Below are 139,210 nucleotides of genomic sequence, written 5' to 3' on the forward strand. Positions count from 1 at the left end.
ACCTGCCTACTCCACAGACTGCACACCTGCTCCCCTCTGTCCTCTTGCCTCAGGTCCCTGTGTGTGCCATGTGAGATCCCAGAACTGGGCTTCCTTGGTGTTCCAACAGTGTTGGGTTCCTCGCGGGCACCTACAGATGGGCGGCACAGCTTTGACTTCCCTGGCCTAGCCTGGATTTTCCCAAAGTCTCCAAGGTAGCACTCACCACTGTCCACCTACTACTGATGGTGGTTCTCCATGCCTCGGTCTGTCCCCTCTGCCAGCATGGTCCCTCCATTTCATGTGAGAAGTTGGGCAAAGAGTAACTAACATTCATTGGTCTTGAAATAAAAACCATTCAGGAGAACCAGGGCAGAGGTCAGAGATCCCAAAGGGCAGGGATGCTTGTCTCTTGGCCCAGAACCGTCTTGGGGGTGGGGCAACTCCTGCAGAGATGTCACCTGGGGCCCCACGGGAAAAATGGGGAAGGAGAGGTTCATCCTTCCCTGGATCTTCCTTCTCCTTTCTTTCAGGAGAGCCTGGAGGCCAGGTAAGTGTCACCTTACTACCTGCAAGCACTGAGAAGTGACGTTTCTCATGAGGGGCTTGGGGAATCCCCCGGCCTCTCAGAACTTGGGAATCAAACAAACCTGGCTACTAATTTCACTTGTTACCTCTTGCCAATGTAACTTGACCAAGTCACCCTCTCTGAGCCTCTGCTTTCTCCCCTGGGACATGGGGATCAGAATATCTCTGCGGGGTCAAGGAGATCATCTGGAAAGGCTGCTGAGAGGCAGCCCCTAAGTGGGCACTCTCTTCGCAGCAAGGGTACAGGGAGGAGATGACACTGGTGAAGTCCGTGGTGCCCACCGGCGGTGTTTCTGGAAGACAGCAAGGGCTCCAGGTGAGAGTGACCAGCAAGTCTTCTGACAGCCATGAGAACCAGGGCCAAGGAAATGGGTGAGCAAGGCAGGCTGGGAGAGTTTCCAAGGTGCAGGTCAAGCTGACAACTTCTGGGGCCGTGCTTGGCCGGTTGCCCTCTGGGGGCACTCTCGCCCCGCTGGCCCCACGTCCACCCCACAGGCGGGGGAGTGGGCAGAAGAGTGCCCCGAAAGGGAGAGGAGAGGGGGCATGGGATGAAGAACCAGGCCAAGGAGAGCGGGCCAGAGAGGAGGCTGGAGGGGAAGTAAGGGCCCAGGCGGCACTGGGTGGGGCTGGGAGAGGGGCCCAGGGGCAGGGGGGGGGCGAGCCCGGGAGGGAGAGGCTGAGAAGGGAGGAGGAGGCCAGGGAGGGAGACCGGCGCGCTGACACAGCCTCGATGTGTGGAACGGGCTGGGGTTTGGCCCACAGGTCAGGCGTCTGGCAGTATTATGGGATGGAGAGGCCTTAGGAGACAGGGAGAGTATTATGGGCTGGAACAGCCTTAGGAGACTGGGGAATATTATGGGCTGGTGAGGCCCGGCTCCAACTGGAGGCGGGAGGAAGGGGTGCGGGGCGGGAAGGGGGGGTGGTGGTGGAAGGGAATATTATGGGCTGGAGGCCTCCTGCGACCAGAGGCAAGACTATTATGGGCTGGCAAGGCCTTCGGTGGCCAGAGGGGGGAGCAGCGGGGGATGGCACCGGCTGCATGTGACTGAGGGGGGGCCAAGTTGGGGGGGTGGCGAGTGGGGGTGGGGGAGCTTATTATGGGATAGCTCTTTGTACCTACTGCGGGGACTGCTTCTCCAGAAGATATTATGGGATGTCGTGTGTGGGAGGGGGAGTGGGGCTGGGGGGATTATTATGGGATGGTGGTGCAGCTTGGGGAGGGCCTCAGGAGCTCTTCTCCAACGCCCCCACCCCTTACTCTCTTGCCACCCCTTCTCTAGGGTCTGTTCTCACTCCCAGATGGCCTAAGGGGAACACCTGAAACCCGTCCCCCACCACACACACTTTGGACACCTCAACCCATCCTAGCATGGCCCCTAACTATCAGCCACTTCCTGGGTGCTGAGGGGGAAAGGCAGCCCCTGGGGAATGAGGTGAAGGCTCTGAGCCCAAAGCAGGGCTGTGGCGACCAGTGGACCACGCCTCCCACCTGCAGCGTCCTCTTGGCGCCCTGTCCCCTTGGGCTACTCTTCTCCTCTTCTCCCTCCAGGCCACAGAGTGGGGGCCCTTGAGCCTTCTCCCCTCCCCCCGCCCCTCCATTTCCTCTCCAGCTCCCTCCACAGCCGTAACCAGTAAAACAGGCGGCCAGCTATTATGGGATGGCTGCTCCCGGCAGCTCTGCAGGGAGGGGGCGGTCACCGCGGAATGTCTCCTGTGGGTGGCTATTATGGGATGGCCGCCTCTCTTTTTTGGGGTAGGTGGGGGCTAGCAAGGAGAATTATTGTGGGCTGTACCCTGCACGCTGGGTGGGGCTGTCCCGAGTAGGTGAAACTCTGGGGAGGGGGGAGGGGGAAGGAAAGGAAGGAAGAGGAGGGAAGGAGCTGGGGAGGGTGGGGGGGAGCCCAGACCTAGGGCCTGGCAAGAGTAACTGGCTGGAGAGGTTCTTTGGTGACAGCTGTGTGAAGGGGCCCCCCGGGGCAGGTTAGAGCGAGCCAGTGCGGAATGCTGGACACCTGGGTCCTCTCACAGCTTGTGAACTAGGGGTCACCTCCTCCAGGCCTGCAGCGTGGGCTGCCAGTGAGAACCCAGGGTTCTGTCCATGTGACACACTAAAGGGTATAGTGCTCCTGGGTGACCACAGGGCCCCAGTACTCCCCTCCCTCTCTGCCTTCCTGGATTCCAGCTTTGGACCCAGGACTGGGAGGGGGTTGGGCCAGGGGAGCTTTGCCACCTTGCAATCACACCCGAGGAACAGAGGCTGGGTGGGCACCTGAAGAAAAAAAAAGGCCTGGTCTGTCACCCCTGCCCAAACCCTGCACAACTTGCACCTTGTCTAGCCATCAGAGTGCACTGTTTCGTATGTTGCCTCCCCAACCCCCCTTTTCTGACAGAGCAGAACACTGGCCCCTTAGACCTCTTATGAGTAAAGTTTCTGGGGCTCACACAGAGCAGAGCTATAGAGAGAGGAATGATAGAGCATTTGCCGAAAACTCCGTGGACAACCCACTCTGAGTGTTATTGTAGGTTCTTCTGTAGCATGGGATGGAAACAGAACTCTAAGGTAACAGGCTAGAGACACTGTCCCCGTGGGGACATTAATCAGGAGATTATCCCACCCTTAGTCTCTGAGGGCCAATCATGCTAGTGGTTTATTTATAATTTATCTGGGAAGGTAGCATGGGGCCAGGGTAGGGAGAGGGAGCAGCGAAGCACCAAGACCACACAAGCAACACACAAACACACACATCCTCTTCCTCCCTGGAGCTCAAGAGGAGAGGAGAAGACTCTAATCTCCTTGAGGTGGTATGGGGGGGAGTAAGAGGTGCGAGGGGATCAATGAGTAGGATATACAGGGATAGGAGCAGAGGGCTGTTATGGGCAAAAAGTACCAATTTTGTAACCACAGGCAAGAGGCTGCGATTCCCCAGTTATAAAACTCTGTTCCTGGTTTATAGTACAAATCGCTGTCATCACATGCCGTATATTTGAGGAGAAACGAGAATAGGGCAGATGGAGCTATTACAGAAGGGAATTTGAGACCCAAAGACTCACCGGATCCCCTGGAGAAATGGGGAGAGAAGAGGGCGTAATAGGACTCTGGCAGCTCTATACATAGAGAAACTTCCTTGAAAGAAGGGATGCCCACATCATGGACTCTTCAAAGAGCTGCCTTCTCTCCCCCTGGAGCACAAGGTTCATACTCAGTACTCAGAATAAGCACGTGGAGAGTCTGGACAGATGAATGGGACCCAATGCTGAGGTCAAGAGAAGTTAATGAGGAAGACGACGACGACGGCCTTGCAGAATGGCACACTGCAAAGGATGGTCCAGGGAGTGAAGTCAGGTATGAATTGGGGTGAGGACTGCTCAGCACCACTGGTGCTCTGCTGGCAAGCAAAGGATGGTGATTTCACCAAGCCAACTATAGCCTCTCCTGAATTCACCTCTCCTTGCTGGTTCTCCAGTCCTGGGGTTCCCAGAGGAGGGGAGAGTCATCTGGCCAGGCCCCTTCCCTAGGGAAGTGAGATTAGGAGGGCAGTGCAGAGATGGTGTGTGAGGGCCTTCCCACTCACTTCTGGTCAGGAGGGGCCCCTCCTAAGAGGAAGTTCCGGTTTCTCTTCAACCTGTCACACTGCCACAGGCTTGGACCTATGTGAAAAAGTCACTGGAATGAGAGCAGAGGAGCTGGTCATCCACAGGGCAATAAGACAGTGGTGCTGGGTCATGGTTTATGCTCAGGGTCAGGACCTCTGGGACAGGGTCATGGGTTCAGGGTACCTGAGGACTAAAGAAGGGCAACTTACTAGGACCGGGACCCTAGGGTGGCTGCAGTTAGGGAAGGGATGGTATATGTTGAGTGGCTACCCTGTGGCATCACTGAATGAAGAAAGCATCTGGAATGTTGATTTGTACATGGGTAGGAGCAAACGGTGAATATTATACAATGAAGTTTTTCTTGGAGCTGAGAATGGGGTCCTGGCAAGACAAGGATGAGGGTGTTAGGAAGTGTTGTGAAACTTCAGGATATAAAATGAGAAAGTGGGGCCTCCCTGGTGGTGCAAGCAGTTAAGATGCAAGGAGTTAAGATGCAACCTATGAAGCTGTCCGCAGCCTCTGCAGCATGAGTTCGATCCCCGGCCAGGGAGCAACCCACATGGCGCAGCAGACCTCTTCTGACTTGCCCGCTGCTCCCCTCAGCAGTGTACTTTGGTCCGTCTGCCTGTTCTGTTCCCTACTCTGTCTCTGGTGAATCCTCTCACCCCCCACACCTCTGGCCTGTACCCCAGCTCTTGTATGCATAAATAAATCTTTAAAAAAAAAAGAGCAAGTGGCTAAAAAGCTTGGGATATTCAGGGTAAGCAGCATTTAATGTTCAACAACGAGGATAACAGTTCTGGCATGTGGATGTCTCTCTTAAGGAGGCACATGATGACATCACAGAATTTTTAGTAGGAGAGACACTCGGTGGATGAACACTGGTTTCCAATCACCATTGCTTATACCTAGGCAAGAAATAAAGTATGTCGACCATCCAGCTACATTGTATATCCTTTTGAAATACCTTCTAGCCTCTAGAGGGATCAACAAGAAACTCTACAGGGATATCATCTCTCCTGAGACCAGGTGGGATTTGTTTTAGTTTCTGAAACAGGAAATTGGGAAATAGCACTCAGTAGTTCTCCCCTGACCCCACACATGCCGTCTCACCTCAGTTTGTTTATTCATGCTTCCTGAAGTCTTTGCAGGCCGCATGGTGCCCAGCGCTGTGCCTTGCTGAGTATGCCGTCAGTATCTGTTGAATGAACACGAGTAGCAGTGAGTAGAGGGAGAGCAGGTCCTGACTCTTGCGTGTATACTGTCCATCCATGGAATTGGTCTCAGCGGTGTGGATGACTGGATCCCCTGACCTGGGGAGGAGGTGGAGAGACTGCTGGAATGTTGAGACATAGTCTTAAATGGGAGTTTGCACTTATCATGGGCGGCTCTGGGATGAATTAAACTTTATGGAAAATGCTCACCTGGCCAGCATGGTATTTGGTTGATCCTACTCAAAACATTAGAGCCGGAGGCAAGCATCTAATGAATATCTGGATTTTGGTGGGACTGGGTGAGGCCCTAGGTTGACTCTCAGTTCCTGTGTGTCTGGCATTGACGAAATGAGGGAAGTTAGGGTCCTTCCTAGACTTCAGGAGACTTCATGCCAAGACACTGCTTTGGCCCAGAAAGCAGAGGATGAAGGTGTGTACAAGCTGGGGCGGGGACAGAGCAGTGTGGGGAGCCTGCTTCACCCTTGTCGCTCTGGGTGTCAGAATAGATTGATAGCTCTGGAGATGGGAGAGCTATGACTATGAGTATTATGGGCTGCCTGGCTGGAAAGGTAGAGAGGTGGTGAAAGCATTATGGGGTGTTACACTGGGTTGTGCTGAGAGCATTATGGTATATCTGGTTGACCACAGGCTCCTTGCAATTATTATGGGATGTTAGGGTGTGGATGGGGGAGTACAAATACGGAATATCCTTCAGCGTTCGAGAAAAGAAGATTAGATGTCCATGTGTGGGGTGGCAGTAGGGCTGCTGATCATTATGGGCTATCTCTGGACAGGGGAGGAGTGGTTGTGACTGGCTGTGGCGCTGGAAGGAGTGTGAGCAGCCTGGGGGTGGTGGTGTGAGGATCTAGACCCCAGCCTGCCGGGCCGAGGGCAGCTCCGGGGTTAGTTATTATGGGATGTCAATATAGAAAGTGGGAGACTGATTATTACGGGATGTGTGTGGGAGGAGGCCAAAGTGTCCGTTGTTGTAGTGGGGAGTGTGTGTGTGAGTTTCTGACTATTATGGGATATCAAACTGGGGGTGGATGAAGAGTGTATATTATGGGATGTCTGTGGGGGATGGGGCTGAGTATTATGGGATGTGAGGCTGAAGTGCTGGGAGGGGTGCTTATTATGGGATGGCCTTGGGGAGGGAGAGGTGACGAATTATTATGGGATGTTAGCATTGGGGCCAAGAGTGAAGAAGTTGGCAAAGGCTAGCTATTATGGGATGTCTGAGGGGGGGAGGGTGAGTTGCAAAAGGTCTGCAATATTATGAGATGTCAAGAGCCTTGGCATATATGTGTATGGAGTGTGTGTGAGTGTGAGTGTGTGTGTGTGTGTGTGGGGGGGTTGTCCGTGTGTATTATGGGATGGCCAGGAGGTGGGTGGTTGCCCGGGTGACACGCGCGCGCTCAAAGGGGGCGTGGCCAATGGTTGCCTGAGCGACGAGGGGGCGGGGGTTGCCCGGGAGACCTAGGGAGGAGGGTGGCGGTAGTGGAGGGGGGGTTGGAGTTGGTTGAGGTTATTATGGGCTGTCCGTGGGGGGGCGGGGCCTGTGCGGTGGGATTTCCCGGCCGGTGTTTCGGGCCCTTTAAGAGGCGACGCCGGAGCCGGAGCCATTTTCCCCCCTTCGGCCGCGGCGAGGAGGAGCCGGAGCGGGAGTGACACCGGGCCGGACCCAGCGCGACCTGCGGCGGCTCCGGGGTGAGGAGACCTCGGGGTTCCCAAGGAGGCGCCCCACGCAGCCCGACCGGCCCCGAGGGTCATCCCCTCACTCGCCCCTTCCTCTGGGGTCCCCGGACCCGCGGACCGCCCCCTGCCCGGAGGAGCCGACCCTTCCTTCCCCTTCCCTGCAGGCGCCCTGCTTCCCCCTCCCCCCTCGCCCTCACCCGGCCGGAGTCCTGCGCCCCGAGACTCTCATCTCGGGCTCGGGCTCCCACAATGCCCGGCGTCCGCCCCCTCGCCCTTTGCTCACTTGCCCCCCGGGACACGTGGCTCGGCCCCCTGCCTGGTGGGCGCCCACTGGCCCCCCAAGTCCCTGCTGCAACCCCCCGGAGCGCCCGGGCTTCCACGCCCCCTCGTCCCCGCGGCTCCAGGAGAACCCGAGTTGTCCCAGAGGACAGCCTCTGGAGAGCTGCCCTGTCTGGGGACTGGCCCCTCCCCAGGCGCAGGGAGGCGCCCCCCCACCCCCAAGTGACCTTGTGTCCCCGAGCGCCTCGCCGCCCGCCGCCTCCCCCGGCCCCCTCCCCCACGCCGCGGCCACTCGGACCCCCTCCCCCGCGTCACACCCTGTTCGGTCCAGCCCGGCCTCCCCCTCCCCACGCCTGCACCAACCTGCCCGCAGGGGCGTCCCTCCGACCAATCTGGGGGGCTCCGCTCGGGGAGCCGGCTTCCGGGCTGCCCCCGAGGAGTGTGGAACTAAGTTCAGCCTGAGTGGTTCGGGTGCCCAGCCAGGGTGGCCGGGGTGGGGGGGCCGGTGGTAGTGGTGGGCGGAAAGAGCGGGTGGGAGTGGGGGAGGGGGGCCGTGCGCGTCACTGACTGTTCTCTCTTTCTTCCCCCCTCCCCCGCACAGTGACTCGGGCCAGTGCAGAGGGCCCCAGGCCGCCGGCAGGAGCAGCTGGGCCAATTCCCTGGCCGGGAGCGGAAGGGGATGGCGTCGGGCCTGGGCTCCCCGTCCCCCTGCTCTGCGGGCAGTGAGGAGGAGGATATGGATGCACTTTTGAACAACAGCCTGCCCCCACCCCACCCAGGTAACATCTTCCCCAGGGGCCCGGGGCAGGAAGGAGGCATTTGGGCCCTCCCTAGTGACTCCGGTGAGGCAGGGTTGAGTTTCTCGGCTTGCTCTGTGCAGTCTGAGGCAGAGGGCATCCGAAGGGAGTGGTTCTCTTCTGCGGAGCTCTTGTGTGAGGGGGGTGGAAGCCATGTGCCTCCTGGGCTCCGCGGACCGAGATGCAAGCTCGCTGCACTGTTTGTCTTCAGGAATGCTCTGCAGCTCCCATTGAGGGAGCTCTCTGGACTGGCAGGCATGACCCACTGTGGGTCCTTGGAGGAATGCAGTACCTGGGACCCCTGGAAGCTTTGTGGTCCTGAGGTTGGTGGGGTTTGAGGCTGTCTGTTTAGGATCCTGTGCCTGCTACTGTGGTTAGGAAAGAGGGAGCGCTGGTTACTTTCTCTCTGATGAATTTTAGCTTCTGCTCAGTTACTGGTTTTCTGTGCTGTTTCAACTGTGTGAAGTTTGAATTGCGCTCCTCAGCTGGGATCTAGAGCGCCATTAGCTAGGCAGATTGCTGAAATGTTTTCAGTGGGGGAGTGATGGGGGCTAAGGGTTGGACATAGTCACCCTGAAGGATATGTGAGGGGGGCAGAAGAAGGGAGGTGACCCTTTGGGCTCCTCTCTTTCCCTGGCAAGTAGACATAACCGTGTTTTTTTTTTTCTTTTTTTTTTTTTTTTCATAGAGGCTTCTGTCTCTGTGCAGGTAGCCTGGGGTTTGGGCTGGTAGAGTGAAGTGTTTGTGTAGGTGTGTTGGGGGTTGTACTATTTGTGTTTTGGGGTGGCTCCTTGGACTGGCCAAACCCGTATAGTTATAATCACCATGCCTGATTGGAGTAACCCTTGTCTAGTCTCAGATGGTGATTGATGTCATGCTTTCAGGTGGCTGTGCCTCTCTTGTCTGTCTTTTTTCAGAGCCCACTTGTTTCCTCAGCCTTTTCTAAGCTTCATTTTTTTTCTGGATGCCATATCTTCATCATCTCTTTATATTTTTCTTTTCATTCTGGAGCCTGCTGGTCCTGTTTTTGTTTCCCATCCAACGTTTTTTACTTCTCCTTAGCTCCAGGGGCAAGTTGAGGTGGTCTGGGAGAGATGTTACAGCATTTCCTGGGTTGGAAGTCTGCAATTTCAACCTGATACCATTTAAGAGAGGCATCAGTCTTGTTCCTGAGTCTTCTGTTCTTGACATAAGAAACTTAAAATTGACTCTCATCAGTGTGGAGGGCAAGGTGGCAGATTTCGGTGCAGTGGCCTAGGGTAGGGGTAGTGTTGTGGTCGGTAGTGGTGAGGTGATCCTATACTTTCTGTGAGGGGCAGGAGAAATAGTAGTGCTATCCAGTGTGGGGCCCACATCTTGACTTCCCACTGGCCCCCTGGTCTGGGGCTGCTCCTGTGTTGATTGGGAGCTGTGCGGGCTCCCAGGGCAAACTCTGCCCCAAGCTGTAGCATGACCCAGTTTTTCCACTTGCCACACCCCATTCCTGCCCCTTTCCCAAATCTTCTATATCTCAGCCAGTGCTGCCTGCCGTGTCAGCACAGTATCTGCCTGAGAAGTTCGGGGGTCTTATGTGAGTGGAAGTGTGTTCCTTTTGCATCCGTGGGTTTGTCCTTGTTTTCACTTCCAGCTTTTATAGAGGTGATGAAGAGGAACAACTGAAAGATGTAACCGATTGGGGTGGGAGTGGGGGGTGACATGGGGATTGCTGGGGAGAAGTCCTTCAGAAAATGATCCTTTCTGGTGAGATTCAGGCTGGTGTTCCAATCCCGAGGGAATGGGAGGGGCTTTCTTGTGCCTGGCCTGATCCTGGGCTGAGTGGGAAGGGGGAGGCTGATGGTGCTTTGTCCAGCCTAATGTCTCATGTTCCCTGGTATCTGCCTCAGGGCGGAGCCAGAGGCATTTTAGGGCTAGTTCTGGGGGTCAGGAGGGAAGAACCTCTGTAGGATTTGGAGAAGCATATTGTCCACCACTACCTATTGCTGCACCTTTTTTCTAGATCTGGATTTGACTCCTATATGTTGCATAGGTTGCTGCTTCTAATCTGGAAGAGGTGGTTTAGGATCTGTGTGGTTTGGACTCTGGATGGGGTGATGAGGAACTGAGTTTGAGACTTTTTGTGGGCTCTCATTCTTCCAGGTAAATCTCTTAGGTATCAAAAATTTGAAGACAAGATTGTATGCTCTGATCATAGCTTCACTGAGCATTTGTTAAAGCTAAACTCTGATGATTAGAAAGATAACTGATTTAGGGAGTAACCCAGTCCCTCTCTTAGTATTACCCTTTATGTTTGTCTTGGATTTCCTTGCCTGGAACATTAGAGTGGCCTCCTGAGAACTGTGTCACCCCAGGATAGGTGTAAGAGAGGTGGCATTTGGACCTGGGGCCAGGTAATAATTTGGAAAGTCTTCTGTTAGGGTAGTCTCCCCCACATCCCCCCCTCCCTGCCACTTCCTGTCTGTCCTATGTTGGCAGCTGGGTGCCCTGGGCTGGCTTCTGCGGTCAGGAGCCATTTTCCTTCTCCTCAGTGGGTGAGGCACTCCCTCCTTCTCTCCACTCCCTTCTCCACTCCCCCCTCCTTGGGCGGGGGTGGCTTGGGAAGAAGGAGAGAGAGGAGGGAGGAGGGAGCTGGTGTGCTGGTGTAAATGTCTGTTACAAAGGAAGCTGCCTCCTGGCCTTCTCCTCCCCCCTGTGCCCCTTCCCACCTATCCCTGCCCAGGAGCTCTTAGTGTTACCCCAGGCTTTGTGTGTGCTCCCAGCCAGGGGAGGAGGTGGAGCCAGATGGGAGGAGGAAGGGGAGGGTGGAGGAGATGGTGACAGCTGGGCTGATTTGGGCCCCTGGGGAGAAGAGGCTACTGACCCAGGAGAAGCTGAGGAGAAACAGCAGAGCTGGAGATGGGGAAAGGAAATTATGTTTGGGAGTGGGCGTGAGATTGAGTTGGCAGCTGGACCTGGGCTCTGGAAGTTGTGATTGTTTTGAGCAGTGATGACCCAAAGGGGTTAGCAGAGGGTGTGATTTCTAGGACCCCTGAACTGATATTCTGGGAATGTGATGAGAGTGTATGCTGTAGTTTTTGCCTTTTCTGGTAGGGTCTTTCATTCTCACTGCCTGGTTTAGAGAGTATTTGGTGGGCAGATACAGATGGACTAGACCTCTTTCTCATATTTGGTTAACTCTAGGTGGCTTAATTCAACTGCACAGCGAAGATATAGAAGCTCCTGTTAGGGATGAAGGTGAAGAGGTAGAGGTCTGGACAGCTGCCCGAGGTGGGCCTGGTCTGGCCTGGCAGGCCTATTTCGGGTATATACAGCTCTCTCTTTGTCTGTTTTTGTACTGAGTATCAGCTTCCTTCTGTGGAGAGTATAGCTGTTCTCTTCAGTGGAATCTGGGACAAGAGGTGGGGGAATAAAGTCTAAAGCCTCTGGATTAGGCTCTAACCTTTTGCTATTGATCTTTTCCCTGCCTACTTCTTTGCCAAATATATGTAGAAAATGAAGAGGACCCAGAAGAGGATTTGTCAGAAGCAGAAACTCCAAAGCTCAAGAAGAAGAAGAAACCTAAAAAACCTCGGGACCCTAAAATCCCTAAGAGCAAGCGCCAAAAAAAGGAGGTGAGTGGGTGACAGGGTGTTATGGGGAATAAGAGGAAGAAGGGAGGAGCTCTGAGAAGGGTTGCAGGGCTGGGGGCTTTTGTTTTCTGCTTCTGGAGTCTGGAGAGGTGGGTCAGGTCCTGGGGATGAGCCTCAGGGCTGTCCTGAGGTCAGCATGTGTGTAGCATGTGTGTCTGTCTCCCTCCCCCCCCTTCCCTGCTCCAGCGTGTGCTCTTATGCCGGCAGCTGGGGGACAGCTCTGGGGAGGGGCCCGAGTTTGTGGAGGAGGAAGAAGAGGTGGCTCTTCGCTCAGACAGTGAGGGCAGCGACTACACCCCTGGCAAGAAGAAGAAAAAGAAGCTTGGACCTAAGAAAGAAAAGAAGAGCAAATCCAAGCGGAAGGAGGAGGAAGAGGAGGATGATGACGATGATGATTCAAAGGTGCCTGGACTTCCATCCCCTTCTCTGTGTGTTAACTCCTGTCCTTTGTTTCACAGACACTCCTCTGCTCTTTGGAACGTTTTCTCCACTTACTGCTAATGATTTCCTCTCAGCTCTCTTACCCGGGGGTTTGCAAACCTTAGTTTCAACTCATTCTCATAGCAGGTGTGGGCAGTAGGTGTCAGGTCTTTGACCTTGTTCTCTCTGCAGGAACCTAAATCATCTGCTCAGCTCCTGGAAGACTGGGGCATGGAAGACATTGACCATGTGTTCTCAGAGGAGGATTACCGTACCCTCACCAACTACAAGGCCTTCAGCCAGTTTGTCCGGTAAGTAAGAGTTTGGGGCGCGGGGGGAGGAGAGTACTTAAGCAATCTCTTCTCACTTCCCTTCCCTCTCTTTTATTCATGAACTTTTTCTTTTCTGTTCTTACCCCATTTCTCTACCACAGACCCCTTATTGCTGCCAAAAACCCTAAGATTGCTGTCTCCAAGATGATGATGGTTTTGGGTGCAAAGTGGCGGGAATTCAGTACCAACAACCCCTTCAAAGGCAGTTCTGGGGCTTCAGTGGCAGCGGCGGCCGCGGCGGCAGTGGCTGTGGTGGAGAGCATGGTGACCGCCACAGAAGTTGCACCACCACCTCCCCCCGTGGAGGTGCCTATCCGCAAGGCCAAGACCAAGGAGGGCAAAGGTGAAATGGGGCTCCATGGAGGGGAAGGACAAGTGTGGGCTTAGGATGTTGAAGGCAGAGAAAGCATGGAGATTCTGTTCTTTTAGCACTAAGCTAGATATTGGAGGGAGGAATGGCCCTTGGATTTAGAAGGGAACTTTGGGTTGGATGATCTTAACTTGCACTCTTCTGACTTCAGGTCCCAATGCTCGGAGAAAACCCAAGGGCAGCCCTCGTGTACCTGATGCCAAGAAGCCTAAACCCAAGAAAGTCGCACCCCTGAAAATCAAGCTGGGAGGTTTTGGTTCTAAGCGTAAGAGATCCTCGGTGAGAGCCCAGTGCAGCCCTTTGGTGGAGGGCCCTGTCTAAACAAGAGGACATCACCTTATAGCGGGATCTAGCGTTCATGGTGGGCACGTGAGGAGGGGGGCTGGCCGCAGAACAAGGTCTGACTAGGCTCCATGTAGAACAGACCTTGCTGGGATTCTAGGCTCCCTGGTAAGAGTGATTCCTTCTCTACCACTCTCTTCCCTTGGGTTTGAACCTCTAACCATGTGCCTTTTCATTCTGCCAGAGTGAGGATGATGACTTAGATGTGGAGTCTGACTTCGATGATGCCAGTATCAATAGCTATTCTGTTTCTGATGGTTCCACCAGCCGCAGTAGCCGCAGTCGCAAGAAACTCCGAACCACTAAAAAGAAGAAGAAAGGTGTGTTTCTTTTCTGTATCTGTATGTGGTGGGATAAGGTGGGAGTGGTTGGGGAAAATCTCCCTATGGAGATAGGGGTTGGGGGGAGGTAGTTTTTTTCTAATAACTGGGCTTTCCCTCTTCCTTGCCCAGGCGAGGAGGAGGTGACTGCTGTGGATGGTTATGAGACAGACCACCAGGACTATTGCGAGGTGTGCCAGCAAGGCGGTGAGATCATCCTGTGTGATACCTGTCCCCGAGCCTACCACATGGTCTGCCTGGATCCGGATATGGAGAAGGCTCCTGAGGGCAAGTGGAGCTGCCCACACTGTGTGAGTACTTGGCCATTGTGGCCCTTGGGAGCCCTGGAAGGGTGGGGCGAGAAGGCTTTTATGGGTCTGGTGGGAGTAGACTTGGTGATGGTCTTGGTGTGGGCTTCAGGAAGCATTCAGAAGGGGGATGGGTGTGGTTCAGGGGTGGGGGGTGGGAATAATCAGACTCTGGTCTTCCTCTGCAGGAGAAGGAAGGCATCCAGTGGGAGGCTAAAGAAGACAATTCGGAGGGTGAGGAGATCCTTGAAGAGGTTGGTGGTGACCCCGAAGAGGAGGATGACCACCATATGGAATTCTGTCGGGTTTGCAAGGACGGTGGGGAGCTGCTCTGCTGTGACACCTGTCCTTCTTCATACCACATTCACTGCCTGAACCCCCCACTTCCAGAGATCCCCAACGGTGAATGGCTGTGTCCCCGTTGTACGGTGAGTGACTTCCCCCAGCCAGGTGGGAGATGTGAAGTGTAGCCCAACATTAGGGTTAAATGCAGGCATGAGACTGAGGGGCAGGAGAGGCCGATGGAGAACTATAGACCACCTAGCCCTGAGACAGGTATCCTGGGAAAATGTCAGACTAACGTCAAACAAAGAAATTGATGCTTTGCCTGTTCTTTTAAAGGGGGTGGGGCAGTGTTCTTATAGCCCAGAACATCTCTCCCTGACTTGCCATCCAGTCCTGGGGCGCTGGTAGTTTAGAATGGTTAATTAAATAGGAGTGTTACAGCTCTTTTAGAATTTGTCTAGCAGGTTTTCTGGTCCTCACCCGGAGATCCCCACTTAAAAAAAAAAAAGGGGAAAAAGAATGGTTAAATAGGGCGACTTGCTGCCTTCAGATTGGTTGAAAGAGGAGTTCTGTGCTCGTGGTCTGCTTTGGATTGTCGAAGTCTAACTATTGGCTCTGTTAAGTAAATAGGAATGAAATTCTGAAGTAGGGAGGGACTTCTATTACTCTTTCAGTAGAAGTGTCCTGGAATTAGATCTTACTTGAAATGAAGCTTAGTAATCCTTTGATTTGGTTGAGGCTGTGGGCTCTATCATCTCCTCCCCAGGATAATGATTTGATGTTGGATTCTCTTTTTTTCCCACAGTGTCCAGCTCTTAAGGGCAAAGTCCAGAAGATCCTCATCTGGAAATGGGGTCAACCACCATCTCCCACACCAGTGCCTCGGCCTCCGGATGCTGATCCCAATACTCCCTCCCCCAAACCCTTGGAGGGGCGGCCAGAGCGGCAGTTCTTTGTGAAATGGCAAGGCATGTCTTATTGGCACTGCTCCTGGGTGTCCGAACTGCAGGTAAACCTGGAATGCACTAGAGATAGGGGACTCGAGAAGAGGGTAGTGAGAAAAGAGCCTCGGGGAGAGAAGGTGTATATAACTTCTGGGTTGACTTACTTATCTTTCTGCTTGCAGTTGGAGCTGCATTGTCAAGTGATGTTCCGAAACTATCAGCGGAAGAATGATATGGATGAACCACCCTCTGGGGATTTTGGTGGAGATGAAGAAAAGAGCCGAAAGCGAAAGAACAAGGACCCCAAGTTTGCAGAGATGGAGGAGCGCTTCTACCGCTATGGGATAAAACCTGAGTGGATGATGATCCACCGAATTCTCAACCACAGGTACGAATGGAGCTGGGCCAGACTGGTGTTTGTCTTGGGAATCGTGGAGGTAGGCCGTATATCCGCTGGGAGATCCCTACCAAAGGGAGTAAGAAAATGGATTTAGACTTGGAAGAGACCTCTACATGTTATTAACCAACTGAATCCTGGTGTCTGAGCCATAGGCAACTATAGATTAGAGGTCATTTTTGGTTCAAAGACTGGTATAGTAGAGGCTTTGAATTGTATGTCTGGCCTCCGTAGAGTCTGGTTACTGACAGTTTTGAGAGCAGGGCTGACTTAGGCAAAGAGGAGGGTGGCCTGGCTCTGACTGTTTTCTCTCCTTGACCTTACAGCGTGGACAAGAAGGGCCATGTCCACTACTTGATTAAGTGGCGGGACTTGCCATATGATCAGGCATCCTGGGAGAGTGAGGATGTGGAGATACAAGATTATGACCTGTTTAAGCAGAGCTATTGGAATCACAGGTGAGTGGCTTGGGTGAGGGGTGGAGTAGCTCTTTACTGAGAAGGACCCTTGACAACTGTGTGATGTTGTCTCTTTTAGAGAGTTAATGAGGGGTGAGGAAGGACGGCCAGGCAAGAAACTCAAGAAGGTAAAGCTGAGGAAGTTGGAGAGGCCTCCTGAAACACCAACAGTTGATGTGAGTTGGGGCAAAACTGGGATGGCACAATTTGTTGTGTAGGACGATGTACGTGTGCTTCAGCCTAGTGATGTGATTTGGTGGCTTGATCTGCAGGTCCTGACTTTATAGCTGAGGATGCCCCATGAGGCCTGTTGCCCTTCCTCCCCATTTCTCTGTAAATCGGGAAATACTAGCATTACTTTATCTTTTCATCAGAAAAATGGAAATATGGAAGGTGTGGTGTTTTAAACGATTGAGGAAGTGTTACCTAGTGAGGGGACACACAACCAAGCTTTGTGAAACTCACGTTGGAATCTGGGCCCTCTAACCCTTATTTTCTGGCTCAATTGCTTGGGTCTTACTTGATTAATGTGAGAATGAAATGGTTAAGGCTAAAAAGATGAATCTATCAGTAGATTATTACAGTGAGCAATTTGCACAATTTCCAAACGTAATATTTATGCATCGGAAACTATTACGTTAAATGTCAATTACACCTCAGCTAAAAAAATCAAGTAAAAGGTGAATCTAGTGGAAATAGAGGATTATTTATCTGACTAGCAGAGCCTTACTGGATTACTGAGAAGGACCCTAGACAACTAGATTGCCAGGCAGGCTGTGATGTGTCTTTCCTCAGATCTGTATGCCTGATAGATTAATTGCCTTACTTCCTGGAGGGTCTTAAATCAGTCGCAAAGTTTCAGTGATCATTGAGGGTCTTTTCCTCACAGTTTTCTTAAGACTCTCAAGGAAGAGCTCTTGAAGATGTGTGAAGAAGAGGCATTGCTCTTTTAATGGAAGGAAGTGATTCCTTCTTAGCTCTTGACTTCTTATATCATCTTTCAGCCAACCGTGAAGTATGAGCGGCAGCCGGAGTACCTGGATGCTACAGGTGGAACCTTGCACCCCTATCAGATGGAGGGCTTGAACTGGTTGCGCTTTTCCTGGGCTCAGGGCACCGATACCATCTTGGCTGATGAGATGGGTCTGGGGAAGACTGTGCAGACTGCGGTCTTCCTCTATTCTCTCTACAAGGAGGTAGGAGAGCTAGGCTGTTAGGTATTTTACGCTCTTAGTTTACGGTCTTAGGAGAGTAAAAGGAAGAAAAAATTGGTTGCTGATCTTGATGAATACTGTTGAATGGCAGAAAGGTAGACACGTGTACTTAGAGGAAGATTTGATGAGATGGAGCTGTGGGTAAAATTGGTGGTGGGTGCAGAGAGCCTCAGTCCTGGGGCAATGGATTTGAGTTGTGATAAGTGGAATTGTCCGTGGAATTAGTATGGAAAGACCTAATGGAAGAGGTAAGGTTTTAGGCTGTCTGTAAAAGCAGACTTGACTTTGTGGAGTGGAGTAGGCAGCGTGTTCCCACGCATAGAGAGAGGTGAGGGTGAGTCCATACACCAGACCTCAGCTAGCTCTGGGGGATAGGGGTACAGGGGGGTGCTGGCCTTCTAGTGTGGTGTGACCCTTGGTTCTTACACTGTTGCTACTCTTCTTTCTCTAAGGGTCATTCCAAAGGCCCCTTCCTAGTGAGTGCCCCTCTTTCTACCATCATCAACTGGGAGCGGGAGTTTGAAATGTGGGCTCCAGATATGTATGTGGTGACCTACGTGGGTGACAAAGACAGCCGTGCCATCATCCGAGAGAATGAGTTCTCCTTTGAAGACAATGCCATTCGTGGTGGCAAGAAGGCCTCCCGTATGAAGGTATTTCTGTGGGAGGGAGATCATCCTAGAGGGATGGGACCTAGTCTTTGGGGTGAGACAAATTGGATAACAGCTCGGAGGAGAGAACACCCTACATGTGCCTGGGTGTGCTGACACTGGGGGAGGTAACATTAGTGACCCGCTGGCTTTCTTGTGCAGAAAGAGGCATCTGTGAAATTCCATGTGCTGCTGACATCTTATGAGTTGATCACCATTGATATGGCCATCTTGGGTTCCATTGATTGGGCCTGCCTCATTGTGGATGAAGCCCATAGGCTCAAGAACAATCAGTCTAAGGTGAGGGCTTGGCAGTGGTTTTGGCCTTGAGTTTTAGTTTTCTAGTTTCACTCATTAAGCAGAGGCATAGGAGGGGAGGCAAGGGAAAAGTGGCCTCTGCCTTTTTTTTTTTTTAAGATTTTATTTATTTATACAAGCACTGGGTACAATCAGAAGTGCGGGAGGGTGAAAGAATTCACCAGAGTCAGAGGGGAGAGCAGAGCAGGCAGAATGATGAAGTACACTGCTGAGGGGAGCAGCGGGCGGCAGGAGAGATCTGTGCACCATGTGGGACCCTCTCCAGGGGCCGGGGATTGAACCGGCACTGCAGAGGCTGCCGGCAGCTTCGCAACCCAGCACTCAACTGCTGCGCCACTGGGGAGGCCCGCCTCTGCCTTCTTGTGAGAGAGAACCTTGGTGGCCCGCCTTAAAGAGATGGCGCTGGGTGGGGCTAAACTAATGGGCAGTGAAATAGCTGGAACTTGGTGCAGAGATCCTGGAGTTTTCTCCTCATTGGATTTAACATCTTCCTCTGCTTTCCCAGTTCTTCCGGGTCTTAAATGGCTACTCACTCCAGCATAAGCTGTTGCTGACGGGAACCCCGCTACAGAACAATCTAGAAGAGTTGTTTCATCTGCTCAACTTTCTGACCCCCGAGAGGTTCCAGTAAGTGTGTATTTACCCATAACCAGCTTGCAACTTGGCTGCTTTTAATTCTTCCTGTTGCCCCTTTTCTACAGAAAGGGGCAACATCACTTTCTTTTCTTCCTTTTGCTCTTGCCAACAACTTTTCCTTTCTTTCTTTTTGAAGCAATTTGGAAGGCTTCTTGGAGGAGTTTGCTGACATTGCCAAGGAAGACCAGATTAAAAAATTGCATGACATGCTGGGGCCCCACATGTTGCGGCGGCTCAAAGCTGATGTATTCAAGAATATGCCATCCAAGACAGAGCTGATTGTGCGTGTGGAGCTGAGCCCCATGCAGAAGTGAGTCGGAAGGGACAGAAGCAGTGACTCCATTTTGCAAATTTAGACATCTGCCAGTCTGCGGAGCAGTTCTTACTCCTTCCCACACTGCCTCAAGGCATCTGTGACAGGAGCAAGCAAGGCCTAAAGAAATCTCATGCCAGAGGCCTGGAGCCATGTGCTTATTAGTTATCCTTCCCTTATTCAACATGGTGACATTGGTGTTTAGTGAGATACTTCTGCAGGAAGCTCGCATACCTTGGGGGGAGTGCATCAGGAGTCATGTGAGACCCTTGAGTCTGACTGCTTTTTCTCTTGCCCATGTAGGAAGTACTACAAGTACATTCTCACTCGAAATTTTGAAGCACTCAATGCTCGAGGTGGTGGCAACCAGGTTTCCCTGTTAAATGTGGTGATGGATCTTAAGAAGTGCTGCAACCACCCGTATCTCTTCCCTGTGGCTGCAATGGTATGTTGGGCCCCTTCCTCCCTGGGTTGGAACCTCTCCATTGGGCTTGCTTTCAATGTTTTTCTCTTTGCTTCTCTCCTTAGGAAGCCCCTAAGATGCCTAATGGCATGTATGACGGCAGTGCCCTAATCAGAGCATCTGGGAAGTTGCTGCTGCTACAGAAGATGCTCAAGAACCTTAAGGAGGGAGGGCACCGTGTGCTTATTTTCTCCCAGGTATTGTGTGGTGGGGCTGGGGGCTTCAGGTCAGCAGTAGACAAGCCTCATCATGGCATGGGGAAAGGGGCAGTCCTCTGGCTCCTCTGTAACTAGACTTGCTCTTCCAGATGACTAAGATGTTGGACCTGCTAGAGGATTTCCTGGAACATGAAGGTTATAAGTATGAGCGTATTGACGGTGGGATTACTGGGAACATGCGTCAAGAGGCCATTGACCGCTTCAACGGTGAGCGAGGAGAAGGGGCTTCCACCCAGGCATCTCCATTCGCCTGTGTCTTTGGGCCTGCCAGTCTGCAGAGCGATTCTTCCTCCTTCCCACATTCTGCCTCAAGGCATTTGTGACAGGAGCAAGCAAGGCCTAAAGAAACCTGATGCCAGGGGCCTGGCATGTTCTTATCATCATGTTCTCATGCATTTGCTTTTCTGTGTAGTTGATTTTAGGTCTCATACAGTTGATAGGGAAGAGGAAAGCTTTGAATGTCTTGATTGGAAGACTATTCGACTGTTCTTAGGAGAGCTTTTCCCTTTGGAGTTCTTATTCTTTCTGCTAGAAAGAAGAGCATTTTACGTAACTCTCCTCATTGTATTTTGAGGCCTGAGAGGGACCAGGACTTTACTTTTTTTTTTTTTTTTTCTTTTAAGTTTTTTTTTTTTTTAATAGAGGCATGTTTGTTTGTTTATTTATTTGTTTGTTTGTTTTGTTTATACATGCACTGGGTACAGTCAGAAGCGCGGGAGGGTGAGAGAATTCACCAGAGCCAGAGCGGGGAGCAGAGCAGGCAGAAGGACCGAAGTACACTGCTGAGGGGAGCAGCGGGCAGCAGGAGAGGTCTGCGCGCCAAGTGGGACCCTCCTCCGGTGGCCAGGGAGCAGCCGGGGATCGAACCGGCGCTGCAGAGGCCGCGGGCAGCTTCGCAACCCAGCGCTCAACCGCTGCGCCACCGGGGAGGCCCGGGACCAGGACTTTTCTAATCTCAATAGCACGTTAGTGGCAGACTTGTCTCCGTACTACTACCCTTCTTCTTTTTTTTTTTTTTGTTTAAAGATTTATGCATGCATACAAAAGTTGGGGTTTAGGCCAGCAGAATGGGGGGGGTGAGAGGATTCACCAGAGACAGAGTGGGAAACAGAACAGGCAGACTGACCAAAGTACACTGCTAAGGGGAGCAGCGGGTGAGACAGGAGAGGTCTGCTGCGCCATGTTGGCAACTGCTCCCTGGCCAGCCAGGGAATTGAACTCAAGCTGGAGAGGCTACAGACAGCTTCATAGGTTGCGTCTTAACCCCTTGCGCCAGCAGGGAGGCCCAACCCTTCTTTTTTTTAACGTTTAATTTTTAAATAATTTTGAACCTAAGTTGCAAAAAATAGAGTTCATGTATACTCCCCACCCTGTTTCCCTTCATAACAACAACATATGTAAGCACAGTATAATTATCAAAACCAGGAAATTAACAATGGTACAATATTGTTGACTTAGCTACAAGTCTTAATTGAATGTCACCACTTTTCTCCCTAATGCCTTTTTAGGAATCCAACCTCAGATGCCAGATTGCATTGTCTGTTGCTTCTCTTCCTGTCTGTAGTAGTTACTCATTCTTTTTTCTTCTTTCATGACATTGAAACTTTAAGCATGTACTGGTCAGTTTGTAGACTCTAAAGTTTAGGTTTGTTTGATATTTTCTGATTAAATTGAGTTTGGTCATTTGGACAAGAATCCCATAAAAGTTCTTTTTCATGCATCGTAACTGCATCATAACAGTGAGGACATGACGTGTCGATAACGTCCCTTACTGGTGATACACCTTGATTTGCTGGGTTAAGGTGGTGCAGAGTATCTTCTCTGTAAAGTTACTTTTACCTGCTGTAATTGCTAACTGTCTTGAGGGAGGTATTTGAGACAATAGTAATCTCCTGTTTCTCCTTATACTTTGACACTGGGTTCAGTATCCACAGGTAGACCTTGCTGCCAACCATTATTACTGTGATTGCATAATGAAGTTTTCTATTTCTGACATTCCTTCTACATTTATTAATGGAAATTCAGGAGACACTTTTAATGGGATTTTTGGTTCTGTTTTTAGCACCGGGTGCTCAGCAGTTCTGCTTCTTGCTTTCCACACGAGCTGGAGGCCTTGGAATCAATCTGGCCACTGCTGACACAGTTATTATCTACGACTCTGACTGGAACCCCCATAATGACATCCAGGTGAGCAGAGGTAGCTGCCTTGGTATGTAGTAACTTACTGGAAGCGCAGTGCTTTTTGTGAGTGCTCCACCATCTGGAATTAGTTGTTTCAGGAGGAAACAGTAGATTCTTTGGATGTAGATTCTACCTTATTGTAAGCCAGAGAGTTTGGGTTAGCTATGGTCCTGTTTTGGGTAACATGATAGAGGTGGTGTCTGGGGGCAGGGTGCAGAGAAATTTTGTATGAAGTTAAGTTGTAGTCCCTGCCCTGTGCTAGGTTTACCTTATGTGGAAATTGGGCAAAAGTGGTGTTGGGCAAATATGGTTCCTTTGCCTTCTGACTTTGTTATTGTCCAACTCCAGGCCTTTAGCAGAGCTCACCGTATTGGGCAAAATAAGAAGGTGATGATCTATCGGTTTGTGACCCGTGCATCAGTGGAGGAGCGCATCACGCAGGTGGCAAAGAAGAAGATGATGCTGACGCATCTAGTGGTTCGACCTGGACTAGGCTCCAAGACTGGATCCATGTCCAAACAGGAGCTTGATGACATCCTCAAGTTTGGCACGGAGGAACTATTCAAGGATGAGGCCACAGATGGAGGTGAGCTAGTTGGGAACTTGCTTTGGTGTTGGGGTTAGCCTTTCTAAAGGGTTTCTTTGATACCTGGGCTCCTGGGACTTAGACCAAGGGGCATGTGGTGTTTGCTCTTTCCACTGCAGCTGCTGAAGCTAACTTTGAGGGTATGGACCCCTGATTCTTTCTAGGAGGAGACAACAAAGAGGGAGAGGACAGCAGCGTTATCCACTATGATGATAAGGCCATTGAACGACTGTTGGACCGTAATCAGGATGAGACTGAAGACACAGAATTGCAGGGCATGAATGAATATTTGAGCTCATTTAAAGTGGCCCAGTATGTGGTACGGGAAGAAGAGATGGGGGTGAGTATCAGTCCAAGGTAATACTGTGCTTGGTGATCGGTCCAAAACTTGGAATTGAGACCAAGATGGTATTTGAGACAGAAGGAAAACATCTGTAGACAAAATAGTACATCGATGAATTGGTAGGCCAATCATACTCTCATCTCTGCCATGGTAGTCAGGAAACTCACAGCCGAATTTCACATTCAAAACAGTTACATTAACTAGCTCTTTATCAGAATCTAACTCTTTGTTTTCTCTTATATTTTATTAACTACAGATAACTGCTATTTCAGGTCTCTTTGGAGGAAAGGCAGAAGATACATACCTAGGCAGCTTATCTTCCTGTGCTTTTAAAAACATTAGAATTGTTTCTCCTTTTTTCTCCCTGTCCTTTTCTTAGTATTTTGTAGTAAAATAACAAGGTACTGAAGCAATGATAAATGCATAGCTTCTGCAGTAATTCTTCTCCACCCCCAAGAAATAAATTTGGTATAAAATGAAAAAAAAAAATGTACGCTCTAGTGGTCCCCTTTAGGCCACTCAGCTTGGGGTTCTTTGAATTGGCGCCAGTTTCTGGTGATCTGTGCCATCTTTCTTATCCTTCCAATTCAAAAATATTGGCCTTAACTGTGTGTTTTTCTGATACCTGTTATCTTTGTTTTTGAAGGTGATGCTACTAACCTCAGTTTTGCGTAACTATGGCTGGAAGTCTGGCCTAGGCCTGTAGGCCAGTAGTGTTCAATGAGGAGTGTGCTTCTGGCCCGGCTGCACTGACCTTTCAGGGCAGAAATTGCAACCAGGAGTGATCCACCGGGGCAGCGTGTGCTGACTGGTCGGGAAGGGGAGAGGTGGTGCTCTCTCCCCTGTTGCTAACCTTTGCTTCTGACCTCACAGGTGTCCGAAGGACCTCTCTTAAGACTGCAGCTGCTGTTCACTTTTATTATTACTAAAATTTTTTTCTTAGCAGCTCCATGGTTCAAAATTCAGAAAAAGCAAAGGTACATCTTTTCCATGCCGTCCTTTGTCTTTCTAGTTTTTTTCACTAGCAGTAATAAATGATGTTTTTGTTATTTATATATTTTCTAAAAATATATATATATTTAAAGATTTGTTTATGCATGTAAGAACTGGAGTACAGGCCAGAGGTGTGGGGGATGAGAGGAGTCACCAGAGACAGAGTGGGGAAGAGAACAGGTGGATTGACTGAAATATACTGCTGAGGGGAACAGCGGGTGAGTCAGGAGAGGTCTGCTGCACCATGTGGGCAGCTCCCTGGCAGGGGATCGAACTCATGCTCCAGTGGCTGGCGACAGCTTGACAGTGCTGTGTCTTTAACCCCTGTGCCACAAGGGAAACCCTATCTTCTAAAAATAATACATATAAATCCATACAGGTGTATACAGGCACACCATGGAGATATTTTGGGTTTGGTTCCAGGCCACCACATAAAGTGAATATTGCAATAAAGTGAGTCACACACGTGTTTTGGTTTCTTAGTGCACTCTACTGTAATTGGTTAAGTGTGCAATGGCATTATTTCTAAAATACAGTGTAGAACCTTGATTAAATGTGACACAGGTGCAAAGTGAGCACGTGCTGTTGGGCATGTGGCCCCAGTGGGCTCACTGATTTGTGGGGTGGCCACATACCTTTCAATCCCTTAAAGTGCACCATGTGTGAAGTACAGTTAGAGGATGTGTGCCTGTATATGCCTTTGCCTCTACACATCCCTTTTCCTTTTCCTTTTTGTTTTTTTAAAGATTTAATTATTTATACAAGAACTGGGGTACAGGCCAGAGGCATGGGAGGGTAAGAGAATTCATCAGAGACAAAGCAGGGAGCAGAACAGGCAGAAGGACTGAAAACACTGCTGAGAGGAGCAGCGGGTGAGACAGGAGAGGTCGGTCGAGACAGGAGGGGGTCTGCTTCTCATGTGGGTATTTCTCCGGCCAGCCAAGAATCAAACCTGCGCTGCATAAGCTGCGGACAGCTCCACAGTGCTGCGCTCAACCTGCTGTGCCACCAGGGAGGCCCCTCTTTTTTTTTTTTTTTTAAAGATTTATGTATTTCTGCATACAAGAACTGGGGTACAGGCCTGAGGTGTGGGGGTGAGAGGATTCACCAGAGACATAGAGTGGGGAACAGAACAGGTAGACTGATTTAAACATACTGCTGAGGGGAGCAGCGGGCGAGACAGGAGAAGTCTGCTACACCATGTGAGTTGCTCCCTGGCAGCCGGGCATCGAACTCGTGCTGCAGAGGCTGTGGATAGCTTCATAGTGCTGTGCTTAACCCCTTGCACCACCAGGGAGGCCCCTCCTTTTAAGCACCAAGTAGTTCCATATAGTATTCTTTACCTTGCCTTTGTTAACTTAATATATCTTGAAGATAAAATGCAAATCAGTACAAAAAGAGCTTTCTACTCTGCCTTTTTTGTATGCTATGTCCTTAGTTGGAGGTACCATAATTATTTATTTTTATTTTTATTTTTTTTAAGATTTTTTTATATATGCACATAAGAGCTGGGGTACAGGCCAGAGGTGTGGAGGGTGAGAGGATTCACGAGAGACAGTAGGACAGGCAGATTGACTGAAATACACTGCTGAGGGGAGCAGCGGGTGAGTCAGGAGAGATCTGCTGCGCCATGTGGGTTGCTCCCTGGCCAGCCGGGGATCAAACTCATGCTGCAGTGGCTGCTGATAGCTTCATAGGTTGTATTTTAATCCCTTTGGCCACCAGGGAGGCCCTTTATTTTTTCTCTAAAGATTTATTTATGCATACAAGAACTCCGGGGTACAGGCCAGAGATGCAGGGGGTGAGAGCATTCATCAGAGACAGAGTGGGGAACAGAACACGCAGATTGACTGAAATACACTGCCGAGGGGAGCAGCGGGCAAGACAGGAGAGGTCTACTGTGCCATGTGGGTCATTTCTCTGGCTGGAGATCGAACTTGTGCTGTAGTAGCTGCTGACAGCTTCATAGTGCTGCAACTTAACCCCTTATGCCACTAGGGAGGGCCACTATAATTACTTTTAAATGAACATATAATTGATGGATAACATTAGCTTCAGGTATACAATATAATGAGTTGATATTTGGATGTACTGGGAATTGACTAGTTAACATCCATTGCCACAGAGACTTACAAATTTTTTTTCCTGTGGAGAGAACTTCTAAGATCTTGATAACATTTAAATATGTCATGTGGTTATCAATTGAAGTCTGTACCTTGCATCCCCGTGACTGACTTGTTTATAGTTGGTACTTTATACCATTTAGCTACTTCCACTTGCTGTGTGTCGTTCCCTGCCCCCAGCAACACACACAATTTATTAGTTCCGTCATGATGGACATTTAAGTTGTTTATAATATGCTGCTGGCAGCAGTTTAACTGTAATGTAAGGTATTTGGAATCAATTAATGGCCCTGAAGTATCTGAAAAAACGATGACTTTCAGAGGAACTTAAACACTGGGACATAAGAGGAGATCTATGTATTTAGATCTAGATGGACAAGACAGATATACATACGTGTATCTGAAAAATTACATATTTTTTTTTGCATAAAAGAATTGGTGTGTAGGCCAGAGGTCCAGGGCATGAGAGGATCCACCAGAAACAGTGGGGAGGAGAACAGGCGGATGTACTGCTAAGAGGTACAGCAGGTGAGATAGGAGAGGTCTGCTGTGCCATATGTAGGTTAGCTCCCTGGCTGGGGGTGATAGCACTGAGATTTAACCCCTAGGCCACCAGGGAGGCCCTCATAGTTGGTAAACTTTTAAGGAGTATATGAGGAACAGTAGGGTTTATGATCCTTTGACTTTATCTCATGAAACTTTAAAAAATTTATGCATACAAGAGCTGGGGTATAGGCCAGAGGTGTGGGGGTGAGAGGATTCACCAGAGATAGAGTGGGGGACAGAACAGGCTGACTGACCGAAATACACTGCTGAGGGGAGCAACGGGCGAAGCAGGAGAGGTCTACTGTGCAATACGGGTTTCTCCCTGGCCTGCCTGGGATCAAATTCCAGCTGTAGTAGCTGAGGATTGCTTCACAGTGCTGTCCTTAACACCTTGTGCCACCAGGGAGGCCCATTCATGAAACTTTCGCAGTATTTCAGAAGCTCCTGTGTTCTGCCTTACCAAGGTTCTAACCTCTCTTTCCTTTATTTTGCCATCTCATAACTATGTGTCAAATGAAAGAGGTTATAAGAAAGCACATTATCTCTCTTTAACCTTCTCTTGTGATAATAGTGCCTCCCATGTATTTCTTTCAGTTCCGTTGGCTGCTAATCTATAAATAATCATGAGGAGTCACGTCCTGTCAATTAAATTTCTTTCAAGTTCTTAGGTCCAAGCAGGCACACCAACTATTTCAGAGTCAAGTCATGAAAAGGAGCTAGCAGAATGGGAACTGTGAGGACCAGGGGTAGCTGGTGGTGCTGACTTCAGCACCCCTGAGTCCTGGCCCTCCCTCTGTCCCAGGAGGAAGAGGAGGTAGAACGGGAAATCATAAAACAGGAAGAAAGTGTGGATCCTGACTACTGGGAGAAATTGCTGCGGCACCATTATGAGCAGCAGCAAGAAGATCTGGCCCGAAATCTGGGCAAAGGAAAAAGAATCCGTAAACAGGTCAACTACAATGATGGCTCACAGGAGGACCGAGGTGTGTGTGGCCGGCCCCGCCCCCCACCCATGGGCCGTTCCACTAGAGCAGTGGGCCCCGCTCATCTGCCCTCTCTCCCTCCAGATTGGCAGGACGACCAGTCCGACAACCAGTCCGATTATTCAGTGGCCTCAGAGGAAGGTGATGAAGACTTTGATGAACGTTCAGAAGGTGAGGGCTGTGCCTGTATGCTGGTTTTGAAAATACTGCTTTTTCTAATTTTGCCACCCGTGTTGCTCATGCATCCTTTTCTTTTTGCAGCTCCCCGCAGGCCCAGTCGCAAGGGCCTGCGGAATGATAAAGATAAGCCATTGCCTCCTCTGTTGGCCCGTGTTGGTGGAAATATTGAAGTAAGTGCACATAATTCTGGGGAGGGGTAATGAATGCTGATGGGAAAAGACCTGCTCCCGCTCACCTAGGTTCCTTCTCTCTCTAGGTACTTGGCTTTAATGCTCGTCAGCGCAAAGCCTTTCTTAATGCTATTATGCGATATGGGATGCCACCTCAGGATGCTTTTACCACTCAGTGGCTGGTGAGGGATCTGCGTGGCAAATCAGAGAAAGAGTTCAAGTAAGTGGAAAGCTGGAATGACTGATGTAACTAGAGCAAAGAATTCTAGCCTCTGGTTATCCTCCACTGCCAGTCAGGGCTGTGCAGGGAAGTTGGCTGTGTCTTCTGCTGAAGTTGGCAGGTGAAACTGTTAGTAGTAGTAGGGTTCTTTGTGTCCCCTAGCTACCTTGAGAGAGAACCTATGGTGTGGTGTGGAGTGTAGACATCAGCCTACAGTGTATGTGGGCCTTACCTCAATATGGACCATAGTCACTGTCTGGGATAATGCCTTAGTGGGTATAGGGCAGAATCTGATCATTGTCTTAACTCATTTCTGTACTTGTTTCCTGCAGAGCTTACGTGTCTCTTTTTATGCGGCATTTATGTGAGCCTGGAGCAGATGGGGCTGAGACCTTTGCTGATGGTGTCCCCCGAGAAGGCCTGTCTCGGCAGCATGTTCTTACAAGGATTGGTGTCATGTCCTTGATTCGCAAGAAGGTAATGCCTGAGCCTCACCTGAGTTCAAGGTTTCTAGGGGAAACTGGAAGCAGTTTCCAGGAAAGCAGCCTGGAGCTAGAATTGGGTCTTTAACTTCTCGTCTTTTGCTTTAGGTTCAGGAATTTGAACATGTTAATGGGCGCTGGAGCATGCCTGAACTCGCTGAAGTAGAGGAAAGCAAGAAGATGTCCCAGCCAGGGTCACCTTCCCCAAAGACCCCTACACCCTCCACTCCAGGGGACACGCAGCCCAACACCCCTGCCCCTGCCCCAGCTGCTGGTAAGTCTGCCCACACACTCATTTCCCTGGCCTTCCTTCTTGTCCTGGCCTTTGCTTTTTCTGTTCCCCTGTGCTCAGTTCTAACAGGGGTGTCTGGCAGGCCACACAGCAATCTCCCTCTCAGTTTAGGAGGGCTGTCCTGAGAATATGGCTGGCTCTTAAAGGCACGAGAGGACATTTTTTTAAGTTGAGTTAAACTGACAAGGCATGACATTCGCTCTGAGTTAGGACCGTCTTCCTAATTATTTTTTTCTCATTTGGCCTGCAGAAGATGGGGTAAAAATAGAAGAAAATAGCCTCAAAGAAGAGGAGAATGCAGAAGGAGAAAAGGAGGTTAAATCTGCAGTCCCTGAAGCCACCCCTGAGGTAACACATGAGGGTGACTTGGTACCATACTAATGGCTAATGAACAAACCCACTTTGCTTTTGGGGTGCTGGCTTCTTCAGCTTCTGTCTTTTTTTCCTTCAAAGAGTACACAGCCGCCTGCCCCTGCTTCAGAGGATGAGAAGGTCCTTGTTGAACCTCCTGAGGGAGAGGAGAAAGTGGAAAAGGCAGAGGTGAAGGAGAGAACAGAGGAGCCTATGGAGACTGAACCCAAAGGTATCCACATTTTCAAGACCACCAGATCACTCTGGGGACCGCAGTTCTCACTCCTAGCCAGGCTGCAGAGACAGCAGGACTCGCTGATGACTTCTACACCCTTGAGTTTGTTGTATTTTTTAACTTTTAAAATCTTGATTTTAAATTACAGCATTTCTCCCTTCAGACACCTCTGACTTTGATTATAGGGATTAGGTTTAGAACTGTTCCAGTTGGATAGAGGGACAGAGAACATGCTTCTTAAATACACGCTCAGTGCTGTTTGTTCCCCACAGGTGTTGCTGAAGTGGAAAAGGTGGAGGAGAAATCAGCAATAGATCTCACTCCCATTGTAGTAGAGGACAAAGGTTGGTGTTTGGGGAAGCTGATCGTGGTTTAGAAGGACTCTCAGACTAGATGCAAGGGCTTTTATCTCTGGGAACATCCACCCTGCCCCATCTGCACCCTTATAGCTGTTTTATCCCAAGCTAAAAGACTCCATCTGTTTCCCATTGAGTTGTCAGTGGGCCAGGGACACCTTTTTCTGGGTTTGTGAGCTACCGTGGAGAAGGGGGAGGTTACTGGGCATCTTGTAGCAGGTAGTTTCGTGGAGAAATCACAGTGCTAGGCTTCTGTCTGGAGCTGACAGTTTCCTTCTGAATGTCCTGTAGAAGAGAAGAAGGAGGAGGAGGACAAAAAAGAGGTGATGCTTCAGAATGGAGAGACCCCCAAGGACATGAATGATGAGAAACAGAAGAAAAACATTAAACAGCGTTTCATGTTCAACATTGCAGATGGTGGTTTTACTGGTATGAAATGAGGGGTTAAAAGGATCTGAGGGAGAAAGTTTGGTTCTGGTCAGAAACCCAGGCAGAGACTTTACCACTGCCAGAGAGGGAATGCCAGCTTGACTGCATGTGCCTCTGGGTCCATGTTAGAAAGCCAGAGGCATTCTACTGAGATGATGTGGGGGAAGGACTAAAGAGCTGTTTGAATTTGCACAGATGTTTGCCTTTTTCTCCTAACTTTGCCTAAATCCCTCCTCAGAATTGCACTCCCTTTGGCAGAATGAGGAGCGGGCAGCCACAGTCACCAAGAAAACCTATGAGATCTGGCATCGACGGCATGACTACTGGCTGCTGGCTGGCATCATAAAGTATCCTTTGCCTGAGTCTGGGCTGAGGTTCTGGGTGAAGGTTTCTGAAGGGCTCACAGTCTGAGGTTTTTACTTTCCTCGCCTTGTTTTTCCTGAGCTCTTTTCCCATAGCCATGGCTATGCCCGGTGGCAGGACATCCAGAATGACCCACGCTATGCCATCCTCAATGAGCCTTTCAAGGGTGAAATGAACCGTGGCAATTTCTTAGAGATCAAGAATAAGTTTCTGGCCCGAAGGTTCAAGGTGAGCAGGATGAGGAGGAACACAGTGTTGAAGTGAACAGACTTTAAAGTGCAGAAGGGACTGCAAAGGAGGGAGTCTGTTCATTCACCCATCCTGTTTCTTATGTTCTGTGTATTTGACTTAACTATTTGTATTCTGTGAAAGGCTTTCCTCCGAAATATCTTAAATATTAGAGAGCAACATAATCAGACTTGAAAATTAATCAGCTGTTCAGGGGCTGAAGATGACTATGTGCCTAAGGAATGACAGACTAGGCAGTAGGTGCGTTGGGGGAACACCGTAGGTTGGAGTGTTCAGGAAAAATGCAGAGGTGGGGTTGAATTGGATCTCTGAGAAGGTGGTAGGGATCTCAGTGGGCTGGTGGTACTTTTTCTGGGTCTGAGCACTTGTGTGCTTAGGTAAGGAGTGGAGTGGATGCAAAGAGAAGGTGCAGAGGTGTAGAGGTTCAGAATCACTACAGATAATGAGCCCAGGCCTGAAGGGAGTGTCACTTAAGAATTTAGCAAATGTCTATTGAGGGCGCCTGGTCTTCTTCGAAGACCAGACACATGCATCTTAACCTGAATATAATGGGGGCATACAGATGCACACAAGTAATACTGCAGTGAGTGCTAGAGGGAGGTAAAGGCAAATAAGTCTTGCTGCCTGTGCTTGGTAAGCTCTCTGTTAACAGGAGGGGCAAAAGTCATCCATCAAATGAATGCCATTCTGTGTATTAGGGAAACTGGTGAATTCATTAGCAGTTTCTTCAGTGGGAATTTGGGGAGCAGAGTGAGAGCTCACAAATGACTTCATGGAGATGTCATTGGAATTAATTCCATGAGTGTAATAGAAATTGTGGAGTAGACACAGAATGTTGTTTGAGCTAAAGGAATTAGGTTGGGCGAAGACATCGAGGAAACAAAGCTTAGGGTATTTGGAGACAGTAAATATCCTAGTTGGGCTGTAGAAAAGCCTTGTGGTGGGGGAGGTAGGTTGCAAAGAGAAGCAAGGGCTGGAGGTCAGTAGGTAGGGTTTTCACCAGATAAGAGAGTCTCAACTACAGCCTGCAATTAAAGGGCAGCCATCAAAGTTTTGTGAAGAGTTTGCTACGACCAAGGGAAATGGAATAGTTACTCATGAGATTATAGAGAGTATATAGTCTTATGGTTGTGAGAGCCTGGACGGTGATGCTGGTTGTGGAAAATAAAAGGTTAAGATAAAGAAAACATCAAAATGTTCACAGGATTTGTGATTGACCAAGGGGATCAGCAACCCTCTATTGAAGTGCCTGATGGTACCTGTTTCAGACACTGGGGCATGTATCCTCTGTTGCAAATACCCAGCTCTTGTTATAGTGTGAAAGCAGCCACAGGCAATAAGTGAGTATGAAATGGGTTCCAATAAAACTATTGTTGATGAGTGCTAAAATCTGAACTACATAAAATTTCATGAAGTATCTCAATATTTTTATTTTGACTTTTTCAACTACTTAAAAATTTAAAAACCATTCTTTAGCTCTTGGACCATACTGGAGGACAGTAGGCACATTTGGCCCCACAGGCCACAGTTTGCCAACTTAACTGCATTTGAGATAAAAGGAGTGAGACTCTAAAACTAACTGGCTTTAAGCCTGAATCACTGAGAAAGTTAAGTCATCATTGGTAGATCAGGGAAGTGAGAGAGAGTGATTTATAGAAAAAAAGTTCAATTTTAGACTAGTCATTTGGTATTTTCACAAGTAAATATCTTTCCACTACTATCACCACAAACAAGTGGGATCAAAGCGTGATCAGCTGTGCAAGAGTGGGATCAGAACAGTCAGTGCTTGAGAGGCAGGTTTGAAGAGCCTCAGGTCATTTGCATAGAGGTGCTGGCTGAGACAGGAGAGGAGCAGTCTCTTGAGAGAAAGCTTCAGAAGGCAACAATCCATGGGCTGATTTTAGGGAACACTCACAGTTTGAGGCAGGAAGAGGGAGTTGGTGAAGGAGTCAGGGTATATAGATTGAAAGCAAAGGCTTTCAAGAGGGCGATACAGGTGATACATTTGGGGATAAATTAGTAGACTGATGGAGCCATATGTCTTATGGAAAAAAACAGCCTATTTATCTGATACTCTCCCTCCTTCTGCTCCCTAATGGATTTATTCTATTTAAAAAACAGTGGATACTTCAGCAAATTAAATCTCATAACTCTTGTATCAGCATTGTGTCCCTTGGAATATATTTCAAAGACCCTTTTACATAGCTCTTATTAGGTGACATGTGCAAGAGTATTGAATGCAGTAGAATTTTTGGTGATGGGTCCTGGAGGCAACCCAGGCGTTGTTGGGGGAGTGGATAGGTAAACGTGGATTCTCATCACGGAGCATAAAGCAGCAGCGAGAAGCAACAAAAAATATATAACAACATAAGAAAGATACATAGTGGGAAAAGGAAAAAACGCAGAACAGCATCGTGTAACTCAAATGCGTATGTGAAACAATACTCAGTCATCAAAGACACCCACAAAAACACACAGTGAGTATATTAGAGGGTTGCCTGTTGGGGAGGAAAGGAGTCCGGGTCTGATAAAGGATAAAGCAGAACAGCTTACGTGGTAGGGATACCCATAGGACAGACTGCCACGCAGCTGTAAGCGTGGACTTTTTTCTTTTTTTTAATCTTTTTTTTTTTTTTAAAGATTTATTTATTTATTTATACAAGCACTGGGTACAGTCAGAGGCACGGGAGGGTGAGAGAATTCACCAGAGCCAGAGCGGAGAGTAGAACAGGCAGAATGATGAAGTACACTGCTGAGGGAAGCAGCAGGCGCTGCAGGAGAGGTCCGTGTGCCATGTGGGACCCTGGCCCGGCGGCCGGGGATCAAACCCGCGCTGCAGAGGCTTTGGGTAGTTTCGCAACCCAGCGCTCAACCGCTGCGCCACCAGGGAGGCCCCATAAGGTTGGGCTTTTTGAAGAGCACTTGACGATGAGATGCTCACTATGTAACTGAGTGAAAAATAATATTTATATAAAATGACCTTAATTATGTAAGCAATAGGCACCAAAAAAAAAAACAAAAAAAACAAAAACAAACCCTCAGTGTTAACAGTATCTCTAGAAGGTAGAATTACTTGGGATTTTAATCCTTTATATAGTCTAAGTTGAGTTTCTATTTAAAGTATCAATGAAAATTAAGTTATAAAGACTTGGACCTCTGAAGAGGGGTTAAAAAGAAAAGCAATGGCTTGTTGATCTGCTTGGGTGTGTAAAGAACACTTTAAGGTTCCTCGAGGCCCAAAGCAGCAAAGTGTGTGTCAGTCTAACTCTTGTCTCCTCTTTTGTCTCTTGCCCAGCTCTTAGAACAAGCCCTGGTGATTGAGGAACAGCTACGCCGGGCAGCGTATCTGAACATGTCCGAGGACCCCTCACACCCTTCCATGGCCCTGAACACCCGCTTTGCTGAGGTCGAGTGTCTGGCAGAGAGCCATCAGCACCTGTCCAAGGAGTCAATGGCAGGAAACAAGCCAGCCAATGCGGTCCTGCACAAAGGTAGCCAGTGGCTCCCCTGCCTCCTGCTGACTCAGCCTCTTTCCTCCCTAACCTCCTTAGTGCACATTTACTTCTTACTGCCAGACCTTTTTCAGAGCTCCTTTGGGAGCTTAGGGTGTGCCAGGGAGCTTTGCCTTCCTCCTTGGGATGCTCATGTCTTAGAGGCAATCAAGGACAGTTCTTTGCCTCTTTTAACTCCTAATATATTCAAGTTCTTGGAGGTGGAAAGCAAAGCAGAATAATGTAGTGTCAGCTGGGATACTTTAGAGGTTACTTTAGGTGATTTAAGATCCCATCAAATTCTAGACCCCTTTCAACATTTTGTTTCTAATTAAAGTTAAAACATTGAGGTGGGGTGAAGGGTGAAATGAGGAAAAGGATGTTATAAAGGAAGGGGGAGACAGATCTGAAAGGTGGAGAGGAAAGGAAACAATGGGACTAAGCTGCTCAAGAAGAGGTGGCAACACAGACAGTAGGGAGCAAGGGACAGTCCCCCTTAAAAGGGGGACTTTTAAGAAGAGTAGAATCAAGGACAGCCAGAACTGAGGTATGAGAATGGTGGTTGAGTGTGGTTGAGGCCAGGTCAGATTACTCAGTGACAAAAGACAGTACTCCCAGCACTGAGCACATCACTTAGTCACAGAGAAGTGATGAGAGGCTGGCCCATTGTGGTAGGAAGGATCTCGGTCTTGGCTACCACAGCTCACCGCCTCTGTTTGCCCTGTGCAGTTCTAAAACAGCTGGAAGAACTGCTGAGTGACATGAAAGCCGATGTGACTCGACTCCCCGCTACTATTGCTCGAATTCCCCCAGTTGCTGTGAGGCTACAGATGTCAGAGCGTAACATTCTCAGTCGCCTGGCAAACCGAGCACCTGAACCTACTCCACAGCAGGTGGGACCATTTACTTCTGGCACCTGTTCTAGCAGAGCCATTCTGGAACTTGTAACTTTGCTCTCTATTACTTTACATACTGGGCAGGGCACTGTCTTACCAGTGAGTTCTCTGGGGATGGGGTAGATTTTTAAGGTCTGAAATTTTGATTCCTTTGGCTTTCTTTCCATATAGGTAGCCCAGCAGCAGTGAAGATCCAGATTGATGATAACACCTCCACCGCTGAGCAGTGACCTTCTTCACTTTCCCTTGTCCAGCTTCCCCCCTGGGGCCTGAGAGACCCTCTCCTTCCTTCTGCCCCAACTTCCATGTTGTAAAGGAACAGCCCCCTGTGCACTGGGGGAGGGGAGGGAGTGAGGGGCAGTGGTGCCCTTCCTGCTGGAGAGACATGCAGCAGTAGCGCCGGCGCCATCTGCAGGGAGCTGGCAGGCTGGCCTTCTTCGGGGCCCTGGCTTCTCCCCCACTGTAACGTCTGTTACACACAAACTGTTGTGGGTTCCTGCCAGGCTTGAAGAAAATGATCTGAATTTCTTCCTCCTTTTGGTTTTATTTTGTTGGTTTATTTTGTGTTTTCTTTTCTCCTTTTTTGGGGGGTATTCAGAGTGGGCCGGGCCCCTGGGCGAGACACAGCTACCTCTGTTGGCATCTTTTTAATACCAGGAACCCAGCGGCTCCAGCCACTGAGCGGCTAGAATGAAATAAAGTGGAAAAAAAAAAAAAAAACCGGAAAAGTACCAAAAGCATAAAAACCACAGCAAATTTCTTGATGAAAATTGAAAATAAAAGTTTCCTTGTATTTTAGTGCTCTGGTTCAGTGTGGGTGTAGGTGCAGGTGGATGAGTGTGTATGACAGGAACCTTGGGAAATGTGCAGTTGAAAGGCAGGGATTACCTTATGTTCTTTTCTGCGGGAGCCCTGTTACGTTTGTGGGCATGTGCCCTGTGTGCTCTGGGCTGAGGATGGACGGCTTGGGTGCAACAAAAGGGCCTCCAAAACTACCTGGGTGGTTCTTCCCTTTAAAGATTATGTGATCTTGAGGGAGTTAACTGTTGTGGGCTGTGTGTATCTCATGTATAAAATAAACACACCTTCCTCAGAGTTGTGAAGATAAAACCAGTGAAGTGCTTGGAACTTTGTAGCAGCTAAGCACTACCTTAATGTTCATTTGAAGGAAAACCAAAATAGTCATTTCTGGTTAACTTGTGAGAAACGAGGATGCAAGATAACTTAGCCCCGACCTCCAGGTGTGAAGCTAGGCAGCGAGGAACCTTCCCTGACTGGTCTGGGTAGAGGCCTGGGTCAGGGAAGAGGGTTTCCTAGTGAAAGAATTGGGCATAGTAAGTGACCCGACCTTGCGATCTTGAGTGGATGTAGGGCAGTGGACCCCCCCCCCCCCGCCCCCCGACCCCGCTCTTGCCCACATTGAGGGGAGGAGGCGCCTTCAGGTGCTAGCTTGTCCCACCCAAAGCCGCGAGCGAGGCAACGCCTTCTGGGAAGGGCGGCGAGGCCGAGGACGGCACCGCCCCACCCCGACGCCGCCTTCAGCGCGTGTGACTCCAGGGGTCCGCCCCCGAGCTAGCCCCGGCGCGCCGCCGCCAGCCGCGCGCGCGTTCCCCCGGCGAGCACGCGTTCCGGGTCCAGCCGCCGACTGAGCGCCACCGGAAGGGGCGGGGCCTGGCGACGAGCGCGCTCTGCGCTTGCGCGAGACGTTCCGGTGGCGTGTGACGCTGGACCTGTCCCCGGGAGTGCACGTGGAGCGCGGAGCCGGCTGCCCGGGGGTGTCTCGGGCCCGCACCCGCCTTTAGGTGAGCCGAGCCGTCGGGTGGGCCTGGCGGAAGTCGGGGAAGCAGGGTGCGTGCACGCACCTGCACTGGGCGGAGGGCAGGGGGACGCTGTGGAAACGGCGTGTGAGTCGCTCGGGGCACAGCGCGGCCTGGGGGTTGGGCCGCGCCTCGGGGGGCTGTTTGGATGCCGAGGTGAGGGTCTGGCCTGGGCGATGCCCTCTCCCGCGCATACAGTGAGCCTGCGTTCTGCCTTGCCCTTTCCAGCACGCGCGACTCTACCTTCTCCCATTCTTCTTTTCCCCAGTGCCATGGGGCGCAAGTTGGACCCCACCAAGAAGGAGAAGCGCGGGCCTGGCCGCAAGGCCCGCAAACAGAAGGGTGCTGAGACCGAGCTCGCCAGATTCTTGCCTGCAGGTAAGGGGCAGTTCCCGCCCCGTCCCCCTCCAGCTTGGTCACATTCTTTCTTCTGTATCATAAGCCCCAACGTTCTTCACTTTCTGCGTTGGTTTTCTGTTGCGTTTTCTTTGCATGAAGTTACTTAGGGAATAAGTATGAATGAAATGCTGTCAGCAGTGTTCAGAACTTGTGGAAGTTGCGCAGGGACCCATGCAAGGAGAGCTGTAGTTTAACATCGAGGGCGCTCAGGGAAGAGGGATCTAACCAAGTTAGAGAGTGTAAGAGTACTTTAAGAGCCGGAAAATGGGTAATATCTAGCAAGTGGAAATTGGGAATGGGGTAGACCAATCACTGAACTGCATCGTGCAGGAAAGCACAGGTCTAGTTCCCACAGGGTGAGTAGTTACTGCATGGACAGCTGGGTGGGAGAGGATTATGGACAGGTAGTTTGTGTTGGGCAGTGGTTAGAAGATGCAGTTTGGGATATTAGCCGGGGTTAGGGACTCTGCCTAACTTTTTGGGCATGTTTTACCACTATCCTCTAAGGGCCCTGTGATGGCCACACTTTTAAATAGCTGCACAGTTATTACAGGGATTTGAACCCTTTATGCAGTTGGGAACTGATTGAGAGTAAAGGAAAGGGCAGGAAAAAAGGTAAGCTTTGAATCTGTTATCAGAATGGTGATGATACTATGTATTGAAATCAGAAGTTTGGAAGAGGGCCTCCCTGGTGGCACAGGGGATTGAGCGCCACACTATGAGGCGATCTGCAGCCTGTGCAGCACGGGTTCAATCCCCGGCCGGCCAGGGAGAAACCCACATGGCGAGGTGGACCTCTCCTGTCTCACCTGCTGCTCCCTCAGCAGTGTATTTCAGTCAGCCTGCCTGTTCTGCTCCGCGCTCTGTCTCTGGTGGATCCTTTTGTGCGCGCCCCCTCTCCCCCCCCCCCCATCTCTGGCCTGTGCCCCAGCTCTCGTATGCATAAATGGATGGATCTTTAAAAAAAAAAAAAAAAGTTTGGAAGAGGGCCAGTTTGGATTTTGTTGATCAACAGCCAAATTAAGATCATCTTTATCACTCCTATCTCGCTCCTAGTAAAGCACAGTAGTATTACCACCTATTCCCTTTAATTAGTGTGCTAAGTCTTCTTGCTTTTATTTTCTCTTCTTCTTTTCATTTCCCCCTATAACCTCCTGTGTTTCCCTCACCTCCTTCCTTTTTCCTATTTTTACAGCTGGTGATGAAAGTTCCAAGAGACTGTCCAGTCGTGCTCGAAAGAGGTGAGTGTAGATGTCCAGACTTCTCCTAGATTAAATTGGTACTGGTCACCTTTAGCCACGTGTGGTCTTGTTGATGGAAGGGGCTGTGTGGGAATTTGCACATCTTAGAGCTGTGATGGGGAGTGGCAGAACCTAGAGCTGTGTTCCATTTCTCCACTCCTGATACTTTTTCAGGGCAGCCAAGAGGAGGTTGGTTTCTGCTGAAACCCCTAAGATGAATAAGTCTTCTGGGGCCAAACCATTGCCTGGAAAGTTACCAAAAGGTCAGTGAAAATAGGAGCTGGGTGCTGCATGAGGAGTCCTCTGGATCCCAGATAGGGAAGGTCTTGCTGAGCTTTTCTGGAATGAAAGGAACAGCCAAAGAACTCTTGGTTAGTGATGGGAAGTACAGGTGTCAGGGTGTGGTCGACATCCATCAATCTCTTGTGAATCTGCAGGGGCTGTTCAGACACCTGGTAAGAAGGCTTCCCCAGCCTTGCTAAGCACTGCTCGAGGCAAGAAGCGCCCGGCCCCAGCCCACAGCAGTGAGGAGGAGGAAGAGGACTCTGAAGAGGATGGTCTGGTGAACCAGGGAGATCTCTGGGACTCTGAGGGCAGTGATGCTGATATGATAGATGATTATGGAGCTGATTCCAACACAGAAGATGAAGATGAAGATGAAGGGGAAGAGGTGAGATTTGTCTTTCCTCAGTGTTCAGGGAGGGATCCTTGCCTTTCTGACTCTTTCCAGTTTCCTCAGCAGATCCCTCTGTGATAAAGATACACTTGAGTGGAGAAATTGAATTTTGGTGTTCCATCGTCAATTTCTTTCTTTTTTTTTTTAATATTTATTTATGCATACAAGAACTGGGGTGTAAGCCATAGATGCAGGGGGGTGAGAGGATTCAGCAGAGAAAGTGGGGAACAAAACAGGCAGATTCACTGAAATACATTGCTGAGCAGTGGGTGAGACAGGGGAGGTCTGCTTCGCCATGTGGGTTGCTCCCTGGCCTGCTGGGGATTGAACTCCTGCTGCAGCGGATGGTGATAGCTTGATAGGCTATCTTTAACCCCTGTGCTACCAGGAAGACCGTCCATCATCAATTTGCTGACAATTTCTTGCTGTGGCCTCTCAGCTTACATTCAAGTGCAATAGAGCTGTAGGGTACAGATTTTAAGATAGGCAAATGCTCTGTGCTGGTGAGGGTGTGGTAAAGTAGGCACTTACATGCCTCGCAGATGAGCATTTGGTAACTGAGAACCTTAGAAAGCTTCTTGATTTTATTTTTTTAAAGTATAGTGTTAGTTCAGTTTTATTGTGTACAATAACCAACATTTAAGCACAAGTCAAAACAAGTGGGCAGTGTGCCCGAAGACCAGTATAGGTAGACAGTCAGCCTCCCAGGCCCTTTACCCTCTCACCCCCACCACTTATAAAATGGCAGCTTCTCAAAACAGAAGGTCCTAGGGAAGGATGCACTGTCTAGGATGGGACATTCTTGCAGCTTAACGCCCTTTTCCTGGACAGTGCTTAACAAAAACTGGGGGTGCAAAGTGCTGCATGGCCTGTACTACTCTGGAAAGTTGTTTGAGCAAGGAGTTCAGGTTTCTGCTGACCACCTCAGTCTCCATGTAGGACAGGAGGCATGCTGAGGGCAAGATCCAGCACTTGCTAAGACTGAGGCCTCTGTACCCTACCTTGGGGAAAATGCTGCCTCCTGGACTTGGGGAGCTAACCTAGTAGGGGAGCCCTCTGCTCTGCTGCCATCCCAGGACCTCTGGGGTCTCTGGAACCACTGGCTTCCAAACATTGCCCACCATGCTGCTGGTGCTTCTTGTGTCTTTCTTTTGATCTGATAATTCCATTTAGGAAGATAACCCAGAATGTGGATGAAGATTGATTTAATGAGGTGTAATACATTGTGTATGTATTATTACAACTAGTATCTGAGTATGTTAGTAGAAAGACTCAACCACTGTGGAACGGTATAGTATAAAAAAAGTTCACATTTGCACTCCTCACCTACAACCCCCCCTTTTCTCTACAGTTACGAATGAGATTTCCAAGTATATCATGAACTGTGCTGCCCAAACTCTGGAAACTTCCAAAATGCCAAATATGTTTAAGTAAATTATGGGTCATTCATATAATAAATTAATATTTGTCTATTATATTTGAAAATGTGTGTGATCTAACTGAATGTAAAAGGGTAGGAAACAGGCTTGAAAATGCATCATCATTTTAACTAAAAGTGATAGAGTAGATTTAATGTTGACAAAATGGATGCCCAAAGACATATATTTTAAGATTTATTTGCATAGAAGAACTGAGGTGTTGGCCAGAGGTATGGGGTGGAGAGGCTTGACCAGAGACAGAGCGGGGAACAGAACAGGAAGAGTTACTGAAATACACTGCTGAGGGGAGCAGTGGGTGAGACAGGAGAGGTCTGCTGTGCCATGTGGGTTAGCTCCTTGGCCAGGAATCGAACTCAGGCCATGCTGGTGATAGTGCTGAGACTTAACCCGTAGGCTACCAGGGAGGCCCCCAAAGACATTTTTTGTTTATGGGTGTGTATTAACGTTGTAATGTTTCCAGTGAAAAAGAGAAATGCACTTTAAAGGAAGAATAGCAAAGTGAACCCTTTCAATCTACCACTCTGTTTCAACAATGATCAGCATTGTGCCAATCTTACTTGCTTCTCTAGGGCCTGTATTTCCTTCTGAGAGCAAGTGTTAGGTTTTAATTCAGGGAGAAAATGCAGGAATAGAAAGTACTAGGTGGGATGGTGGAAGGGCAGGCTTGTATTCCTAGTCTGTCTCTTTCAGTTGCTGCCAATTGAAAAGGCTGCTCGGAAGCAGGAGGCCCAGGAAGCTGCTGCTGGGTGAGTTTTGGAAACTCTTTAGGATGGAGAATTAGGAGGAAGCTGTGAGGAAGGCGGAGGTATCTGTTTTGACCTGTGAATCATTCTGTTTCTCGATCTGCTTCTAGGGTCCAATGGAGTGAGGAGGAGACTGATGAGGAGGATGAATCCCCCAAATCAGGCACCCAAAAGGATGAGGAGGTTGATGGAGGTCTACAGATCAATCTGGAGGAGGAGTCTTTTGTGCTGCCCCCTGATGGGGAGGTGGAGCATGATATCCTTCCAGTGCAGAGTGAGGGGATAAAGGCAAGGTGCTGTGGGGAGGAGGGGACTTCCAGGACCTGAGACATCCTGAAACAGTTCCTTAATAGACCCACATACCCAGATTCCAGACTTGCAACGAGTTCACAAGCGCATCCAGGACATAGTGGGAGTGCTGCGTGATTTTGGGACTCAGCGTGAGGAAGGTCGGTCTCGTGCTGAATATCTGAACCGACTTCAGAAGGATCTGGCCACTTATTATTCCTATGGAGATTTCCTGCTTGGCAAGCTCATGGACCTCTTCCCTCTGTCTGAGGTAAAATTACCAGTCTGACACTCTTGCTTTTCTTTAATCCTGTCTTTTTTCACCCCGTGTAAGAAAGTAGACAGCCCCCTACTCCCTTCTTTTCTGGCTGGGCTCCTTGGCCAACCTGACTTGTTCCCTGGCATCTTGTTTTCCCAGCTGGTGGAGTTCCTAGAAGCTAATGAGGTGCCTCGACCCATCACCCTCAGGACCAATACCTTGAAGACCCGGCGTCGAGACCTTGCTCAGGTGATGGGGTGGGCTTTAAGGTTGGCTTATGTCAAGAAAGTGTGGACTTCTGCTGACCTTTTGATTCTTCTGAGTGGGGTCTTAGCACCCAAGCATTTCTTGGTACAGGCATTACCCCAGGAAGCAAACCTAGACTGACCTGGTGGCATGCTGAGTCTGTGACCAGCCTCTGCTCCTGTGACAGGCTTAAGACATGTGCTTTGGGATAAAGTTGCTTCCTCAGGCAGAAATGAGAGTGGTTGTCTGCTTTTTAGATCCTTAAGAATCCAGGGGAACTGATTCCCGCTCCCAGAAGAAGATATGCACACACGCTCTCTCGCGCTCAAGATTTTTTTTCAAAGATTGATTTATTTATGCATACAAGAGCTGGGGTATAGGCCAGAGATGGGGGGGTGGGGAGGTGGTGGTGAGAGGATTCACCAGAGACAGAGTGGGGAACAGAACAGGCAGACTGAAATACACTGCTGAGGGGAGCAGCAGGCAAGACAGGAGAGGTCTGCTTCGCCATGTGGGTTTCTCCCTGGCTGGCCGGGGATTGAACTTGTGCTACAGAGGCTGCGGATTGCTTTATAGTGTGGTGCTTAACCCCTTGCGCCACCAGAGAGGCCCAAAATTTTTGTTTTAAAAACTTATTTTTATTTTATTTATGCATATAAAAGCTGGGGTCTAGGCCAGAGGTGTGGGGAGTGAGAGGATTCACCAGAGACAGAGAGGGGAGCAGAACAGAGAGATGTACTGAAATACACTGCTGAGGGGAGCAGCAGGCGAGACAGCAGAGGTCTGCTGTGCAATGTGTGTAGCTCCCTAGCCTGGCCTCGAGCTCAGGCCACAGTGGCTTGATGGTGCTAAGATTTAACCCTTGTACTACCAGGGAGGCCCCCCTCAAGCTCATGATTTTGAACTGTTTGGGGAATGTGGGTGTAAGACCCCTGTTCAAAGTCAGTGGGTGGTCATGCAAGTGTTATGTATAGGCATTACCCCAGGAAGCAAGCCTAGACAGACCCGGTGGCATGCTGGGTCTGTGACCAGCCTCCTGGTGGGGAGATAAGCTGATGATTATCTATTAAGAGCTATAGGCAGTAACATTAAATTTCAGAGCGGTAAGGGGACTGAATCTCTTGGAAAATCAGTCTACTTCTAGGAAGTAAAAGAAAGGGAGCTGGCAGTCTGTTTCATCGGCGTAGAGTTGGAGCGTGAGGTGAAGGATGGGATCCCATGGGGGGCGCGGGCTGGGAGGCGACTGTCCAGCAAGTCCGCGACACTCCTTTTAGAAGAGCTCAAATAGTTGGGTGTGCAGCCTCCTGATGGCACCAGATTTTTGTCTCTCCCTCTGTCTTCTGGGTCTTGTGACCTATACGGTTCTAAAGTCTTGATCCTCCTTATCTTCAGGCGCTGATCAATCGTGGGGTTAACCTGGATCCCTTGGGCAAGTGGTCAAAGACCGGACTGGTGGTGTATGATTCTTCAGTGCCCATTGGTGAGTGTTTCCTGTCCACTCGCCGTTCTGCCCCTGTCCCAGCGCGTGACAGGAAGGTCCTTCTCCACAGGAGCTACTCCCGAGTACCTGGCCGGACACTACATGCTGCAGGGCGCCTCCAGCATGCTTCCTGTCATGGCCTTGGCGCCCCAGGAACATGAGCGGATCCTGGACATGTGCTGTGCCCCTGGAGGAAAGACCAGCTACATAGGTATGAGGAGGGCAGCGGGCCCAGCCTCAGCTGGCGCTCTGCTTTTGAAGGTAGATGGGATTGGAGACTCGTGCTCAGGCAGCTAGCAGAACTGAGAGGAGAGGAGCAGGCTCTGGAGTCGGCCTGGGTTCTGGCCCCATGGGTGCCCCTTACTAATATGGCCTTGGATAGCCCTGCTCTGCTTTTGTCATGTGTGATACAGGCTTGTAATTGCGCTGGGTTGGCCATTACCCTGGACTTGGGCTTGAGGTAAGACGGTGCTCTTGGAGTCTGGCACGTGCTAAGTTGTCCTAACTGTTTTCCTAAACTATCACGTAAAAGAAGTAACAACAGGGTCAGAAAGATGTCCAGGGAGACTGGAAAGCCACATCGGGAGCCTTTCTCATCACCAGGGGCCAACGTAGACAGGACAAACTGTTCCGTAGGCCATGGGGTGCAGGTGTCCTGGGAGTGAAGTTTGCCATGAAGTGATGAGACTTCACTTGGGGACCCTGGGCTGTAGGGGGCTGGCTGGTGTGGAGGCGGAGGAGCTGCCTGGTGAGCGCTATGCCCTCCCCCAGCCCAGCTGATGAAGAACACGGGTGTGATCCTTGCCAACGATGCCAATGCTGAGCGCCTCAAGAGTGTTGTGGGCAACCTGCACCGTTTGGGTGTCACCAACACCATCATCAGCCACTATGATGGGCGTCAGTTCCCCAAGGTGGGTCCCCCTGCTGCAGCTTCCCTGAGGCACCTCCCAGCTCACCGTTCCCCTTCCTGACATCAGAATGGAGTGTACGGCCCTCCTAGGAAATAAATGGCATGTCTGGGTGGTTCATCTGGTTGCCCTACTCCTTCTCCCAGGTGGTGGGGGGATTTGACCGAGTCCTGCTGGATGCGCCCTGCAGTGGCACTGGGGTCATCTCCAAGGACCCAGCTGTGAAGACCAACAAGGTGAGGAGCCCGTGGGGGGCTGGCCAAGTCAGGAGGGGAGGTGGAGAGCACTGAGCAGTCAGTAGCTCACCTTTCCTCCTCAGGCCAGTCTTTGAAATCCCAACCCTTGGGTCTCTCCTTGGGACAGGATGAGAAGGACATCCTGCGCTGTGCCCACCTTCAGAAGGAGTTGCTCCTGAGTGCTATTGACTCCGTCAATGCCGCCTCCAAGACGGGTGGCTACCTCGTCTACTGCACCTGCTCCATCATGGTGAGGCCTCTGGGTGGCGGGGCAGGGAGGGCATGGCTGGGAGGCTGCCCCCCCAGAGCCCCCTAACCTCCACCTGTGCTTTTCCTCCTGTCGTTGTCCCCCCCTGTGTCCAGGTGGAAGAGAATGAGTGGGTGGTAGACTACGCCCTGAAAAAGAGGAATGTGCGGCTGGTGTCCACAGGGCTAGACTTTGGCCAGGAGGGCTTTACCCGCTTTCGAGAGAGACGCTTCCATCCCACACTGCGATCCACCCGCCGCTTCTACCCTCACACCCACAACATGGATGGTTTCTTCATTGCCAAGTTCAAGAAATTCTCCAATTCTATCCCCCAGTCCCAAACAGGTCAGTAACCTGCTCTTTCTATCCTCAGCATTATCTTTGCTCTGCCTTCCAAGAGGCTTCCCAGCGTGACTTCAGGGAAAGGAAGGGCTTTTGCCTCCCTCACTGCAATCTTTGTACTCCTGCGCGAAGACACCCTTTCATCCCAACTTGACATCCTTCCTTGGCCTGGATCCCTTTTGAGGATGCTAGAGGGTTCAAGATGGGGGCCTTTTCCTTAATTCTGCCAAGCCACTGCAGTCATTCGGCACTGAGTGCGGCTCCAATGTGGGTTGTGGTTCTTTTCCTTCTTGGCCCAGGGTTGCCTTCCTGCTGATAGCCTTCTGCTGGGCCAGTGTTCTCAACACTGCCTTGGCACAAGACAACTGAGAACTCTCAGCAGTTTTCTGAGCCCAGCCCACTAATGCAGACCGTCTTCTCTGCCATCTTGAGGAATCTGGCCTGTTCTCCAGGGGAAGGGGTGGGGTATCTGAAATAGGTTTGAGAGCTCTTCATGCTGGGATAGTTGGGAGAGGAGAGGCAGAGCTGTATTCTCTGAATACAGCTGTGTGACTTACCCAGTTGATTTGTTTTTCTTTTCAATGCCCTTTAAAAAGTCACATTTGGCTATTACTGAAAACCTTGAAAAAGAGCAAAAATTGCCTTAACTTTGAAAGTAATGTCATTATATCTTAGAGGCTTGTTCCTAATTGTTGTTTGTGCCTTCTATGTCTGCATTTCACCAAAATCCATATTTACAAAAATGCTCTGATTTAAAAAAAAAAAAAAAAAAAAAAGCCCGATGCTTCAGGTTTCTGTAGCAATCACCTCCTCCTAGGTGTGTGTTACCTTGGTGTCCTCAAGAGGGCGCAGCTTCCTCTGAAAACCTTTTGGCCCAAGGATGGGTGGAGATACCGTCTCTGTAACAGAAGGCTCAAACACAAGTTGAGTAAAGGCCAGGTGATACTAAGTAATAAGAACCTAGGTAATCGCTTCTTAGGTGCTGTCCTTACTGTATGGAACATTAGGTCACAGGACAGTTTCTAAGCAGCTTCTGTGTTTAATATCTCTATTTACTTCTCCACTAAGGTCAGGACCCAGTGATGAGGCCCATTTTTTTCAAACTCTGTTTAATTTTAACCACAGGAGATTCTACAGCATCCACCCCTTCCAACCTAGGCTTGTCTGACACGAAAGGTCAGGCAACCTCCAAGCCTGAGAGCAGTGGCCAGCCTGCCAAGAAGGCCAGGGTAGCTGTGAAGACAAAGCAGCAGTTGAAGAAACAGTCGCATCCCAAGAAGGCGTCCTTCCAGAAGCAGAATGGCATCTCCACAGGGACAGACTCTGAACTGTCCTCTGCGCCTTCCGTCACAAAGGCCCAAACGTCATCTAAGCTCCAGGATAGCCCTCGGCCAGCTAAGAAAGCTAAAGTGACGGGCCAACCAAAGGTGACTGGGAAGCGAAAGCAGCAGCCATCTAAACTGCAGGCCTCCCAGACAGTGGCCTCGTTGAGACAGACCGCTCCTTCCACGGGCGCAGACGCCAGAGCACCTGCTGGGCCATCCCGCTCCAAGACCCAGGTCACTCCTAAACCTGAGCACCGTGCTCTGCCCCTTGGCAGGACCCAAGGGTCTCAGAAGATAAAGCAGCAGTTGCCAGAGCAGCCTTTCAAGCAGGCTGCCTTCCAGAAACAGAATGGCACCCTCAAGGGACCTAAGACTCCCACCATGTCCCCCAACAGTTCCAACCGACCCCCACCGGCAAAGAGGAGAAAATCTCAGTCCAGAGGCAATGGCCAGCCACTGCTGTCCTGAGGGATGGTTGGTGATAGACTGGAGTCCCTCGTCGCCCCGTCCCTGGTTAGAACTCTTAACCTCTATGAGGACGCCCTCCTCGCTGCGTAAACATGACATTTAATATACATTTTTACAACCTCTGGCTGCTGTGTGTCTTTTGAGGGGACTGTGTACTGGTTTTGCTCTTTAAAGGTAGAGGCGGGGCGGAGCGCAGGGATCCTGGCAGAGGCGGTGTTCGGTACTGCTGAGAATCATCTCGGTTTAAGGTTCCCGGGAGCCGGTGGCCTCTTAGGGCCCCTGGGGAGTCAGAACTAGGTGCACGGGCTGGGGGGGGGGGTAGGAGTGTAGGGAAGATGGGCTTCCCACCGGCCGAACCCACGGAGGGCCTGGGTTTTCGGCCCCAGGGGTCTTGGCAGGATTCCAGGCCCCGTCTGGGGTGCGCTGAGAGGAAGGATCCGACTCAGACCCGGAAAGGTCCCGGTGCCAGCCTCCCATTCATCCCGTCATTGGCCTCCGCGCCGCCCCCCGCCGCCCCCCTGACCTCTGCCCCTCCTGCCGAGCCGTGCGATTGGCTGCCCGGCGTCCCCGGGCGCCCCATTGGCTGGGCGCCGTCGCCCTCCATCCCCGCTCCTGCGCTGGGCTCCATCTCCCAGCAGAAGGCGCAGCCATGAATCCGTTATTCGGCCCCAACCTCTTCCTCCTGCAGCAGGAGCAGCAGGGCCTGGCCGGGCCGCTGGGCGACCCTCTGGGAAGCGACCACTTTGCCGGGGGCGGGGACGTGCCCCCCGCGCCGCTCTCCCCGGCCGGCCCGCCTCCCTACTCGCCCCCCGGGCCGGGCCGGCCGCCCCCCGCCGCCATGGCGCTCCGCAACGACCTGGGCTCCAACATCAACGTGCTCAAGACGCTGAACCTGCGCTTCCGCTGCTTCCTGGCCAAGGTGCACGAGCTGGAGCGCCGCAACCGGCTGCTGGAGAAGCAGCTGCAGCAGGCGCTGGAGGAGGGTAAGCAGGGCCGGCGGAGCCTGGCTCGCCGCGACCAGGCCGTGCAGACCGGCTTCATCAGCCCCATCCGGCCCCTGGGGCTGCCCCTGGGCGCCCGGCCGGCCGCGGTCTGCACCCCGTCGGCGCGGGTGCTGGGCTCGCCCGCGCGCTCGCCCGCCGGCCCCCCGGCGCCCTCGGCCGCCGGCCTCTCGTCGTCCGCCACCTCCACAGCCTCGTCCACCGCCTACTCCTCGTCGGCCCGCTTCATGCCGGGCACCATCTGGTCCTTCTCGCACGCGCGCCGGCTGGGGCCGGGACTGGAGCCCACGCTGGTGCAGGGGCCTGGCCTGTCGTGGGTGCACCCCGACGGGGTGGGCGTCCAGATCGACACCATCACCCCCGAGATCCGCGCCCTCTACAACGTGCTGGCCAAAGTGAAGCGGGAGCGGGACGAGTACAAGCGGAGGTAGGGTCTGGGAAAGAAGATGAGGGAGGTGGGCGCCGGGCGTGTCATCCCACACAGCGCAGGGACACAGGTGCGCCAGGAGAGGAGAGCAGCCGGGCCCAAGAAAGAGGGAGCAGTGGGGAAGGGGGAGACTGCGCTCCCCAGAGAATGCAGAAGTGGGAGTCCTGACAGGGGCCCTGGGGCAGCACCCTGTGAGGCAGTCATGCTTTCCACTGGCTCGCCTTCCAAATCCTGGGGCGGGTGTTGGCATGACTGTGTTAAAAGGGGCTCAGGTCTGGAAAGTCACGTCTGGGGTACGGCTTATCGACACCACGCTCAGCCCTCAGCAATTCTGTGACAATTCGCCCCATGGCTTGATCCAAAGGTAGAGGCCAAAGCTCTAGCTTTAATTTGGAAGGCCAAAGGAAATGAGAAGGGACCGCGAGGAGGGGCTGCACCACCGTGGCCCAAGTGTCTCCCACCCAGCCCAGGGTTGGTGGAAACTGGGTGCCCGCTGTGGTGCTTTACCAAAGGCTCTGGGACCTCAGGGCTCTGCTTGAGGTAGGTAAAAAAGAATGGCGCAAGAAGTAGAGGGCATTCCCTAGGGAAAGGGAAGGGACTGGGAGTTGTCACAGGCTCTTGGAAGCTAGGGGAATGCCACCCAGCAGAGCCGGCAGTGGAGGAAGTGTGAACAGAGCCAGTGACGGTCCTGAGGACCGGAGCAGGAAGAACCCAGCAGCATGGACACACCCTTTGAGGATCAGGCAACAGCAGAGGGTGGGGGCTGCCACCTTCCAAGGATCTAGGAAGGGATGCCATGCTCTGTACCAAGTGGGCCCCTTAGAGGGCCCTGACCAGGCCAGTTCAGCAGGAGCACGCACAGCCTGCTCTGTAGACTCCATGCCCCAGGTCTTGGTGGCCTGGGAAGAAGGTGACAGGTGTGAAGAAGGCTTTGCTTGGGGAGCCTTCAGATTTAACCTCTTCGTGCCTCCTCTGACCCCTCGTGGACAGACCTGGGAACTGCAGTTGCCGAGTCACCCAGGTGCCTGTCTTTAGCAGCCCATGGGGATTGCCTGAATGCTCTGGGAAGTTATTGCTGGCCTGGGGGCAACCTTCAGGGATCTGTAACCCACCAGAGGCAGCAGATTGCAGGCAGCAGGCTTTCTGGGGTGCCATCCTGCCTTCAGGGTGACTTTCCTAAGTGGTGGTCCAAGGAGTGGCTGGGAGTCCAGTTATACTAGAACTGTACCGCCAGAGCCTGCCCAGCCCAGCCTGGCCCTGCAGGAGTTAACTCACGCGGTCAGCAGCAGAACATGGGCAGTTCTGGAATGCATCCATAACCACAGAGACAACTGCTGTCCTCAGGACCCTTTCTAAAAAAACAAAACTGAAAGGGTGTTTGTCCTTGGCCCAGCTGTCCAGGGCAGCAAGGAGTTATTCCTTGGGGCTGGATGAGCTCATGGCTCTGCAGCACTGCTGTGTAGGGGCCGGCAGCTGAGTGTTTGGGACGTGTCACCAGCGGTTACTCATTCCTCCACCCCAGGTCCCTGCCCTAGTTCTTTTCTCTTTATAGCAACTCTCGCTGCTGTGTGCAGCCTGCAGAGCTCGGGCATCTCTTAAGCACTAAACTGGGAGGGAGCTGAGGCCTCCTGGGTTCCATTTTTAGCTCTCCCACCTTGTGTGGCCTTGAGGGGAGGGGGTCTCTTTTTTGGGTCTCCTAATGTAAGAGTGGCCCATGCTTCCTCAAGTCACTCAAGGGTACCATTTGTTTGGAAGAGAGTTATTTAGTAAATGTAGAATATGTGGAAATTACTCCAGTTCTTCCCATGTTAAGGGAACTCTGTCAGACCAGATTGGAATGGAGGTCAGAATGAACCTATTTGTAGAAAAGTAGGTTCTGGCTGGAGAGCAAATAAAATTCTAGTGAGCTTCTAGATAGTTCACGTCCTGATTTTTTTTTTTTACCCTGTAAAACTTCCTCACTGAAGTTCTGTACCTGAACAAGTGCTCTGTCAAACAGTGCTCCCCTCCCTTCCCGATGCACCTTGTCCGTCTTGCTTTCTTCCCCCAGGGTCTCCAGGGGCGTGAGGGGACCACATCCTGTGGCTTCATGTGGTAGAAGGATCTGGGGGGGCCGGCAGGGAGGGGTAGGCAGGGAGCTGGGCTGCATGATGAGGCTGTAGGGCGGTGGCCAGGCTGCCTGCCTCCTCCCTGCCCAACGGGAGGGGCGGCCCGGCGATGCAGAGGAGTTATTATTAGGAATGCTGCAGTGCGGCTGTGGGTGAGGAACATGGGAGAGCAGGAGAGGAGACGGGGCGGGCCCAGGGTGGAGAGCAGAGGACAGGTGGGGGAGATGGAGGGAGGGCAAGAAAGGATTGGATCCAGGATGTGCCCTCTGGGCTTGTCATTGACTTGCCAACCTCTACCACCTCCTAAGCGCCTTTCTGACATTGAGGCCTCTCTCTTGGCGCAGTCCCCTCCTCTCTGCAGACTGTGACAAGACGTGATAGGTTCTACGATTAGGGTCTGAGAAGCTCTGCCAGTCCCACCAGCCTTGTAGGGCCCTGGGGTCCTCAGCAGTGGCCTAGACCCACCCCCGCCCTTCACCTCACCTCAGGATGTACTGGAATGTGCCCCAACTGGCCATGCACTGTCCCCCAGGGAAAAGACCCGAGCAGGTATCAGTTCTAGTTCCCATCTGCCAGATGAACAAGGCACATCTGTGCCTCAGTTTCTCTTTTACTCAGGGTTGGGGTACTTGTAACCCCAGGCCCTGCTTTCTGTGGCTTCAGTGCCTCAGGGCCAGCCCCATCGCCTCTTCAGGGGGCTCTGGGTGGGCAGTGTCTGGGGCTTTGTGGGGGTGGACGCTGAGCTTCCTGCCAGGCTCGTGACCATCTCTGTTGCTGCGGTGTGTGTCCTGCAGCTGCTTTTCCAGGGTTAAATGGTCCCCCAGGAGGCAGGGCAGCGGGCTAGAGGAGCTCAGTGCTGGTGCGGGCAGGAGGCGGGAGACCGGATCTGTGGACTGAAGGTGGGAGACCGGGCCGGGTGGGCCTGTGGTCTGGTGGGGGCAGGATTGGGGGGAGCCGGCCTGAGAAGCAGCTGTTGTAGAATCTAGTCCTGGTGTCGGGAAGGCAGCTGATGAGCTTGGCACCGGCCAGGAAGGGTGGTGCCGACCAGCAGCTGCAGGTGGGAGGCCGGAGGGGCCTGTGCACCACTCTGACCACCCCTAGCTGGATCCCTGCGGGGTCTGAGGCCTGAGCCGAGTGGAGGGGAGTGGACACCCCAGTGGCCCAAAGGACCCTGTCGCCAGTGCCCTTCTTCCTCCCTGCGTCTCCAGGTGGGAAGAGGAGTACACGGTGAGGGTGCAGCTGCAAGAGCGTGTGACAGAGCTCCAGGAGGTGAGGCCCCTGCTTCCTGGCACCCCTCCTGGCCTTGGACTCCTCCCCGGCTTGGCAGCACTGCTGATGCTGGGGCTTTCTCCCTGGCTGTAGGAAGCCCAAGAGGCTGATGCCTGCCAGGAGGAGCTGGCGATGAAGGTGGAGCAGTTGAAAGCAGAGCTGGTGGTCTTCAAGGGGCTCATGAGCAACGTGAGTGTGGGCACCTCACTCTGCCCCAGGCGCTGACCACAGGTTGCCTAAAACCAGGCTGCTAGGCCTGTTTGGTTCTGGCCCTGCCCTTTGATTTCCTGTCCACTGCCCCTCCCTGCCACTTTGATGTGCTTCCCTTTTTTTCTCCCGCCACCCCCTCTTTCGATAGAAAAAAGGAACAAAAGTCCCAGCATGTCCATGGGCCAGTGAGGCTGCCATCATTAAGAGGCGTGGAGCCTCTAGCTAGGAGCCCAGAGCCGGGCCTGCAGCGCCCTGCAGTGTGGCCTGACCCCCTGCCTCCACGTCCTCACTTGCAGCGGGACGGTAGAGGCTTATTCTCTGCAGAAGGACTGTGGAGCTCATAGCAGGTGTAGGACACACAAACTGATGTTTAGTGCTGAGCAGTGTTGGCCTTGCCCCGCTCCTGTAACTCCCACAAGTCTCTCTCTCTTTGGAAACAAGTTCTGGGGGAGGGGGGCACACCCTTCGTGGCTTCCCAGCCAGGGAGCCAGTGGCCGGAGCAGCCCGGCGTGTGCTGAGTGCAGTGAGGACACCAGATAAGTGACATTTCTGCTTGGAGGAGGCGATGGGGCCATGTGGCTGGGAGGGCCCAGGGACCCCACCAGGCCTCAGTGGTCCATGTCTGGGGTGCTGGTGCCACCTTACCGGTCCCGTGTTCCCTGCACAGAACCTGACAGAGCTGGACACGAAGATCCAGGAGAAGGCCATGAAGGTGGACATGGACATCTGCCGCCGCATCGACATCACCGCCAAGCTCTGCGACGTGGCTCAGCAGCGCAACTGCGAGGACATGATCAAGATGTTCCAGGTATGGGCGCTGGGCTGCCCTGGACCCAGGAGGAGGCCGGCCCCGGCCCCGGCCCGCGCCTCCCTGGTGCCCGGCTCCTCAGGGAGGGTGGGGGCGGCCGAGGAGCGTCCATCGCTGCTGCCGGAGCACAGGCCACCCTCGCCTGGGGGACCCTGCCTGGGCAAGGGGGCTCTCGGGGACTAGGCCGGGGGGGCAAGGAAACAGCCACTGTCAAGAAGGTTGGACGCCGTCTCTAACGCCGTCTCTCCCTTCCCTCTCTCTCCTCTCTCCTTTCACCTTGTCTGGCTTTCTCCACAGAAGAAGCTGGTTAGTTTTGCTCTCACGCAAGCTTATTAACGTCCCAGTCCCGGTTTTCTAAACTACCTGTCAGTTTTGACCTGCTGGGCTTTTCAGCACAGACTTCTCCCCTTGTCGATTTTCCTTGCTCCCCCTCACCCCCTTTTTTCCTTTCTCTTGGCTATGTTCTTCTCTGCCCCTCCTCCCGCTGGCTTTCCAGATGCGGTGATTCGGATTCTTCTTCATAAACACTGTGTTTTCCTCCTCCTTGCGGCCTACAACTTTCTTTTCAGTTCAGTCATTTCATTAGAAAAACTTTCTTAGAACAAGAAATCCTCTGGGCCCAACGGCCCTCTCTCCCCTTGTCTCACTGCTCTGGGTTCTGTCTCTTCTGTTCTTCCTCCTCAGTCTGCAGCCCTGTCCCCCTCGTGTCTGTCTGCCTCTCTCGGCGGCCCTGGGGTTCTGTTCCTGTCGTCGTAACTGTGTCTTCTCTCTGTCCCGCCCACCCCTTGCTGGTTCACGCTTCTCCCCTCCCGCCCTGCCCCTGCCAGCGCCCGCCCTTTCTCCTCATGCACCCGGCCTCGTCTCTGTAGTCTCTGCACTTGTCTCCCCTTAAGGTCCCATCCATGGGGGGGCGGAAGCGGGAGCGCAAGGCTGCCGTCGAGGAGGACACCTCCCTGTCTGAGAGTGACGGGCCCCGCCAGCCCGATGGGGATGAGGAGGAGAGCACAGCCCTCAGCATCAACGAGGAGATGCAGCGCATGCTCAACCAGCTGTGAGTCCCGCAGGCCACCCTCAGCGCCCCCGCCCCGAGGCCGGAGCCCCCACAGTGCCCTGGCCAGGACGCAGGCCCCCAGCTGCCTTGACACGCGGGTTCCCTGTCTCCAGGAGGGAGTATGATTTTGAGGACGACTGTGACAGCCTGACTTGGGAGGAGACTGAGGAGACCCTGCTGCTGTGGGAGGATTTCTCAGGCTATGCCATGGCAGCGGCAGAGGCCCAGGGAGAGGTAACTGCCCCTCCTGGCCTGGGCCCCCAGTCTGGCTCCCCAGCTCGATGCCCTGTCTCCTCCTCTCACTCCTGCTCTGTCTCCCTCTGTGGCCTGCTTCTCCCCGCTTCATCCTCGCCCTGCTCCCTCTTCCTTTATCCTCTCCAGGCTTCCTCCAGCTTCCTTTAATCGAACACTCTCTCTCTCTCCACCCCTCCCCTGTGGCCCTGTGGAATGCACACCCCGCTCCTTTCGATTCCAGCAGCAGGAAGACAGTTTGGAAAAGGTGATTAAAGATACTGAGTCACTGTTCAAAAGCCGGGAGAAGGAATATCAGGAGACCATTGACCAGATAGAGGTAAGGGCGTGAGCTGAAGCCAAGGTGTGGTGGCCCCAACCTCTCGGGCCCAGACGTCAGGCCTCCCCGGGCTGTACGGCCTCTCCTGGCTTGCACCTCACTCTCTGGGGCTGGGGTCAAATCTGAGCTCAGCCACTAACTCCTAGGAGGCTACTTACCCTCGCTAAGCCTTGTTTGTAAAATAGAGATTTTAGTAATACCTCCTCCATAGGGTGGTTTTGAGGTGCACATGAAATAATGAACATTTAGCGCTCAGGGCAGTGTCTGCGTTGTGGGAGTTGGTATAGTTGCTGGTGGCGGTGACGCTGGCTTTGCACTGTGCTGCTGCTTCCGCTCAGCCTCTGAGCTAGTGGGGGTACCCTTATTCCTTAGCCCTGAGGAACCTTCTTGAGATGGCAAGTGCAGCTGGTGCTTTAATTTAAACTCGAGGCTTTTAGGGGTTGCACCCCTGATGGGGGGAGCAGTGAGGGAGGCTTGGCTGTGGCCCCTGTGAGCCCCACTGCCTGTGGCGTGAGGCCCCTCTCAGGCACTGTGTGGGGACCAGGCGGGGGATGCTTCTTTGTCACATCCCCTCGCTTCAGGCCCACGGGCACACATCTGCACTGTGTGCTCACACGCCTGCATTTTTTCTTCTCTCCCCCAAACCCCCCAGCAGTCATGCCTGCATTTTGAGAAGGAAGTTGAGAAATGATTTTTCTCCATAATCATTCTCCTGACATACATCAAAGGTTCTGCTCTTTCAGCGAAACCTGCTTTTGGTTTTTGACTTTGGCAGGTGAATGCTAAGTCTTTTTTTTTTTTTTAAGATTTATCTATGCATGCAGGAACTGGGGTACAGGTCAGACGTGCAGGGGGTGAGAGGATTCACCAGAGACAGTGGGGAGCAGAACAGGCAGACTGACAAAATACACTGCTGAGGGGAGCAGCGGGTGAGTCAGGAGAGGTCTGCTGCGCCATGTGGGTAGCTCCCTGGCCAGGGATCGAACTTGTGCTGCAGTGGCTGGTAATCGCTTCATAGTGCTGCGTCTTAACTCATTGCGCCGCCAGGGAGGCCCAAATGATTGCTAAGTCTTAAAGGCAGATTTATATGAAGTCCTAAAACCAGATTCATGCTACTCGCTAAGGAGGGGGTTGGTTTCCACTCTCCCATTTTCTCCATTTACACCCACCTGCCTCCCTGCCTCCTGCCTGCCCTTCCCATTTCTTGTGGGTGGTGAATTTAAAGTTTTATGTCTTTACTGTCCCCTCAACCAAGTCAGGGCCTTGGGGCAGAGTTTGAGGCTGCCTGTCTGCTCAGTTTTTCCATTGCTCAAAACATGGTGTGAAAAGAAAGGAAAATCCCACACCCCCCTCCTCTGCAGTGGAATGCCACTAAGGGGGTTCGGGGAGCTGATGCATGGCTTAGGGTACAGTGACCCTCCTGGGGCACCTGAGGTCCGTTATCATTGTGACCTTTGATCTCTCAGGACCAGGTCCTGTTATTTTTTTTTTTTTTAAAGATTTATTTATTTATGCATGCAAGAGCTGGGTTACAGGCCAGAGATGCAGGGGGTGAGAGGATCCACCAGAGACAGAGTGGGGAACAGAAGAGGCAGAATGACTGAAATACACTGCTGAGGGGAGCAGCGGGCAAGACAGGAGAGGTCTGCCTCGCCATGTGTGTTGCTCCCTGGCTGGCCGGGGATCGAACTCATGGTGCAGAGGCTGTGGATTGCTTCATAGTGCAGTGCTTAACCCCTTGCGCCACCAGGGAGGACCCCAGGTCCTGTTATTGATGGTATAGCCAAGGCCAGGGTGGAGGGTGGGAGGGAACCCTTTGTCTCCAATCCTTTCCTCTCTCCACATGTCCCCAGCCCTGCCCCCCGGGGGTCACAGAGGCTGGGCTGCTTGGGGGCCATCTCTTTACCTCTTCCCTGCTTTAAATGAATGAATTTGGACAACTTGCAAGTCAGTAGAGACAACCGTGGCAGTCCCTGCCTTGTATTTTGAGGATCTCCGTGGTTCATTTCCTCCTTCCTGTCCCTCTGGGTGAGAGGCTCCAGAACCCAGCGCCCCCACTCCGGCTCTCCCGAAATGAAGACTTGGGGTGTGAGTGGCAGTTGATCGCACAAGAGCTGGTGGCCCCCTATTTGCTTCTGTGAGAGCACGGTGGGCACTGCCGCCCCTCTGGCTGCTGCCGCGGCAGGACCCGGATGGAGCCCAGCTCTGGGCCAAGGCTGCCGTTGACGCTGCACTCACTAGGGCCTCGGGCCCTCAGCGGCCACCCTCTCCTCCCCAGGGCCGCGGCCCTGCCCCTCTCCTTTGTCAGGCTGTGACCCATTTACTTCTTCCCGTTCCCATCCTCTGTCCAATTCAGATTATTCACGCGTAGTTTCCTCCGCTTTCTCTTTGCTCTCAGGCCATCAAGCAAATCACTGCCAAGCAGTTTTATTCTTCCTCCCCTTTGGCCCCCTGTCCTTTGTACCCAAACAAAGAGAGGCAGCGATTGTTTCTGGCCCAGATCTTTCACCGCCTTTGCCCTGCCTCTCAGCTGCACGCAACATGCGCAGGCAGAGTCGTGCTGGGGCTGGGGTGGTGGGGGGAGCCTGTCTTACCTTGCCTCGGAGCCCCACAGTTTTTCACAAATAGGATTTTAAAATTTGGAACACATCTTTTAACAAGTAGGACGCTTTGTGTGGCGTGTTGGCCCCTGAAAATGCCTCAGAGGTGAGAAAGTTCAAAGGAGAAATAAGGACTCAGCAATGAGGTTGAGCTTCTCTGTGCTCTGCGCCTTGTTAATGAATGAATGAATTTCCCGTCAAGTGCTGGTGAGCACTGCAGAGGTGGGTAGCCCTGTGCCCAGCGCTTCCAGGGCTCCGCCTTTTCTGAGGGACACACGCAGGGCCCAGCAGGGCTCAGCACTGATGGGAACCCAGGAGGACAGGGGCCCTGGGGAAGGCCCATCTCTCCAGCCTGCCCCTGTGTGCCTCGCTGCCCCCCTCCAGTCTGGTGGTGCCTGCAGGCCTGGGCATCCCTGTAGGCAGAGATTCTCAGGAAGCTGGGGATAGTGTATCCGGTGCCTTCCGCTTTGAGCAGGTTGATTTTTTGAAGTCTGAGTGCTTCACCACGCTGCTGGGCTCCTGCAGGGTGCCAGCCTCCTGGGTTCCATCAAGCAGGGAACCCCCTGACTGCTGCCCCCGCCCTGCCCCCCACAGCTGGAGCTGGCCACTGCCAAGAACGACATGAACCGGCACCTGCACGAGTACATGGAGATGTGCAGCATGAAGCGGGGCTTGGATGTGCAGATGGAGACCTGCCGCCGGCTCATCACGCAGTCCGGAGACCGGTGAGGGCCTCCCCTGGTGCGCGTCCCACCCACCAGCCTCCGGGGCCCCCTCCATGGCTGCGTGCAGCAAGGGAGCAGTGGCGCTGGGCGGGCAAGCTCTGAAGCACCCCGGGTGGGGGGTGTATCACCTGCAGTCTAGCCCCCAGCCTCTCAGATGCCCCAGGACGAGGATGGCGACTGGCCCCCTCACTCTCCTGGGACGGTGGGAAGCGGGAGAGGTTTCTTTCTCCTCTGCTGCCTCCCAGAGAGTAAGGCCAAGGGAGAGGACTTCCCCCTTGGGGTTCCCGCCCCCCAAGGTGACAACTGGTGTTTTCTTCTAGAAAGTCTCCTGCTTTCACTGCGGTCCCGCCTAGCGACCCGCCGCCGCCGCCAAGCGAGACTGAGGACTCCGATCGCGATGTCTCATCTGACAGCTCCATGAGATAGGGACCCGCCTCCAGCTCGGCTCCAGGCGCCCGGCTGGGAATGCACCCAGGCACAGGGTTGGGGGTTCACCGAGGGGAACATCATTTGTCGTACTGCACCCAACACCATAAGAACTGGGGTGCTCCTCCTTTGGGCTTCCTCCCTTGGTCCTGGGTCTTCGGGTTCTTGGGCTTCTGCAGCGAGGCTTGGGGTGCCCTTCCCGGGGGACTCCCAGCTGGGGCTCTCTTGCCTTTGTGCTTGGGTGCCTGCTGCTTTCCCATCTGCGGAGCACTGCAGAGTGATCGCGACCCCTCACCTCCACTGAGTAAGGAACGTGCTTGTCGGTCTCCTTCCACCCCTGGGGCCTAGAGCCGGCTCACTCTTTGGTTCTGTACTGGTGCTAACTGGCCCGGGTACTGGTATGAGGAGGCCTGGACTGTGAGCACCTGCGGTGCGTCGAGAGGGCGCTCTTTGGGCTGCAGGTGGAGGACTGCAGGGCCGGCTGGTCCTCTCAGCAGAGAGATGGGGTCATGACCCTTCCCTGTGGAAGTGCCAGGCGTTAGAGGGACCCGAATGCCCCTTCTAGGTGGCTTCTGGGTCTGATGGGAGCAGGGTCATGAGGGAGACTCCAAGACTCCCTCAGCCCTTGCTGAGTGACAGAAGGCAGCGAAGCTATTTGTGTGCACATGGGTGTGTGTGTGCGTGAGCTCAGGGTCTCGGTTTCAAGTGTCAGTGGAAGATGGGCCTCCTGTGCCTGTCACGTCCTGAGACCCACAGGCCGAGGAAGACACGCTGGACTTGGAGAAGCTTTGAGAGATCGGGACGTGACCGAGAAGACCTCAGTGTAACTGCTCGGGAGAGGCTGTGCGAGCTGACATTTGAATGGAATCTTTAATAATAATGAAATTGGCGAGTATTTATTGAACACATGTATCACTGTTTCCAGCACTTTCTGGTGGTGGCTACACAATCCTGACTCAGGTCTCACGAGGTTCCTCATATCCAAGGTGTAAGTACAAAGGGAGGCATGAGAGAGAATAAGTAACTTGCCCAAAGTACAGCAAGTGGCAGAGCCAGGTCACCATGCAGAGCCACGCTCCTGCCCACTCAGCCCAGTGCCTCACCCACAGAGCACTCCCCGGAACTGAGGTAGGCATGACTATCTTCCCGATTTCTTTATTGTGCTTACTAGGAACAGGAATTGGGTGTGGCTCTAAATGCTGATATAACTGACCTAATTGTAGTCTTTCCAAAGACCTTACATGCTGGAAACCATCATATCCTTATTTTGCATGTGGAATGAAGATACAGGAAGGGAAAGAAATTTCTGGAAGCTTCCCAGCTGAGGGCAGAACTGGAATTTGCACCAGGCGGTCTGGCTGCACTCCATGCCCTCTACTGAGGCTTGGCTGCACAGGACAAGGCCACATGGTCTCAGGACCCCAACTCCAAAGTTTTCTTACTCTATCACCCCCTCCCCCAGGAGGCTACCAATAACCAAAAGCTATTAGGCCTAGGGCAGGCCCCCTTAGCACCCAGGGGCCTGGGAAGAAAAGAGGTGAGGACAGGTGGAAGAAAGGGTGCCACAGCATGCAGAGGTGCACCTGTGACGAGACTGCCTGGCACACGTATGCCAGCCTCTTGGTATTCACCAGATCTTTTCTTTGGCTCCGGCCCAGCTTCCCTCCCCCTTCTCCCAGACCCTGGAATAAGAAAACAGAGTTGGCTGGGTACAGTGTATTTTATTGATGGTACATGACACAAGGCAGGGCTCCCTAAGCCCCTCCCCTTCTCCAGGGGGTCTGGGATGGAACTGTGACAGGTCAGGAGATTCTCGGTGTGGATGAGTGAGGGAAGGACTCCCCAGCAGCTGAGGGTGCCGCTCTTCCTCCTGTGCTCTCGCTGGGGCTGGTGGTCCGGGGGCTCTTACTCCTTGGAGGCCATGTGGACCATGAGGTCCACCACCCTGTTGCTGTAGCCAAATTCGTTGTCATACCTGCAAGGGAGCAGTAGTTACAGGCCGGCGCCAGGGGGCGCCAGACCCGTCATCACTTTCTCAAGCCCGTCTCCACCCCAGCCACATACCAGGAAATGAGCTTGACAAAGTGGTCATTGAGGGCAATGCCAGCCCCAGCATCGAAGGTAGAGGAATGGGTGTCACTGTTGAAATCGCAGGACACGACCTGGGGAAGGAAGGAAAACCAAGTATGGGAACCCAGTCTTGCCCGGCGGGAGGGGTGGAGGCCAAGCTCCCCGGCCTATCAGGCCTATCAGTACCTGGTCCTCGGTGTAGCCCAGGATGCCCTTGAGGGGGCCCTGAGAGGCCTGCTTCACCACTTTCTTGATGTCGTCATATTTGGCCTAACAAAGTAAAAGGAGACAGGGATTCAAACCCCAATCTTTCCGTCGTTTCACCAGACACACAGACCCCGGCCCCCCCAAGCCCTCCCGCGCCCAGCCCTTGCGTACAGCTTTCTCCAGGCGGCAGGTCAGATCCACGACTGACACGTTGGGGGTGGGGACGCGGAAGGCCATGCCGGTCAGCTTCCTGTAGACACACGAACAGGGTCAATACCTGCTCCTCCTGCTTCCCCAGATCCCCAGGGCAGAGAAGCAGCCAAGAGCCTCACCCATTCAGCTCAGGGATGACCTTGCCCACAGCCTTGGCGGCGCCGGTAGAAGCGGGAATGATGTTCTGGGCAGCCCCTCGGCCATCACGCCACAGCTTCCCAGAGGGCCCATCCACGGTCTTCTGGGTGGCAGTGATGGCGTGGACCGTGGTCTAGGAACAGGGAGGAGGGTGTGAGGCCCTGCAGTGCCCATTCCCTGCCCCCCTCCCCCGCTGCAATGGAGTGGTAGAGTAACCTGAGCCACTCCTGGGGAAACTACAACACCCCAGCCCCCACAGCCCCCGGCCAGTTCCAGGCAGGGAGAAGGCCCCGCTCTCATACCATGAGCCCCTCCACGATGCCGAAGTTGTCGTTGATGACCTTGGCCAGGGGGGCCAAGCAGTTGGTGGTGCAGGAGGCGTTGCTCACAATCTTGAGGGAGTTGTCATACTTTTCGTGGTTCACGCCCATCACAAACATGGGGGCATCGGCAGAAGGGGCGGAGATGATGACCCTCTTGGCCCCACCCTTCAGGTGAGCCCCGGCCTTCTCCATGGTAGTGAAGACGCCAGTGGACTCCACAACATATTCGGCACCAGCATCACCCCACTTGATGTTGGCGGGATCTCGCCTGCAAAAGGAGACACATCAAGTTCAGGAACGTGGGGTACTATGTACCCAAGGGGGTTACCCCAACCTAGTACACCCCCCCGCCCCAAGCAAATAGCTTTCGGTTCTTTCACTCACTCCTGGAAGATGGAGATGGACTTCCCGTTGATGACAAGCTTCCCGTTCTCCGCCTTGACAGTGCCGTTGAACTTGCCATGGGTGGAATCATACTGGAACATGTAAACCTGGAGGGGCAGAGGAGGGCATCAGGGGCTGCGCCTCAGCCAGCCCTGCCCCCCACACTAACCGCAGGGGCGCCTCTCACCATGTAGTTGAGATCAATAAAGGGGTCATTGATGGCAACAATGTCCACTTTGCCAGAGGTGAAAGCAGCCCTGGTGACCAGGCGGCCAATGCGGCCAAATCTGCGGGAGACGAGAGGTTGGAAGGCCTGAGGCAGGAGGAGAGAATTCTCCCGGGCTCTTTCTGAGGGAAGGGGACGCTCCCAACCACCACAAAGCCTCGAGGCCTAACCTTCCCTTCCTCCAGGGGCCTCGTCAGGCCTGCCTGGCTCTGAAAGCACAGCCAAGAGATGAAAGCTCCTAACCTGCCCAAGAGGTGACTGGGCTCAAAGACCTGCCCAACCCCCACATCACCTGAGGTCCTTCAAGGACAAGGCAGTGCGGCACTGCTGCCTGTCTGGCACATGCCGAGCACACTGCATTTGCCACCCTCACTATGGGTGCCTGGGAACGCCCATTCCCGTCTGGCCCAGCTTCAGGCTACACCCTCTGGGGAGCAAAGACTTGTACAGTCAGCATCATCAAGCTCAAAGGGCAAGAGTAAAGGTCGGCAGCTCACTGGACAGGCCAGCCCACCCTGTCCCCGAGGCTCTACCAAAGGGAAAGGAAAGAGACAGGGAAAATGAGCTTTTCAACCCCTTAGTCTGTTTGCTAAGCTACCTGGTCTTCCAGCTCTTTCCCCAAACTCAGGAGTAGTAGCAACAGATGCGTGTGGGGGGGAGAAGGAACTGAAGGGAGAAGCCAGGTCCCCACCACAGAAAGGTCAGGCAGCTATATTTAACCCCAGATGAGGGGAGAGTGGGGGATCTGGTTTCTAGGAGACAGAATGGGGAGAAGGGCAGGATTCCCAAGGCTCACAGACACCCAATCCGCCCTGTGACCTTTACAGCCTGGCCTTTAGAGTTGGATCCGCTGTAAGCGCGGAAGGCAGAAGGGGCTTTGAGGAGGGCCTGGTGAAGAAAGGGGCTGCCGCAACAGGAGCCATTTTGTGGTGGAAATGTGCTAACTACCCCATGACTCAGCTCCCTCAGGATGGCACCCGGCCACAGCCACCACACCTCTCCCGGAGGGGGGCGGCAGAAAAGACACGAGGACCTCCACAAGCCCTGGTCTGGGCGTCACCAGAGGACCGCGCGGGAAGCGGCGGCCCACGGGGCAGGGCTGCAAGGTCCGGCTCTCTTTTCGGAGCAAGCAGCGGGGCAGCCTGGCCTCACCTGGCTTCCCGCATAAAAGCGGCTCCACCCCGCCAGGGAAGCGGGAGGATGAGTCACAGGCAAGGAGGCCCGAGGAGCCCGAGGAGGTTTCCTAACGGTGCTTCATTCATTTCCTTCCCATTTGCAACATGGCGGCCCGGGCACCGCAAAAGGCACCGCACCCCGTTGCGCATCGCGGGGAGCAGCCCGCAGCCCGTCCCGGCCGCGGGGAGGGGGCTCCTCCCCAGCACGTGACCCCGCAGGGCGCGAAAGGACATAAAGAAGCTGCAGCCGGGGGATTAGGGGGATGGGTCCGCGGCCAGCGCCGGGGCCGGTGCCGATCGGGGCCGCTGCGGAGGAGGCTCCCGGGCGACCGTCCCCGCAGGGGCGGGGCTACAGGAGGAGCAACTGGGGGGCACTGGCCTTTTGTGCGCTGACCTTGAGGTCTCCTTGAGGGGCCCAAGCGCCCACCCACCTCCCCCGCGCGCGCGCCGCGCCGCTCCATCCCGCGGGGCCCCCGCCGCCCCCCGGCCCGCCCGGCCGACTCACCCGTTCACGCCGACCTTCACCATGGTGTCCGCGGACGCGCTGCGGGAGAGGCGGGCATCAGCGCCGGGCTGGGGCGCCGCCCGCCCCTCCCCCCGGCCTCCATTCCCACCCCGCGCGCAGGCACGTCCGCCCCCCCCCGCCCCTGCGGGCCTCGGGCCCGACCCCCGCCGCGACCCCCGCCCGCAGCCCGGCCCGGCCCCGCGCGCCCGGCGCCCTGGGAGCGGCCCCCGGCCGGGTGCGGGTCCCCGCGCCGCGCGCTCGCTACCTGGCACTGCACGACGAGGCGGCCGTCTGGGAACCCGGAGGAGCAGAGCGCCCGGGAGAGGCTGCGGCGCCTATTTATGGCGGCGGGGCGGGGCGGGGAAGGGGTGACGCGCGAGTCCCGGCCCAAGGGCGCGGAGGCCTGAGCTACGTGCGCCCGTAGCCCTGCGAATAGCAGCGCCACGTTTTTGGGGGGTTTGGCCCCGCCCCGTTTTTCAAAAGTGCACGCACCACGCGTCTGGGCTGGGGAAGGGGGCGGGGGGCTCAGGGTGGAAAGAGGAGCTGAGATGGGTCCAAAGCAGCAGGTGATGGGCGAAGCCTGGACGGGACTGGGTTCGGGAGACTATGGACTCGAGGCCGGCAGCCCCGGTGGAAACTCGAGCACCCCGGGAGCCCGGGACATTAAAGCTGCTGCTCGGATGAGACCGGGACATCGCGGCCGGAGCCCCGGGAGGCTCGCGACTGATCGTGGCCTCGCGCCTCCTCTTTCCAAGACGGAGGCGCTTCTCCAGAATCTTTGGTAAACACTGGAACGGCGAGAAGCAAAGGCGGAGGTGGGGTGGCAACCCGCCTCCTCCAGGCCCTCCCCAGCTCCCTGGTCCTCCTCCCTGTCCCTTGGCTCTGGATCTTTCTGGACCAGGGGCCTGGCAGGACGCTGGATTGCGGGGGGCCGGTAGGAAAGGAGGCGCAGGAGGTGGTTTTCACACCGTAATCACGATGTCCTGCAGTGCCTGATAACCGGGGCGGACGCCGCAGCCCTGCGTGCCTCACTGGTCTCCCCCAGCCCCGGGACCAGCCCGAGGGAGGTGTGCCGCGCGGGCTGGGAGACAATGCGCCTTTCACCTCCTCCACTCCGAGGCAGCGCTGGACGTGAGGGCGGAAGTCCCTCCCCAACCTGGGACGTGCCAACCAGCCCTGGAGCCAGGGACTCCCTTTCACTAAGGCCAGAGGATGTTTGGGGCTGGGTGGAGTCCAGAGAAGGGAAAACTGGAAGGTTTTGGGCAAATGTTGGAAGAGGGCCTGTACCTTCCTCACGTGGGATAGAGGGACTCATTCCCCTTCAAGAGGGGCCGGGAGGTGGGCTGTGCCAGGCTTGTGGGCTGATGACGCCTGGCTCTCCAACCCTTGGAGGATTTAGAAGTGGGTAGGGTGAAAGACCTGCCCCATCAACAGGTGCCAGGAATGGGGGCGCCTGGGGCCTCTTTGCTGGCCCAGCCCAGCGCAACCTGACACCAGCCCCCTTTACCAGCTGAAAAGCCTGTAGCTAAGTTTAGCCTGCCTGGTGATAACCTTTGCTTAAAAGGCAGGGAGCTTGCTGTATCCCGCACCTCCATTCCAGCTCCAGGCCCTTCCCTTTGTAGGACTGCCCTCCCTCTGGGCCCCAGAGCCAGGGCTATTTGGGATTCTGTCAGCCACCTGCCGGGCTGGAGTGCAGGCTTCTCTGGAGAGAAGAGGGAGGGCGCCTGATGAGGGCGGTGGGGAGCCCACAGGGCAGACCCCTGGGGGAGGTGGAGGAAACTCAGCTGTTGCTGTTACATCCCGCTTAGGCTCCATCAGGGCTGTAACCCTTTCTGATTAAGGGCCCCCTGCACTATCCAAAACGTATGTCTGAGGTGCCACTTCCCCTTTGCCTCACGCTTGTCACCTTTTACTACTGTCCTCTGCCTGCAAAGAGGGCGCTCAGTGCCCAGGGAGCACTACTGACGCAGCCTGCTGTTGTCATGACAGCAGCTCACCACCTCCTGTTCAGGTGACTCAGCAGAGACAACTTGGGGAGTTGGAGGTGGGCAGGCTTTGGGTGGCACACTGCCAGCACCTGCATCTTAGGGGCTCAACTTCCTGCCAGCTTTGTAAGACATGACTCCCTGGTAGGCACTGTCAAGAGCTGGAGGGGTTTGTGACCTGCCTTCCCCCAGCCTGGCCAGGTCAGGTACCAGTCTTTGCAGATGGATCAGGAGTGTGAGCGGGGGTGAGGTAGGACACAGAGAGCCCGCCCCCGATCTCGAGCAGGGTTTCTCAACCCTGGCACTATTGATTGACATTTTGGGCCAAATCATTCTTTGTTGTGGGGGCTGCCCTGTGCATTGTAAGGTATTTAGCAACAGCCCTGGCCTTGACCCACTGGATGCTGGTAACCCACCCCCCCTACATTGTGACAATAAAAAAAGTCTAGATACTGCCAAATGTCTCCTGGAGGAGTTGAGCAGAGTCTAGGCTGATTTCTTCTCCCCAGGGGCGTGATGCTGGTGCAGGGAGATGGGGGAGGCTGGGAAGAGGAAGACGGGGCACCAAGGGAGCGCGCAGCCTATCAGATCTCGACTCATGCCTCATCTTCTCTGAGTGCTGGTAACCATTCATCTGCTGCCTGAATCTGGGCTCACGTGAAAGATAAACCAAAGACAAGCTTAGGAAAAATGTCTAAAAGTATTTAAATAAAAATCAAGGCTTGGCAAACATTTTGGTAAAGGCAGCTCAACTCCGTTAAGTTAGGCCAGTTTAAGAGAAATGCCTTACATTACAAAGATTATTTATGTATTAAAAAACCAGGAGGCAGGGGAATTTCACAAGGGGAATAAAGTCAAGGAGACCCCACAAGGTACCCTGCACAGCAGGGATGGGAACAGGCAAGACCACCTCCTAGGACTTGAGTCTGCGAGTAGATGCTCGGCGGATGGGGGTGGTTTTCTTGGGTGTCTCATCTTCTGTCATCTCTGCTGAAAGCTCTATTCAAAGAATTGGAGGAATAAAAAAAAGCTGAGTCACAAAGATGGTGAAAAACAGATGTCAGAGAACAAATGGGACAGTCCAGGACCACACCGCAGAAAGTGCACAGCGAGGAAGAGGACCACAGCGGCGGGTGGCGAGCACCCCATCAAAACCAGCCTCGCCCATGCCAAGCTGCTCCCTGTGCAGTCAGGAGGGCACGCCCTACCTTCCTCGCTGGACTCATCGCTTGAGAAGACCACTCTGGGTTTCTTTTTTGAAACTGGCTGCTGGGTGTTTGGATGCCGACGGGTAGTGCGCCGAGGCTCCGGTGTGACGAAGTCACTGTCTGAGGCTGCAGAAGCCAGACGCTGTTGCCTGGACACTAGAAAGGGCAGGCAGGGAGCCATGAGTCCAAAACAAAAGTAACCTCCATCCCAGAGCAGTGCCCAGTTGGGTCTCCCTGCCATTCTGTGAGGCTGCCTCACATACCAGCGGGTGGCCTCTTGGCTGACAGGGCCCGCTGGCTGTCGCCTTGGGCAGTCTCAAGTTCCTCTACTGCATCCAATCCTCGGGTGTGACAGGCCCGAAGCTTCTGTTCAAATTCATCTATTGTAGCCTATAGGGAAAAAAGATTAAGAGCAGGCCTGTAAGTGCAGTTATTTCTGTGATTAAAAAGAAACAAGGCCATGAAAAATAACGGTGAAACTGAAATGCACAGAGCACCAAGTTGCAACGCACCCAAGGTGCAGACTTTGTGATGCCAACTACACAACGTTTTGGAAAAGGCAAAACCAGAGACATTGAGAAGACTAATAGTTGCCAGAGGTAAAGGGGGTAGGCGGGTGTGTGTGGACACAGATTTTCAGGGTGGTGAAACTATTCTGACTGACACTGCAATGGTGGACACAGGTCATTATTTGTCTAAAAGCTCTGAATGCACAACACCGAGAGTGAACCCTAATGTAAACTATGGCCTTTGGGTGACAATGATGTGTCAGGCTAGGTTCATTGATTGTGACAAACAAGTGTGCCACTCTGGAAGGGTGTGTTTACAGTGGGGGAGGATGTGCATGTGTGGGGATGGGGCAAAAGAGGGAACGCTCTCGACTTTCTACCCAATTTTGTTTTGAACCTAAAACTGCTCTAAAATATAAAATCTGTTTTAAGAAGGGGAGAAAGAAATAGGAAATGGAGACAGAAAGATTTAGTCTTGGGCTCCTTTTGTTACTTGGCTGCCCTCAGGCTGGGGCATGGCAGCAAGGTGGGGCGCACAGAACTGGTGAAGTCTGTGTTCTGCCAGGCGCTCACTCCTGCTGGCAGCTGCTGTGCAGCTCACCTTGCCCTCGGGTTTGGCCCCACGCCGCAGCTTGCCCACAACTGACAAAAAGGCACTGAAGATGGACTCGTCTGACAGTTTGTCTCCAAAGCAGTCAAAATTGTCCAGCATCCTGCGGAGGCCTCGCTCTGTGAGGGGCAGCTGTGACACACAGTAGGCCAGGTCCCGATACTGCCGCTCGGTCCTGCCGATGAGAAAGGCTTGGTGAGGAGCTGAGAGATCCAGGAAGAAGTGGATCATCCTTCTTCAGTTTTCCATACCCCTGGGACACCCCTGGGGCCCTTTCCCTAGCAGGCCCCTCCAAGCACAAAGAACCTAAGGGGGCAGCGTACCGGGCGGTGCGGAAGCGCTGACACAGCTTTTCCACCAGACTCTCGGTCTGCTTGTCTTTGGTGATGTAGGAGAGGAGCTGCCTGCAGGGGAAGATGCAGTTGTGCCATCTCCCAGGGCAACTCCATACTGTCCTCTAAGAATAATCCTGTACCTTCCCGGAAGCACCAACCTTCTGTCACCCTCTTGCCTTAGAAGTTTTCTCTGTGCAGCCCATGCCACCTCACTCTTCCTCGTGCCCTGTCCCCTGCCTCAGAGAAGGGCCTATCCCATGCCCAAGGAATTTTCATGCTGAATAGAAATTCGTAACAAAAACAGCTGTTCAGCGAGTACTATCATGTGCCTACCACCACATTAGTAACTTTATCTTCTTGAATTTTCTTAAGAACTAAGGGTAACACCAGCCTCACTTTATAGAGGAAAAATAGGACAGGTAGGCCACAAGTTACTGCTGGAGACCAGACAGCAAAAAATTAGCAGAACGAGAATTCAAATACAGGTTTGTCTGACTCCTAAGACTGCGCTACATGATAACTGTGCCTCAAGGCCCGGGAACTGTACTTCATGATGGTGTGGAAAGGCTCTTCCTCCACCCCTCCCTCAGGGTCTGACAGGCGGCTGATGATATCTGGAAGGAGATTGTAGATTGCATTGCCCTGTAAGAGAGAGTCATATTAAAGAGATAGGTGACCGATATGTTCCCTCAGCAACAAGCCTAAAATGGCCTTTTAGCCTCTCACCTTGTGGGAAAGCTCATTGAAGAAGTTCTTGGCCAAAGCAGCAATCTGAGGGGCGGGGTCAATGAGTAGCACCGCCATTTCGCTCACTTGCCCCTTCACCTTCACCATGTCCTTCAGGATCAGATGGGTCATCACCAGCCCTGCTGTTTTCCGCACTTGCTGAGCTGGGTCTCGGAGGCTAGGAATAAAACCTCAAGTCACTGGGACCAAGGCCAGGCTACACTGACACTAAAAGGTAAGGCCCTTACCTTAGCAGAAATCTACTTCTTAATGTATCATTCCAGAAGCAGTTAGAAAGCTGTCTAGAGTTCAAAGCTGGGATTGGGAATACGAGTTCAGGCTTGTAGCCAAGGCTTTAGACGGAGGTGTCAGTGCCTGTGGGGCCACACTAGCCTGGGCTGCACAGGTCAAGTATCAAGTAGATGGACAGGCAATGCTGAAAACCAGGGGCTACAGCTCTACTGTTTCTCCTGCTGACTTAGCAGCCTAAGTCACAGCCTCCCAGAGCAAGCAGGAGCTGCTACAGCCTGTGGGGTGTCTCTTACCGAGCATAGAGATGAGGTGTCCAGGGGTCCACCAGGTTGGGGAAGCGGATGGCCAGATCCCCAGTAGCAATCATGAGGTTAGATCGAACAATGGGGAGTGAGGACTTTTCTAGCATGGTGAATAGAAGGCGCAGCTGGGAGTCACAGAAAGTAGCACTAGAGGCAAGGAGAGGAACATCAGGGAAATCTTGCTACCCATTCCTTCCCAAGAGGCAGTACGAAATCCAGGGCTTACCTGATCATACAGAATTTGCCAAGGGCAAGTGAAGCCGCTGCAGAGAGCTCTGGGTTGCTATAGAGGCCAGGGTTGTTGCAGACTTTTAGCACAAGTGGAACAAAGGCAGCCAGTATCTGTTTGCCTATTGGAAGAACAACTCTAGGTTTGGGACAGGTTACTTCAACTGGGGGGGGTCACTCAGCGGTTTTTCTTACCGTCTAACAGTTCCATCTCACAGATGCCACGGATTAGCTCTGCCTCTGTGTCATCTGCAGTAGCCCCCACCAAGCCCATCTCCTCCTCCATGGTGGTCTCAGAGCTTGTATTCTAATGGGAAAGAAGCAGGGGGTCATGGGTGGTCAGAGAAGCTAGTTTTAATGCCAGTCTATACTTTGTTGTATGTGAAAGGTCACTCCCGAAAAACCATTCATAAAATTGTCATTTGTGTCTGAGGAAGGACTCCTGAATTGAACAAGAATAAGGTCCCCTATATTTGTTTTTAAACAAATTGTTGTCAAAACATATTCCTACATTTCTTCTTAACTCATCCAAACAGAAGCATCTAATTTCCTGTATAAACACAGATCATGCCAAGGTAGAGGAGGTCAGACCTCATCCCACTGCTGCAAGGCTCTGTCTTGTCTGCAGGACATCGCTGCCTCTAGTGGAGAGAACTCAAGGCCCCTCCCTATCAGGTGCCAGTCCCAGGCACCAAGGCTAATGGGAAAGGAGTGGCCAGTGCTTGCATGTTCTGACAAGCACTCCCCTCAGCATACAGACTATACTTTATGCTGACTTTTCTTAACTCAACGCTCTCTCTATTTACCTAAAACTGTCCTTGCTAGCTGATGATGGTCAGACTGTTCCATGTTCTCACTAATTTTTTCCAGAGTATCAGCAGCAAGGGGGCAGGATGTTTACCACCTCACTGAATAGTCAAGAAGCAGAGATCCCCAGAAGGAAGTGTGAATAGGCATGAAACAAATCTGGGAAATGTCCAGGCACGCCATTTACCTTCTCCTTTGGGTCTTTAATCTTATGCTCCTGTTCTTCCCGGAGAACTCGGCGTCGGCAGAGCTCTCCACTCACTGCCTGTTCCAAATGTACCAGTTGCTGCAGAGCCACATCCCCAGCCAGGGATAGCAGGTTCATCAACAGGAGAGTGGGGAGCCTGGGGGTCTCTTCTGAATGGGGTTGGCGGGGGGAGGATGGGGATGACAGGGAGAAAAACAATTAAGACACACACAACTGTACCCCATGGTGGGTGCTTGTCTCCATGCTCATGTGCTGCAGAAACTCACTAGGATGGGGGGCTGGGATGGTGACTGGCTCAGTGTGAGTGACAAAAATGAGATTGTGCAGGAGGAGGGGGTCAGGGTTTACTATAGGAACTGGGGGTGGCAGTGGCTTCTGGCCTGGCAGGGAAGTAGCAGAAGCTGGACTACCCAATGGACCCATCAGTCTTCTTGGGCACGTACTTGGGTCCTCCTGGTTGGTGCTCTTCTCCCCCAGCTTCTCCAGCACCTGCTTTGCACAGCCCTGCAGTATCTGAGCACAAATCATCTCAGGACCCTCCGCCAGTTGGTAAATGAGGGTCACTGCCACCTCTTTGAATGGGATCCAGAGGGGGTCTGGATGGACAAAGCCTGTAGAGAAGGGAAAGGTTGTTCACCACAGAAAAAGGACTCAATTCTGCCCAAGGTCCTTCACAATAACTCACCTTTTATGACCATCTCCTGCAGTCGTTCAAACAATCTGTGTTCCTGAGGCAGCCGGAAAGGAGGATGACGTTTGCCTAGAGAAGGCTGAGGCGAACAGGAAAGGCAAATGTGGGTATGTGCTGAGGCAGGATTAAGAGGGCCTCCACTCTCCGCAGTTGGGATATAACCACTCCACCTACCTTTCTCCTGTCAGAGATGTTGGCGATGGCATGGCACACCTGTTGGGCCAGCCTATAGTCCTGTGGAGACTTCTCATTCAGCCCTATGCTCACCAATGTGTCTAAGTTGCTTCCCACAATTTCTGGTTTTCCTCTAGGGAAGGAAGCCTTAGAGTTAAGGTAGTCTGGATAGGGTGATGTGGGGGACAATGTCAGAGGGTGAGAGGGCTAGATGTCAGCACGAAATGCTGGAACTCAAGAGGCTGGCAGCATTACAGAGAGACACTAATCTGAGACAGGTTGGCCCTTGGAACCCTTGTTCTATTGAATCCCACAATTTCTGCTAGGGGCAGGAAGATGGCAGCAATTTCACTAAATTTTTTTAGGAGATGCAGAATTCAATGACTTGTTAGCAAAGGAAAGGGAAGCTTCCTTTCCCTCCCACTGCCCACGTGGACCTGAGCCTTACCGCGCCATCATCCCAAGGAGCATGACAGAGGAACAGCGCTCCAGAGGAGAGCAGGGGACCTTCTCAGTCGCCCGCTCCCACAGCAGTTGGGTCACTGCTGGTTTCAACTCATCCTTCTGCACAAACTCACAGAGCTGAAAAGAGAAGGTGCTTAGCCAAAATATAACAATTCCCTTGTTCCTCGGGCCACTTCTCTACAGAGAATGCTGAGAACCTGAAATGGGCAAAAGCAATACTTAGGGATGTAAATGGAAGCAGCAAGCTAAAAAAGTAGGTTTGAGGAGCTACTTCTGTCTTCTTTTCTGCTACCTTTCTACTCTCATGCTTCAAAACTACACTTATTAACATAACATCAAAATTGATACTGTGTCCATGTGGGTCTATAGTTTTAACTACATTTCAGAGGTTTCTAACTGTTTTCCTGCTCTTACCACAATCTTAACATGTCTAAAATGGAAGCCTTCACCCCTACCTTCTCATTTTGCAAATGGTACCAACACTCTTAGTTACATTTGTTTACAACTTCAGTCACCTAATATTTTAATGATCAGTTGGTCCTACCTATTCTTCCTTTAATATTTGTCTTCCATTAAATGCAATTCTTTAGTTTTTCCTCCCTCCCCTGAAGTCTAGCCTCCACTCTGCACACCAACAGCCACCTTTGGGAACACCTGTTCCTAGCTTCCTCTCCAGCCACTCTGTATGTTACTGCTGGATCAGTCTCCCACGCACCTACTGCTCCCTGCCATGCCTCTGCTCGTCATTTACAATTAGCTGTCCTTTGCCTGTGGTGGCAGGTCCTGACTAGCCCCTGGCCTCTCAGATCGCTGGCCAGTCGCCACTACCAGGCTCGCTCTTTTCCCCAGGCGGAAGACAATGTGGTGGCAGTGGTGCTCCTGAGTGGCAGCTGGGGGTCAGCACCAGCTTCACTACTTGTCCCACAATCCAAATGTTCAAGGGAGATTTGTCTCACTAAAATGCTAAGGTCTCTGGCTAACAAGCTTAGAGTTCTGGGCTTTTGAAAGGCATTCACAGACCATCACAATTTAGTTGCAATCTACAATTACAGCTGTATTATTTTTTCCAGGTAACAATTCTGATATGAACACATTTTTCCTCATTCTACCACACAGGCTATTCTTTCTCTTTCTTTTTTTTTTTTAAAAGATTTATTTATTTATGCATATAAGAGCTGGAGTACAGGCCAGAGGTGTGGGGATTGAGAGGATTAACCAAAGACAGAGTGGGGAACAGAACAGGCAGATTGACTGAAATAGACTGCTGAGGGAAGCAGCGGGTGAGTTAGGAGAGGTCTGCTGTGCCATGTGGGTTGCTCCCTGGCTGGCTGAGGGATTGAACTTGTGCTACAGAGGCTGCAGACAGCTTCACAGATTGTGTCTTAACCCTTACACCACCAGGGAGGCCCTGTGATCTTTCTTGACTTTCCACTGAAATGCTTCCTCTCCCCTCTAATTCTGATTCCTACACATCAAGACCTAACAAATCCTCCCACCCTTAGGAGGCTGTTCTTGACTGTCCCACACACACTGCTCTTTCTCACACTCTACTGGTCTGGATAGCACAGAAGTCAAGAGGATGTTTTCTGGAGCTCATGTAATCTAAGTTTGCACCTCCAACTTTGTCACTAACTAGATGTAACTAGTTACATTCCTTAAACTTCTCTGCCTCAGGTTTCTCATTGTAAGATGTATATATATTGTAAGATATATATAATATTACCTCATGAGATTTTTGTGGGCATCAATTTAAGTTAATATGACTAAAGTCTAAAGCAGTGTTACTATTATTTTATTACCATTGATATAACAATCAATACCTATGTCACTTATTCCGGCACTTTAATATCTGCTGAATTGTTTTGTAAATGTTTTGTGTTTTTGGCTACCAACTAGACTGTTCCTTTAAAGCTGGGAACTTGAAAGCCCAAAAAACAAATACTTCTTTGTGGGGTGAGGTAAACTGCTGAACACAAAGTAATCACTCACTATTACTTGCTGAATGAATAAAGCAGAATTGAGGATACTTACAATTTCCTCAAGACATTGAATGGTCCCAACTGAGGCATTCACAAGCAGCAAAGAGAGATTATGAATCAAAGTCTGGGCTTTGGCTCTGTGGGAATAGCAAAGATCAGCGATCATTAAAAAACTGGAAGTTGGGCCTCCCTGGTGGTACAGGGGTTGAAGTCTCAGCACTATCAAGCTATGTCCAGCCACTGCTGCCTAAGTTCGATCCCTGGCCAGGGAGCTAACCCACATAGAGCAGCAGGCTTCTCCTGTCTCGCCCGCTGCTCCCCTCAGCAGTGTAATTCAGTAGATCTGCCTGTTCTGGTCCCTACTCTGTCTCTGGTGAATCCTCTCACTCCCTGCACCTTTGGCCTACACCTCAGTTCTTATATGCATAAAAAAAAAAAAAAAAAAAAAAAGACGAAGTTGAACCTGGCTCTCCCATCACAGTGTCAAATAACTACGGAGGACAGACTTCACTGGCAATTCAGCTCCACCCTGAGTCTCATTACAGACCTATACTGCTTATGGATTCAGAGCTCCTCTAGAAAGACCCCCCATTCCCCACCCAACTCCTCATGGAATTAGAAACATCTTGTGAGAAGCTCAGGTAAAAGTGCTCCATACCTGGCAGAGTCCCCTCTGGGGTTGAGGTAAAGTTGGCGGTAGGCATTAAGCACAGCTTCTCGGACACCAGGCTCCTTAGACCAGATGAGAGGCAGCATGCGGCGTACCCCTACCAGGGCTTGGGGTAGCCCAAATTGGGACACCGTCACAAAGAATTCAATCACCTCCTGTACCACTGAGGGGACGGACACAATGTCACCTGCTTGGCAAAACTCCCGCAATACTTAAAGATAGCAGCTTTCTTAAAGTAACAACATGCAAATGAAGCTTTTTCTCATTTTCTCTGAAAATGTCAACTCCTCCTATAAAATATTAGAGGCCTTAAAATATATAAACTTAATGGGGCTATGGAATGCAAACAAATAAAGAATCCCTGCCTTTTAAAGGTGCAGTTGAGGGCCTCCCTGGTGGCACAGGGGTTAAAGACATAGTGCTATCAGCTATTGCCAGCCACTGCAGCATGAGTTTGATCCTCAGCCAGGGAGCTAACCCACACGGTGCATCAGACCTTTCCTGCCTCGCTTGCCGCTCCCCTCAGCAGTGTATTTTAGTATACCTGCTGGTTCTGCTCCCCACTCTGTCTCTGGTGAATCCTCTCACCCCCACACCTCTGGCCTGCACCCCAGTTCTTGTATGCATAAATAAATAAATCTTTATAAAAAAAATAAAGATGCAGTTGAGATCAATAAAATATGGACTAGTTTTTCCAAGCTCAGACCCAGTCCTTACAGAAAGGCACTCTGCATACCTGTAGTTGTGTTTTCATACATCATCTTGCTAATGATGCCAATGGCCTGTGTGATTTGCAGAGAGAAACTATAGGCATCCTGAAGATATTGCACCAGCATCTCCTGCTTTACCAGTTCATCATTTTCCCTGGATTTCACGGGCTCAGACACAGTGGGCTTGTCTTTACAGTTAGTCTGTTCTGGGTCCATGTTTTCTGTAGACCTCTGGGGATCCTTCTCTTGAGTGGAAGTTGCTGGGCCTAGGGATTCAAAGAGAATTACAGGATGGTTTTTGTTCAAAGGTATGTGGGGATATTTCTTTCCACAACAGGAAAGTAAAAACTATCTTGGTTCATTTCTGAAATGATTCCTCAAGTCCTCCATGGTTTGAAAATACCTATCAATCGTGACTATCAATCATAGGCCATGGGCTGGCTTTCATTCTACAGCAAAAACACTGTCAACTCCTCACTGGTCTCTTTCAGCACCAGGATTTGAGAGGTAGGCCTGTGTCTGGCATAAGTAAATGGCCCATAAATACTAGTAGAAAGGTTTTTTTTTGTTGACTGAAGAAGGTAAAGGGATTACCTTTGAAGATAGTTCCTAGAAGATTCAGGAATCTGGTCTCTTCTGATTCCTCTGGGTCCATGTGACTGAAGGGTTCAGACTCCTGAAAGTGGCCTATGGCCCGTCGAGTGAGAATGATGGCCTGCCTGAAAGAACATCAACCTGTTATCAATTCACCACCCCGAGTGTCAATGCAGCCTTTTGTAAGGGAACTTACCTCACGATCTCAAGAATACAGATCTGCTGCCCAAAGGAAAGAAACACTTTTCATGTTCAAACACTTGCAAAGCACCATCTAAGGAGTGGAGCTCAAACCACTGCCTAGTTCTAAAGCAACTTAAGGCTTTATTATTGGCTTCAAAAGTTCATAAGGTTTTGGGCCTCCCTCGTGGCGCAGGGGTTAAGACACAACCTATGAAGCAACCCGCAGCTACTGCAGCATGAGTTCGATTCCTAGCCGGCCAGGGAGAAACCCACATGGCGGGACAGACCTCTCCTGTCTTGCCCGCTGCTCCCCTCAGCAGTGTACTTTGGTCCATCTGCCTGTTCTGTTCCCTGCTCTGTCTCTGGTGAATCCTCTCACCCCCCATATCTCTGGCCTGTACCCCAATTCTTGTATAAAAATAAATAAATCTTTAAAAAAAAAAAGTTCGTAAGGTTTTATAAATTTAAAAATCAAAACCTACTCCAAACATCTATTTAAGAGTTTTGCTAAGTTAAAGTTTGGAAACAAACTTTTAATAATTGGTTGATTAATGGTACATCTATAAAAAGGGATTCCATGTAGCAGTAAAAAACAACAAAGCAGCTATTTATGTGTAAATATTAAAAACTCAGTGAGATAAATAATAAAGTGAAAAAAGCAAAATGGCAGATCAGTGAATAGAGAATTCTATCACTTGTGTAAAAAGGGGGTAGGGAGGGATAATGTACGTTGGACGGTACATCTGTAAGTCATCTCTAGGAGGACACTAAATAGTTCTAAAGTTGCTTCTCTTTGGGAAGGAAACCAAGTGGATGGAAAGTAGGTACGGAAGGGACTTGCATGGCACGACCTTTTTGTAATTTCAAGTTTTATACCCTGAGGATATATAGTCTAATTTTTAAAAAGTAGATCTCTGCTTTCCTCCCCGCCCCCCTCCCCCCCAAACATTGCCTTTTCTTTATGGACTTGGATTCTATTTTTTTTTTTGCATAGAAGATCTGAGGTGTAAGCCAGAGGTGCGGGTGGGGGTGAGAGGATTCACCAGAGACAGAGTAGAGAGCAGAACAGGCAGATCTACTGAAATACACTGCTGAGGGGAGCAGCAGGCGAGATAGGAGAGGTTTGCTGTGCCATGTGGGTTAGCTCCCTGGCCAGGGATTGAACTTAGGCTGTTGTGGTGATAGTGCTGAGACTTAACCCCTAGGCCACCAGGGAGGCCCAAGTAGATCTCTGCTTTTAAAAAAGTTTGTTATTAAACTGATAACAAAATTATTTTAAAATGTTTTGTTCTAACCTAAATTTGTAATTGGAAGCAAACACTACGGTTACCAAAAATTGAACCCAGTATCAATTGCTGACACGGAAAAATAAGTTTTATAACTATACTTTCTCTTTATGCGTTAGCAAAGTAAAGAAAGATACAAGGGAGAGCTAATTAGCCAACTTTTGATCAGCCATTTCCAAACAGTCCAATAAGCAAAAAAAATAAGTAATTTGTGGGGTAGGTTTAAGAATAACCAATGACAGCTACATGGACTTTTGTTACCAAGCTACTCTGAAGTCCTACTCACAAAACCATGGAGAAATCTTTTTTAAATAAAGGCTTAAAGATTAGGTAGGATTAAGCAAGTCTGATTTACTGGGGCAGATTTTAGCATTAGAAAGCCATTGGAGATCACATAATGTAGTCAATTTCTTACTTTACAATTAATGAGACAGGTCCATAAAGTTTAAGCAACTTTAGATTATGGAACTTGAATTATACTTACAGGTTTTCTTCTTCAAAAGGAGGACTTTTGTCATATTTAATATAATACTGTTTATATTGATTTGCTACAAGCCTCTTTAAATATCTGTATGCTTAATTGTGGACTACAACTTTGGCATAAACCTGGTGTTCATATCATTACTACAATGAAAACACCCACCATCATTTGATGGCAGTCTACCGTAAGAGCATTTTGTTTTGAAGTAATATTTTTGAAAGGTTAACTCTGAACCGAAACATGTCACTGGAGGATATCGCTCTTACATACTTGTAACTAGCTCTGGCAAGCAATCGATGGATGCGTCCTTTCACCTCTTCAGCGGTCTCTCTGTCAGCAATTTCTTCATTAATCTCCTCTTCTTCCTGGGGAAACTTTACCAGCTGCTGCAGGGTAAACTTCAACTCTGGCAGCATGGCTTCCCACTCCTCCTCTGGGTCCAGCACTGCAGCTAAGTGAGAAGATCTTGCTTAGGTTCTTTTTTTTTTTTTTTTTTTTTTTTTTTTAAGATTTTCTTTATTTATGCATACATGAACTGGGGTGCAGGCCAGATGTGCAGGGGGTGAGAGGATTCACTAGTGACAGAGTGGGGAGCAGAACAGGTGGATCTACTGAAATACACTGCTGAGAGGAGCAGCGGGAGAGGCAGGCGAGGTCTGCTCGCCATGTGGGTTAGCTCCCTGGCTGGGGATTGAAATCATGCCGCAGTGCCTGGCGATAGCTTGATAGTGCTGAGACTTTAACCCCTGCACAACCAGGGAGGCCCTCGCTTAGATTCTTTCATTGGAATGTCCGCTATAGACTGTCTGGGGTGGGGACTCCTACCCAATAAACTACTCACAAGCAGAAGCAGTTCGCCTCTGGGCCCTCATCTCTTGTAACTTCTGGGTTTCCTTCTGCAGTGGTCCAGCAAGGTCGGTATCACTAAGCTATCAAGGTAAAATGAATATTGGGGTTACTGAGTCACACAATTTCATCCCTGTTTCCATTTAATTCCTTCTTCTACTTACCTTGCAGGAAAAAGGGTTATTGGCAAGAAAACTGGCCAGCAGCTGGATGGCATTTTTACATACTAGCACCGACTTGTCTGCCAGACGTCCCACTGCTAAAGCCATCACTGCTTGGAAACGTGTCAGGGGGAGAGCCTATGTGGGGTAGAACAAAAGGATCAGTTCACATCTCACATAGCCATTCTGATCAAGGTGATCTTGAGGTATATTCTAAATGAACTAACCACTCATTCTAAAGAAACTTTTATGGGATATAATTAAAGAAATACCCTTTGTAGCGGTTAAGACAATACAGACATCTTTGTTCTTAGAAGTCTTTTGCTACTGGTAGTAAAAACCAGAATTCTACTCTTCCTTGGGATACTATTTTTGACACTTTTCTCCAGCCTGTACACAGAGGGATAATGTATTTCTTCATCAGGTAGAAGGTTATTCACCTTCTGTTGGACAATTCTGGTGAAGAGCTGCAAAACACGGCTCCGCACAAAGGAGTTGACATCATGGGCATGGGCTTGTAAGGTGTCCAAAAACTGATCTCTGGTGTCACGGGCTGCTTCCTCCAGCTGATCCCCATTCAAAACCTGCAGTACCATTTCTGCCATGGCTGCTAGCACAGCATTGCGCATCACGTAATTCTGAGAGAAAGAAAGAAAACTGGCATGAGATGGGGCCTCCCTGGTGGCACAAGGGGTTGAGACACAACCTATGAAGCTATGTTCAGCCACTGCAGCATGAGTTCAATCCCCAGTCAGGGAGCTACTCACGTGGCACAGCAGATCTCTCCTGCCTCGTCCACTGCTCCCCTCAGCATTGTATTTCAGTCATTCCTCCTATTCTGTTCCCCACTCTGTCTCTGGTGAATCCTCTTACCCTGCCTCCCCACACCTCTGACCTGTACCCCAGTTCTTGTATGTATAAATAAATCTTTAAGGAAAAAAAATTAAATTTAAAAAAAAAGAAAATTGGCATGAATTTCTGTGCTCCAGTATTAAGTCTTCAGTTCTAAACTCGTGCGCCCACCCAGGCATACAGAAGGGGCAAGGCCTTTAGTCAAGGTTAAGCTTGCTTGTCTTAACTATGACTTTTTTGGGTCAAATGCCTGCAAGATCACTGGAATAAGCTGAATCCCAGAGGGCCTTTGCTCAGAGAATGTAGGGACAAAACAAACAAGAGCCAAAACAATTTCCCTGTAAGGTTCACCCAGGTAACTATGGTAGTAGCTAAATATGTAGTCACATCTGAAAAACATTAATTACTATCTTTTATTTGAGGCTTCAAAGTTTTTGATCCTTACCAAAAAAACCCCTTCTCCCACACTTTACCAACAGAGAACAAGACACAGAAAAGCAGAAAACAGTCCATGAGGACCAAGCAAATCCATTACAGGGTCCAGTGGAGACCAGGGCTAAGGGTTTTTGCCAGGCTAAGAGTCAGAGAATGGAATTCTGCACAAGAAGTTAAAAGGAAAATAAATAAATGAGTGACTATTTTGTCCTTGATCTCCACCTAGCATCAGTTTGGGGGGCAGCCAGATTAGCATTCAGGGGCAAGAGAGACAGGAATTGACTGGAGAAAACTAACTGGAGAAAACAAGGCAAGCCACATGGCAGGAAGATGCTGTATCCTGAGGAAAGGATGGCCCTCAGAATCATAGCTGAGTGACTCTTACTAGATGTAAGCTGTGGTACTGTCATCTCCCCTGCCAGACCTGGAAAACACTGCTATACTGAAATAGGATTAATAAAGGGCTCTTTACTCAATAAACTTCACCTGCTTTTCTACAAGAAGGAACGGTTACAGTGAGAGGCCTAGACAATGTGAACATGACTTCATGTGAGATCTACCATCTTGTTAACATACAGCCTTTCAATAACAGACTTAAAACCCCTGGAAAACTCTGAAGTTCTCAGGGGACCACCTACCTCTCCATCCAGGTGATCTAACAAAATGCACATGCTGGACATCAGGATAGCTGGGATTCGTTCTGCTAGTTCTGTCAGGAAGGCTGCAAAACCCTTTGCCCCTGAAGTGTCCCGACTCAGCTCCTGGGGACACTTCTGTCCAATCTCTCTATACAGGGAAGAAACAGCAAGATAATTCAACTGTCAGTTCCCGGTAAGAAAGGAAATTGGTGTCTAATATCTGAAGGGACCTAGTGTTGCACAGAGAATATATTTGTAATCTTAACTTTTCATTGAGATTAACAATTAGAAATTTAGACAAGGAAGAGTTACCTTACAATCTCTCCCACTATGCTCTTCATTCCAAAATCAGTTGCCCACAGACTCACAGCTGCTACCAGTACAGGTGCCAAGTGTTCATAGTGCTGCAGCATCTGGATGATCTTCACAGTGGCACCTGTGGAAGTACTGAACATGAGAATTTAAGCACAAAACGAAAAAGGTGGGGCAAAGTAGAGGGCCAACGTACTGAGCATATGGTTATAGCGAGTCAAGGCGACACCAAGCAGGCGTGTTATGGCTTCCCGGGTGGGGCGATTCTTCTGGTGACTAATAGTGGGATTCTCCAGGAGGCGGTAGCAGCACCCAGTAACCAAACTGAGAATGGAAAAGAGTGAGATGAAAACAGCTGTATTTCTACTAGGGACCTGCCTCATTTATTCTAGCTCTGTTGTCCTCAAAGCTAGGGTGTCCTAGCTTTCTTCATTCTATCACCTTCTACACCAAGTTGCTTTGCTGCTGCTGTTGCCTGCTTTCCCTGGCCAAGAGTCCAGGTGAGGTCAGAGCACACCGTGACCTCTGAGGGCTTTACTATCAGATGCCAGACAGATATGAAGCCTTTTCCTAGATACCCTTCCTGCCTGACCTGGAGGTAGGTGGGGGGGCCAGGGATGCACCTACCTGATGCTCCCCAGGGCCAGAGAGCACCCAGAGTTCCACACCCAATCCCTGCAATGACACCTCTAGCCAGAACCCCCCCCTCCCGGAACTTCTAGCACCGAGGAGCAGCCATTCGTGGAGGGGGGCCCCTGCCCTACAGAAGCTGCCCCATGTGCCAGGAAGTTCCTGTACTGGCCTAGCTGGACAGTGAGTCACCTGGCTCAGTGCTTGGCAGAAAGCACGGAAGACGTGGTAATGGTAAACTGTCCAGTTGGTGTGCAGGGGTCCTGGTCTCACTGCCTCACCACAACCACTTCCTGTCTTCTCATAAAGTTACTCATTAAAACTGTGTCTGTGTGAAAAGAATAAAATCACAATCCTCTTCCATCAAACTACCTATTCCTTCATTTTTCTCCGAAACAATAGACCATAAAGCATACTATCTACTTTACTTAAAGTTTTTCTTCTACTCTTTAATATAAGCTCCAATTGTTTACAATGCCTCCAATGATACTAGCCACATGCACCTAGGAGAATCTCAGTAAATACTGTTTCGTGAACAAAGGATATAGGAGATGAGACATTGATAGCAATTTCTAGTATTCCACTGTTTACTTCCCACAACTCAATGTTGTGAGCCTACCTCTATACACTACAGACAGAACTGAAGCAGGAATGAAGTATTTAAAAGGCATCTCTAGCAACAGAGCCCACCCAGTACAATACTATCTGTAGCAATCTCAACTACCCACCTGACAAATTCTTCTTCAATTATTGAGTGGTTCCACAGGTGACGAATGTCCAATTGGAGCAGCTGTGTTAAAAGCTGAAGAATTGGTTGTCTTTCTTCTTCCCAGTCAAAGCCATGAGCTGCCTTGGACCGCGCTTTCCTACCCTAAAAAGGATCATGTATACATGTAGGAAAAAACAAGGAAACAAAGAGGGTCAATATCTGCTAGTCTGAGTGTATCAACTACTCAGCGTTGAGACAAAGACAGGAATGTAGATGTATTACAAATTGCAAAATGGCTGCATTTCTGGGGAAAAGATCCTGTGGTATTCTTCCTCACAGCTTTCCTACTTCCTCACAGGACAGAAAGAGGCCTCGGGATCACTGGCCTATTCCGCCCCATCCCCCCAGGTCCCACATTTTGTGAGCGAGGACTCCAAATTACCTTCCCACCAAGGTCTAAGTCCACAGTCTGGCTGGTCATGGTCTCAAAGGATTCCAGGAGGCGTATCAAAGCATAGCAGTTCATTTTGAGGGCATTTAGGTGGGCACTTCTATCTGATATGCTCAAGGTTGCATCATCCAGGATAGCTGGAAGTTCCTGAGAGTGATGGGTTACCACTGCGAGGGGTAGAATCTGGCGTCAGTTTCATTTACTTCCCTCATATAACCCAAATTCAAAACACACAGCATTTGCAGCCATCAGATTACCAAAGATCTGTGTTTCATCTCTCAGTGGCCATTACATGGGCTAAGTCCTTTGAACCCTTGACCCAAATACCATATACTCATATGCCCTGTCCCTCCTTTCACTCCAGTTACCATAATTTCTTACTGGCAGCTGGAAGAATCACCTCTATTAAAAAGAGGTAGCTGAAAAGTAGGAAGAATTTCTTGTTGGTCTGCCCTTACAGCGAACACACATAACTCTGTATTGCCCACCAAGATTACAGACCTTAATAGATCAAAGGCTCCTGGGCTTAGCCAAACCAACTGAATCACCACAGCCTTGATATCATCATGTGGCTGATAAAATGTAGGAAACAGAAATAAACAACCCCCTCTACCCCCTCCCCTAAATACCTTTTATCAGGAATTCCAGAGTATCTTCCTTGAGGTCAGGATCTATATTTCGAAAATGACTAGGAGGGAAGGAAAGAGCAGGAGGTGAGACAGGAATCTGCAGAACCCATTCTAACAAATCAGGTTGAATCTAAACAATCTAAGGCTTAGGTGCAGATGACATCTCCTGTCTTGCCCCTGCTCCCTTGCAGGGTATTTCAATAAATCTGCCTTTCCCTTACTCCACACTGTTGCCTGTGAATTCTTTCACCTTATGCTACCGGTTAGCACCCTGATTTTCCTTGTAACATCTGGTAGCCTGGCATTTCCAAAAAAAAGAGAGACACAATCTAATGTTTCTAATGCTTAAAAATAAATGAAATTGCTCAGCTGAATAACTATGATGGCATGTTGGGGTAGAGATATCAGCACCCAGAACCATTTATCAGTGAATCTATTTGGAATTTTAAGACTAACTTGCAAAGTTAGGGCAAAGAGTCATCAATTCTTTTTCAAATATAGGTCAGGTCCTTTACTTACTGTAGAATGCTGTAGATAGTATCAAAATGTTCCAGCATAGCCAGGGGGCCCTGAGCTCGGAACGCAGCCTGAAAAGCTATAAAGATGAAAGAAACTTATGAATAGAGGGGATACAACTTTTTGGTATATTCTATTCATAGCAGAAAATCAAGTTAATTAATTGCTTTTATTGGTAGAATAAACGTCGATAATATATTTGTTAGTACTTGTATTACATTTTGAAAACCCAGCACCTTTTAATTTTCAAACCTAGTGCTCTTTTCATCCTGATTGCACTGCTTTTAGATAGAAATATTAATATAAAGGGGAATAGGAGTAGAGCCAATTATGTCTTAAATGTGCAAGAGACAGGGCAAAATGGGAATTAGATGACTTTTTAACTAAATGTTATATTTAGCTCTTGTTGTGGCTGGGGAGGAAAAGAATTCTACCAAATTATTTTTTTCTGTAATACCAAGTTGGCCTGGAAAGCAAAGGTAGAAACATCTACTCTATTATCAATGATGGCTTGACCTGATTCATGATAGCAATCAGGTCTGAAAATTTTACCCAGTGATTCTATTGTTCCTGACTCCACAGCACCACACGCAGAGCATATTCTCCTCTTTCTTTATGCTTTTTCTTATCCATTGCCTCGCTTCCTCTAATAGATGACTCTTTCTACTTTACCAAAAAGAATGAGACCAAAGCATCGGTTCCCTCATGTAACCCTGCCTCCCTATTAACAAATCATTCTGCTAACATCTTCCCATTCTTTGCTTCAGTCTCATTTTGTCCCCTGCAAACAGAAAAATACTCTCTTCTAAAGCTAATCTTTCCCACTGTTCCAAAGGTTTATCCCCCCTCCTTCACTCTTGGTTTTATCTTCCCCAGGGATTCTCTTATCCTGCCAACATGCACACGTCTCTCTTCTTTAAAAGGAACAGAACAAAAAATAAATAAATAAATAAAAGGAACAGAACAAAAAAGCTTAATGCCTTTTATGTGATCCTGCTATCATATCCTCTTTAAATTGTGTCTAATCTTTCTCAATTTCCAGAAATCTAGTTGTTTTTTTGTAAGATTTTTTTTTATGCATACAAGAACTGGGGTGTAAGCCAGAGGCGGGGGTGGGGGTGAGAAGATTCACCAGAGACAGAGTGGGTAGCAGAACAGGTGGATATATTGAAATACACTGCTGAGGGGAGCAGCAGTTGAGACAGGAGAGGTCTGCCTCGCCATGTGAGTTAACTTCCTGGATGGAGATTGAACTCATGCTGCTGCAGTGGCTGCCGATAGTCTGACAGCGCTAACTTTAACCCCTGAGCCACCAGGGAGGCCCTTTCCAGAAATCTAGTTTTTAGGACTGAACAACTATTCTTTCAAAGAGTTCCAACAGTCTATTTTTTATACATCTATGCTTCCCTCAGTCCATATCCCTCATTGCCTCAGCTGCAGCAGTCCATGGATCTAATCTAGAGTGTAATTGCTTTACATTTTTATTTGGCTTGAATGTTTACTAGGACACGAGATAACCCAATATGTGTAAGCTATTTACCACTCTGTCAAACTTCCTTCTGTAATCTGGAAAATATAGAAAAATGGAAGGAAAAAGATACTATTAACATTTGGCTATTTTTTCAGTCTTTTCTATACATACTTCTGTTGTTAAGGTTGTATCACATATTCACTTCTCGGTTCTGCTTTTAAGCATACTACAATAAAAACATTATAAAACTGTTGTAAACAATTTTTAGTAACACCTAACATTCCACTGAATGTATCTTGATTAACTATTACCCTTTTGTTAAATGTTAATGATATTTCTAATTTTTTCCATTAACTAACATTTAAGTCTGCTACATAATCTGGACTAAATCCACCTAAATTTATTCCATTTATGTATCATACAAATAAAAATTGCTTAGAAAAAACACAAAACCATGCCAACTATTCTCACTTTAAACTTCTGGCCACCAACCTCAAGTGGTCCCTTCATATTTCCTGGTGAGCCTATTCAAATTCCCAGGTCTCTATCTTCTAGGCAATTATTTCACACCTTTCCTCTGCTCACAACATCAAGATCTTTTTCCTCAACTTACCCTTAGCTAAAGGATTTACATGCTAGCTCAATAAGAAAACAGAATTAGATAGAAGAGAACTGTGAACTGCCCCAAGCTATGTATTTACTCAGACTACCTGCATTTATTTCTACAGACAGCCATATCTCCTTTTTATTGCACCTCGCAGATAGTGTGTTCAAAAAACAAACTGAAGGTTTGTGACAGTCCTGCATCAAGCAAGCACCATTTCCAACAGCAGGTGCTCATTTAGTCTCTCTGTCACACTTAGGTGAATCTTACAACATTTCAAACTCTTTCCTCATCACTGTATCTGTTAGGCTAACCTGTGGTCGGTGATCTCCAATGGTATATAGCAAACGTTTCAGGGTGCAATAAACTACCTCCATGTAAGATTGCAAGCTTAATAAATGTTGTTTGTGTTCTGAATGTTCCAGTAGTTGGTCACTGCCCACCCCATCTTTCTCCCTGTCCTGAGACTCCCCTAGTCCCCAATCACAACAATATTGAAATTAGGCCAATTAATAACCCTACAACGGCCTCTAAGTGTTCAAGTGAAAGGAAGAAGCTAGAAATGATTAAGCTTAGTGAGGGAGGTGTGTCTAAAGCCCAAGACAGTTTAGGTTTCTTGTGCATCAAGTTGTGAATGCAAAGGGAAAGTTCTTGAAGGCAATTAAAAGTGCTACTCCAGTGAACAGACAAATAAGGAAATAAAACACCCTTATTGCTGATATGGAAAAAGTCTGAGTCTGAATAGAATATTAAACAAGTCACAACATTTCCTTATGCCATATCCTAACCCAGAGCAAGGTCCTAACTCTCTTCAATTCTATGAAAGCTGACAGAGGTGAGGAAGCTACAGAAGAAAAGTTTGAAGCTCCCAGAGGCCCCTTCCAGAGGTTTAAGGAAAAAAGCCATCTCCATCACATAAAAATGCAAGGTGAAGCTGCAAGTGCTGATGGAGAAGTTGCAGCAAGTTGTCCAGATGATCCAGTGAAGATCACTGACAACAGATTTTCAATGTAAAGTACTTTTCATTAAGGTATATATATTGTTTTTCTTGGACATAATGCTATTGCATACTCACTAGACCACAGTATAATTATATTTAAAAATTATACTTATAACTTTCGTATGCACTGAGAGACAAACAAAAAAACCTGCTCTACTCACCTGAAATGGGATGGTCTGGAACAGAACCTGTACTATCTCTAAGGTGTGCCTGAACTTTCTTTTTTGCTGTGTATAAACTGTACGTCTCTAATAAACCACCTCCTTATCCCATGCACCAATCATATACTCTCTTATTCACTAAAGGATATTGCTCCATCAATTACCCTGTCCCTCCCTGCATCATCAGCTTTTGCCTTTGTCTCATTCCCACTCAGCATATACATACAAGTAATACTGCCCATCTTTAAAAAAAAAATCCTCCCTTGATTCTCTCCTTGCCCCGAGCTATCATCCAATTTCTGTCCTACTCCTTAAACAACCAGAAAGGGTTATTAAACTTAAACTTATCATCTCTATTTTATGTATTTATTTATTTTTTAAAAAGATTTATTTATGCATACAAGAACTGGGGTATAGGCCAGAGGTGGGGTGGGGTGGGGGTGAGAGGATTCACCAGAGACAGAGTAGGGAACAGAACAGGCAGATTGACTGAAATACACCGCTGAGGGGACCACCGGGTGAGTCAGGAGAGGTCTGTGGCTCTTGTGGGTAGCTTCTTGGCTGGGAATCACACTTGTGCTACAGTGGCTGTGAACACCTTCATAGGTTGTATCTTAACCCTTGTGCCACCAGGGAAGCCCAAACTTATCCTCTCTAATATGTCTTCTCCTGTTTCCTCATGAACCCATTCCAGTCAGATTTTTGTCCCCATCATTCCTGAGAGCTTTCATCAAGGTTACCAGCAAATGTTGCATTGCTAAGTCCAGTACTTAATTTGCAGTTGATCTTTTCCTTTTAGAAATGTTCTCTTGATCTGAAATGATTTAGCTTCCATTTAGCTCCCTAATTCACTTTCTGCCTCAATGATTAGTTCTTAGTTTCTTCCATTGGTTCTTTTTCATCTTCCCAAGTCTCCAAATGCTGGACTGCCTCAGGTCTTACATCTTCAAACTGCTTTTCTTCTCCATCTAGCTTCACTGAAATCTCAATGCTTTAAATGTCCTCTACATACTGAATATAAAACCCCCATAACCATCATATAATCAACAGTCTAAACCTCTCTTCTCATATTCTACCTCATCTCAGTAAATGATAGCTCCATTCTTCTAGTCAAGTTAAAGCCTTATAATCACCCTAGATGCTTCTTTTGCTAACCCAACAAACCATTTACAATGCATCAATATCCTGTTGGCTCTACTTTCAAACTATATTCAGATTCTAATCTCTTCCGATCATCTCCTGTCACCCCCAACTACCTCGCATTACTTCATTAATTCTCTTAATTAGCCTCCATGCTGCTTTCCCTTGACTATTATAGTCTCAGCTCAACATGTGGGACAACCATTTTGAAGTGTTAGTCATGGTGTTAGGGGGAAAGGATGTCCTGAGATAATCTCATACAGGCTTTGTGGACTCCACCCCCACTCCAGACTAAAGCCATCAGGACATTGGGAAAGACAAATCCCATCACCACCAAGGGGAGGGTGGCTGGGACCTGAGGGTGGAGTTGGCAGCCAGGTTGGATATAAAAACCAAACACGTGGGCCTTGCTCTCTCTCTGGCTCGCGATCGCTCGCCTCCTGGCTTCACCGCTCCTGGCTGGCGGCCAACTCTGAGAGCGCCATTTTGGGATTCCTGATCCGGGGATCGGGTGGGACTCATTTAAAACTTTGTCTCCCACTTTTCTCCCAGAGCTGTACATTTCCCCTTCCCTTGTAAATAAACCTTTTATTAACCTTTCACGTGTGCCTGCAGTAAAGCATTGATAAGTCCTTTTAAGCGCGCGGGTAAGGACCCACAGTCAGGCACCCCGTTTTGTATCGGGGTTGCTCTATAACAATGGTGACAACTATGGAGTCTTACCTCTGAGATGTGTTGGAAGATGTTTGATGGACAGTACTTCTTGAACAACATACTGATTCACCCCTCCATTTTTCAACAATTCCTCTGGGGATAGGGGTAGATGGAACTCATACATTTGGGGAGACATCTTTTTCTCAGGGCACAGGGCTGGAAACCAAACACAGACTAGGTCAGGGTCTACAACTAAGGCCTGCCTTTTCATCTGGTTTCAGTATCAGCCCCTCCAACCCCCCAAATAAGTTTTTTAGTGTTCCATTAAGCTGATGTGTGATCAAGGGTGGACTAGTTGTGTCACGTGATCATGTCACCTAGTGCCTCGTCTCTGAATTGGGGTTACTGGTCTCGATTAGTTTACAAAGTTGCTCTGAGGATTAGCAGTCAAGGGGTACGACTGTTAAAAGAGCTGTAAGCTGGCATACAGAGGTGTGACGTTAGCATTATCATTTCCGTTGTTACAGGCAACGTAGAGAGTCCATGTCTCACCAGCGGCCAGAACAGTGGCCCAGCGCGGGACGGCGGGTTTTCTGGATCCAGAACGGGGCAACACCAACACTGAGTCCCTGTTTACCCCGAGCCAGGTTCTGTTAAGCTACCTGAGCATACACTATTTGATCTGCTGCAAATCCCAGCTTCACGGCGTGCGCTCGCGATGTGCAGAGCAGGACGGGGAGGCCACGAGAGCTCAAGCAAGTTGCCCAAACTCCACGCAGGATCTGTCAGACTTACGGTTCCTGCCACATCGACCCGAGGCTATACCCAGGAGGCACCGCCGACCCACCCGCAGCCTGATGCGCCACCCTGCTCCGTACCCGACTTTCCCCGCCTTCCACTCCCCGCTCCGCGCACCTTACCCGAGAACCACACTCGCCCGTGCCTCCTTACCGGGTCGTGGGCCGAAATGAAAGGGGGGGGGGAAAACACACGCGCACAACAGATGCTCCAATCAGAGCAGCAGCACGCAAGCGGGCAGGGAAACCCGCCAATCCCCAGGGAGGCGCCGGCAAAAACCCGCCTTCGAGACAGGCGGCGCGCGCGCAAAGCCACCAACGTGGCGTTCAAATCTCAACCGCCACGAGGGGGCCAATGGCGACGCCCGCGGCAAGAGACTGACCAATCACGAAGCAGGAGCCTCGCGCCCAGGGGGCGGGGACTGGGCCAGCGGGCCCCGCCCCCCCCAGATGTTGTGGGAGGGGGTGCCGCGTTTCGAGCCGGGCGGAGGTCGTGCCCCGGGGACAGTGCCCACCCCGGAACTCTCAGAACTGGCGGCGCGCCCAGGTCGGGAGCTGGGCGGCCTAGGCGCTAACCCGGGTTCCCTTCTCTCTGCCAGGTGCCGTCCAGATGGGCACTCACTCTGCGGGCCTGAGCGCCCCACTGTGGTATCTACTCATACAAACCACTACCACGCAAAATGGCTGACACACAGAGAGAGGACCCTCTGGGTTCCGCGTTCTGGCTCTTCATCTCCCTCACAGTTGAGGGACGCTCACGGACTCAGGAAAGGGTGAATTTTCCTGAAATTTCGGTTTGAGGGAGCGCTAGACGGCAACAAGACAGTGCCCGCAACTCCTCCGCGCTTCCGGCATCCCGGCGGGCGGGGCTGGGGAGCAGGCCTGGGTGCGCCGGAACCCAGGGGGCGGGGCTTGTGGCTGCGGCAGGCGGGGCCAAGGCCCGGAGCTACCTGGGAAAGGCCCAAGATGGCTGCTCCCACCTAGCGCTCGCCTGAGGCCAGTGAGGACTGTAGCAGTCGGTACCTCCTTGAAGGCCACGACTTACTGGCCCTAACTCTTGTGCGCCCGCAGTGTGCTATTGTAGGGGAGAGACTGGAGTAATGACAGGGAGTCTATTTTGGGGGGCAGGCAGGGGCCTATGGGCCTGGATGCCCGTAGCTTGTAGAAGCTTCTCTGTGGGTAAGTTGCAGATATAGAAAGACGTTGGGAGAACTCCTTTATCAGTAGGCGGTCGGATTCATTTCTTCTTTCCTACACCTAGGTGTTCCTTGGTTATCCCGTGTGAGGCTCACGCTCCCGCCTCCCAAAGTGGTTGATCGTTGGAACGAGAAGAGGGCCTTGTTTGGGGTATATGACAACATCGGAATCCTGGGTAAGATTTGACTTCATGGTATAGAATTTCAGAGTGACGATAATGCCGCATCTGTTTTCCCCTGTGTAGGAATAATTCCATGCTCAATAGTAAGAGCAAACAGTTGTGTGTTTGTTGACAGTGTGTGTTTTGCACTGTTCTAAGTGCCCTACACATTTAACTTGTTTAATCTTCATAATAAGCTTTTCATGTTACAGAACATGAGAACCTATAGGCACAGAGAACCTATATAATTTTTCGAAAGCCAGTAAATGTCAGTGCCAGAATTTAAGCCCTCAGCAGTCTGACATTACAGGTTCTGTACTCTGGATAATGTACCATAATCTGTCTCGTCTCGTTATAGGTGCTGCTCAGAGACATGCAGCCTGGCTGAAGGTTTAAGCAGGTTGAAGCTGGAGTCTCTCATCTTGAAACTAATATGTTCTCTCATATTACACAGGAAACTTTGAAAAGCATCCCAAAGAACTGATCAGAGGTCCCAGATGGCTTCGAGGCTGGAAGGGGAATGAATTGCAGCGTTGTATCCGAAAGAAAAGAATGGTTGGGAATCGAATGTTTATTGATGACCTGCACAACCTTAACAAACGCATCCGCTATCTTTACAAATATTTTAACCGACATGGAAAGTACCGGTAGAAGAGAAAACTGTCAGCTATAGAAGTGACACATGTATCACCCTAGACAAGGGAATAATACTTTTCCTTATGTGGAAAGGGATTTGTATCCTCTCTCTAATAAAATGGGGCATCTTTGAAATCTTTATTTACATACTTTTATTTTCATTTAAATGGTGTTTCAACTCACTCATCAATCAAGTCTGATTCATCCCCAAAGTTTTAGGTTTGGACTTTACCACTTGTCCTTTGCTGTCTAACCATAACTTTGGTCTTTGGAAAAGAAAAATTATTGTTGGCACTCTATGACTTCATATATTGAAATTGGTCATTTTTAAGGGCACCTACACTGCTGTTATATTATTATTATTTTTTATTATTATTATAACTGCAATTATTTATTTATTTATTTATTTATTTATTTATTTATTTATGCATACAAGCACTGGGTACAGTCAGAAGCATGGGAGGGTGAGAGAATTCACCAGAGCAGGGAGCAGAGCAGGCAGAAGGACCGAAGCACACTGCTGAGGGGAGCAGCGGGCGGCAGGAGAGGTCTGCGCGCCATGCGGGACCCTCCTCCTCCGGGGAGCAGTCGGGGATCGAACCGGTGCTGCAGAGGCTGCGGGCAGCTTCGCAACCCCGCGCTCAACCGCTGCGCCACTGGGGAGGCCCCACTGCTGTTATATATAATGTGATTTAAAAAATCTGGGCTTCCCTGGTGGTGCAAAGGGTTAAGTCTTGGCACAATGAAGCTATAAACAGCCATTGCAGCACTGATTGGATCGCTGGCCAGGGAACTAACCCATATGGCGCAGCAGACCTCTCCTGTCTCAACTGCTGCTCCCCTCGGTAGTGTAATTTAGTCAATCCGCCTGTTCTGCCCCCCACTCTGTCTCTGGTGAATCCTCTTATCCCCTCCCCACACCTGAGCTATACCCCAGATCTTGGATGCATAAATTAAATCTTTAAAAAAAAGATCCTTCCACACTGGAATGAAATGTAATAGAGAAGTGGAATTACACTTCCGCACTATTCTCATCAAAACATTTGCTGGTGGGCCTCTCTGGTGGCTCAAAGGGTTAAGATGCAATCTATGAAGGTGTTCGCAGCCTCACAGCAAACGTTTGATCCCCAGCTGTCCAGGGAGCAACTCACATGGTGCAGCAGCCCTCTTCTGGCTGGCCCGCTGCTCTTCTCAGCAGTGTACTTCGGTTAATCTTCCTGTTCTGTTCCCCACTTCGTCTCTGGTGAATCCTCTCACCCCCCCATACCTCTGGCCTATACCCCAGTTCTTGGATGCATAAATAAATAAATCTTTAAAAAAAGAAAAAAGAAATGAAAACATGTTTACACATACTTGTACATAATTATTAGCAGCATTATTCACAATAGCATTGAAGAAACCAAAATCCATCAATTGGTGAATGGATGAACAAAATGTGTTATGTTCATATATTGAACTATTATTCAGCCATGAAAAAGAATGAGGTTCTGAGACATGCTACAATATGGATGAACCTAGAAAACATACATTAGTTGTTGCTGGAGGATGGGGTAAGGCCTAAGGAATTCAGAGTGACTGCTACTAGGTATGGGGTTTTTCTTTTTGAGGTGATAAAATGTTCTGGAATTAGTGGTGCTAGTTGCACAACATTATAAATGTACTAAAACTCATCTAATTACATACTAAATGAGTGGATTAAATGGTATATGAATTATATCTCAGTTTTTAAAAATTGGTGTGAGATGAAGATCTATTTTTAGATTAAGCTTTTTTAAACTATTGTATTAATCATCATAATTGGAAATATATTAAAATTTGTCATGATTTATAATTTTTTGACCTCTATAGCATCCAGTTATGAAAGTTGAGAGTTAAGCTCTCCATGATTATCTCAATATAGGAAAGGAAATTTTTAAAATTTCAACAGCTATTGATGGTTAAAATTTGACAAAAGGAAATTTCCTAAACTTGGCAAGCTATATTAAAGATCAACAACAAATTTTAAATGGACAAATAATTCCCTTTATGTTCAGCAACAAGACATGGATGCCCTCTATTACTGCTGCATTTAATTCAGAACTGAAGATCCTGGTCAAAGCTATGAAAAGAAAGGAAGAAAAAGAGAGCAAGGCTATGAAGATTGGAAGGAGGAGATAAAACTTACTGTTTACAGACTATAAAAATTTTTTTTTATCATCTAAAACATCTTATTTTTTTAATTTTAATTTTTATTTATTTTTTTTAAAAAAGATTTATTTTATTTATTTATACAAGCACTGGGTACAGTCAGAAGAGTGGGAGGGTGAGAGAATTCACCAGAGCCAGAGCGAGGAGCAGAGCAGGCAGAAAGACCGAAGTACACTGCTGAGGGGAGCAGCGGACGGCTGGAGAGGTCTGCGCGCCATGTAGGACCCTCCTCCAGTGACCGGGGAGCAGCCAGGGATCGAACCAGCGCTACAGAGGCTGCGGGCAGCTTCGCAACCCAGCGCGCAACCGCTGCGCCACCAGGGAGGCCCTTTTTTTAATTTTTAAAAGATTTATTTTTATGCATATAAGAACTGGGGTATAGGTCAGAGGTGCAAGGAGTGAAAGGATTCACCAGAGACAAGAGTGGGGAGCAGAACAGGCAGATCTACTGAAATACACTGCTGAGGGGAGCAGTGGGTGAGATAAGAGGTCTGCTGTGCTATGTGGGTTAGCTCCCTGGCAGGGGATCAAACTCATGCCACAGTGGCTGGTGATAGCTTGATAGCACTGAGACTAACCCCTATACCCCCACGGAGGCCCCCAAACTAGAAATCTTTAAAACAGTGCTGAATGGAAAAAAGAAACAAGATCTAAAACATTACTTACAGAAATTAAAATTACATGCACCAAAAAGTACATATTTTGCAAAAGCAAAATTATAAATATCAAACAAATCAATACTGTCTGTGACTGGAGGGGAAAAAAATTAAAAAGAATATAAAAATGAAACAAGGCAGGTCCTTCTATGAATAAGTGAAGATAGTGTATCATGAACTGAGTAATACATTACCTTCCGTACCTAGAAAATCAAAGTTCTTTTTTTGTGTTGAGGGTGATTCCTATTCTAAGAAGCACTGATATTTATTTACTCCTGTTGGTTTCTTAAACTTATCAATATTTATCATAAGTCAAACCCTTCAGCACACCCACAAGTCCCTTTTGATGTTTCTACCACCCATCACACAGGTAAGTATAATGTATATGTAAAATGTCTGCAATTGGTTTTGGTATAAAACACATAAACAAGTTTAAGACATTTGTATTCGTTTTCTGGGGCTGCCACCCTGGCATTACTTTCTTGATAGCACATAAATACATTAAAAAAAAAAAAACCTTTTAGGCAAGGGAGCACAAATAGTTAAAACAGTTTTGGAAAAGAAAGTGGGAGAATTAATTCTATCCAGTGTTAAAGTTCACTCTGCAGTGACTAAGACAGCATATTATTGGTAGAAGGACAAACACAAGTTTACTGGAACTTCACAGAAAACCCAGAAATAGACCTACACAAATTGCTCAACTGATTTAGGACAAGGTGCAAAAGCAATTCAATGAAGGAAGGATTGCTTTTCAACAAATGTTCCTGGGACAACAGGATCTCCATAGGCAAAAAAATGAACCCCAATCTACTTCACACCTCATACAACATTCACTCAAAGTGATCACCAACTTAGATATGAAATGAAACTACATAATGTTTAGAAAAGAAAGTAGGAGAAAAACATCTAGGACTAGGCAAAGAGTTATTAGGCTCAACACCAAAAGTGTGATCCATGAAAGGACACATTGATAAACTGAATCATAACAATATTAAAAACCTTAGCTCTAGAAAGATCCTGTTAAGAAGATAAAAAGACAAATGACAGACTAGGAAAAACCACTCATCTGACAAAATACTTCACTTAGGCTATTTAAAGAATTCTCATTCTGACTGCAGAACATGCTATTTATCTTCTGTTTAAATGGAATGGAAATAAAAATCCCAAAACTTGATAGTAAAAAATTAGAAAATGGACAAAAGACATGAACAGAGCTCACCATAGAGGACATAGAGACAGCAAATAAACACATCAAAATATCTCAACATCATTAGAAAAATGAAAATTAAAACCATATCTCTTATCAGAATGGCTAAAATACAAAAATAGTGATAACACAAAATGCTGGGGAAGATGTAGAGAAACTGGATTCCTCATACATTGCAGGTGGGAATCTAGAATGGTACAGCCCTTTTGGGAAATAGTTTAGCAGTTTCTTATAACACTGAACATGCAACCATCTTACTACCCAGCAATTGTACTCTTGGGCATTTAACCCAGAAAAATAAAAATTTACATTCATGCAAATCTGTACAGTAACTTTACTTGTAATAGCCCCAAAATGAAATCAGTCCAAATGTCCCGTAGGTAGGTAAATGGCTAAACAAATTGTAGTATATCTATACCACAGAATAAAAGCAATGAAAGCTATTGATACAACTTGGCTAGCTGGCAAGGCTTTTATGCGGAGTGAAAAAAGCCAATCTTAAAAGGTCACCTACTGTATGATTTCATTTATATAACATTATTAAAATAAGGTTATAGAGATGGAGAACAAATTAACAGTTGCCAAGGGTAAGGGATGGGATTGATGTGGCTATAAAGGGGTAGCAGGAGGGTGCCTTGTCATATAACAGTTTTGTATCCTGCTTGTAGCGGTGGTGACAGGAATCTATGCACACATTTTATAAAACTACACACATACACAAAAAAAAAACATAAAACCGGTGAAATGTGAATACCTTTGTGGACTGTACCAATTTCAATTTCCTGGTTTTAATACTGTATTATAGTTACTCAAAATGTTCCCATTTGGGGTGTAGGGGACTCTCCCTGTATCTATTTTTGCCATCTCATGTGAAATAATAATTTTTTTAGGTTTAAAAATACCTTGGTTAAAACAAAAATTAGTGATCTTAAGTTTTTTCTGGGGAGAACTGGTGGGGATACTTAGGCAATCATACTGTCAGAAACAAATTCTCCTTTTTGTTTGTGAGGGCTTATAATTTGTTTTCAGTTTTTACAAATTGTCAGTTTGATGTGGTTTCAGGAAAGGAACAGGATAAACACATGTGATGATCAATACATGATGTTTCTAACAAAATTCGCTTAGGGTTTTAAGCAGTGTTGTGTCATTTGGATAGATGGGCGGGGGTTCTTAGAGGATGATTATAAGGAAAGGCAAACTAGATATGAAAGATATGATATTGCATTAATTATGAGGTACCTTTTTTTTTTTCATTTTAACATCGAACTTGCTATGTTTTCCTATTAGCCAGACAAATGACATACTGCATTTGTCATACCAGCTTATAAGAATCTAAAATTGCCAACTAAGTGTCTGAGGCTTGGGAAAAAACTCCAGAGAGAAGAGGAACACTACTTTAAGAAATGCTGCATCACCAAAGCCCTTGATGGCATGCACAGAGGACTACATTTTGTGGAAAATCTTGGGTACTGAAGACTGAATTTAAAAAAAAATCATAAATCAGCCTCTAAAAGTAAAGTTTTAGGAATACCGCTAGCTGTTCCTCCTCATCTTCCTTTTTGTGTACGCACGACTTAAAAACCTGTATCCATATAAACCAAAATCTTGAAGAAATATAAAAATTCTAAGTAAGAAGAATGCATTGTGTCAGTTTATTTGCTATCTTTTTTCTTAGCGGAACACAAAATAGAATTGGGCAAGTGATAGAATGCATGCAGGCAAGCAGCTGTCGTCTCAAGTAGAACAGTGAGCCTAGGGGAGAAAATCCTTGAAATACTAAGAAACATCGACTCAACTTTGATAAACCAGTGGAAGAATAAAAATGAATGGGGAGGAAACGATGGTTAGTTCAGGTTTCTGGTTTGCGCAACTAAGTCAAAGTGGCAGCTTACCTGGGATGGACAGGAGGAGCCGGCTCGGGACGGAGGAAACGAACCAAGCCTTCGCATTTGCTGTTGTCGGACGGGACCCCGCGCCCGGTAATTGGCCCAGGAGCCCTGGGCTCTGCCTTGATGGATGCAACCTCTTCAGAACTGTTTCTCAGGGGCAGAGCCTGCAGGCCAGTTCTGCACGCCCGGGGCAGGCAAGTCCACTGGACGCCCTACCGCTCCACAGCAGCCGCCCCGCCAGCTGCTGGAGCCGCCCTTTCAGGGGAATGTGCCTATGTCCACCCCGCCCTGTCGCGTAGCTAGACAGGTGCGCAAGCTTTAGTTGTGTTGGCCAGTGAGTGACACTTGCAACCACCACTACTTTTTGGAGTCAGGATGAGGAGGACGCTGCGATTGGCCACTTTCAGGGGTGGGCGGGGCTTGGGCGCAGTAGGGTGTGCCTTCTGGATGGACGCTTGTCCTGGGCGTGGATTGGGCCGCTCTAGCCGGGGGGCGTGGCCAGCGCTAATAAAGCCGGAGCGGCGGGGCAGCTGCGGTAAGTTCCGCCGCAGCTAGAGCTCCGGGTGTTCTGCAGCAGGCGGAGCTCGGCGGTTCCGTGCAGTTCAGCTGCAGATTTCCCCTCGCTGGGTGTCTCGCCGCAGCCTCCGGAGAGGAGACGGACCCCTACTCCCTGTCAGAAAAATGTGAGTTGACGCTGGTGTGGGGGACTGGACACCGTCTTGCCAACTCTCACCCCCCGCGCCGGACTCTGCGGGACGGAAAATGGCGCATTGCAGCAGCTGCGGCGATGCGGGGAGCCACCACCGCCCGCCGCCCCCAGACCTGGCCACCCCCGGCGAGGGGGGACAGCACCCCATTACTGCACCAGCCACAGTCAGCACCTCACTGGCGGGCCAGGGGCGCGGGGGTCCCACATTCATTGCACCTCCTCCTCTCGCCTGCGGGGCTCCACATTCGGGACTCGGGGTAGGGAGAGGGCGAAGATAGGGTGTGGAAACCCTAGATGGAGAGGCGCTTCTGTGGTCTTTCTTTGTCTGACTGAATCAGTACCTGCGAGCTCTGTCGGTGCACCTAGGCGAGTTAGTAACTTGAGTTGCTTCGCAATCTCTGGGTTTGTGTATGCTCATCACCCCAACTGTGGCATTTACTCCCCCTACTCCTCAACCCTGGCGGTGAGCAAAGCTCCAGAAACTTATCTGTCAGTTCTGTGGCGCCAGGTGAGCAACTCAGAAAGACTCAAGGGGCAGTAGCATGTGATTCCCAGCAGCCCTTCATCCCAAGGCCACCCGTATTGGAGGGGGTTTCTTGTCTTTGAGTCTAAACCAAGTATTTGGAAGCTTCTTTTTTCTATCTTTTAGACAGTAAGAAATTCCCCTGGCTTTCCCCAACGTGTTTAGCTTAGTCTCTAACCATCTTGAACATCTTCTGAGGGAGAACTATAGCTAGGCATAGTTCATGAAGTACTGTCCTATCAGGACCCAAATATGTTTATTATTTTTCTTATTACTGCCTAAAGTCCTGGCCTGGTCTTAGATGTATTTTGTGTTCTCTTAGTGACAAAAAGGGGAAGTGATTTGCTTATGTTACATAAGGGTTATAACTACCCCTGGATATTTTACTCCTGAGTGTTCCCCATTCCCAACAAGTAGCAATCAAAATGTTCCCTCTAAGTGCTTTATAACCAATTCCCTTTTTCTCTGCTTTATTTATGTGCTTTTAACCGTATATGATATTCTAGGCATTTTGGCCAAGTCCTGGGATTCATTTGTTTTCATGTTGGGTAGGGGGATCCTTCTCAGCTGACTGTCCCATTAGCACCCATGTGGGATGAAGGGAAGGAGATGGAGAAAGCATGGTGACTAGCAGGGCATCACGAGGTCTCTGACCTTAATCTTGTCATTGGTGCCACCATCCTGGACTGCTTCCAAGGCCAAACACCAGCAGCTACCTATTCATTGAATTTTCCACTTTCACTGGAGAACTAGATTGCTTAGCTCAGTAGTAGCACAAGAATCCTGTGGCATCCATGGCTTGGTATTTTTTCCTTCATTTGCCTCCTTAGTGCCTTAGAGGGAAATGAGAAAGCGATTCCTTAAATAGGGGTGAGACGGGTGTATGCAATCTGCTAGTATAGCCACTGTGAGAGCTTATTTTTTCTATCTTTTAAACAGTAAAAAATTCACTTAGTTAGGGAGGAGGAACTTCTGGGTATTCTAGTGTGAGTAGTCAAGGCATTTCTTTTTTGATGACTTTGTGATGATTTAATCTGTAGTGCATTTACTTCTGGCCTACTCTATGCAATATGTTCTGTGAGATTTTGCTTCTGGTTCTTGTTGTAATTTATATTCACCATCATATTGGAGAGCTTGCCCAAGGACCTGTGGGTCCTTGCTTGACAGGGAAAATTTCATGTCTTAGGTTAGACTCCTGGGAATTGTTTAGGAGGAGAATTTATCCTCCATGTGTTAGGAAATGGAGAAGCGTTTATTTTGAAGACCCTCCATGAGATTATTTCTCACTAAGACTAATGGAAAGAGAACTGTATAGTAGTGTAAACCAAGGTTTCTCTTTGTGATGTAAGGGATTAGGGGATCTCCTGAGACCTGACGCTAAATCTAAAAGAGAAAGGGACGGAATGTCCATCATGCATATACATTGAAGACCTTTTCCAGCATTTTTGTTTCTTGTCTATTTTTGGAACATTTTCATAACTGATATGATTGCTTTGGGCCTCAATTTCATTTAATTGAAACCCCCATCTTCTCTGCCAAAAACAGAGCAAGTGAACAGTCCTGACTCACTCCACCTACAGAGGCCTAGCCTTTGGTGATTCTCCAAGTTGTCCTTACAGTACCCCCAATATACTAATCATTGGTGAAATCTAGCTGATAACTGAATCCCCTGCGTCAAGTCTGTCAGCTTGCCCTTTTCTTTTATATTCACACTTTGGACAGAAGAGCTGATCAGTTCATAGACTTGTCTTGAGGTTTAGCCTATTGTATGAATTTCTTCTCACCTAGATTGGTGTTTTCCAGTTTGACTTCAGGGAAAGGCTTCTGACAGTCATGGAGAAGCCAGCTGGCCAGGGCTGTGTGCCATGTGTCCCTCTGTGCCACTGTGCCAGAGGATGTGTTTGAGTTTGGGTCAGAGAATAGCCCAAACAAGTCCTTTTGATGCCCCCCTAGATGTCCCTGAGTCCTGTCTAAATGTTGCAATGGGATCTTTCATCATTTGCTGCTGCTTTTTATGCTGCATCTCCCACTTGGTACTGCCAAGGAGGCAGACTCACTTCTATTTGTGTATCACCAAGTCACCATTGCTTTGGTGGTCTGGGGGGAGAGTACATGTGACTCCTGTCTTGTCTCTGTTATTTTTGTACTCTGTCCACTTCTCTCCACAGGTCTGCTCCAGCTCAGCCACCTGCTGAAGGGGCAGAAGGGGCTGCCCCAGGTGGAGGTCCCCCTGGCCCTCCCCCTAATATGACCAGTAACAGACGACTCCAGCAAACCCAGGCACAAGTGGAGGAGGTAGGTGATGACTTTTTCTCTGAGAGTTTCCAAATCATAGACCCTTAGGAGTGCCTCTTTTTTTATGGAGGTGCTTTTAAAGGGTGGGAGGCAAGTATCCCTTAGAATTATCCAGGGCCAGATCTGTCATGCTCTGGGCATTTTTCTTTCCCAGGCCTCTAGCAGGGTGCTTAGCAGCTTTGTTTTTGCACCCCCCTCTTAGGTGGTGGACATCATGCGTGTGAATGTGGACAAGGTCCTGGAGAGGGACCAGAAGCTGTCAGAGCTGGATGACCGAGCTGACGCCTTGCAGGCGGGAGCATCACAATTTGAGAGCAGTGCTGCCAAGTTAAAGAGGAAGTATTGGTGGAAAAATTGCAAGGTGGATTTTCTTTTCTTCTCCCCATTATTTACTTGAGCCTCAATTCATGCAAAGCAAGAGAACCCTCAGGTTCTACTTTCCTTCCCTCTAATGGTGCAGGAGCTGGGGTAGTACTTTTAGGAGGGAAGGGCCTATCTCCTCTTTTTGAGGTGTATTATCAGCAGTGGCCACTAGGGTGGGCTAGAGTACTTAGAACCCTGTAAGTGGAGCCTAATACCCTGAGGGTTTGGGGAATGGTTTGTCAGGCTGGTTTCCCCCAAAGGACTCCCCTGTAAAAGTTCACCTGTTCCTTCCCCAGATACCCCAATGTCAATACAATGACTGGATAGCTGTATTTTGAAATACCTGACTTTTAGCAATTAGCTGAAATGATCCAATTGCCTGGCCCACTTTTGGGGTTCCTTTCAAAGTCTTCAGGCAATGAACCAAGCAAAAAGGAGTAAGCTGCAGAGCTCACTGATGCTTCTGAGATGCTTCAGCTGTGGCACAGGGGTTCCTGTTGATGGGAGCACGAGAGCCAGGTCCTCCCTTAAAGGCTGGCGGACTCCTGGGTGAAGTGTACTTTCTTCTACTGTCCCAAGGGTGGAAGATGCTCTGTTCCCATGTCTCTGGCCCTGGCTCATGTCCTCCTTGACCACACCCAAGGGCTCATATTTTGTCACTCTTTCCGCAGATGATGATCATGCTGGGAGCTATCTGTGCCATCATCGTGGTAGTTATTGTAAGTAAGTATCGCTGAGGTTGCTGGTGGGGTGAAGAGGTGGGAAGGTCCCGGAGTCATCTCCCAGCCCTGCCTGCCTGCCTGCTGCCTGGGGAGTGGGGCTGCTCTGACTGAGGTATGGAGATCGCTGCTGCGGGGTCATCACCTGGTGGGGAGGGAGGAAGGGCAGAGACAAAGGACTTCCTTGATGGACAAGCCTTCCCTTTGCAAGATCCTGTGGGAGGATGGTCCCTCCCACTCCGAGGAAGTAGGGCTGTGCTGTTTGTCACCGGCTTGGGTCAGAGGGAGACTGCAGGGATGGGGCCACCAATGAGTGAAAGTCGCGAATGTCTAGTAACTTGATGTAATTTGCCCTCTTGTTTTCTCCTGTCTCTTTCTCTTTTCCATCTGGGACTTCCTGATTCCTGTGTCCAGTCTACTTTTTTACTTGAGAATGTGCCACCCCTCCCCTGTTCTCCATTGCCATCCAAACCCATATCCCTCTCCCTCTGTTTGCTCTCTCAACCAACTTCCTCATCCACCTTCCTCCATCCCAGCCCAGGCTCCTCCATTGCCCATTCCTCTTTTTCTGTTGCTTTCATTTGCACTATGTCCCCGAACACTAGAAATGCTGCTCGTGGTGCAGTCTTGAAGTAACAACCTGAAGAGCAACAGCTGGCACCTCCTCCCTTCTTACATATTCTACGTTTCCCCAAGGCCAAAAATAACTGAAAGGCAGGGAAAGGGTTGAGGGGCATAGCTGAGGTGATGTGTCCAAGAAGGTGCGGAGATCAGGGGAGGAGAATGGGATTGTTGTCTGCGGTGCTGTCCGAAAAGGCCAGGGTGCTGCAGGAAACGGCGGTGGACAGCTGGAGAACTGCAGCCCGCCTGGGCTGCCCTGGCTGCTGGGAGCGCCTCTCCTTCTCCAGGCCTCAAGAGGACCCTGTGGTCCAGTGCAGTCCTGGTGCAATACCTTTCAGAGAGTCAAGCCTGTTTTTTGTAGTTATTTCTAATCTGGTAGTCCAAGATTTTGTAAGTCTTCAGGGATCTTACAGCTTTCTCCTTGGTCCTCCAGAGACCAGGAGAATGCATGCTGTGAAAATGCAGGGCTCTCTTTCCCGTCCTGGCGGCATCCCGCCCTACAAACTCAGACCTGAAGGAGCCGTCTCCTGTCCCTTCAGTGGCAGAAGGTCTTGTCCACATTTTCAGCAGCATCCTGGATTGTTCATTAGGGCACAAGTAATTTCACATAGCCATCTCACAGTTAGTTTTAATTGATAAATAGATACAGAGAGAATAGAAAATAAAGAGAGAATGCCTGTCAGTTGCGACAAACAGCAAGTCAAGAGTCTAATTGGAAAACAAGCGCAGAGGAAGCCGCTTCTTGCCCTCTTGTTAAGGAGAGTCCTGTTCCTCTATTCCTGTTCCGACACCTGTGAGGGTGTTGGAAGTGAGGCTTTTAGACTCTCAGGGAGTCCTGTCCTCATGCCCCCCTGAGTATATCCCTGTGTACTTGGTAAAGACGGATGAGGCAAGAGGTTCTGCCTGAGGCTTGGCTGATCCTGAGTATTCACAGGAGCCCAGGGTGCACCAGCTTGGTCTTGGGTGGGCAGGCCCTCTCGTCGAGAGCCACCTCTTTGTCCTTCCTATGCTACCTCCCCTTTTGAAGTGCCCTTGCCCACCTGAACCCCACTTTGTCTCCTTTCTTCCCTCCTCTTCACGTGGATCATGGGTACAGAGGAAGCTGAGAATGAGAGCTGCTGGGCCCAACCTGGGGGCCATTGCTGAGCTTCAGGCCAGGGTTTTGAGTAGGGCAGACCCAGGGGCAAGGGTGGGGCAGGCTGGGGGCGGAAGCGGGGAATGCCATGACCCTTTATTCTGTCTGTCCGCCGGTCCACCAGTAACAAGAGACAGGCCAGGCTGGGATGGGTCTGGAGGCTCCCTTTCCATGCAGCAGCATTTCATGGCGCAAAACCATCCTTCCTCTCCCTTTGGCCCTGTTCCCCATGTTCCCTTCGTCCTGCCCCAGGGCAGGACTGAAGAGCTGGAAGAAAGCAGTCAGTGTACCCTCCCAGCGGCCCCCTCGAAGGTCTCCACTCTCCCCTGGGCTCCTCCTTGCCTAGTGCAGGGGGTCACCGCTGGAGAAGAATCACCACTTTCCTCGATGTGGCCCAGGCCTGGAGCACATCCGCCCTCTTGGCCTACCCAGTCCTGTCACAGGAATTTTTTCCTGGGTTTTCCCCCCTCTGAGGCTCAGCAGATCTAGTGGCTTTGTTCTTTGGGGGGATTTAGCCTTTCCACTTTCTTTCTCACCCCACCGTGCATCCTCTCTGTGTCCTTGCTGTCTCCCCCCTAACACCCCCCTCTCTCCCCCCGCCATGTGCATGAGCAAATATGCAACTAAAGCCTGGGACTCTGCAGCCCAGCGAAGCCGAGCTTCCCACATCCCCTTCTTGAGTTTGCCATGAGATGATGTGGGGTTTCCACTGTGTGTCTGTCGTCACCTCTTTGTCTTTTTTCCTACCCCCCAATCTCATACTTGTATAGAACGATAACAGTTGTACTTCCACCAAAGGCATGTGCATATCTACCGATTTCATGTATTCTCAACAAAGGCAAAAAATACAAATTCCTACCACTAAACTGACTTGGCTGTTGTTTGGGTTGGGGTAACTGGGGGTGGGGGGTGCTGGAAGGACTGGCTTGTGTGCTGTATGGTCTGGTGGAGATGAAAGAGCTGTGTTGGCAGAGGAAGTGGTCTCTGCTCTCAGCGTCCCTACCCTACGGGAGGCAGCCGCCCTTTCAGGTGCCATGAGAGGAAGTGATGACAGGAAGCTGAGTGGGCCCCTCACCCGACAAACAACTGCAGGTTTCCTCAGCCAGCTCCATCTACCTCCTTCTAATGCGGTCTGCCTGCCCCAGAGACCACACTCAGGCCACATGCCACGGTCCCCTCATCCTCACGTGCTTCTCCTGTGACGAGTGCCGCTGTACTGCCCGGCCACATTTTAGAACTGAAGGGAAGGAAACCTCTGCCCTGCAGCTGAGGGAGTGAGGAAATACCCAGTCACTGACATACCCAGTGACTGTCTAAGGAGCAGACCCTGGGGGGCAGCTCAAGGTCACACAGCTGGGAGGGCACCAGAGCAGCCTCTGAGGGCTGGAGTTTCACAGCTTGAACACGTTACAGATGGGGCAGCTGGGCTTGGGGACAGTGTGGGGACAGCATGGGGACAGACAGGAAAGTGGAACAGCTTTGCCTCGAGGACCAGGGTTTTTATTTGGATGGAGTTCAAGGTTTGTGCAGGTGGCCCGTGGCCCATCCCTTTCCCACGGCCTCAAGCATGCCTCCCTTAATTTCTTTTCCTGCCGCTGCCCCTCAGATCTGTGTTAACCTCCCCCAGCCATGCAGCCCTCCAGTGGCCTTGTCACCTCCTCGCGGCTCCCTTGGCGGTGAAGGTGCACAGTGAAGGAAAGCAGGCCCAAGCTCCTTGCTTTTCCGGGGGCCTTTCTGAGTGCTGGTTTAGAGTCCTTCTGGGAGAACTTGACCAGTCCTGAGGCAGGAGAGCAGCTTCCCTGAGACCTATAGAGCCTTGGCAGACCCTGGGGAGGTAGCTAGGAGAAAGTAAAAGGGAATGAGGTTGGTTTTAATTGTGGTAACCCTAAAAGCTGGGGATCGAGGGGGACGGGTGGCAGGTGGCACTGGGGATGCCTGGGCTTTACCCCTGGTTTGGGTGCTTAGAGCAGGTTGCTCTACAAGTGAGGTGGGACCCCAGGTAAGGGCAGGGCTCTTACCTTATCGTCTGTGTAGCCCCAGGAACCACAGGGTAAGAACGAAGAGGGCGCTCGCAATGAGGACACCAAAAGCACTGAAAGTCACTCTCCGCTCTATGGGTGAGAGCAGCGTGGGCAGGAGTCAGTGGGAAGAGGATTGGGGAACCTCCTCTTCCTCAAGGGAGTGTGTGTGTGTGTGTGTGTGGGCGCACACGCGCGTGCATGCGTGTGAGAGAGACCCCTGTCCAGGAGCGCCTAGCAAGTGCTGTCCTCTCCCGCACCCCCAGGAACTGGGGCACAGCATTCGTACTTGCTCAGGGGTGTTGGATGTTTTGTGTTGCTCCACACACAATTCCTTCTTCCTCCCTTGGAACCTTATTTTTCTCCTATTGCTTTGGAAGAGGGTTTAGCTTCGAGTAGCTGTTGATAGTTAAGCTGGAATTTTATCAGGAGCTGGGGAGTGATGTAAGCTGAGAGGAAGTCCCAGTTTGGGGGAAGGTTTACAGTCTAGTGAGCCACCCACTCATGCCCAGTGCTCCTGGACATTTGCCTGTCCAGGTGCCAGTTCCTTCCTCTTTAAAACCTCTCAGTGACATTCTGGGGCTCCGGGATCAAGTTCCAGCTTGAAGGCTCAGCGTGATCTGCCCGCTGGTAGCAGTACAGGGTGAGAGGTTGTAGGTGAATCAGGCTGCCCGTTCGTTCCTTCACACTTTCTCTTTTACCACTGACTGCGTAGGTGACCTTGCACATACTACTTAGCATCTGTAAGTGCCAGTTTATTCCTGGATCTAAGGGAGGCACAATCATCCTCGTGGTCCTACTCCCAAGTGCTCAGTACTGTGTTTGCGTCATGTAAATGCTCAATAAGTATAGTTCTCAAACTTCAGCACTCCCACCCCCATATCCCTTGCCTCTAACAGTGCAGTTCCCCACATCTCTCTGGACTGTTTTATAATTAGGGCTCTGTACATGCTGTTCTTTCTGTTTTGGGGTTCCCTTGCCCCTGAGCTGGCTAGCCCAGCTGATACCTGTCCCCCAGGTCATCTTCCCTGATGGCCTAGTCTGTCTCTCCCAAGCACTGAGCTCCTTGAGGGCAGGATCTGCAACTATTCAACCCGATCGCCAGCTCTCAGCATACCACATGGAGTGTCAGGAATCGGGGTACAGTGGGGGCTTTTCCCAGGCTGCACCCTGGGAAAGACGAAGCCAGGGCTGTGGGAGGCAGAATGGGGTTAGGACGAGCTGGGGGCAGGAGAGCCACGAGCCCAAGGGTAGAGGTGGGGAAAGGAGAGCATTTCTATTACCTGGCGGGGCAACCCAGATGCTGGCCTTGAGGGGCTCCTCCAGGGAGATGTGGGTGACCTGGCAGGTGTAACTGGCACCTGAAGAGCCAGGTTCTGCTGTCAGGGAGGAGGAGATGCTATAGGTGCCTGCGGGGCTCTGCCGGAGGCTGGACAAGGAGGCCTTGGGGACTTGGACCGGGGCTCCACCCTGCTCCTCTCTTGTCCATGTCACAGCCATGTCCAGGGGGTAATAGCCAACGACTTGGCAGATGAGGGTGGGTGGCAGAGCATTGCTTGCCTGGCTCAGTCGTACTTTGGGAGAAGCTGGAAGAAAAAAAATGAGCACTAAGATTCCAGAGGGATCCAAGGGACAGCAGAGGGACCAAAGTCTTTCTGCTTCGAGCAGATGGTGGAGGCTGAAGCTTCCTCCTCACTGGTGTGTCAAGGTATGCCAGGTCTACCCTGGATGCAGGCCCTAAGGGTCACTGAAAAACAACAGTAGAACCAACTCAAGGTTGGCCTGCTTCTTAGGCTCACTATGGGCCAGTGATTATAGGACATCGCTTCTGTCAGGACTGCTCCCACCACCCCTGCTGCTCCTTCTAGAATGTGGTCCAAAAGGACAGGGGTGATTGGAGACAGACAGCCAGGGCAGGGCAGCAGGGTCCTGGCTGGCAAATTTCTCGATGGAATTATCCTGCAGTCTGGCAGGACACTTAATCTGATGCCATCTGTGTTTCTAGGATGGAGATGGCCTTGAGGTTGTGGGGACACCGGCTGCCCCTCGAAAAGTTGCCCTTGTAGGCTCCCATCCTACAAAACATTCCAATAGACTTGTCTCTACCCCTCTCCCCAGGATCTGGCCTCACCTTGGACGTTGAGCTGGATGATCTGTTGAGCTTGGTACATAGAGGTGGTGACCAGGCAGATGTAGGAGCCCTCGTCCTTCACGGTGAGGCTGGGTAGGGTGAGGGAGGCATCCCCGGCCACGAGTAGCTGCTCAGCGTCCAGGGTAGCGCCTTCCCGCCTGGCCTGCCCCTGTCCCATGGCCCAGCGGTACACCCCCTGGCCACTGCCTTTGTGCTGCCACCGCCACTCCACGCTGAGGAGGTCCAAGCCTGGTGCCATGGAGAAGCTGCAGTGCAGGGAGGTCGAGGACCCCAGCAGGCCCTTCAGGGACGGCGTCTGTGTTGTCACCTGGAACTCCACTGTGGTGAGAAAAAGAGGGATGATCGTGGATTGCTTTCTCCTCCAGGTCACCTGATCTCTGAGCTGCGGACACACACCTGCCCCTGCCTTCTCCCTTGGACGGCGAGGTCACTGAGCTCAGGCCCCATCAGACGGAGCCACAAAGAAATGGGGCTATGGGAAGGCAGCATGGCCACAGCTAGTCTTGACCATTTTGGAGTTGCTCACCCCGGGATGATCTGATGAAAGCTGCGGACCTCTCACCAGAAAAATGCAGGTGCAGAATTAGGGGTTACCACTGACCCTTGGAGAGGGTGGCAGGACAAGCTCTGGGAACCCTGGTTCTCCACTTACTGGCTCTGTCACCTTGGGCAACTCACTTAGTGCTGCCTGCTCAAAGCAGGGCTGCTGTGAAGACGAAAAGGGGTGAGAGCTGGGAAAACACGCAGTGGGAATACTGGTGCCTGCCATGCTTCCGCTGCCTCTCAGAGGAGAAAATCAGACAAACCCAAGGGGCGGGATGCTCTCCCAGGCCTGGACTCTGCACAAATGTCAATGCTATGGAAAACAGTTCCGGGGTAAATGAGGCTGAAGGGACAAGACAACTGAGTGTAGTGGACGGTCTCTGAATCCTAGATTTCAAAACTGCAGACATCCATATAGGACATGGTTGGGGCAACTGGACAAGTTTGAATTTGGACTTTCTATTTGATAATATTGATGAGTGAGGATGGGTGGCGTCGGGGGAGGAGGTGGGACACTTGCCTGGCAGCGAGAGCATTTTATCAGACATTCAGCCTTGCCATGAAGGGTGAAGGTGGGGAAATGGAGGCAACGTACTTCCAATTAGTTCAGGTGAAAAAACAGAATGTGGCAACATGTCAATAATTGGTGAGCCCAGGGCTGGGGGTGGAGGGGGTGGTGGTAAACGGGCTCATTAGCTTCTTCTCTCACCTTTGTGGTATGAAATATCCCCCCAGAAAAGGGGAAATGCCTAGTTGTTCCAGGACTATGGCTGACACTGGGTAGGACATGGCAGGATAAATCTGGAGCAGGGTACAACTAGGTTGGCCCAGAGGGAAGTTTGAATATTCTGGGACTTTCTAAGGATGGGAAGATATCCCCTTAATCTCTGGACTTGGTTGGATTCAATGAACATGAGAAACCTGACATCGTGTTCCCGAGTCTCTGTGTCCTCTAGGATGTGCTATGTTGGAAAGGGCCCTGGATTTTACTCATAAGAGATAATGAACAAATTCTGTGTTTTGCTCTAATTATCCTGAAGCACAAAACCTAGCTAGCTTTTCGCTGGACAAAAACTGGGCTTGTCTCCAGACTCCTCTGGACAGCAATGGGCAGCACCAAGTGTATGTCCTCAGGCACCCAGTGAGGTAGAAACTATTGCCATTTGGGGTCTTTAGGAAGGAAGGGCTGAGGCCTAGAGGTACTCTAAGATGACCAATGTTGATGGAGTTGGAGTTGTTCCTTTCTCCTTCTGGCCCCCCATTTCTGGCTACTTTGAAAAAAAAACTTTCTACCATTTTTCATGTTCTCACCTGAAGTCTGCACAGTCCCTTGGGGGCTCAGGGGCAGGTTTAGGGTGGGGTGCAAGACAGCCCCATTCTCAGCATCCCCCAGTGTCTTCAGGACCATGGAGACGCCAGGTCCCCCGCCAGACACCTGCACGTTGGTGATGAACCAGGTTGCTCTCTCAGCAGTGGCGTCTTGTTTGGTTTGGAGATCATAGTGGGATAACTCACAGGTCACCTTCTCCTCACTGCAGTCAGCATGGAGCAAGGCCTCAGCCTGGGGAATCTGTATCAGCTTTGCTATGGGAGAAGGTGTCAGAGTTGAGCTGGACTGAGAACACCTAGGCTGACTGGGCGCAGGTGTTTGGGAACTGGACTGCCCCAGAGGAGGGACGTGGGGTGGAGGGCTCTTACCTGAGGCCTCAAAAGTAACAGGTGGGTCATCCTTGGACAGTGTGTCCAGTTGGAAGTCGGCGAAGCCTTCTAGGGAGCCATCATCCAGCACTGGCACCTGCCTCAGCACAAGCAAGGCCTTCACCATGTTCCCATTGCTGGCAAAAGCACTATGGTGCCCACCATCCTTCACCAAGAAGCAATCTAAGACCACATCCACTGCCCGCCACTGCCTCTCTGCTGCAGGGAAAAGACTGGATGAGCACCCTCTTGCATAGAAATCACTTCTATACTAGCTCCCCCCAAACTGGCATCATCAGTGGGGGCAGGGGGAGGGTGAAAGTTGTCTTCCAGGGTCCCACTGTCTCTGTGGCCCTGTCTTCTGTCATTCCCAAACCAGCTTTCTAGAGGCACCTGCCACTCCAGATAAATACGTCTTCTTCTTCTTCTTTTTTTTTTTTTTAAAGATTTATTTATTTATGCATACAAGAGCTGGGGTACAGGTCAGAGGTGTGGGGGTGAGAGGATTCACCAGAGACAGAGTGGGGAACAGAACAGGCAGACTGACTGAAATACACTGCTGAGGGGAGCTGCGGGAGAGTTAGGAGAGGTCTGCTGCACCATGTGGGTAGCTCCCTGGCTGGCAGGAATCAAACTCACGCTGCAGAGGCTGTGGATTGCTTCATAGGTTGGGTCTTAACCCTTGCACCACCAGGGAGGCCCCAGATAAATACTTCTTGGTGTGAATTATTTAAAGCCCTGGATTTACCTTGCTCAGAGGGGTTTGTGAAACTATTTCTGAAAAATTGCTTAGTTAAACAAATTCTCAGCAAATTACTGACAAAACTACCATGGGGGGTGGGGGGTGCCGATGGGACATTGTGTGGGCAACGGTCTCTCCATCTCCAGCTAGTCACAGGGCTCTGCTTTATGCCATGACAGGGAGCCTGCCCCTCCCACTCCAGGAACCCCTCCCAAGTGATTTCTTAGGCAGAGAACCCCTTCCTAAGCTTCAGCAGCCCCCATCACAGCCAGGAAGGGGCCCCTTGTTTCTTCATGTAGCCTTCCCACCCAGAGTTCTCAGCCTTATTCCCATACAGACAATTGGCTCCTCACTTTGGGGGTCACCGAGCATTTCACCTGTTAGGCATAGAAGGGTGGAAGCCACCCTTCTGGGGTTTGGGGAACAGCAGCTCTCTGGCCTTCCTTACCCCACCACCTCCCTCCAGGGACTCCCCTACTCACCAAGGTCAGCAGCCCCCAGCAGAACCAGGCAGAGCAGCAGGCACCACCTGGCCTCCGCGCCCATGGGGGCAGCTCGCAGGCCCCTCCACTCTGCCCTTCTCCGCTTCCACTGTCCCCTGGGGTAGGGGGCTCCCCAAAGGCCCTTTGTTGGACTACCGCCTGCTACAAGCTTTTCTGTTCTTTTCGCCTCTTTCACTTTCACTTTGAGGAAGAGGCGACAGGGCCGCCTGGGCCTCTAGGTGAAGCCATTTGTCGCCAGTGCCAGACCCGGCACGCGGCTCGCCCTTCTGTCCACCAAGCCTCCCCTCCTCGCCCGGCCTGAGAAGTTCCCTGGCGATTTCAAGACGGGCTGGCACACCGCCTCGCGTTCCCCCGGAGCTGGCAGGTTGGTGCCACACCCACGCACCCCCGCCCGGCTCCCGTCCCAGGCCACGTGAGCGCGGAGGCTCCTCCCTCGCGCCCAGGTCCGCGCGGGCAGCGGTGGGAGGCGCGCGAGGAGCCCGGCGTGTGTTGGAGAGCGCGCTGCGCGGGGAGCCGCAGTGCGGGGCATCTGTCACTTTATTTTGCCGGGTTTCTAGGTCAGCGATCCCGCGAGCGGGCGTGGTCCCTGCGCAGGTGTGCCCCGGGGGGGCCCCCCACCCCCGCGCCCCTGCAGCCCCGGAGTCCCCTCCTCCACCCCCTGCCGCTTTGTCCTGCTTGAAGGGGCACTTTTGCATCTGCATAGGAAAGGGTCCCGATGGGGGGGTGGTGCTGAAATTGGGGGTGCCGGGTCTTGCTCCCTCTGAGCGGCCGGTGGGGTGAGACAGGCCAGGCCGGGACGGGATGGCAGGGGGACCCGGCCCCCCCGCACAGGGTGCTTAGGGGTAGGAAGCGGCCTCTGGTTTTCGGTAATCCTCCTGGACGGGGATGGCGCTGCCCTCCTCCTCCCTGGGCACGCGGTAGGGACCCGGCTCTGCAGGCGCCGCTGCGATGGCTCCTTTGTCTGCAGAAGGAGAACCCCAGGAGTTGGCGGCTGGAGAGGGGTGGCTGGGAGAAGGGCTGCGCAGGGGTACGCCAGGAGGGGAGGGCAGGAGGGAGGGGCCGGGAAGAGGATGAGAAGAGCTGGTGGGAACAGGTTGGTGAAGACGAACTAGGGCAGCTTCCCTTAGGTTCCTGGCGGGGGGCAGGGCTGAGATGGTGGGGTGAGGAGCAGGGTCACACCGGGGACCTGGAGGACGTAGACTCTTACTTAGTCCATGTTTTCTGTTTTGACGGAGGAACAGGGCTGCGACCAAGGTGGAAGCAAAAAATATTCCAGAGAAGACCACAAAGATGCGGACGCAGTTGGAGCTGCACAGGGGCCTTTGGGCTGTCATAGGCAGGCAACACACAGGGCGTTTTGGGGAGGCCTAGCCCTTGTCTCCCCTCAACCCAGCCCACCCTCCTCCAGGTCCATCCTCCCTCCACTCGGCCTTTCCTAAGCCCCAGACTTTGCATGTCATGCCTCTTCCTACCCTGGCTCCCGGGAGCTGTCAGGCTGGCTTCCTGGCTCCCCTGGATGCCTTCTGGGAGGTGGGGGGGACTCACATGGCCAGTGGGTGGAGAGAGCTGGGGTGGACCTTAACTCAATCAGAGTCTGCACTTGTTGGATCGTCCTGGCTTCCGGCATCTCTGGAAAGACACAGATAGGGTGGAGAGCAGCGCTGGGCGCTAGGCTAGGTTGAAGGCCTGAGAGGCTGGATGGGAAGGCAGGGCAGGCTGACCATGATGGGGCCAGTTCTGTGGGGGCGGGTTGGGTTATGACCTTACCCCAAGGAGTGAACAGAGGGCTGCCTGGAACTTACTGTTGACATAAGGTAAGTGGGTAGGTTGTGGGTGTAGGACCGAGGCCTGAGAGGGACGAGTGGTCAGTGAAGGGTTTAGGGGCGGACCACAGTCGGTGCACTCCTTGTCCTGGCACTGCCTGCCCCTGGGGCAGGTGCACACGGCATTGGCAGTGAGGGTGCAGTTTCGAAGGAGAAGACCTGGGGACAGAGGAGGTTAGAGGCACATGAGATCTTCAGGCTTCGAGACCTGCAGACGCTCTCCCACTTCCAGGGACAGGCTGTCCTTTCTATTTACAACCCCCCCCAAGATGTGCCCCCACCTCACTGTCCCCACTGCCTTTGCCATCTCTATAAAAAAAAGTTGGAACTTGTAGAAAATTCCTGGGTTCAGAAGTAGCACTATAAAAAGTCAAAACACTTTGTATGATTTCCTCCCTTACTGATGTTTTTGTACCTTCTCCCTGAAGTATAATATAGAAAGGCAGACATGTCCTCAGTGTAAGGCCAGAGAAGTGGACTCACAGGCATAACCAGCAGCAGATCAAGAAACAGGAGATCGATAAAGTTCCCTCCTAGTCACTAACCACCCCTCACCCCCCAAGAATAGCCACCAACCTCCCTTCTGACATAAGTTAGATTTGCCTGGTTTTGTACTAGCCGCACAGACTCAGGCAGCATGTACTTGTGTGTCTGGCTGCGTGTACCTGGTTCCTTATGAGTCATCCCTGTGGAGTCTAGCGTGGAGGGGGAATTCGGGTGGCCGTATTGGTTCCGTTGAATGGGCCACGGTCCAGTTAGCCATTCTACCATTAATGAGCATTTGGGTCATTTTTAGCAATTAGTGATAGTGCCACCCACCGTGGTCCCTGATGGGTTTGAAGCTTTCTAGAGAGCTACCTGTTTTCTGATTTCCTTTCCCTTTGAAATACACATTTTATTCACATTCGTGGTGGCCTGCAGTGTTGTGGGGGGAGGGGGGTCTGCAGCCTCACCTGTGGCTGCCCTGCTGGGGTGGGGAGGGGCCCTGGACTGGGGCTGCTGTCTCACAGGTGCTTGGGGATGAGAAGAGGAAGTTGATCCTGGGCAAGGTGGCAGCACTGATGTGGGAGCTGGTGATGCCTTTGACCAGGGACCCAGGGAGAGGAGCCTGGTCAGGTGGGAGGAAGGGCTCAGAAAGGGAGATTGGAGGATACCAAAGAGGACCATCAACCCTAACAATTTTCTTGAGTGTGTGACTTTTGTCAAGAAAGGAAGAGGACACAAATTCTTTCTTCCCGCCCTTAAGGCCCTGGAGTTATTTCTTCCCAAATTCTGACTTGTTGCTACTAGAATTTGACTTTCTTATGGTGTACCAGGAATCATGAGCCAGCCTGGACAAGGATCTGCAAGGGAAGAACAGAGATGGGGGCCAGCATGGGGGTGGTGGGGAGGGGAAGAGGTAGGCCAAGGTGAAGAGGATTGAGGTGGGGGTGATCAGGGGGTGTCTGCCAACAGGGAAAGGTGAGGGCTGAAGAAAGGGCAGGGATTGGTTAAAATGGGTGAAATGCCATTGCTTTCAATGAGGAGCATCCAGAGACCTGGGAGTTCTATTCCCCACGTGTAGCCAGGGCACCAAACTCCAGGCTGATTTCAGGCACTTGTGTTTCTCCCAAATGGGGAGACTGAGGTCCAGAGAGGGCCAGATTCATTCAGCCTCCCCCTGAACACCCCACCTCTGCCTGCCATCCCCTGTAGTTCTGCAGCCATGTGCTGCCCGAATGCTTGGAGTGTGTTGGGGGGTGTCCCTGACTGAGTCCTGTAGAGAGGGATTGTGGGTTGCACTGGGCTGGAACCCAGGGAGAGCAGACAGCTCAGTACTGGGAAAAGTCCTGCAGAGTGAGTCAGGGAGGCTTTGATAAGAAACTTCCAAACCTTGGGGGGCTGCTGCCAAGAAGAGAAAAGAATCCATGAACAATCATTTTGACTTAGGTGAGCAAGGAATTCTCATGTATTTTGCTCACCCCTTTCCTGAAACAGTGGGGTTCTCCTCGCATCAGTAGGGCCCTCCAACAGGGCCCCCCATCTCCCACTTGCTGTGGCCTGGAAATAGCCTCCAACTCCCCTCACCCAGCTCTGCAGCCTTGTTCCCTGAGGGCGCCCCATCTCACCAGAGTTACAGTGGCGGCAGCTCTCGCAGTGGGGCCTGGCGTGGTGGTCTGGCGAGAAGGAGACCCCCGGAGTACACGGGTCACAGCGAGCAGCCGTGCCCGGCCTGTCACAGTCCTTCACGAGGAATGTTCCTGTGAGCAGAGCACAAGATTGAGGCCCCAGAGGCTGCTGCTTCACCCAGTTCCAGGAGAGGAAGGGGCGGGTACAAGTCTCCCCTCCCGGTTTGAGCTCCTACTCTGCTTCCCTTTTCCAGACCTCAGACCTGTCCTCTCTCCCGCACACAGGGCCTCCTCTTACCTGGCTCACACATCCGGCAGCACAGCTCTCCCCCAGCCCAGTAGTGCTTCTGAGGACAGCTCTTGGGAGCTGGGGTAGCGGAGAGGCCCGCCAGGGCCCCCAGAACCCACAGCCAGCAGGGAGGGGGCTGGGCCATGGCTCCTGCCTTGGGAGCACTTTCTGGGCTCTGGTTGCTGACTCAGGAGACGCTCTGGAGCTGGCACCTCCCTGCTGGGCGCTGGTGCGACTTCTTTGCCCTCCTGCTTCAGGTGTTGAGCTGATCTCAGATGCAGTGGAAGCTCTGTGGTGGTTATTTTTTTTTCTTCGCGGCACCCTCCACCCCTCCACCCCACCCCTTTTCCGTGATCTGGGTGCAGGGGAGAGCGCTAAAGGGCAAGCTCTGTCAGAAGCCCTGCAACTCTTCAAAGGTGCCTCTCCAGCGCCAGCCCTCCCAGGTGTCCCGCATTGCACTCAGGAGTCCCGTAACCCCTCCCGTGCCTGCCTCTTTTACAAAAAGCCACCCACCTTGCCTCTTGCCACGCTTTCCACCAAGATGCCCACGTTACTCCCTAGTCCTCAGCTGACAGCTGAGGTGCCCTCGCTCCCTGCCTCTCTTCTTTCACAGAATTAAGAGAAGGAAGTAGGGAAGGAGGGAGGACCAGCACTGCATCCGGGTCCACAAATTCATCTGAAACCTTTGGGGTCAGCTCAGTTTTGGAATTTGACATTTTCAGGGGGCTGGGGTGGCCCTCACAAGCAAGCACCACCTTTCTGCAGCAAAACTATTGGATGTTTAAAGGAAGCAGAGTGAACAGGGACTGTAGCGAGTCTTGCGTCAATTGAGGTCTGTTCAGAGTAACAGCGAGGGATCTGCGTCTCCTCTCTGTGCTAGGAAATCACATATGATCCCATTTAATCTTTGTGCCACCCTGTGTGAGGGCAACTCCCACTGCCTTCTGGCCTCCCACTGTACCACCTCTCCCCACTGGCTGTGGCAGCCATCGGCCCTGGAGCACGTGGGGCGTCTCTCTCGGGATTAAAGGCCTGCAGCTGAGGGTCAGCCCTTTCCAATCTCCAATCTGGTTCAGAAATGTTGGAAGTATCTGGACTTTTCTCCTTGAGTCCTGAAAACACACAAGTCAGATATGCTCCTCCTTCCCCAAGGAGTGAGGTTTGGGGTGACATAGTCTCCAGGGCTGTTTTCATTCAGGGGCTTCACAGTAGTTTCCATGCTGCTCATAAAATGTCACACCCCTGTGATCTCATTGTTAGGTCTGTTCTCTATCTCACTCTTTGGTTTCCTTTCTCTTCATTTTTTCCACCCTGCCTTTCCCCATCCCCTTCTACAGCTCTACTGGGGGTCCTCTCAAGTGGGAGGACATGCAGGGGTGTGATGTGCAGGGTTTCAAGTGCAAAACCCTGCTTTGTCCTCTCCAGGCAAGGAGGAGTTAAAGTTGCTGTTTGAATCTAGGTTGCTCATCAGTTTGACCTTGAGATGGGGAGAGGACCCCCATGATCCAGGTGGGCCAATGTAAAAGCAAGGGTCCTTATAAGCAGGAGAAAGACAAGAAGGAGAGAAACAGAAGGGGGCAGTGTGGGAAGGATTCAGATTAATGCTGTTGACTTGGAGATGGAAGAAGAGGACATAAGAGCCAGTGACGCCGGATGCTCTGGAAGCCAGAAAAAGCTGAGGCTTGGATTCTCCTCTGCAGCCTGCCCACACTCTGATTTTATCCTGGTGAGACCTATTTCAGACTTCAGATAGCGAATCTAAGTTTGTGGTTAATTTATAGTCATAGAAAATTACAAGTACAAGCAAATCCTTTGTCATTTCTTTGAGAATCACTAGGAAGCCTAATATGTGACTGGATGTTCCATATTTGTTTGAAAAAAATGTGGATTTCAAATTCAGTGGTCTCCAAATTTTTTTTACCCTGTTCTTCATCCATTAAATGATTTTGAGCGTGTATCTTCAAATATATATAATGTATTTTATAAATGACATTCATAGATTCTATATTTAACTTTAAATTCTATGTAGGTATATGAAGACATTAAAAAGGATGAGATAAAAAGGATGAGAGTTACTTGATCACTAGAAGAAATACAAAAAAGGAGGACAAAGTTGAGGAAAACAATATTCAGAAATATTATTTTAACTTATAGCGTAAAAGGCCTTTTTGCTCTCACTAAAATATTCATATATAACATTATATATGATGTAATATTTGGTAATTTATTTAGTAAGAGCTATGTGTTCTAAGGTGTTTCATTTTTTTTTAATAAAATGTACTCACATTTATTACTGGCTAGTGGTGAAACATTGAAGTATACTTATAAGAAAAGGAAATAAACAGAATTACCTCAAAAGAAACATAGGCACAAAAATATAAATGAGAATGTGGAGATATTTAAGATTAATAATAAATAATTAGAGAAGTGCAACCTGGTATGGTATTATTCACACCAAAATGGTTCTTCATAGGCTGAAAGGGATTTTTGCACCTTGCAGTGGTCTCCTAGGCCCTGGCATGTGCTACTTGCTCTTTTTCCTGCATGATTCCTCTTACCCATCCAGATGAGTGAGGATTATACACACATAGTCAAATTAATAATAAAATGAAACAATGTGTTTCATTAAAAAAAAAAATCTTGCTTCATCACTTTACATATAGCGACCAGTAGACTCTAGCCTAAGTTCAAATGTTTGGTTTCAATGACTGACCTCGATGAAAAAGGTGCTTAGGGCCTCCCTGGTGGCACAGCAGTTGAGCGCTGGGCTGGGAAGCTGCCTGCAGCCTCCGCAGCGCTGGTTCGATCCCCGGTCCCCGGCGAGGGTCCCACATGGCGCGCAGACCTCTCCTGCCGCCTGCTGCTCCCCTCAGCAGTGTACTTCGGTCCTTCTGCCTGCTCTGCTCCCCGCTCTGGCTCTGGTGAATTCTCTCACCCTCCCGCGCTTCTGACTGTACCCAGTGCTTGAATAAATAAATAAATAAATAAATAAATAAATAAAATCTTAAAAAAAAAAATTAAAAAAAAGGTGCTTTAGGTCAAAAGCAAAAGGTTTCTAGCTTTCTGTCTGAGGGTTTCTAGCTTTCTGTCCGAGGGTATCTTTTCCAATTTCTTGTCTGACGATTCCAAGTTCTTCTCTTGTAGAGAAGAACCCCATTAAAACCCCAGCCCCTAGGTGGCTGATCCTCCTCCTCCCCAGCTGCTCATGTACCTGCTCCCTATGTCCAGTGTCTGCCTGCTTCTTGGGCATTTCTTGGGTATTTCTTGGGTATTTCTCTTTCTTTATTGAGAAATTAACTTCTTCATGGAAAAAATATTGGGAGCATTGAAGGTGTTTATTTATTTATTTTTAAAAAGGATTTATTTATTTATTTATGCAAGCACTGGGTACAGTCAGAAGCACAGGAGGGTGAGAGAATTCACCAGAGCCAGGAGCAGAGCAGGCAGAAGGACCGAAGCACACTGCTGAGGGGAGCAGCCGCCGGCAGGAGAGGTCTGCGCTATCTGGGACTCTCCTCCAGTGGCCGAGGAGCAGCCAGGGATCAAACCGGTGCTGCAGAGCCTGCAGGCAGCTTCGCAACTCAGCGCTCAACCGTTGCTCAACCGTTGCGCCACGGGGGAGGCCCTGAAGGTGTTTGTTACAGGAGTTGCAAGTCCCATCTTCACAGTTACAGAATGAGTGAAGAACACAGAACACACATTCTCTAGGGCTTGTGTACTCTCATGATATTATGTGACTGATGGTTTAAAGAATTAATGTTGGCTTAAAGTAAAGCTAATTTCTGTAGGCAAATACTATATAATTGATGTGGGTAAGGTTTGAGTGCTGACTGACTCTTGAGGTTTTCTGATGTCCGCTCTAGGCAGTGAAAGACAAAACCAATGAAGAAGTTTTCATAGACACAGGCAAGGGGTGAGATGAGGCTCCTGGGGTAGGTGGAGAGAGCATAGCTTCCAGAATCACACAGATGCTGAAAGTATCTCTGCCTGTTATTACCCGGATCACCTCGGACAAGCCCCAGAATCTCTCTGAATCAAGTCTGCATGTACTTTCAGAGAGTCATGTACATGTAACAAGTAGGGGAATTAAGTGTGAGAATATAAATGAAATGCCTTGCCTCATTTGGGTACTTCGTAAATGCTCATTCCTTCCCTCTCTTTCTTGGCGTTTGAGGCTGCAAGTCCTAAGAAATAGAGTTGATAGAACTAACCTAAAGGAATAGGAGAGAAATGCAACCTGCTGTGGTATTATTCATACCAAAATGGTTCTTCATAGGCTGAAAGGGGCTTTTGCACCTCGCAGTGGTCTCCTAGGCCCTGTGCTATTTGCTCTTTTTCCTGCATGATTCCTCTTACCCATCCAGATGAGTGAGGATAATATACACACAGTCAATTTGGTGATTTCCCCAAACTTTCACAGAATCTAAAGCACCAGGATTCCTATGAAAGACTTGATGCGTCATTTCCCCCTCTGGCCTCTGGGTGCATCAACCAGGCCAGTTAGTTCACTCCCCAGCACCGTGCCAGGGCCAGAAGCTACTGTGAAGCCAAGGCCAGATTGTTCGTTTCCCTCCCTCCCTTTCCAAACCCTTTCTCCCTTCCTTCTTCCTTCCCTTTTTGGTTTTTCACGACAAGTTTCCCTTTCAAAAGTCCTATAGACAATAATCAAAGTAAGTATTTAGTCAGATCTTAACTTCTGCCAATTAGTACCTGTCCTAGAATTGTTCCATTAAGTTCTAGCGTCTAAACTTTTTAAATTCACTAATCGTCATCTTCTTTAGAGTCCATTCTTTTTTCTTCTGTCGAGTTTAACTTTTTTTCTTTTTGTTGGCTTACTTTTCCAAGGCTTTCTATTAAACTTTGTTCTGATATATTCCCATTCAGTTGTCTGTATCTTGCCATCTGCATAAGGTGATTCTCTTGACTGCTTTAGTTTTCTCGGGCTTTATAAGTGCTAAGTTACTTAACCTGCTGGGCTGATTGATCCAGAATATGGGCTAGAATCCTGTTTCTTATTTCTCCTTCCCTGTGCTTTCTTCTCTGTTTGCCTGTAGCCCTGCAGGCCTCTGCTTCCTCAGGGCCCCCAGGTCCTCTGCGCAGCCATCTACATCAGCCCCACCCACTCATGGTTAATTTTTCAAGGACTTTAGGAGCTGGTTACACATTGGTAACTTGAAATCTGCTGTGGTGGGAGTATTTACAACCATATAAATCAGTAAATGCTATAAATCAAGGGCTCTCCACTCCAGAGAGCCTGCAGTTGAATACCCACATCACTTACACTGGCTCACTAGGGTTGGACCCAATAATTGTCTATAGTTCTTTTTTGGATGCTGGACAAGCAGAGTTCTTTCCTACTGGGCCCCAGGCCCTCTCCTGGCTTCTACTCAGAACCACACATCGGGGAGCCCCTCTTTTACTGCTCCAGCCAGCAGTAGAGTCCCAAGCCAGGAGAGCAGGGAGGAAGGCTGCTGATCTTGTGGGTTCTTTGCCCTTATTTTACAGATGTCAGAGCTGCTGGCCTAGGAGGCAACATGCCTGGCCCTTTGTGGTAGGGTTGGGAGTGCCCTGGCCTATGTAGACTCTAGCCAGATGCACAGTGGGGGCTTGGGACATGTGCTGGACTGAATTCACCCTGATGCTGCCTTCTGAACTCAGCCTGCCCTGCCCTACCTTTCAGCTTCCTCTTTCACAGAGACGGTTCCCTCTCCTTTTACTTTATGGAACCATTCCGACTTCCTTTCTTAATTGAAATTTAATTATACAAGTGAGGCATTCATATTGTCTCTAGAGAAAAGTAATCCGGTGAACTCCTTCTGTTCCACCACTAGGTATATTGCACTGGAGTTCGCAAACATGTGCCCGAGGAGACACATGCAGGAATGTTCAAGCACTACCACTTGTAACACAAAAGAGCAAAAAAGAAAGAAAAGAGTTTCTGGGTCTATAAATGGTGAACTGGATAGAAACTGTAGTATTTTCACCCAATGGAATAGCTTAGAGGAATGGAAATGTATGGTCTACATGCAGCCATGTGCAAGAATCAGGATGAGACTCAAAAACAATGTTGCACCACAGTGCCACTGAGTTGCACGTAAAAAGTGGTTAATGGTAAATTTATGTTAAGTATATTTTACTACAATAAACAAAGAAATAAAAACGTTGCGTGAAAGAAGCAAGTCACAGGGAAGTACATGAGTAAGAGTCCATATGTAAAAGGTACAAAGACAGGCAAACCTGAATAATTTGTTGTTCAAACATAAACGTCTAGACCCTGGAACTATAGAGGAAAGGGCGTATGGCCACAATCAGAACTGGCTCCCCCTAGTGGTCTCACAGTGGGTTTTCTTATGGCTATTTCTTTCTTTCTTTTTTTATTTATGTATATAAGAACTGGGGTATAGGCCAGAGGTGTGTAGGGAGTGAAAGGATTCACCAGAGACAGAGTGGGGAACAGAACAGGCAGATGGACCGAAACACATGGCTGAGGGGAGCAGCGGGCGAGTCAGGAGAGGTCTGCTGCGCCATGTGGGTAGCTCCTTGGCTGGGGATCGAACTTGTGCTGCAGGGGCTGCGGTGAGCTCCATAGGTTGCGTCTTAGGCCCTTGTGCCGCCAGGGAGGCCCCATATTGCTATTTCTATATACTTTTTTAGGGCATAAATTTGATATAGCAACCAATATGCATTTAAAAGTATATTATACTAAAAATTTAAAGTGAAATTGGAAACAAAATTGAACAATAATAGATAAGATTCCAAATCCCCTTTGATCAGTCTCTTCCCCGAGCCCTGATCCTCCCCAGCCTCCTCAGAGGTAAGAACTGTTTCAGATTAGTGACTATTCTTCCAGAAATTTTCTAAACAGGTGTCTTCCTGGTGGCCTAGGGGTTAAGTCTCAGTGCTATCACTACTAGGACTGAGTTCGATCCCCAGCCAGGGAGCTAACCCACATGGCACAGCAGACCTCTCCTGTCTCACCCACTGCTTCCCTCAGCAGTGAATTTCAGTCAATCTGTCTGTTCTGTTCCCCACTCTGCCTCTGGTGAATCCTCTCATCCCCACACCTCTGGCCTCACCCCAGTTCTTCTACACAACCCCCCCCCCCAAAAAAAAACCCAGAAATTTTGTAAACAAATAAATTATAGGTGCATTTTTTATTATAGGGATGTTGTGGTCACAAATGAGGGATGATCCCCTCCCCTTGCTAGATTTTATGTTAATAACCATTTTTACACAGCAGGGGATTAAATTTCAGAACCCCTAGAAACAGACATCTGTCAGCAAAAAAATCAGATGGAAATTCCTCTCATTTTCTACATCAAATATTATTAAGCAACCATCAAATATGTCTCACTCTGATTTCCCAGCTACTCTGATACTGAGGACCCTCTACTGAAATTTCTCTGAGCAAGGAAGACCCCCATCTCTGGAGAGGAGGGAAAAAAGCCTCATGGATAGGGGCCTCCCTGGTGGCACAGGGGGTTGGGTATCAGCACCAGGAAGCAATCTGTAGCCACTGCAGCACGGGTTTGATCCCTGGCTGGGGGGGTGGCCCACATGACTCAGCAGACCTCTCCTGCTGCTCCGCTCAGCAGTGTATTTCAGTCAGTCTGTTCTGCTCCCTACTCTGTCTCTGGTGAATCCTCTCACTCCCTGCACCTCAGCCTTATACCCCAGCTCTTATATGCATAAATAAAAAAAAAGCCTCATGGACAGCCTGAGGTCACTACTACTCCCTGGCAAGGGCCTTGCCTCTTCTTTTCTACCTGAGATGATGGAGAGCAAGGAAAACTCATTTTAATTTTCCCTTTGTGGATCAAAACAGTGGTAGGAAGAGCACAAGGGACCATGGTGATGTTTCACAGGTGTTGTGCTGGTGGGATATTTATAGGGACTACACCTGAGGGGAGAAACTAAATACTGTACAAAAATGAACAACAGTGTAAAAAAATTGAAAATTAATAAAAGGAAAAAAGTCAAAGGGCTATGATCAAACGGTAATAACACTTGCTTCTGGATGTGGGACTAGAATTTATGTTTTCTTTATGTTTAAGTGAATGATTTAGAGAATTTAATAAAGGTGTCATTTTAAATTTCTCAAAGGAAAAAAATATTTTCCCCTTGTTATTTGGGGCATGATAAGTTACCTCGATGCACTAAAGGAAATATCGCACATGCCCACAGTAATTCTAACAGAGCAAGAGATAAAGCCTAGGGAACATAACCTGTATTAATTCTTTCCACTTGTGAAAAAATGATCTCCTGGCAATGAAACAATCCAAGTCTGGTAATTCGACATTCTTCTTCTGTTGCTTTTTAAAGTCCATTTTTTTTCCACATGAAGGGGTGTTAATTTGTCTAAGCATCTCAGCCTGCCAGGCAGACTTGTGTTTCAGTGTTTGTTTTTTCCCAGAATGATAGCTTCTAGAATTTTCTTTTTGCTTTTTAAGAGCAATAATATGTCTTGGACATCATTTACGTTTTAAGCAGTTTTGAATGAGTTTAGAACTACTCAGATTTTGTTAGAGAATGGGCACACAGACTTTTAGCCATTTCCTGATCATGAAAATGTTTCCTAATCCAACATTTCACTGACAAATGGTGTCACATAAACGTGGTATACTTCCCAGTGTTTGTGGAGAGCATCTAAGGATCTCTTTAGGATAAATATTGGACATTGGAATCACTAGTCATATGGTCTATACATTTTTCACTTTATTTTTTTTAAAGATTTATTTATTTATGAATACAAGAACTGGGGTACAGGCCAGAGGTGTGGGGGTGAGAGGATTCACCAGAGACAGTGGGGAACAGAACAGGCAGATTGACCAAAGTACACTGCTGAGGGGAGCAGCAGGTGATTCAGGAGAGGTCTGCTGTGCCATGTGGGTAGCTCCCTGGCCGGCTGGGATTGAACTTGTGCTGCAGTGACTGGGGACATCTTCATAGGTTGCGTCTTAACCCCTTGCACCATCAGGGAGGCCCTCATTTTTCACTTTAATAGACATTGGCAAGTTGCCTCCAAGGTGGCCCCACCAACCCCCATACCCACCAGCCTGGATTGAGAGCACATCTTCCCTCACATCCTGGCAGCCTTTCACACCAGCAAACCACTTTGGACACTCACTAGGGAGAGATGCTGTCTCATGTTGTTGCTATGGCCATTCCTCTGATTTCCAGTGAGGCCGAGAACCTCTTCAGGATCCTTGGCTCTTTATACTTCCTCTTTCGTGACTAACATCTTTTTCATCCTTGTGGCACTGCTGATGTCCTAGGTCCACTCTTGTCTTTTCCCTGCAAAAATTCTGTTTTCGGACCTAACCTGCAGGCCTCCTGTTAATCCTGTGGATCCCTTCAGGTGTTTGCCATCTACTCTTGGGGAGGAGAAAAGCCTCCTCGTGGCAGGGACATCTCACCTCAGGGGGCTTCAGACATGCGTGGGGGGTGTATGTCCCTTACCCCATTTACAAAATGGCATTTGGGACTTGATGGGCCCCTAGGCCCTTTGAGCTCAGACTAAAGTGTTCTTGGTGCATGTGGATGCTTTCAAATTAAGATAACATTTGCCTTTTTATTCATTTGAAAATGTGCAATTAGTATTTCCACAAAATTGTGCCAATATTACCACTATTTAATTGCAGATCATTCCCTTAAAAGAAACTTCATATTTTGTTAGCCATCAGCCTTATATCCTTCCTCCCTATCCTCTGGAAACCTCTAATTTTTTTTCTCTTCCTATGAGTTTGCCTATTTGTGACATTTCCTACAAATGGAGTTAGAGACTATGTGTCCACCTGTGTTTGCTTCTTTCACTGCAGCATATCTGCAAGGCATCTTCATGATGTTCATGTGTCATCAGTATGCCATTACTTTTCACTGATAAGTAATATTCCAGCATGTAAATATACCACATTTTGTTTATCCTTTTACCATTGATGGGCATTTGATTTGTTAGCACTTTTTAGCTGTTATGAACATTCATGCACAAATTTATGTATGAAAAAAATCTTTTGATTTCTCTTGGGTATATACCTATGAGTGGAATTCCTTGGTCATAAGGTAATTTTAATTTCTGCAGGAGCTGCCACGCTGTTTTTCATAGTAGCTGAGCCATTTTACATTCCCACCAGCAGTACATGAAGGTTCTCGTTTCTCTACGTGCTTGATAACACGTTATTTTCCACTAGAAAAAAAGTATGAAGTGGTATAACCCTAGTTAGTATGAGGAGATATGTGATAATGGTTTTGATTTGCATTTCCTTAAACTAATAATATGGAGTATCTTTTCATGGGCTTACTGGCCATTTGTATATCTTCTGTGAGAAGTGCTTATTCAAATTCTTTCCCCATGTGTAAACTGGGTTGTATTTTTTATTGTTGAGTTGAAGTCACTCTTATGTATTCTTTTTTTTTAAAGATTTATTTATTTATGTATATAAGAACTGGGTACAGGCCAGAGGTGCAGGGGGTGAGAGGATCCACTAGAGACAGAGTGGGGAACAGAACCGGCAGACTGACTGAAATACACTGCTGAGGGGAGCAGCGGGTGAGACAGGAGAGGTCTGCTGCACCATGTGGGTAGCTCCCTGGCCGACTGGGGATAGAACCTGTGCTGCAGAGGTTGCTGATAGCCTCACAGTGCTATGCTTAACCCCTTATGCCACCAGGGAGGCACTTACGTATTCTTAATTCTTAAACTATCAGGTACATGGTTTTTAAACATTTTTCTCTCATTCCATGAGTTGTTTTTTTCACTTCCTTGGTGATGTCCTTTGATACACAAATGTTTTAAATTTTGATAAAGTTCAATTTATCTATTATTTCTTTTGTTGTTTGTGCTTTTGGTGTGATGTTTAAGAAATTGTTACTTAACGCAAGGTCACAGAGATTAACACCTGTTTGTTTCTAAGAGTTTTATAATTTTAATCTTACATTTGATTCTTTGAGATATTTTGAGTTAATTTTTTTATGTGATTTGAGGTAGGATTCCAACTTCATTTTTTTTAAAGTACTATTTTTTTTAAAGATTTATTTATTTATTTATTTATTTATTTATTTATTTATTTATACAAACACTGGGTACAGTCAGAAGCGCGGGAGGGTGAGAGAATTCACCAGAGCCAGAGCGGGGAGCAGAGCAGGCAGAAGGACCGAAGTACACTGCTGAGGGGAGAAGCGGGTTCTTCTGCTTGAGGTTATGCATTGTCTCAGCACCATTTGTTGAAAAGATTATTCTTTTCGTATTGAATGATCTTAGTATCCTTGAAAAATCAACTGACCAATTGATCACAGATGTACAGCTTGATTTCTGAAATCTCAAGTTTATTTCATTGATCTATACGTCTGTCTTTATGCCCATCACTCAACTGTTTGATTATTATAACTTTGTGGTAAGTTTTAAGATCAGCATATTGTGTAAGTCCTCCAACTTTGTTCTATTTTTTTCAAGATTTTTTTGACTGTTCTGTGTCCCACAAATTTACATATGTATTTTGGGATTAGCTTGTCTATTTCTGCAAAAGAAGTCAATTAGAATTTTGTTAGCAATTGCATTGGATCTAGTTGACTTTGGGCAACATTGTCGTCTTAGCACTAGTAAACCTTCTAAACAGGATACCTTTTCTGTCTTCTTTAACATTATACAAATGTTGCACTTTTTTATTAATTTATTCCTAGGTATTTTATTTTTTTTTTGAGCTATTGTAACTGGAGTTGTTTTCTTAGTTTCATTTTCAAACTCTTCACTGTTCATGTGACACGGTAACTTTTGGAGGAGGCAGTTGTCTGCTCCAGAGTTGGACGATGATGGCTTGGGGTGTAGGTGTGTTGCTATCACACCCAGTGGGCCATTGCTCTGACTTTCTAAAGTCACAGATAGAGAGTTTGATTCTGTTATGCAAAGGGAAATGTATCTGACTCATCTTTCCCGCACTCCCTTTGCTTTTGATGCTCTGTTGGCCGGGAGAGGAAGAGAGTATGTTAGTGGCAGCCTCTCTCGAAGCTGCTAGCCCTGCCTTCTCTCTTAGGATTCTGGTGGGCATCTCCTGAAGGGACAGGCATTCCTGAAAGACAAGGGCTGTAGCAGCCTCCTCTCTTATCTGCACCAGAATCCTCCCTCCTCTTCTTGGCATCTTGTTCATAAAGGAATGTTGTGGGTGACAGACACAGTCAGGGTCTGCGGCTGGTGGGGCAGAGGATTCTGAGGAGTGGGTGTAAGGATCAACCAGTGGTGAAAATCTGACAAGTAGAGACCATTCGATGTAAATCTGTATTGCCTAGACCATGTCGAATGTTGTCTCTGGGTCAGTTGCCTGGAGATGTGTTTGTTTCCACTGTACCATGGAAATGCTAATTCTTGCCTAGCAGGGTGGATGTGAACAGTTAAGTGTGGTAGCATGGGGCCTCCCTGGTGGCACAAGGGATTAAGCACCGCACTATGAAGCAATTCACAGCCTCTGCAGCATGAGTTCAATCACCGGCCAGCCAGGGAGAAACCCACATGGCGAGGCAGACCTCTCCTGTCTCACCCGCTGTTCCCCTCAGCAGTGTGTTTCAGTTGGTCTGCCTGTTCTGTTCCCCACTCTGTCTCTGGTGAATCCTCTCACTCTCCACATCTCTGGCCTGTACCCCAGCTCTTGTATGCATAAATAAATACATCTTTAAAAAATTTTTTAAAAAAAGTGTGGTAGCACGGAAGATCTCCCTGCACTGGGCTTCATGCAGAAGTTACCAGGAACACTTGTTCCTTGGAGTATGAGTTGATAATCAAGCTCCTTTCCTTATGAGGTGGGAATTGCAAGATTTCAGGATTCCTGATGTGGCACAGAGCTTATAAAGAAAGGGGAAAAGTGGAGAAATCCAACAGGAAGAAGTAAATAGGAGGGAAAAATCTCACATTTAGAGCTCAGAGTTAGCTATGGGGACCTTAGTATGGGCAATGTGGAAGCTATGGGGGTTGAAGAGACACCATCATATTTTCACATCAAAAGAATGGGGGAAACCGCAAGAAGCAGGATATTGCTAGTCTGTGTTTTGATATTTGAAGGCATAGAAATGAGTCTACACTGCATGATTCTGGAATTTTCAAAGAATATTTATTATAGCGATCACTTTCAATATCTAGTTTTCCTTCTGCTTTTTAAGTTCAAATTACCATTTTGAGTCAAATAAATCTATTATGAATGTGATAAAAATTTGAAAATCAGAGTTATTGTTAGAAATAACAAAATCTGTTGTTAGAAAATGTTACTATTTTAATTTAATTTGCATCTGTAAGATTTTGTTTGACTATTTATACTATAGTAAAACAAAGACAATGATCTTTGCTTTCAGGGGGTATTTTTAAATTGTGGCCCAGTACATGCAACAAAATCAACCATTTTATATGACACAGTCAGTGGTATTGAATACATTCAGTTACTGTGCAGCCATCACTGCCACCCACGCCTATAGTGCTTTTCTGATCTCATAAAACTGAAACTCTGTACCCATTATGCAAAAAAGTCCTCATTCTCCCCTTCTCCTAGCCTCTGCCAACTACCATTCTACTTTCTGTCTTTATGATTTTGACTATTCTGAGGACCTCATCCAACTGGAATTGTATAGTATTTGTCTTTCTGTGCCTGGCCTATTTCAGTTAGCACTGTGTCCTCAACATTCATCCATGTCAAAGCATATTGCAGCTTCTCTCCTTTTTAAAGCTTAATAATATTCCATTATATTTATATCCCATATTTTTCTTATCCATTCATTCGTCAACTGACACTGGTTTGTGTCTACATTTTAGCTATTGTGATTAATGCTGCTGTGAACATGGGTGTACAAATGTCTTTTTATGACCCGGCTTTCTATTCTTTTGGATACATACCCAGATGGTTAGTCTATTGAAAATTTTTTAAGACCCCACCATACATTCAGTAATGGCTGTATAAATTTTACATTCCCTCCCACAGTGCACAGAGGTTCCAACTTCACATAGTCCTCAACATTTGTTTTCTGGCTTTTTTTTTTTTTTTTTTAAATAGCAGCCATCCTAATGGGTGTGAGGTGGTATCTCACTGAAGTTTTGATTTGTATTTCCTAATCATTGTAGTGTTGAACATCTTTTCATGAGCTTATTGGCCATTTGGAGAAATGTCTATTTAAGTTCTTTGCCCATTTTGTTTGTGTTTTTTTGTTGAGTTATAGGAGTGGTTTATATATTCTCGATATTAATCCTTTACTAGATATGTGGTTGGCAAATATATTCTCCCATTCTATATGTATCCTTTTTTTCTGTTCATATTGTCCTTTGATGCACAAAAAATTTAAATTTTCATTAAGTCCAATGTGTTTACTTTTTCTTTTGTTATCTGAGCCTTCGGTTTCATATTTAAGAAATCATTGCCAAATGCAATTAATAAGGTTTTGTTTTATGATTTCTTCTAAGAATTTTATTGTTTTTGGTTTTATGCTTTGGTTCTTGATCCATTTTTGTTAATTTTTGTGTATGATATTAAGTAAGAGTCCAAATTCATTCTTCGTAGATATCCAGTTTACTCAGTGGCATTTGCTGCAAAAAACAAAACCAAACCCAAATATCTATCTATCCTTTCCCTTTGAATGGTCTTGGTACCCTTTTAAAAATCCTTTGGCCACATCTGTGAGGTTTTATTTCTGGGTGCTCCAGTCTACTCCATTGCTCTAAATATCTGTCCTTTTTTTTTTTTTTTTTTTGGAACCCTCGCTGGTGGCCGGGGATCGAACTGGTGCTGCAGAGGCTGCGGGCAGCCTTGCAACCCAGCGCTCAACCGCTGCGCCACCAGGGGAGGCCCTCTAAATGTCTCTCTTTATGCTAATACTTCACTGTTTTACTGTAACTTTGTAGTAAGTTTTATTGTAAGTTTTAAAATCAACAAATGATTAATTTGTTGGAATCCTCCAACTTTGTTCTTCCTTTTCAATATTATTTTGACTGTCCTGTGTCCCATGCATTTCCATATGTATTTTTAGTATTAACTTGTCTATTTCTGCAAAAGAAAGCAGTTGAAATTTTGTTAGGAATTGCATTGGATCTATAGGTGACTTTTGGTAGTATTCTCACATTAACTATAGTAAGCCTTCTAATTCATGAACACAGGATATCTTTCCTGTTTTCTTTAGTGTTTTTCAGCAATGTTTTGTAGTTTTCATTGTATAAGCATTGCATTTTCTTTGTTAAGTTTATTCGTAAGTATTTTATTTTTTTGATGCTATTGCAAATGGATTTTTTTTCTTAGTTTCTTTTTTAATTATTTAGAAATGCAACTTTTTTGGGCCTCCCCGGTGGTGCAGCGGTTGAGCGCTGGGTTGCGAAGCTGCCCGCGGCCTCTACGGTGCTGGTTCGATCCCCAGCTGCTCCCCGGCCACCAGAGGAGGGTCCCACATGGCGCGCAGACCTCTCCTGCCGCCCGCTGCTCCCCTCAGCAGTGTACTTCGGTCCTTCTGCCTGCTCTGCTCCCCGCTCTGGCTCTGGTGAATTCTCTCACTCTCCCGCGCTTCTGACTGTACCCAGTGCATGCATAAACAAAAGAAACAAACAAACAAATAAATAAATAAAACATGCCTCTAAAAAAAAAATAAAAAAATAAAAAGAAATGCAACTTTTTTGTGTGTGTATGTGTGTTGACTTTGTGTGCTGCTACATTGCTGAATTCCTTCATTAGTTATAACTTTTTTAAAAAATGGTTTTCTACATATTAAATTATATTATTTACAAAAATATATTTTTATTCTTTTCTTTCCAGTTTGGATGAAATTTTTTTAAGTTTTATTTTATTTACTTATGCATACAAGAACTGAGGTCTAGGCTAGAGGTGTTGGGGGTCGGGTGAGAGGATTCACCAGAGACAGAGTGGGGAGCAGAACAGGTGGACTGACTAAACTCCACTGCTGAGGGGAGCAGAAGGAGAGACAGGAGAGGTCTGATGTGCCATGTGGGTCAGCTCCCTGACCTGGGATCTAACTCAGGTCTCCGTGGCTAGCAATTGCTTGATAGTGCTGAGACTTAACCATTGAACCACCAGGGAAGCCCCCCTCTAGCTCATGATTTTGAACCATTGAGAGAATATTTTAATGATATCCCATGGGCATCTTGCAGGGCTCAGCTTACAACCCTGAAATCACCCTACTGAACCTCATCACTGGATGCATCCTACAGGGCCCCAGGAGTTAACTCTGGGGAGGGGGCTTAGACGTGTTACATTCATTCACCCAGGATGCTCACAGGATGCTCACCAGGATGCTCACAAGTACACACACAGAACAGACGCCAGGGAGAAATGTGAGGTCACTTCCAGGGAAAGCACCGAAGCTAACAAGAAACATTCACAAACTGCACTAAGAGTAGAAGGGCATGGTGAGCTGGTTGCGTAACCAGGATCTTGGAGCTTTGCTTCAGTGTTGTGGGAGCGCCTTTGCTCTCCAGAGTCAGCACGTGGTTTAAGCGAGGCAGGAGGCTCCTGTCCCGGCTGTCTGGGCTTTGGGCGCCCCCTCGTGGCAGAATAGTGACTCTGTCCTTCAGAAGGTCCCCATGCCTTACAGGAACACACTCTTCTATCAATAGCTCCAAGGTCAATGCTATTAAACGTAAGGACAGAGGAGCCTGTTGCCTAACATGTCCCCAAAATTCTCCTGTGTCTGCACAGCAGGCTGGGTTTCAGCGTGTCCGAGGGATTTGAAGAAGCCCATAAGGGAGGGTCACTGATACGGTGGAGGGACTCAGTTCCTGGGACTCCAGTCTATGACAGTTGCGGAAACTGTCTTTCCTATAATCTATGAGATGTGCCAGAGAATCAGCTTATCTTAAAACCCCTCTGCACTTTTCAACCTATTTTAGCTCAGATAGTAGTCCAGGGTACATACTAAGCTGTGTGGGGTGCTTGGGGCCCTTTGAGAATCTGAAGGAAAATGTCCATCTTCCTTCAGAAAAACACACTATTGTGGGTATAATTTTTTTAAGATTTATTTTTATTTATGGATACTAGAGTTGGGGTGTAGGCCAGAGGTTGGAGGGGGTGAGAGAATTCACCAGAGACTGAGTGGGGAGCAGAACAGACGGATCTACTGAAATACACTGAGGGGAGCAGTGGGTGAGACAGGAGAGGTCTGCTGTGTCATGTGTGTAGTCTCTGGCTGGAGGTCAAATTCATGTTGCAGTGGCTGCCAATAGCTTGATAGTGCTGAGACTTAACCCCTGAGTCACCAGAGAAGCCCTATTGTGGGTATAATTTCAGGGAGACTGTGGACTTTGGGGATCCAGGGACCCAGATCATTTGTAAGAGTCCCTATTCCATATTTCTGCTTCCATTCATGTTGCAGGGACTTGTCCTCCAGTGTACCTGCTGGCCTTCTGAAGAGAATGACCATGTTCTCTTAAGGACATGAGGAGAGAGAGGAGGGACATGGGATAAAATTTCTTCTCATAAGAGAAGTACCCTTTAGCCTCAAAGATGTATAAAGAGCTGTCTTGTGTCAAGAAACATCCATCTCTTTTGTGAAAATATCTGAGAAAGAGAAGTAACAGGTATAGGTATTTTGCATAATGAGATGACAAGCAAGCCATTCTCCTAAAGCAATTCCTCTTAAACTTAATTTAAGATGGTTGGAAATGTCTCTGGAAGGTTCCAGAGGCAAGACAAAACATTTAAGAGATTCAAAAAGCTCACATTGGTCTGCTTCTAGAGGAAAACTTAAACAGATTGACCCATGCCCCTTTAAGACACCTCTTTAAAGGGATTTTCTTCTGGCTGGGTGCTATTCATTTGCTTAAGCATTTACTTGATGCATATTGGAAAAAAAGAATTTTAGAGATGACAGGGGCTTCAGCATCTCTTATTTTGATTCCTTTATTCTCAGACAAGGAACATAAGTACCAGAGATGTAAAATTTCATTCCTTCATTCATGCATGCATTCATTCATTTACATTTACTGATCACTTCCTCTGTGTCAGGAACTGGAATTTATATGAGGGATAAAATGGGAAAAATGTTGAGAATAATGGGGTAAACAGGTAGGTAGGCAAGCAACCATAACTCAGTAAAGATAATTGCTTTAATGGAAGCTATTCAAAAACTGAAAACCCAGCTGTGTCTGCTAGTTTAAGAGGACTTCACAGAGGAGGCAGCATTCTAGTTGTGACTTGATGGATGAGTAGGAGTTTGCTAGGTAGGTTGGCTGTGTTTGTTCCAGACTTTGGAATGTACTTATCTCTTATAATTAGGTTTTATCCACTTTTAGTTAATTTTGTAAGCAGAATGAGATATGGTTGAACTTTATACTTTCGCATGAGAATGTCCAATTATCTCAGCATCATCTATGGAAAAGACTACTCTTTGCTATTTGAATTCTTTTGGTGTTCTCTGTGAGTCCCAGGACAGTCTTAATTTTGTCGGAGGGGTGATGGGCTCTTTTGAGTCTTGTTTGGTATTCAGGAGTCAGCTAAAGATTTCAAGGAGTTTGTATGCTACTTTGGGACTCCTTTGTTCCTTTGTTTTGGGATCCTCTTTCCTTACCAGCTGATCTAAGAGCTCCAGTTTCTGCCGATTTCTTCTTGGGCTCCACTTCCCCATGTACCTCATGAAAACCTGCAAAAACCAGTTAAATATGGATCTCACCCAGTGTGTGTCCTGTCTTTTAAGCACTAAATCTCTTCAAGTTGGTGCCCTCTTGATCCCTCTCCAATGTCATCAAACAACTGTTGTTTATATTTTGTTCAGAGTTTTAAATTATATATAATATATATTTAATTTGTATATGCTTATATTTAGTCCAATACAGGCTGCACTGCCATTATCAGTACAGTTTTTTCTTTCAACATTGTTGTCAGACTATAAGAATATCTAAGGGTTAGCTCTTCTGGGCAAGAAAGCACAGAAAATTTGGCCGCCTAAATCTGAAAGGGAAATCATTCATTCATCCGTCTAATACTCATAGATTCACTAAGCACCTATGAGCCTTTAGACACCATGCTGGGAGCAGGAATGTCTGAGATGCCTGCCTTCAGGCAGTATATAGTCTACTGAACAAACAAACATTGGTATAGTGCTGAACACTTGTGAAGCACATGTTCTGTCACATTTAATCTTCATTACAATTCTGTTATTCCCCCACTTTACAGATGGGGGAACTCTTTGACCACAACCGCCAATTCTTGCTCAATCACTCCATCTGTGCCTGCTGTTCACTCAGCACAGCTGGTCCACTGCCACCTCCATTTGATTTCTAGCCATCAGCTCCTTCCATTTTCACTTCCCTTTCTGTCCATCTTAGAGTTTTCTATCATCCACCCCTATTTCTGAATCTCTTTTGCTGATATTATCCAATCCCTTCTTTCTCTGATCTTTAATCACACAGCACTCCCGGATGAATGAACTACCTCCGTCTCTGTGTGTGATGCTCAGTCTCACCTGCCAGTATAGATTGGCGCTTCATGTTTATGGTGGCCGACTGGGGCTTCAACACTCGTGACCCAGCTTCATCCTCTTCCAAATTCATGCAATGGCTATTTGCTTTTCTATTCAGAATTCTAAGTCCTGCCTCATTGTCACTCTCAACAGATGACTTGGCATCCATATTCACCAAAAAACTAAATATCACCAAATTCATAAATACACTTGTATTTGTACCCATTGCTACCCCCTCCTCTCCTTTGTTTTTTTTTAAACATTTTTTTAAAAAGATTTATTTTTTATACAAGAACTGGGGTACAGTCAGAGGTGCAGGAGGGTGAAAGAACTCACCAGAGACAGAGTGGGGAGCAGAACAGGGAGACGGACCCAGGACACTGCTGAGGGGAGCAGTGGGTGAGACAGGAGAGGTCTGCCATGCCACGTGGGTTGCTCCCCGGCTGGCGGCTGGCGGAGTGGGGGGGGGGAATGCAATCCGCCCTGCAGAGGCTGCAGACAGCTTCACAGGGCAGCGCTCAAACCGCTGCACCACTGGGGAGGTCCACCTCCTTCTCTCCTTTGTAACATACGGTTCTTCTTCCGCTCTAAAGCCAATTCCTCTACACAGACTCTGAATCCTATTCTTTTTTTTTTTTTTTAAAATGAAGACAGATCCAGATAATGGAGCTTTTTTTTTTTTTTTTTAAAGATTTATTTATTTATTTATACAAGCACTGGGTGTAGTCAGAAGCACGGGAGGGTGATAGAATATACCAGAGACAGAGCGGAGAGCAGAACAGGCAGACTGACAAAGTACACTGCTGAGGGGAGCAGCGGGCGGCAGGAGAGGTCTGCACCCCATGTGGGACCCTCACCCGGCAGCCGGGGATCCAACCGGCGCTGCAGAGGCTGCGGGCAGCTTCACAACCCAACGCTCAACCGCTGCGCCACCAGGGAGGCCCAGAATCCTATTCTTTACGACCTGTCCATGAGTCTTAGGCTATTGATTATACCTTCTATTCTGAGACTGTAACCTTGTCTTCTCTGTTGGCTCCTTACCCCAACATTTAAAATATGTTCAAGTTTCTCCTCATCTTAAAAAATACCTCCCACTCAATATTGTTAGAATGTCAAGTCTTTCCAAGTTTATCAATTCAACACAATCCCAAACAAAATCTTGGCAATACCCCTATGTTTATTGCAGCATTATTTTTCAATAGGTAAAACCTGGAAACAACCCAAATGCCCCAGAATAGATGACTGGATCAAGAAGATGTGGTATATATACACAATGGAATATTACTCAGCAATCAAAAAGATAAACCCATGCCATTTGCAGCAACGTGGATGGAGCTAGAAGGAATAATTCTCAGTGAAATAAGCCAGAAGGAAAAAGAAAAATATCGGATGGTTTCACTTATAGCAGGAATATAGGGGAACCAAATAAGACATCAATGTAAAAAAAATAATAACAGTACAAAACACAACAAAGCAAAACCAGACAATTATAAATCAGAGACATAGTGGAGAGGAGGAGGCGGGAGAGGGATCAGAGGGAGGAGCACAGGGGACTGAGGTGATGGTGCACGGGTGCCTTGGGGAAGGAAACTCTATGGGGGCTGCACCTGAGGGGGTGGGGGGAAGCAAACATTGTTTAAAAATGAACAATGATGTAAAAAAATAAAAAAAATTAATTAAAAAACCCAAAAAGCAAAACAAACAAACGAACAAAAAACTCCCAAATCTTAGCAAGCTATTTTTGTAGCCATTAGCAAACTGATTCTAAAATTGCCATGAAGAGGCCAAAGACCCAGAATAGCCAACCTACTATTGAGGGACAAGAACAAAGTGAAAGGACTGACACTACCTGACTTCAAGACCTATTATAAATTGACAGTAATCGGGAGAGTAGGGGGTGGGTGAAGGAATAAACAAATAGATCAGTGGAACAGAACAGAGAGCCTAGAAATAGACCCACACAAAAATAGTCAATTGGGCCTCCCTGGTGGTGCAGGGGTTAAAGACAAAGTGCTATCAAGCTAGTGCCAGCCACTGCAACATGAGTTCGAAGCCTGCCCAGGGAACTAACCCACATGGCACAGCAGACCTCTCCTGTCTTGCCTGCTGCTCCCCTCAGCAGTGTATTTCAGTACTTCTGCCTGTTCTGCTCCCCACCCTGTCTCTGGGGAATCCTCTCACAAACCCCTGCACCTCTGGCCTACACCCCAATGCTTGTATGCATTAATACATCTTAAAAAAAAATAGTCAACTGATCTTTTGGCAAAGGAAATTAAGTGGAGGAAGGATAGTCTTTTCAACAAACAGTACTGGGAGAAATGGACATCCACTTACAAGAAAATGAGTTTAGACAAAAGCTATAGCCTTCACAAAAATTGACTCATATGGAACATGGATCTAAATGAAAATGTAAAACTATAAATCTGCTGGAAGATAACATAAGACAATCTTGGTGACCTTGGGTCTGATATTGAGTTTTAAAATACAGCACCAAAAGTACTATATATCAAACAAAAAATTGATAAATGGGATTCCATTAAAATAAAACATTTCTGTTTTGTTGAAAACACTGGTAAAGTACAAATATTATAGAGGATATATATTAAAACATATGAAGAATTCTTAAAATTCAACAATAAGAAAAAAATTAAAAATGGGTGAAAATAGGCAAAAATATATGAGCAGATACTTTACCAAAGAAGACATAGAGATGGCTAATAAACATATGAAAAGATGATCAACATCCTATGTTATTATGGAGTTAAGGAACAAGACACTACCACATATCTAGTATCATACAAAACACAGACAAAACTCGGACAATACCGACTGTCAGGGACTATATGGATCAAGGGGAACTCTCATTCATTGGTGGTAGGAGTGTAAAATGGTTCAGCCACTTTGGAAGACAGCTAGGCAGTTAGTCACAAAGCTAAACATAGTCTTACCAAATGATCCAGCAGTTGCATGTCTTGGTATTTACTCAAAGGAATTGAAAACTTAGGTCTGCACATAATTGACAAAACCAAAAAAACTTAGAAGTAACCATGCTGTCCTTCAGTATATTAATGGATAAATTGTGTGATAGGCACACATCAAGATATTATTCGGCAATAAAAAGAAATGGGCTGTCCAGTCAAGAAAAAATATGGAAAAAAAATTCTTATGCTAAGTGAAAGAAGTGAGTTTGAAAAGGCTTCATACTCCATGACATCTTGGAAAAGGAAAAACTAGAGACAGTAAAAAGATCAGTGGTTGCCAGTGGTATAAAGAGAGGGAGGTATAAATGGATGTAATACAGGGGATTATTAGGGCAGTGAAACTATTCTGTATGATACTATAATATTGGATACATGATATTATACATATGTCAAGCTATTGAAATGTACATCACATCTAATGTAAATTATGGATCTTAGTTAGTAA

The 139,210-nt window shown here is 49.2% G+C and overlaps 9 protein-coding genes across 20 annotated transcripts; 5 read left to right on the forward strand and 4 right to left on the reverse strand.

Annotated features, from left to right (window-relative positions):
- Positions 1–8,028: 8,028 nt before the first annotated feature.
- Positions 8,029–35,538, forward strand: CHD4 (chromodomain helicase DNA binding protein 4; the record flags this gene model as incomplete). 6 transcript variants are annotated; one of them, XM_084254592.1, is made up of 39 exons in its annotated part: positions 8,029–8,128; positions 11,633–11,754; positions 11,959–12,174; positions 12,385–12,503; positions 12,626–12,867; positions 13,046–13,173; positions 13,421–13,556; positions 13,689–13,867; positions 14,053–14,292; positions 14,955–15,158; positions 15,276–15,481; positions 15,817–15,948; positions 16,028–16,124; positions 16,953–17,144; positions 17,615–17,815; positions 17,975–18,112; positions 18,636–18,757; positions 18,903–19,076; positions 19,383–19,524; positions 19,608–19,739; positions 19,850–19,967; positions 21,823–21,947; positions 22,290–22,527; positions 22,692–22,867; positions 27,335–27,515; positions 27,600–27,686; positions 27,777–27,865; positions 27,952–28,085; positions 28,418–28,562; positions 28,676–28,841; positions 29,110–29,207; positions 29,313–29,442; positions 29,718–29,789; positions 30,093–30,230; positions 30,469–30,577; positions 30,689–30,821; positions 34,138–34,333; positions 35,063–35,226; positions 35,401–35,538. In XM_084254592.1, 39 exons carry the CDS (start codon positions 8,029–8,031, stop codon positions 35,416–35,418), a joined length of 5,739 nt encoding a protein of 1,912 aa, XP_084110718.1. In that variant the 3' UTR covers positions 35,419–35,538. The 6 variants fall into 6 exon arrangements, with proteins under 6 accessions (XP_084110718.1, XP_084110721.1, XP_084110722.1 ...); XM_084254595.1 differs by having other exon boundaries at positions 13,728–13,867; XM_084254596.1 differs by having other exon boundaries at positions 13,728–13,867; positions 27,338–27,515.
- Positions 35,539–37,318: 1,780 nt separating this feature from the next.
- NOP2 (NOP2 nucleolar protein) lies at positions 37,319–47,343 on the forward strand (the record flags this gene model as incomplete). Of its 3 annotated transcripts, none has more annotated exons than XM_084254779.1 (15): positions 37,319–37,424; positions 38,641–38,686; positions 38,861–38,953; positions 39,116–39,376; positions 41,464–41,547; positions 41,655–41,811; positions 41,912–42,103; positions 42,251–42,340; positions 43,730–43,817; positions 43,888–44,028; positions 44,589–44,728; positions 44,872–44,961; positions 45,089–45,211; positions 45,325–45,553; positions 46,676–47,343. In XM_084254779.1, the coding sequence occupies 15 exons, from the start codon at positions 37,319–37,321 to the stop codon at positions 47,341–47,343; spliced, it is 2,508 nt and encodes an 835-aa protein (XP_084110905.1). The 3 variants fall into 3 exon arrangements, with proteins under 3 accessions (XP_084110905.1, XP_084110906.1, XP_084110907.1); XM_084254780.1 differs by having other exon boundaries at positions 39,116–39,356; positions 41,492–41,547; XM_084254781.1 differs by having other exon boundaries at positions 38,861–38,949; positions 39,124–39,356; positions 41,492–41,547.
- Positions 47,344–47,861: 518 nt separating this feature from the next.
- On the forward strand, positions 47,862–58,539 carry IFFO1 (intermediate filament family orphan 1; the record flags this gene model as incomplete). 4 transcript variants are annotated; one of them, XM_084254971.1, is made up of 9 exons in its annotated part: positions 47,862–48,771; positions 52,088–52,148; positions 52,242–52,337; positions 53,026–53,166; positions 54,060–54,217; positions 54,331–54,451; positions 54,693–54,788; positions 57,983–58,113; positions 58,434–58,539. In XM_084254971.1, 9 exons carry the CDS (start codon positions 47,993–47,995, stop codon positions 58,537–58,539), a joined length of 1,689 nt encoding a protein of 562 aa, XP_084111097.1. The 4 variants fall into 4 exon arrangements, with proteins under 4 accessions (XP_084111097.1, XP_084111094.1, XP_084111095.1 ...); XM_084254968.1 differs by having other exon boundaries at positions 47,993–48,771; positions 54,036–54,217; XM_084254969.1 differs by having other exon boundaries at positions 47,993–48,771; positions 54,036–54,217; positions 54,696–54,788.
- A 1,701-nt stretch (positions 58,540–60,240) lies between these two features.
- GAPDH (glyceraldehyde-3-phosphate dehydrogenase) lies at positions 60,241–64,093 on the reverse strand. Its single transcript, XM_084255140.1, has 10 exons — positions 64,046–64,093; positions 63,781–63,819; positions 62,062–62,161; positions 61,875–61,981; positions 61,470–61,758; positions 61,149–61,300; positions 60,988–61,066; positions 60,796–60,879; positions 60,604–60,701; positions 60,241–60,514 (listed from the first exon to the last, which is right to left on the reverse strand). The coding sequence occupies exons 2-10, from the start codon at positions 63,801–63,803 to the stop codon at positions 60,445–60,447; spliced, it is 1,002 nt and encodes a 333-aa protein (XP_084111266.1). The 5' UTR covers positions 63,804–63,819; positions 64,046–64,093; the 3' UTR covers positions 60,241–60,444.
- Positions 64,094–66,662: 2,569 nt separating this feature from the next.
- NCAPD2 (non-SMC condensin I complex subunit D2) lies at positions 66,663–89,588 on the reverse strand (the record flags this gene model as incomplete). 2 transcript variants are annotated; one of them, XM_084255660.1, is made up of 31 exons in its annotated part: positions 66,663–66,764; positions 66,974–67,129; positions 67,237–67,363; positions 68,084–68,267; positions 68,416–68,496; positions 68,975–69,069; positions 69,154–69,331; positions 69,699–69,854; positions 69,934–70,057; positions 70,131–70,242; positions 70,930–71,099; positions 71,394–71,561; positions 71,636–71,720; positions 71,816–71,948; positions 72,264–72,397; positions 74,312–74,396; positions 74,918–75,092; positions 75,666–75,905; positions 76,234–76,358; positions 78,454–78,634; positions 79,025–79,112; positions 79,194–79,328; positions 79,631–79,828; positions 81,116–81,263; positions 81,428–81,551; positions 81,624–81,751; positions 82,786–82,928; positions 83,209–83,384; positions 83,847–83,905; positions 84,366–84,441; positions 89,462–89,588. In XM_084255660.1, 31 exons carry the CDS (start codon positions 89,586–89,588, stop codon positions 66,679–66,681), a joined length of 4,197 nt encoding a protein of 1,398 aa, XP_084111786.1. In that variant the 3' UTR covers positions 66,663–66,678. The 2 variants fall into 2 exon arrangements, with proteins under 2 accessions (XP_084111786.1, XP_084111787.1); XM_084255661.1 differs by having other exon boundaries at positions 76,234–76,354; positions 78,450–78,634.
- Positions 89,589–91,289: 1,701 nt separating this feature from the next.
- Positions 91,290–92,232, forward strand: MRPL51 (mitochondrial ribosomal protein L51; the record flags this gene model as incomplete). The annotated part of the gene is made up of 3 exons (XM_084255828.1): positions 91,290–91,368; positions 91,451–91,561; positions 92,001–92,232. 3 exons carry the CDS (start codon positions 91,290–91,292, stop codon positions 92,195–92,197), a joined length of 387 nt encoding a protein of 128 aa, XP_084111954.1. The 3' UTR covers positions 92,198–92,232.
- Positions 92,233–101,516: 9,284 nt separating this feature from the next.
- Positions 101,517–102,748, forward strand: VAMP1 (vesicle associated membrane protein 1; the record flags this gene model as incomplete). Its single annotated transcript, XM_084254972.1, has 3 exons — positions 101,517–101,648; positions 101,851–102,009; positions 102,683–102,748. Coding segments are annotated over 3 exons (357 nt in total), but the record flags the coding sequence as incomplete, so codon positions are not given.
- Positions 102,749–106,505: 3,757 nt separating this feature from the next.
- On the reverse strand, positions 106,506–112,185 carry TAPBPL (TAP binding protein like; the record flags this gene model as incomplete). The annotated part of the gene is made up of 6 exons (XM_084255382.1): positions 106,506–106,597; positions 107,788–108,090; positions 108,636–108,974; positions 110,511–110,783; positions 110,898–111,116; positions 112,122–112,185. The coding sequence occupies 6 exons, from the start codon at positions 112,183–112,185 to the stop codon at positions 106,506–106,508; spliced, it is 1,290 nt and encodes a 429-aa protein (XP_084111508.1).
- Positions 112,186–112,798: 613 nt separating this feature from the next.
- On the reverse strand, positions 112,799–116,507 carry CD27 (CD27 molecule; the record flags this gene model as incomplete). The annotated part of the gene is made up of 6 exons (XM_084256098.1): positions 112,799–113,103; positions 113,350–113,469; positions 113,688–113,771; positions 113,945–114,124; positions 116,074–116,205; positions 116,372–116,507. 6 exons carry the CDS (start codon positions 116,505–116,507, stop codon positions 112,979–112,981), a joined length of 777 nt encoding a protein of 258 aa, XP_084112224.1. The 3' UTR covers positions 112,799–112,978.
- Between the last annotated feature and the right edge of the window lie 22,703 nt (positions 116,508–139,210).

This window comes from Talpa europaea (genome assembly GCF_964194135.1).
Source record: "Talpa europaea genome assembly, chromosome: 15".
Classification (NCBI taxonomy): Eukaryota; Metazoa; Chordata; class Mammalia; order Eulipotyphla; family Talpidae; genus Talpa; species Talpa europaea.

What these genes read in the sequence shown, in the direction of transcription:
- GAPDH (XM_084255140.1), bottom strand. Translation starts at nt 63,803, where the DNA reads ATGGTGAAGGTCGGCGTGAACGG. An exon ending in TGGGCTACACCGAGGACCAG is followed by an intron (nt 60,702 to 60,795) that starts GTACTGATAGGC and finishes TTCCTTCCCCAG; the next exon opens with GTCGTGTCCTGCGATTTCAA. An exon ending in TTTGTCAAGCTCATTTCCTG is followed by an intron (nt 60,515 to 60,603) that starts GTATGTGGCTGG and finishes GCTCCCTTGCAG; the next exon opens with GTATGACAACGAATTTGGCT.